The 102,894-nt window shown below is 41.9% G+C and overlaps 1 protein-coding gene across 1 annotated transcript; it reads right to left on the reverse strand.

Annotated features, from left to right (window-relative positions):
* Positions 1-4,462: 4,462 nt before the first annotated feature.
* CNOT10 (CCR4-NOT transcription complex subunit 10) lies at positions 4,463-60,713 on the reverse strand. Its single transcript, XM_065398278.1, has 19 exons — positions 60,634-60,713; positions 49,566-49,660; positions 46,781-46,942; positions 46,249-46,399; positions 44,588-44,733; positions 43,561-43,647; positions 42,473-42,556; positions 41,440-41,557; positions 39,716-39,865; positions 38,363-38,565; positions 33,286-33,407; positions 32,144-32,320; positions 28,294-28,374; positions 15,482-15,595; positions 13,742-13,872; positions 12,695-12,730; positions 12,462-12,589; positions 9,772-9,847; positions 4,463-4,711 (listed from the first exon to the last, which is right to left on the reverse strand). The coding sequence occupies exons 1-19, from the start codon at positions 60,653-60,655 to the stop codon at positions 4,557-4,559; spliced, it is 2,238 nt and encodes a 745-aa protein (XP_065254350.1). The 5' UTR covers positions 60,656-60,713; the 3' UTR covers positions 4,463-4,556.
* Positions 60,714-102,894: the final 42,181 nt, after the last annotated feature.

Raw genomic sequence — 102,894 nt, forward strand, 5'->3', positions numbered from 1 at the left:
CTCTGAAGTTTTACTTTTTTTTTTTTTTTTTTTTTGAGTGCAGTTATGTAACAAAAAAATCTACATTTGTAAGTTGCACTTTCAGGACAAAGATTGCACTACAGTACTTGTATGAGGTAAACTGAAAAATACTATTTCTTTGTTTACAAATATTTGCACTGTAAAAAGGAGAATCAAAATATTTCAATTACAACACAGAATATGATATATATGAAAATGAAGAAAAATCCAAAATATTTAATAAATTTCAATTAGTATTCTCTTGTTTAACAGTGCAGTTAAAACTGCAATTAATCTTGATTTTTTTTTTTTTTTGTTAACTGATTAATTGACAGCCTTAGTAAATATTTCACAGCTGAGATCAGATCACTAGGGGGGGGTTGTTTTTGTTTTTTTTTAATTATATAGCCACAGTTTCTGAAATAGCGTTTGTGCTGCAGGAAAATACTGAAGTGAAATTACAAGTCCACATTAGCATTCAGTCTCCCTTAGGCTAGAAGCGCACTCTTATTTGATGGAGAGTTAAGGATGAATAGTTCCACTCAAGTGTGATTAGATATGTGGTATCTGGGGACCAACAACTGCATGCTTTTTCAAATGGGTGAGTGTAATGTTGCATGCCTTCGAGCTGAGCTGAGAAATGCTGAAACAATACATTAGCATTTCTGCATGTGAATACTCTACATTCCTAGGAGGGGGAGGGAAAAACCTTTATTCAGGATGAGACCACACAGAAAGCATCTTTAAACCTTTTTGTATTTAATCAGTCAATGTACAGTGATGTGACTCAACCCTTTTATAAAAATCAGGTGTCACCTTTCAAACATTAACTTCAGAACTCAGCCTAAAGTATTCTGAAATAAAGTACATAGGATGGGGGAAATATACTTTCCCAACAACTGATCCTGAAACAACATGAATGCATCTTTCTATGTTGTCACATTGAAATATTACCTGGGCAGCTTGGACTTCAAAAGCCCAGGAGTGAGTGGGCAGAGAAGCTAATTAGCTCTCCACTAAGCAAAAACAGAGTTGTGACTTTGGCACCAGCTCCTGGGAGTTCACAGTCCTGGCCCATCACTTCATTTGAAGGCTTCTGTATTAAATCAAAATACTTCTCCAGGGCTTGGTATCATAGCCTAGAAGTTTCCCACTTTCACCCTTTCAGGGCATGCTAAGTTAGCTGGCTTGCCCTAAGTTACTTTTGTTTGCCAACATTTTCCCACTGCTGGAGTTAAATACAAGCAACAAGGACCTATTCCATGCTAATGACCATTCATGTACCCAAGAGTACTTGCACTGTTGTGTTCACAGCTGGTCACATCACTGTTTAAATTAGACTTGCAAGGCTAACCATTTCCATGAGTGTGGAAAGGGACTGGCATAATAGCCCCTCTAGAGCAAGCCAGCCTGCTACTGTTCCTCCTACAGGGGATGCTGGCCACTGCATAGGTGATTTATCTTACACACTTTCCTGTGCTCAGAGCTCATTTGCATCGCTATGTTGACAGCACTGGCCTGCAGCCCCTCAGAGGCTGCATTCCTATGAGCATACTTTCCAGTGGCTAGAAACAAATGCATAGGTATGGACAACTCTATGGGGTACTGAAGAAATGCAGCTGAACTCACCCACAGCTTATTACTGCACAGGAATGGCCAAACTGCCTGAGACCAAAGGTCTGGCTAGGTCAGTAAGAGAAAGGTAAGGAAGCCACAGTAAGCAAATGAGGGTGATCTATCCCCCTCATCCCAAGGAGACCTAATGGTGATTATCTTAACCCTTCCAAAATGTTAGTATTGCAAATATCCAGAGTTGGTTGGTATATACAAACACACATGTGCAATCCTTTTTGAATTATGGTACATTCTTGGCCTGAGTGACTACTATGTAAGTGAATGTCTTGATCAGCTACTACCCAGTCCCATTCTAGTGACTATAACGATGTAGGCTAGTAAATTCCAGGTGTACTGGGACACTAATGACCCAGCTAGTTTATGGCCTTGACTATGCTTGTCAAGCTGAGCACCTGTTAAGTTTTGATGGGGTCATGCTGGCTTCAGAGCAGCTTTTAAAGTGACTGCTGGGGGCTTTTGATAGAGCTGAGTGATTGCTGTAAAACCTGGACAAGTTTTTTATTTTTAGAGCAATGCTTTTGCACATTACTTGCACATATGTGCAGCAACTGTTTTATTAGCACTAATGTTTGTAGAGAGTAAAATGCAAAATGACAGGTTTGAGTATTTGTAAAAAGCAAGGTTTAGTAGTGTGAGTATTTGTACCAGCTGTACCTGCCAGATCCCAGAAACAGTAACACAGCCACCCACCTGGAACGTGAAACTTGCAGACTACTCATTCTAACTAATCCAATACACCCTTGACCCTCCAAAAAAGTTAGTTCAAGTGCTCAGGGTGCACTGCAGCCTAGTTGGCTCTTTGATTTAGCACCGAAGCTGCTCTGTCTGGTACACTGATGGTCTTATACCCACAAGGACAGCTGGGAAATGAGGTTTAAATTCCAATTCTACAGCCTGTTTTACTGGCTCTTGAATAAAAGAGGGGAGGAGGGCACCTATGCATAATTCAGAGGAACCAAAGCCACTTAAGGACACTTACTGGTTACTAGAATGCCTGCGTTGTAAGTGTGTGCATGCATTCTCCTACACAGTAAAAAGAGATTCTTGGAGAAGGAGGCACACAACCCACACATGGCAGTAGTAAGAATCCAGGGAGGCTATGTTATGAAGGAAATTCAGATGCATAGAGTTTGCACTGAGTACCTACCAACCACTCAGGGCTATAAATATGTGGAAGAGGAAATGTTCTCTCTCAAGGCACTGAAGCACACTGTTCAGACATTTTCATACTGATTATTCATATACATTTAGGGCTAGTCTACACTGGCAATGCTGCAGCGCTTTAACGTGGCTTGTGTAGTCGCGGCAGAGCACTGGGAGAGAGCTCTCCCAGCGCTCTAAAAAAAAAAAAAACCACAACCCACCTCCACGAGGGGTGTAGCTCCCAGTGCTAGGGCACTGTCTACACTGGTGCTTTACAGCACTGAAACTTGCTGCACTCAGGGGTGTTTTTTCACACCCCTGAGCAAGAAAGTTGCAGCACTGTAAAGTGCCAGTGTAGACAAGCCCTTAGTCTGACACTTGTCTATTCTCATGGTTAGCATTTGTCCATCCTTCCTGTAGAAGTTCTTCTGGGTGGAGGTAAGAGACTTAGCCAGTCTGGGTTTCTGCCTTGTATGTGTAAAGTAGCTTGTGTCTAAGATATTTATCTACAGAAATGTATTAATAGATCTTTAAAGTTAGCTCTGAATATTTTAAATAGTTTGTTTGCCTCTTGAATATTTAATCAATTGACTCAACCCTGAAATTGGCAAATTAGCTCAGACTAGACGGGGGTCAGGCTGCAAGACATGGGGGAGACACTACTGTGTACAAGCAGGCTTTAGAAGTATGAAGCATTGTGTGTAGCAAAGTAGTATGTGCAAGGGAGCTTAGGTAGCCCAGTGAACTAACACCCAGGGCTCCTCTCCTCATCACAAGTGAAGAGGTGTTTTAGTCTCTGCCTGTCTTCCATTCATCCCACCATATAGTTTAGTAGTGAGGGGCTGCATTTACTGGGAGGACACACAACAAACCCAAGGCTCCTGCAGTTAACAATTCTGATGGTCCGATAGGTACCATCATCAATCCACTCTATACCTTTCATGATAATAAATCAGACTTATCTATCTACTAAACTTAACACTTTTTTTTTTTTTTTAAATCATACATGGCAGAACCTATACAGGGAGTAGCTTTAAGGAAATAAAACCATACACCCAGCTGTACAAGGGTTTTAAGATTGGAGACAGCTGAGGAAAGTCACTTAACATTTAATCTCTTATTGTAAAACAAATTTTCAGATAGTAGCTGTCTGCAGGTAGAGAATCCAGTAAAGGTCTCAAGGTGACATAGCAAAAACAGCAGAGAAAAGTTGTCTCCGATATAGTAGCTACAATACTATTGTTTCTATGAAATCCTGGTTAGCACAGGCCAGACTAGATGATCACAATGGTCTCTTCTGGTCTCAGGATTATCCAAAAAGAGAGGTTGGCAGAGGACTCTTACTTTTTGTACAGATCTGATGATGAAGGTTTATCCCTGTTCCCTGAGAAGCATGACAAGTAGAGAGCTTGTGCAGAGGCTCTCCTTTTACAAAAAGAGGCAGCTGCGCTGTCTGATTGTCTGTACTGAAAATTAATGGAAGTGAGCGCTGGTGCAAACAAACTGCTCTGTATGAAAAACGCAGAATCAAAACTAATGACTACCGCAAACAGTGTGAGTTAAAATGATTAACAGCATAGCCTGAATCTATCATGCCTGTTAGTAATTAAAATAGAAATGTTCCCCAATAAATATCTTTTACAAATTTCTTCAGACATGATTTTTTCGTTTTTTTATTAAAAATGTACACAAGCCAGCACATTCCAATAGAGACAGTTTAAAAAATATACAAACTCACAAGCCCTCCTCCATAGGGCCTGTCAGGTTATAGCAAGACTTCACTTCCTTTGAACAGTGGTGAAAGCTGGCATCTGAATGGGCTGGATAGGGTGGACTGGCTGAAATATTGGCTTCTTTCGCATATCAGTGTGTGTTTTCACTGAAGGGAGAAGCTGGTTTCTTTTGATGATCTGCAGTGCCAGTTGAGTGTTACCTACAAAACAGACAGTTTCTAGTTAAAATTCACTTCTACCCATGACAAACTTGAGTCACAGGAGACAGAAAAAATCTTGAAAAGTCATCTAGACAATCCCCTGCCAGTGGTAGCTCCCGCCCATGCAACTCAGGTAAACCTTATGCTGCAGCTGGTGTATGCTATTTCATACTGATCAACATACTGATAAGTGAATGTCACCTACTACAAATGCACACCAAACGAAAGATAAAGTTGAAGCAACAATACTGCTCAATTCTAGCTGCTGTTCCTAGCTATTAACAGTTACACCCTTCAGGACAGACACTTGATTTTAGAGTTGGCAGAGTACTTGACACTATGAATCCCCAGAGCCACCTCACCCCTACATCCAACTTGGACTTTTGTACAACCCTATTAGATCCGAAAACATAAAGGTTCTTAGACAATTATACTCTTTTGCCATCACTGATCTCTCAATCATCCCCACAGAGTACGTAGTACATAATAAATGGAAACAATTGAGACATCAAGGATACATATACAAATCAGAAAACATTAAAGCTAAGTTTCCAACTTAAATCAGTCATGCTTAGAGCTAGTCCACATTTTTCAAACAAAAGGTTTCATTGAAAAATGGCCTTTAAAAAAACCAACATGACCCCGAATTGTTTTCTGTTTAATGAATTCTGAAAAGATCGGGTTTTGATTTTTCTCTCAAGTCATGTAACATGAAAAGAGGGGGGAAAGAGAGTAATGAGAATTTCTGAACTGAAGTGATGTTTCTATAAACAACTCTAGTCACACTAAACATCTACACCACTTTGAGAAGGAGATCTGAAAAGGAAAAGAAAATGGGATTGTGCTCTTCTGCTTTGTAAATTAAGTAAGTAAAGCCAGAAGGGTTTCCCAAAGTTTGCTTTAAAAACAAAAGAAAAGAAAAGAAAAAACTTCAGGTCTTGTCTAGAGCGGTCATTAACGTAGTAGCTGTGCAGTCAAAGAAACCAGGTAAGCAAAATCTGGTTAATTGAAGGGACCTGATTTTTATTCAGACTATTTAAAAAATTTTGGTGGCACCTGTTTTTCCTCAAAAGAGGTCTGTGTTAGGAATTCAATGTCAAAGATAAGAAATCTCTCACTCAACATATACATTATCCACAAAAACCAAAGAATATGAGACTTCATACTTATTTTGAAAATATAAATTGAAAAATCTTAAAGGAAAACTATCAGCTTAAGTCACACTCCTGTCTGAATAGGTTTTATGTACTATTTTTACTTGCAACACATGATTGTAACAGAGATTAGAGTGGTGACAAATTGAGCACCGACAGCACTTTCTGTTCAGTTACTAATGCCCCAATCCTGCAGGTGGTTCTGCTCTGGGGGTCCCTTGCATCCAGAGTCCTGATGGCTGCAGCAGGGCTCCATGTGGGTGCTTGGTTGTGCCCATGCAGAGCAGCTCAGAATAAGGGCCTTCATTCCTGTTCTGTGTGGGTCCTTCACAGAAAGTCCTTTGAAATGTGCTGTCCATATACACATTGCACTTTTGGTGGACATGAGCAGTACCCCGAGAGTCCCTGTGCTCCACATAAAGGGCATATAAGGGCAGAGTGCACCAGTGCTCCTCTGTTTCTTCTGAGCTGCAGAATCTGAAGGGTAAGGACGCCAAAGTTGAGTGGATGGAGGGTGTGTGGAATGTGCATGTGAATAACATTTCTTCAGTGAAGCTGATGATGATGCTTGAGCTCTAGTTGAATGAGCCCAAGGAACCAAGTGGCTCTACTATGGCTACTTCATAGCAGGTCTTGATGTAGTTGGAGATTCAGTTTGATGGTCTCTGTATTGATATGGCTGATCCCTTTATTCTTTTTGCAAAACAGACAAATAGCCTTGGAGAATATATGAATGGTTGTGTCCTATGCAGATAGAAGGCTAATACCCTCCTGCCATTTAAGGAATGTAGCGTTACTTCTGCTCTTGAGGCAAGAGGCTTGGAAAAGAATACTGGCAAGTGGAACTCAGTAACCACTTTTGGCAGGAACTTGGAATGTGTCCTTGAGATATTTTATCGGAATAGAAGATTGCGAAGGGAGGGTCAGCCATCACTACTTGGATCTCACTTGGCCATCACATCAGCAAGATGGGTATCTTTGCAGAAGTGTAAAAAGGAACAGGTAGCAAATGGTTCAAATGATCTGCTCATGAAGGATTGAACTACTAAGTTGAGGTCCCATGGTGGAAAGAGGTACTCGATCGGTGGGAATACGTCAATCAGCCTGTTTAAACATATCATCATAGTCATGTGAGAAAATACTGTGTGTTTTTCCAGTGGGGGTGGTGAGCTGAAAGTGAACCCTGACTGAACTCAATGACAAAATTATTGTTCTTCAGTTCTAGCAAATAATCTAAGCTCTGAGGTATCAAAGAATTGTGAGAAACAAACAATCAGCCTTCTACAGCACCAGTGGGAAAACCTTGTCCATTTTGGCAGGTAGGTTTTTCTTGAAGACCCCTTCCTGGTGTTCATAAGGATATTCCTCACTGGAGAACAACAGGCATATTCTACCGACAACATGCACCCAGGTACCACACGATGAGATGGAAGGATTTCAGTTCTGGATGTAGGATCTCTGCCTTGTTCTGTGATATGAGGTCTGGGAGCAGAGGTAGGTTGGGAGGTTGACAGGTATAGCAGGTCTGTGAACCAAAATTGGCATAGCCATGCCAAGGCTATCACAATCAACTTGTATGAATCTTCCTGTTGACCCTTGCAGAGCACTCTCAATATCAGAGGGTAGGCATATATTAAGGTCCCTGACCCTGGAATCAGGAATGCATTTGCCAGGGAGCCCAGGCTGATGCCTCCCCTAAAACAAAATATTCAACACTTCCTGTGACCCAATGTGGCAAACAAGTCTATCTGGAGGTGACCCAAGAACAGAGTTCTTGATCTCCCAGTAGTGATTCTGGAAGAAGTGCCCGCTCAGTTTGCCTGCCAATGTATTTTAAATGCCTGGTAAGTATACTGCTGATAGGACAATCTAATGTTAGATGCATCAGGTCCACAACCTGACAGCATCTTGGCTCTGCATTTTTTTTTGCTATAGAACATGGTAATTGTATTGTCAGTCATTATCCATACCAACTGTCCTCTGATAAGTTTGAGAAAAGTCTTTAATGTTTTGCATAAGCTCTGAGGTTGATATGCATCCTTGCTTCCCATACCATCCAGAGGCCTTGCACTTTGAGCAATTTCATATGACCCCCCCCCACACCCCTTAGTGAAGCATCTGTCACTATGGGATGTGACTGGGGCGGGCAGGGGGTGAAGAGAATGGAAATCAATCCCTTTGCAGATGCTTGCTGAGTTTTTCCAGTGTGTCAGGGAGGACAGAACTAGAGAGGACACACAAAGATGCATTACTAATGATGATTGTTGGGTCAGTATACCAGCTTCAACCATCTCTGCAAGCAGCAGAGGTGAGGTCTGGCATGTGGTGTCACAAAAAGGTGACATAGGATACATGTCCTAGTAGCCATGAGACAGATCCTTGCTAAGGTATTTGGGTTTTGTTCCAACTGATAGATGAGGGACGGTTGTTGAATCTGTCCTGAGGGATGTAAACCACAGACTTGGTGGAATTTAAGACTGCTCCTATGAATTCAATGTTCTGGACAGGAATTAGGCTGGATTGCTGCAGAGTGACTTTTGAGGCTAAGCTGCAGCAGAAGTATAGTGTAGAGGCGGATGGAGTCTGAGGCACGCTGAAGAGGAACTCATATTCAATGTCTGTTAGGGAGAGGGGGTAGTGCCCCTTGGCATAGGAAGGGCTGATAATTCCCCACTTAGGTCACCACTATCTGCAGTGTTATTGAAGGCCTTGGTTTAGATAGGGGACAATAAAGGCATTTTGCACGATCATTGGTTAGGGGCACGGACCCTTTGCATGTGGGGCAATACTTAAACCCGGGAGACTTAGATGAGACCATCCTGGGTCTTGACAAGAAGTCAAACTAAGCTAAAACTTATCTAACCATAATATACTGTAAAACTATTAAAAACGGTCAACATTATTAATTGTGCAGTAGCAAGTTACTGGCAGTTGAACAGGCAGTGAGCTCAGTCTGAAGCCAGATGTGATTAAGAGGAATGGAGGAGTGCAGTGCGCTCTGCCCTCAATGTGGAGCATGAGGACTCTCAGGGCACACGTGTGAGGTCCAGGTACTGCTGACTAAATACTCTGGACTCAAGTGCATGATGCAAATGTGCATATGGACAAGCAAGTGAAGGAGAATACTAAATTGAGGACGTCTCGGGGTAGGTGTAGTACATGGCATTATTTAACTCATTTTTGGAAGCTTAATAGGTTTCAAGTTGGTGTCCCTTAAAAAAAACCAAACAAACCTTTTAGGCCTTCTTTATACAAAGGTGCAAGGAAGTGCATAAACTCTCTCATCATTCAATCTCCCATAACTCACTAACTGATAGGATTTTGCTCAAACTTTCCAAGACAAATTGCTTTTGTAAAGAGACAATGCATGGAAAATTTCAGCCCAGAAGATGAATGCTTTGGAAAGATACGAGTGTGTAAGAACAGGTTTATGCTAGATATTGTTTTTAAGTCTGCAATACAGAAGGCACTGCCACAACCAGCGGTGTAATTTAGGCTAAGCGTCCTTGTGTAAAAATAAGTATTTATCAGTTACAAAGGAAAGAAAAACTTGGAGATGGTAACCAATGGCACCATGTAGAAGTGTGTGTACACACACACACACACACACACACGCGCAAAACATGGACAAAAAAAGCTTTGGACTTGAAATGTGGGGAACAATTAATTGCACAACTTGCTGAGCTGTAACACATCTGAACTCAAAATCTAAATAGACAGTATATTTCTGATGCTACTAAAGGCTTTATTCTACTGCTTTGTCTTCAAAGTTTGGGGGATTCCTTGGTGAAGTTTGCAGTAAGGCCTAAAATAATAATTAAACACAAGCAGCATGAGAGGCACAGGGAGCGCCAATCAACATAAAAGGGGTTAAAATTGTTTAGAAAAGATGCTAAAATTACTTACCATTCTGTAGTTCAAGATACACAGCCAGTAGAATGGCCTCTGGGGGAATTTCTTTGGGATGGATCAGTGAAGCAGCCTTATCCCAAAATAAGAGAGAAACAGGTTAACAACACAACAGATAAATTTAACAAGAAGGAAAATACCAGCTGACCGGATAGTTATAAGGCAGGGCAATAAACAAACTAAGGTACTATTCTTGAAATATAAATACCTGCCATCAGGTCCATGTATGCAGAGAGGATGACAGATGATCTGCCTTGTAAGACTATTTCACACCTCTACTCAGAGGCACCATCTGCTTTTTACATACATACATGACAAATATAAATGAGTCATTCCTGAGCCAATCTGAAGGTTTTGTTTGTTTTTTCTTGGAGGGGTGATTTCCCAGATGAGCAATTCATTTAAAATCTCCCTACGGTCGCATGACCAGATCCTCCGTTGTGAAGCTAATGAACCTATTCAGATGTGCATCAGCTAGGATCTCTCTCTCTAGTCCCAACCTGCAGCAGTTTGAGAGCACAGTGAAATGTCATTGTCTCAGCCAATCAGAGTGCAGAGTACAGTTACTTAGTTCCCTGTGCTCAGATTGGTTGCCATTGATTTGCACAGATGTTTATTTCTCAATAATCATATAGTATTTGATTCCCCATACTCTGATCAGCTGACAGAGGCAGTCTACAGGCAGCCTACAAGGATTTCATGATCACAATACAATTATTTCTCAAAACTGTGTGGTAAATATGCATCTCTCCGATCAGTCACTCTGATCTCTGTGCTCTGACTGGCTCCTATACTCAGAAAGCTCAAGCACAGTGTCATTCCTTTCAGTCCAAACAGAAAAATTCTCGAGATTAACATGCAAAGAAAAACAGCAAGGGCTGGCAAGCCTCTGAAAGGGAAAATGTTATTAAATATTTGACTAATTTCCCTCTTCTTCATCCTTCAACCTCAACTTCCTTCCCTCTACAGCTGAGCAAGCATCATTGTTGTATTTGTGTTAGTCTTGTTTACACTGGAAGAAAACAGCCCTTCTCCTAGTCAATTTTGAAACGTGTAAACAAATATATTGCAGCTATTCAAACAAAAGCCTTGCTAAGCTATGAGGAAAGGAAGTAAGAAGGAAGAAAAGATAGATAAAAGGGAACGATGATGGGGGAGGAAAGGCTATGATTTTTTTAAAAATAATTTCCCTTCCTGAAGTTACTTTGAATTTCATTTTAAAGTGTGAACAATTAAATATTTCCAATACAACAACAAAGATGCTTCCCACTAACTCACTAATCACCAATTGGTAGACTCAGGGGCCTCCAAGTTTATTTGCTATAAAGCCCTTAGCCTCAAAGTTTGTTCAGCCCAAAATACAGCTATTACTTCACTAAAAAGGGAGAACACTGCAATTATATTAACTGAACCTGTACAAGTGCATTTGGGTTAATACCCCACCACAACACATACACACATTCCTGAAAAGTATGGGACCATATTTGTGAAAACTAAAAACATGGGACAAGTTGATTCTGTATAAAAAGCTCTGGTCCAAGCGGTACAGTTAAAAGACTGAACAGCAACTTGGGTAACTTGATAGCAAAAGTGCTATTTCACCATTTGATTTGCCCCATTTCTCTCTACAAGTTATAAAATCCAATGGTGTCCCAGCCCACTGTTTTTCTAGTTGGTTTCACTCAGTGTTGAACACAGCCTGTTTAAATATGCACAGTGAAGTAAGTCTGTGTGTCCTCTCTTTCACACATGCTGGTAGTTACATGTAGCACTCAGTGACATGGATCTGCTCTATTGAAAGGAAGGAAATGAACAGCTTTGAATAGCTTCAACTTCAATTTCTTCAACTTCAGAGTAGTATCCTGTTTTGGACAGTGATTAAATTATGACAGCCTAAGTTATTCTGCAGAGAACCCTTTTTAGTTTTACAGAGAGGAGAGCTGCTACTCCGAGGGAAGAAAGGAAGAGGGAGTAAAAGCTAGAAAAACTTTAGGAAACTGAACTCCAAGGACAATTAACTCCCTCAGCCTCAGGAAACCCCTAACCTTTCAGCACAAGTATTTGCACATTTTTTGTAAGTACTCCACAAGTGAAATTCTTGCATTCAGGCAACAGAAATGGAATGTTTGTGTTTAGATTTTGATATGACGGATAACAGCTATAAAGCATCCTAACTTCCCACCAAGGCAGTTGAGCTGCTTTACAGTCTTAAAAGTAAACTCAAATCAAGTTTTAGCAGTCCAGTGTTTGGAATCCAAAACACCACAAAAGTTCTGCTTTTAAGGGCAATAACTATCACCAGTTTTGGGAACAATTAAGTGTCAGATTAATTTTAAACCCACCCACCAACAGTTTAAGGCAAATGTGAAGAAAAAGGCTAAAATTACAGGCTTAATTGACTGCTTTAGAGAGTTTGATGCTTTTGGCTTCCCTTTAGCCACTCCAATGTTTTTTAAAACAATGAAGCTAAAAGGGATGTTAGCATGATGGTTGACATAATTGAGAACAACTTCATTAAAACTAATCCACAACAGCTCTTATTTCCAGAACAGCTCATTTAAAATAGTTCTAGACCATCGTATCAATATGCAATAAAGTGTGAACATAAATATTTCCAGCATAACGACAAAGATGGCTCCTATATAAGGGAACAGTACATAAAGTTGTCTTGAGGTTTGTTTTTTCACCTGGTGGAGACACTTGCGAGCTTTATCATATTCACTTCGCAAGCAGTAAGCACTGCCAAGGTTAAACAACATCATTGTTCGTGCAGAAGTGACTGAACTGGGATAACACTGGGGTGTCTGCTTGCCAGCTGAAAGAAAAAAATAATCAAAATTATTTCACACTTTTGATTTCATTCCACACCGTGGCAAGACAAATGCCTGCATTACTTCTGGATTCTGGAGCTATTACTTACAAGATTCCATCACCTCATTTTCTCCTTTGTCTGACCCTGTAGAGACAAGAAAAGCCAGAATGTTCTGTGAGCCTTCTTAAGGCTTTTAAAAGAAAACCCTATCGTTTTATGACAGCAGATTCAAGCTGGACTTTCCCTTCATGGACTGACTATGGTAAACCAGAAAATCTATCAGCTTGTTAGGCTTGGTCTACACTAACCCCCCAAGTCGAACTAAGGTACGCAAATTCAGAATTCGACATACCTTAGTTCGAACTTACCACGGTTCAGACGCGGTCCACACGCGGCAGGCAGGCTCCCCGTCGACTCCGCGGTACTCCTCTCGCTGAGCTGGAGTACCGCAGTCGACGGCGAGCACTTCCTGGTTCGACTTATCGCGTCCAGACCAGACGCGATAAGTCGAACCCAGAACTTCGATCCCCAGCCGCCGAACTAGCGGCTGGGTGTAGACCAGCCCTTAGAAATCGTGGACCATTTAGAAAGCTTTCGATTTTCATTTAAGGGGTTTGCTTATCTAAAAACATCTTTTAAATCTACAGTATAATAATGGGCAATAAAGTTTAAACTGCAATTGTGCCATTCAAATCAGAACTGCTACTGAAGGCTGAACTGTATTGATGGGATCTAAAAGTAGCTGTTTTTATTACATTCCCCACCCACCAAAAGTGTTGGAAGATTTAAGATACAGATTTAACCATCTCCCCCTCTCATATCCCCACAGTGTATGTAAATGTCATTTAAATTCTGAAAATGCGCATAGAGGGTGAAAAAGGGTGAAGTGTTAGTAGGTCAGAGGCCCAAGCATTAATTGTAATTACATATTTAATAACAAACTTCCAACAAAATGATGTTTAGACAAACTGATGAGCAATACATTAGTTATTTTGAACTAAAATTACAAATACACATAAGGTAAACCAAAAACTAAGGACTAAAGAACAGCCCATCCACCTCAGAAAAAATGCTGCAAATTTATAGATGTTGCAAGTTACAGAAGGAAGGCAGCTGAAAGCACGACCGGTTCTAATCAAGTGTAGACTCATTAACCTTGATCCTGCTCGTTTGAAGAGATCCCCAGGGAAACATCAGTGACGTTCTCAGGGTTCAAGTGAGTAATGGCATCAGAGATTCTGTCTAGAGAGATGAGAGCCTCTGCTGCATACAAATGGCCAAGAAACCTACAACAACAAACATTCAGATACAAATTCCACTTGGACAAGTCTCATTACCACATTACTGTTTCAGAAGAGAAACTGGATGTATTTCTTTACCTGAGTGACAGTTTGCTGCATTGAAAATATTATGGAGATACTTTTATAAGTGACAGTCATTTGACTTTGCCATTTTAGTCTCCAATACTACAAACACTTGTGCATGTGAGTAGTCCCAGTGAAATCAGTCATGCACAAGAGTTTGCAGGATCAGGGCTATTCTCCAAAGTATCCAGTTGCCATTTAATAATAAATAATAAGAATAATCATTAATAATAAATAGCACTTATGTAACACTTTATACATTCAGATTGCTATTCAAAAAACATTAATTCTCACAACATCCTTGGGAGGTTGGTATTAGTTTCTCCATCTGCCAAATGGGAATAGAGACAAAGGCTAAGTGATTTCACACCCAGAAGAAAAACCACCAACCTGCTACTAGAGTCTGTTACTAAAAACAAACAAAATTGCAAGCATAAATTTATACCCCAAAGAGGGAATATAGGCTGTCAATTCTTGCTCTGTTCTACATGCCTGTACAGCACCTAGCATAATGGGATGCCCATTCCCAACTGGAGCTCCTGGGAGCTACTGCAATACAATTAACAACACAGAGATGTTTATGATGTTTTCCATTTTTAACTTAGCACAAGTAATCTGCATTTTTTAAAATTAAATTTAAATGTTCTAATTAAGATTGCATATTAGAAATTAACACAATATGCAAATTAACAAGCAAATATTAACTTTTGTTTTAAAGTTGAATAAAAATTTTATATACGTATGTATAAGACAATATAGAATCAATTTCAAATTACAGCAAAGTTGCTTTGTTTTGAGTTAATGATTAGCACGCACAAGGAATTTGACAGTTTGTATTAAAAGGCAGAGCAATTGTAATATAAACTATCAATGAACTGAAGCATTTTAATCTGAAGCACATAATCTAAAACGACTGCCAGCTCCGTCCATGTAATTTACCCCATTCAGTAACATGAAGAAAACAAGCATAACTACCACAAAGAACAGCTAATTTTGCAAGGCAAGGCAAGGAATGTAAACGGCTGTCTTTTGCTCCCAAACATTACTCTGATCTGTTATTTCTCCATTTGGGGCACAAATAGTAGCATACCCATTACAAAGCAGTTTGTAGGGGACTTCCAAATTTAATAATATTTGGGTCATAAAAGGATTGTACAAAAGCTACAATGAAGTAACATTAGGCATGTAACAAAAACAAAATTAAGATCAGTTAATTTCTTGACACGGGTGGATTTAGCGTGTATATTGCCAGCAAAGTACTATAAGCATGACTGGATTAACTCATTCCGTCATATGTACATATGGCAACAGATTTGTGAAACCCACCATGAAATACCACTGATAGCCAGGGAGTGAAGAATAGGGTTCAAGATCATTTGTTTGTTTTTTTTAAAACAAAAAGCCATCAGAATTGTATGACAATAACATGACCAAGTCCAACAGGAATATTACACAAGTGTAATCTATTCTGTAAATGTAGTTGGATTTCTTCCAGATACCAGGGGCAAAAGAATGGTCAATCCAGACTTACTTAAGAGATCCTGACAGCTTTGGCTGCTGAAGAAGTTTATCTGCATGATTCAAAGCCATAAGGTTATCACCCAAAGCCAGAGCAACATAAGCACTGCAGGCAAGTATTGAGCACCTGGAGGAGGAAAAGAAAAGGAAAATGATGTAGTTTCAAATCCAAATGTAATTGTCCAATTCTTGTATTAATAAATACATATAGAAAATTCTCATAAAGACATGCTGGGTCCTTTTAAGAGGATTTTGGCACAAAGAACAGCTAAGCTGTTGGGATAGCTGATTATTTGATATACATATAAGAAGGCCCTAATCCTTTTTTCAGATCACACCGTTTCAGACCTGACTTCTATATGGCATACATTTCAACAAACGTAATCTGTAACATCGTGCAAGGGGTTGGTTTTCATAGTTTTAAGCAGTCCAAGAGGGCCTGTTGGCTGTCAACAGTGATTTGGATGCCAAACTTCAAATCTGTGAAGAGGCTGAATGGCTGGAATAACCATGTATAAATTCAGGATTCCTATATAGCAACAGTACATGAACATTTAGTGGTCTATGAAAAGTCCTATTTTAATCTCCAGAAAATCTGAACTTTTAAAAGCTAAGTTATACTGTTTTCTCCAAAGCAACTGTACTATAGTCCAGCAATCTGCAACAGGAAACATGTTAAAATGCTCTGCACATTTAGGCTCAAATATTTTGTCTAGAAGTACTCACTGGATGGAATAAAATTTGTCCAGTGAAATAAAGTTCCAAATTCTCACTTTATCAACACTTTATACTATTCAGAAAATCCACACAAATTATACTTTGATTTTATTACTTGTGTTCTGGATTCTTTTAGCCTTGAACTTCAGTTGATATGTTCCCATTTTATGAAGCAATAAAGTGATACTGCAAGTTTGCAGATTTCTTTATCATGTAACTGGATATGTAATCTCCTTGCATCACAGATTTATTGTAATAAGCCTTTTATTAGAAAATTGTTAACAACCACTCGGGTCGATCATATTGATACTTTCTAGTATTTGTACTGTATGAATGTGACCATAAAACCTTAAAGTATTAAAGTAACAGTCTGAAGTTTTCTACACTGATTCCACTATTTTAAAGCCGAAAACACTGATTTCAACACATAATTGTAGTGCTGTATCAGAAGATTCTATGAGATAAAAGTGCCAGAGATATTTAACTACACAGTCTTTTAGATGTTACTTGTGCAGTTTCATGCATTTCTAAAGCACAAGATTTCCTGAAATTCTTGTAACAAAATCTGAACCACACATTCCACATCTTCAAACAATAGTCCCACATCAGGATGTCAGCATTAGGTCAAGCTTTTATAGCTTGTCATTTTTTTCCCTTCTCCACCCCTTAAACACAGCACTTTGGAATATTTTCCACTTCATAAGACATAGTTCAATGTAGGCTTGCTTTGTCTTCAGGGCATGAGCCTTCACCTTCCTTGCCATGGAACTCCTTGCTGCAAGAACAGATTCTATGCTTCTGCAGGGAGGAAGAATGGATCCTCAGACAGGTCTCATGTTGGGAGTTGACAGAAGAGTGCATTTGATTCTCCTGCCAGGAGGTGGGCTATTACAGCATCAACTTTCTGGCAACTGTCAAACCTACTTTTGGTCCAGCAGTAAGTTATGTCTTTATTCCTGTTTCCCAGGAGGCCTGCTCTTTAATTATACACAAGCACTATAAGAAATTTCTCCACTGTTTTCCCCACTCTCTATTCCTCTTTTCACGTGACATATGAGCATGATAATCTGAAGCCGCACAAAAGCTTTCAAGAAAGGGAGGAAGGCTTCCACCTCAGTTCCCTAAAATATTCTTGAAAGGTTGCCAATAAATAAAAGAAATAGGACTAGCATGTTTTCTTCTATCTCAAGGGAGCACTACTTTTAACAAGGAGAATGGTAAAGGTATTTAGCTGATAAGACTAATCTGTATAAAAAGGCCAAGCCTGTACCGACACAGAGCTGTTACATCTGTCCCAAGCCAAAATTTGCTCTCTCCCCTCCACATCTTTCTATATGTTCAATTTTTCTTTTTTTTTTCTGTTTTTTTTTATTTTATTTTATTTTTTTTATTAAAAGAGACACTTACTCGCCATCACAAGTTACCCTCCAGTGAAAATGCTATTGGTCTGGAAACCCTCATATTAATTAGTATTTTAGGAAAGAGACACCGCACAGCAACAGACAACTACAGAAGAGCAAGATGTTTACATCAAATTTTCTTGCTTGCAGTATTGTTCCTCTCACACTCTGATTCATTGTCAAACCTGTTAAACCAAACAGTCAAGAGATCTGACAGTTAATCAGAGTGGAAGAATTGCATCACAAGGGAAAAGACAAACTAGTTTCTCCTCCCCCCCATGAGGATTCTGAGAAAACTCCACAGGCTGCCTTTAAGCACTGGAGAGTCCCAACATTAGTCTGCTTCTCTGTTCGCTAAAGTTTCGTTTGGAAAAAGATTTTTTTTAAAGTGCCAGATTATGTCAAACAACCTGTTGTGCAGGACTTGACAATAAGATATGTCAGCCCGCATAGACTCAGTTTATTGAACCTAAACCAGATACTGAAATTAGCGTAATCCATGTAAAAAGGCTAACCAGGATAAATCCAGTCATTCAAAACTGATTGAAGGGGAGAGCTACAATGACATACAGTGCAACTCTTTAAAGATATATCAAACAATGGAATTTCTGGAATAATATGGAGAAAATCTGCAAGCTGAAATAAATATAGAATACCAAATTAAACACAACATTGCCTATCTTTACTCTAGTCACATTTCAATATGGCCAAATGCAAGGTCACATCTAGGAACACAGTATGCAGGCCCTGCTTGCAGGATGGGGGACTCTATTCTGGAAAGCAGTGATTCTAAGGTTTTCCACATTTAAATGCTACAGTGGTACAGCTGTGCTACTGTCTCTCTTCAGTGTAGACACTACCTACGCTGATAGGTGTGGAACTCTCGTTACTGTAGGTAATTTACCTCCTCAACAGACGGTAGCTAGGTTGATGGAACAAGTCTCTGTTAGGCTTTGTCTACACAGGGACTTTGGTCGATTTAACACCACCACTCGGGGATGTGGATTTTTCACACTCTTGACCAATGCAGTTAAATCAACTGAATTTTCTAGCGTAGACTAAGCCTAACAGAGACTTGAGGGTCACAGTGGATAAATCAGTTGAACTCGAGCTCCTAGTGCAATGAAGTGGCCAGAAGGGCTAATGCAACACTTGGTCGTATGAACAGGGGAGTACTGAGCAGAAGTAAAGAGATTATAATACCTCTGTATTTAGCCCTGGTGCAACTGCTACAACAATATTGTGTCCAGTTCTGGTGGTCACACTTCAAGAAGGACATAGATAAACTGGAGAGGGACAGAGAAGAGCCATGAGAAAGATTTAAGGATTGGAGAATAAGCCTTAGACTTAAAGAGCTCATAAAAACATAAAAATGGCCATAGTGAGTCAGCCCAATGGTCCATCTAGACCAAAATCCTGTCTTCCAACAGTGGCCAGTGCCAGATACTTCAGCTCAATCTATTTAGCTTAACAAAAGAGAAAGTTAAAGGGTGACTTGATCACAGTCTACATAAGGAACAGAAATTTGATAAGAGGGCTCTTCAATCTAGCAGACAAAATAGAACAAGATTCAATGGCTGGAAGCTGAAAATAGACAAATTCAAGCTAGAAATTAGATGCAAATTTTTAAACAGTGATGATAATTAACCACTGACACAATTTACCTAGGCTTGTGGTAGATTATCCACCACTGGAGATTTTTAAATTAAGGTCTGATGTTTTTCTATGAGTTGTGTTATGCAGGAGATCAGACTATACGATAAAAATGGTCCCTTCTGGCCTTAAACTCTATTAATCTATGAACTCTATGAAACAGGACCTGAAACTTTCTACAATACCACAGTAGATATAGACACTAGATATAGTATTGTAACACTACAAGTCAGAATTAGAGAGATGAAAGACAACACAGGATTATTCTCTACAGTATATTTTATAGTGCTTTGTCCAGTAGCCGATTTCCTACTTGTCATAGTTTCTTCCCTTTATTCATGCTCCTGTAGCTACACTGTTTTCCCTCCCAATCTGTAGCACTTTTAGCATCACACATGTCCACAGCCAGCCATCAGAGGAGCAATAAAACTTCTGAAGGGGTTTCCTAAAGCAGAAAATTCACTATTATTTGAGACCATGATTTAATGATCTATCAATATAAAAGATTAGTAAAATAAGAGATTTTTAGCTGCACTAGGCCTAAAAAGAGGAAGACTGGTAAATAAAGTATGTTTGTCCATCAAAAGAGGCACCAACAATTATCTTGATCCCTATAATGGTTTTTACAGCACTTTCACATGTAAGCTGCGGCCCAGAGAGGATACATCAGGTTCAGTGGAGCCTAACAGAATTGGGTTGTTGTAACATATTAAAACATTGTATGGAATTCTACTGGGCAGCAGAAAGGTAAAGGGATTGACTTCCTATTCAAAGTATGCTAAGTATGCAGAAGCTAGGAGGCTGAAGTAACTATTACAACAGAAGAACTCAGAAAATCCAGAATTTGAAACTGAAAGTTTCTTCTTCCCTACGTGTGTGTGTGTGTGTGCATAAGTAAAAAACACACCAACAAAAAAAATCTCTGCTTAGTTACTTTGTGCAATTGCCAAATAACTGGAATGTAAAAGATTAAGACACCTACCAAGTTCAGTATGTATGGTAAATTACATATTAATTCTAACTAACCCCAAAAACTCCTCTAAAATGACACAAGATTTTTTTGTTTGTTTTAAAACTATGATGATATAAGCAGTTATGTACAAAACACATTCAAAGCTATTTAAAAGCACATTTAAGTATTAGGAAAGATGAAGTTTTCTAGTCCAACTAGCTAACATCATGGTAAATCTAAAGAATATTCAACTTTTTTTCCCTTAGAGAATCTTTGCTGGGTCTTGGAATTTTCTATTAATTTTAACTGACCAACAAGATAAGAGTTTTAATCTTTTTAGTTTTTCTTTTAACAGCTCCTCTTCCAGCAAAACTGAAGGCAGTTAGTTAACATTTGATTCTGTACAGAATTGAGTTTTACACAGCCACGTGCAAAAGGCCAGAAATAGTTTATGTAGACTCAGGCCCTAAAGATACCAAGTCCCATGGTTTTAACTATCAGTCAAAGCAAATATGACAAGAACTAAATCAATGTTTTTCTTCTCTTTTACTTTTTTGATATGATGTTCCTTACCAGAAGCAGTAAAAATTCTTGTACTGACAAGTTTTTCCTGACATGCTGTCAGGTTACATCAATAGATAACAATGGCTGATTGTGAAAGAAAGGATTACATACATTTATTTTCTTACAACATGACACCATGTAATAATTTTGACATATAGTAGTCATAATTTACACAATAGAAAAAAGAGCCATACGATTTGTTTATATTTTAACCCAATATCTTCCATCTCAAGTATTATACCCCTCTACTGTTTAAAAACAATCAAAATATCAGCAATGACTCCTTACTCACTCCAACAAAAATGTTCTTTAATTGACTAAAGCTAGATTTTCAGCACATAACTGGAGCAAAGCAAATGTTAAGCTTGATATTATGACAACAGGTTAGCCGGGGGTTAGCCTAGAAGACAGTATATACCTCATAACGCAAGTAAGAAATTACTGTATGCTTTGACAGAAAATAAAAATACAGTTAAAGCAGATACCTTTTGTTTTTATATAAATTCCTGTTCATACACATGTCCTGGACAGAGAAAAGAAACCCAAGTACTGCATTCATTACCCCATTTAAAAAAAAAAAATCCCTAAAACTTGACTAACATGGCAAGGTTTGTAGTCATAAGAGCTGTAACAGGCTGGCAGCATCTGCTGGAAACTACTTACAATGTTAGCAGGTGTTGATCCTGCTGGGAAAAAATTACATGGGTTCCAAGTGACTTGTTACCCCATCTGGATATCTGGGAGACAGAATGGGTCTGTAGAAAGAGCACCTAGACTGTGGGCCAAGTAGTCTTAAGGAAGAGAAGGTTACTCACCCGGTGCAGTAACTGAGGTTCTTCGAGATGGTTCTCTCTTTGGGTGCTCCACTTTAGGTGAATCTGGGCCCCTGCGTTTGTAATCAGAGATTTTCAGTTGCAGTGCCTGGTTGGGTCGCACATGTGCAGTCCCCATCTTGTGCTGCCTCTGGGGGTTACGTAGCACTATGTGACCAACCTTCCCTCAGTCTTTAGCGCAGTCTTTAGCATGAAAAAAACTCCAAAGTAGTGGGGAGGAGAGAGGGTAGTGGATAACCATCTCAAAGAACCTCAGTTACTGCACAGGGGAGTAACCTTCTCCTCTTCTTTGAGGAGTGTCCCTGTGGGTGCTCCACTTTAGGTGACTGTAGAGAAATGGCCTTTGGTGGAAGGGAGGGTCTTCGGAGTTGCAGTATTGGCAGATGATAAAACCTTAAGTCCGAATAGAGTCTCTGATGAGGAGTGCTGCTCTATGGCATAGTGCTGTGTGAACATATGAGCTGATGCCAGGTTGCTACTTTGCAGATGTCCATAATGGGCACATTGTTGAGAAAGGCTATCAAGGCACAGAGTGATCTGGTAGAACGTGTGCAGGTCCCCAGTGGGGGTTGTAGCTGTTGGTGATGATAAAAGTCCATGCAGTTGGAGAGCCTTTTAAATAGCCTCTGTTTAGATAAATTGTTCAGTGATGCAAAGAAATAACTTTGGTGATTTTCTGAAAGTCATTGTCCTCTCAATATAAAATGTTAGCACTCTTTGGACATCTAGAGTGTGCAGCATTGCGTCTCGTTTATTCCCGTGAGGTTTTGAGAAGAATAATGGGAGATGAATAGCAGGTTTATGTCTAATGTGGATTCCAATGGGGACCAGAGGCCTTGGATTGTGTGGTTGTGGAGGTGTGCCCCCCAACCTAGCAGTGATGCATCAGTTGTGAGTATCATCGACGGAAGGTTCTGTGCAAAGGGAATTCCTGCACAAACATTGTTTGGTTGCGTCCACCAACGTAAAAAGAGTTTTTACTTTGGCTAGCATTGTAAGACATTTGTTAATGCTGTGTCTGTGTGGAATATATAATGTGATGCCTGCAAGGCTGGCTCAGGACATGTGCAGTCTGGCATATTTGACAACAAATGTCGTTGCTGACATGTGGCCTAACAATTGGAGGCAGGTCCTGGCTGATGTCTGGGGACTGGCTTGCGTTGTGGTGATTAGATTTACTCAAGTGCTAAACCTGTGTCAGGGCAGTGAGGCTGTAGCCTCCAGAGAGTTGAGGTAGGCCCCAATGAACTCGTTTCTGCACAGGTGTGAGTGTTGATTTTTGTTTATTTACTTGTAGGCCTAGATGTGTGAAGAGAGCTACTGTCTTGAGTAGATTCTAGTAGCTGCGTGGATAGGCGAGGAGTATATTTCCCCTTCACCCTCATCGTCTTCATCACTAGATAAAGAAGGAGTTGATCTGGGCGGTGTGGTAAGTTGGCTCAGTACCGAGTGTGCTGGAGTGAAGTCGGTACTGAGGAGTGGAGATTCCGGTGCCGAGGAGACAAGAAGATCTTTGTGGCAGAGAAATTGCTGTGATATTGAGAGCATCGGTACCGATGCCTTTGCCGCAGTTGATGGTGCCGGGGGTCATACGCTATGCGCTATAGAGGCAGAAGGTAGCGCCATAGCCTGTAGCGCTGGCCAGTGCTGCATGTTTGAGCTGCTCCAGCAGTACCGAGGGAGGGATTGTAGGTCTTCCTTTAATGCCTTTTTCCAAGCCAGCCCATTTAGGGTCTTTTGCTCGCACAGTACCCACGGTACGGGATACTCCCGCTAATTCAGAGGTGGAAGGTCTTGGTGCGGTTGGTACCAATGGGTAAGGCTATGATTTTGTCATGGATATTTTTAGTAAGAGTCAGGGACAGGTCACAGGCAACAAACAAAAAAATCACGGAAGCTGTGACCTGTCCCTGACTCTTACTAAAAACATCCCTCACAGAATGGGGAGGGAGGAGGGTCCAGAACCCTGCCTTCCCTCCTCCCCCCCAGTGACTGGGAGCTGCAGGGACCCCATTGCCCAGTGGTTGAGAGGGGAGCAGCGGGAGGCCCCTGCCAGCGGCAGAGTCTGGGGAGCTGCGGCGGACCCCCCACCCGCAGCTGCTGAGCAGCTCCAAGGTTCCTCTGCCACTGCGAGCCAGTCAGTTGCTGGGCAGCTGCGGGACGATTCCCCACCGCCCACAGAGGCTGGGCTGCTGCGGGGTCCCCAGAAGTCACGGATTCTTAATCTTAGCCTTACCAATAGCATCTGCCAAGTCAGGGAATTCCTCTTTTTGGCTGATTCCCAAGAAGGGGAGGTCAGAGCCTGCTTCTTTGTCATCTTCTTGGCAGGGTGCTCCTTCCCCTGAGAGGGTGAAGGGGAACCTATGTCAGATGCCACCGTGGGAGACCACTGCCCAGGAGGGGCCCGTGATCCCAGATCAGATCAGGGAACCAAGACTTCACCATCATGAGAAGTTTTAGCTGTACATCTCTCACCTTCCTGGCACAGGCTTTCAAGTTGTGGCAGTGGGAGCACTTTTGAGGTATGTGTCTCTCACCAAGGCAGCAGACACAGTGAGTGTCCGTCACACACCAGGATTGAGGAGCGGCAAGTGAGGTAATGTTTAAAACCCAGGGAGCCGGGCATGCCCCTCAGAGTAGGGTTTCTCCTGTGAAGAAGGTAACTATACTACACTAAGGGGTATCATAATAACTGAAACTTAAATTCCTAAAAAAAAAAAAAAAACTTTTTCCCTTAAGAAAAAAAAAAAAAAAGGAAGAGTAATTAAACTATTGATTAAGTAACTAGTACTCTAAAGTTAAAACTAGAGAAAGATAAAGTACAGCGGCACTGCTAAGTGCTCCGTCTCAAACCGAGGGCGATAGAGAAGGCACGGGGGAGGAGAGGGGAGAAGGGGGTGTGGTCGCACAGCACTATGTAACCGCCAGAGGTGGCGTGAGACAGGGACAGGGCATGTGCGACCCACCCAGGCACTGCTACTAGAAACCTCTGATTACAAGCACAGGGGCACAGATTCACCTAAAGTGGAGCACGCACAGGGACACTCCTTGAAGAACCACCTTGGGAACAGAAAAGGCTAGAGCGGAGATTTGTTTTTGTTAATTTCCTAGTTAAGAACACCAAACTCCAGTAAGGGGTTGAATTTGACTCTACATGATGTGCAGACTTTGTTTTAGAATAGACTAGAAATAACACCTGTTCCTTTTGCCATCACTGTCCCCAAAAGCACCAGTTATACAAGAAACTGCTTTAATAATCCTGGGGGAATTGTGCACCAAAAAATTAAAAATTCTGTGCACAATATTTTAAAATTCTGAATATTTTATTTGTCAAAAATATCACACTATAATCACTCTAGTTTCAATTATTTTGGTAATTTATCTCAAAATATCTGTCAACGAGTATGTCAACAATATAGACAGCAGCAAAAAAGATTCCCCAGGAATAGAGAGTTAAAGAAGCCCTTGCAACCCAGTTCCAGTTGGGGGGTACTGGAGGTTGCCCCCAGAGCCCAGACACTTGCCCCCTCCCCCACAGAGAGCAGACACCCACACCCCTCTTCCCCCAGAGCCCAACTGTGTGTACCGCCAGAGGCCAGACACCTGCACCTCCTCCCCACAGAGCCCAGCTGCAGGGCACTGCCCAGCCCAGCTGTGGGGCAACCACACCACCCAGCCCAGACGTGGGGCACCCCTCCCCCGAAAGCCCAGTCACAGGGAACCCCCCCAACCCAGACACCTGCCCCCTTTTCCCCAGAGCCAAGACACCCACATCCCCTCTCCCCCCAGAGCCCAGCCATGGGCACTCCCAAAGCCCACACACCTGCACCCCTTCTTCCCAGAGCCCAGACACCTGCACCCCTTCTCCCACCAGAGCCCATCTGTGGGGTACCCCCCCGGTCTAGACACCTGAACCCTCCAGAGCCTTTACTCCCCCTAGTTTCTTTATTGTCCCACCAGGGAACGTGATGTGGTACGGCCCTGTCCTTCCTCACCCTTTGCCAGAGCTGGGTCTCACAGGCCCTCTCCCGTCACCAGGAGAATGAGGATTAAGCTGGGCAGCCAGAGCGTGCAGTCTGAGGAGTCCAGCAGCCCCTAGTGGCAGCCAGCAGCCTCAATTCTGCAGGGGAAATATGGAATTCTGTGCAAATTCTGTATTGCACAGTGGCACAGAATTCCCCCAGGAGTAATTTAAAGTTTCTAAACTTATTTACTGGAAGCTTTACACAGCGATAAGAAAAATCAGAAAGAAAGAGATACACAAGATTTGATTTTAATCAATCAGACTTGAGTTAGGAAAGGCCATGAAGAAGTTGAGTCTCTTCTGTTTATTCCTCCACCACTTAATTTTGTTTCTTAAAAGGAGAAGGGGGAACAGAAGCCTGGCCATCACACCTTCACATTTCCCCTGCTCTACCCTGAAGGTCTAATGCTTGAAGCTTCTACTGCAAGTGCACTAATCTGACCCATTGTATCTGTGCAATGCTGCTGCTGATCTCCTGGTCTTTAATAGCCTCCATAGTTCGATGGACTATACCCCTAGCTGTAATTTTACAACATGCAAGGCTCAGTTTGAGTCAGTGACCAATCTTGGTCTATAAATCAATTGCCTGACCATGACAAAACTTCATATTTTGTTTAATTTGTCCAATTTACTTCCACGCCAGAGTGGTGATTTCTAGTTTTGGAAGGCTGAAATGTCAAACCGTTTCTTTGCACATCTTTACTGGACTGAAAGTATAAACCACTGTTTGCTTGTGCATGGACCAGAGGTCAGGGCTTCTGTATTAAAAGGGAGCACAAGAAATACAAGCAAAACTATTAAGTGTAAAATCTGATGTTGCTAAGCTCATATTCTGGGCTTCCAGTTTCTATTAAAAAAAAAAAAAAAGAAAGAAAGAAATCCCACACACAAACCCAAAACACACCACCACCACCACCACCACCACCAGATGATTTTCACATTCCACTTTACCAAATGGTATCACTTAGAGGACAAGCAGCAGTATATAGACAGAAAGCAAAATTACTACAGGACTACATACACTTGAGGAATTCAGTTCAACAAAGCATTATATTTTAAGATCACATGCATTTTAGTTTTTAATGCAGCCAGATTTCACTGGTAGGTACTTCTCCAATCCAGTTCTCAGGTAATGGGCAGGGATGACCAAGAAATGGAGATGTAATGGTCCCAGTGTGCTAGAGGTGGCTTTTTTGCTGGAACCTTCCAGCCTGATGTTTTAATACACTAGAACATGGAATTAGTTGACCTGGGGTTTCCAGCAATGGCTTGGTTTTGCCACACATAGCAAGTGTGTGCACTTCAGATTTTTTTTTTGCACTTAGAATAAGGTCATAGGTGTATGTTTCTTCCCCCAAATGGTACACCCTGAGATTTCAGTCACTTGTGCAGAACTAAAGTGAAGCGATTGAGGAATTTGAGGTGAAAAACTGTACTTTTTAAAGGTAAAAAATAACATGGGACAAAGATCATTTTTTCAAACTGAGTTTCATATTATGTACAGTCAAAGGCTAAATATGATTAGACTAATAAAGCTTTAACATGCATACTTACTTACTCTCTCATACACATCTCAAAATGTGAAGTCATGATTAAAAAAAAATAAAATTATAGAATCCATGACATGGGACAAACAATCATGCTTAGTTTGATCTGCCAGTTTGCCACATTCTGTACTCACCCATGTAAAAAGAAAATCACCAGCGGACACCAGCAGCTGCCATTACCTACTATTTGCTTAACATTCAACATATAAGCACCTATCATCTTGATGTCCAAGCGCCATATGTCTGAAGAATTGCTAATGGAAAACTAGTCAGTTACTTGTAGCCCTGGAACATGAAGACATGCTAGGGTGTAAGCTTTAAAATCAACCACTTTAGCAATGTTGAAAGGCATCCCTTGTATTAGCCCGTTTTAGCTAACACATGTTCAAATCACATCTTTAAATCCTAGTCTAGATAACTCTTTAGAAAACTTGTTTTGATTATAGTCCTGATATACGAAAAACTACTATATGCAATAAGATTACTTTAATAGCTTTTAGTTGTCTTAACATCCTTCAGTGGAATATGCTAGTTTCTTAAAACAGATATGGTGGCTATCACGTGTGGTTCAAAACCTCAGTTCACTACCTTGTCACCTTTGTTATGAGAGTCCTGATGTGGAAGTGGGATATGCAGTAACATTACTTTGATTTTCGATCTGTCTGAAAAAAATGGGAAATTACAGGCTGGCATTAAAGCTAGCCTTACCAGTGCTCTAGAAGGAAAAGGCAACATAATGAAATCTCAATCATTTCCATTAATGGCAGCAGGAATTACAGATTCTTAAGTTTGTAAGGTGAGCTTGTTTTTCTTTTTTTTTTTAAATGTAGTAAAAGGAACATTAGACTTGTGTACAAACCTCAAAGCTACAGGTTTTTTTTACCTGTACCCTGCTCTTTATTGAGTTTTACTCTCAATTAAAAATGTAGCCTTAAGGAAGGAAAGTAAAACCTTCCTCTTAGATTAATATTTATCTAATTTCCTTGTAATCTGCTGATAGTTCATTCCATGCCTAGTAGCTGTGATGTAGTTTTTGAGTGCAATGTGACTTTTTTTAAAAAACACTTTTCAACTACAGTTTGACATTCTGCTTGTTTTTGTTGGTTTCAAGCTCCCAAGCAATAGAAGTACTTACCTTAAATTTTCTAATTCCTGTTTTCTCAGAGGTGAAGAAGGTGGAGCTGGAATGAATTTATCTCCTTCATGACTTTTACTGCTGAAATGAAGACAGCCTGTTAATTGCGAGCAGTGACCTTCAAGCCTTTAACAAAAAAAGAATGTAAATGCAATAACAATCACAGACACAAATCTCCCCCCCCCCTTTTTTTTTTTTTTTTAAACGACAGCAAGAATCCTATATGTTGAAATGGAAGAGGTTGGGCAAACAAAAGTGAGGGCTGGCAATACTTCAAGCATTGCCAGCCCTCACTATCATTAACACTACCTCATACATGTACACTATCATTAACAATTCCAATTTTGGGGGGGGGGGGGGGGGGCGCAGGGGAGGCAGTGACAACCTTTTACCAGCAAAAGAAAAAACACCAACACTAACCTTACACAGTTTTAAGCTATTTTTAGAATTCTATAGTAGAAACAACTAAAACTGGTAGATGCAGATTGCATTGGGTTTGTATTAGAGATAGCTTCCTTCCTTTTAAACTTAGGGGAAGGACAGGAAGAGGCCGAGTACAATTTGAATTTTTTAGCAATGTATGGTCAAATTAGAGGAATTCTTTGTAATATTAATATATTTAAAAAAAAATACCACAAACCACACCAATAATCCACTTATTTTTCAGTTAGTAAAATTCTAATGTGAAACTTGAAATATACACAAATATTTGGACAATTCAAGACGTACTTCCCTCTAAAAACTTGTATTTTCACCATTTCTTTTTCTTGAACAAAAATTTTGAAAGTTGAAAGCTTTCCTTCCATCTTTGGCAGCAAACACTGCTTTCTGCACTGGCAAACATGGAAATGCAGTTTACAGTAAGTTGAAAAACAGTTTCCTTCTGAGGTGGGGAAAGACTACACTTGCATTTCGGCAGAAAAAGCAACAAAATTTAGATACGACAGACCAAGATTTTGGTTTGGATTTTTTTTTATTTTTGCCCACTTCACAAACAGTGAGAAAATTTTCACCCAAGTCTAGTACTGCTTCATCTCTGCTTACCACAAGCACTACCTCATACATGTACAGATGAATGAGGTTATTCCAGTGCAAACTACAAACCAAACATCAAGAGAAGTATAGAATTAAAGGAACCCTGTACCTAAAGTTGTAGAAAACACACACACACAAAAACCACCCCCTTTTCACCAGGGGAATGTCTGTTACAAGGTCCAGGCTGTACAATATTTTCAGGAGAATGTCACCATCTCGGTTCTTCTATTGTCCCTACCCCCTACCTCCAAACAGACAAGGTTCCCAGCTGAGAGGAATGGATGAAAATCCTTTCAGAACTTGGCAGCATGAATTTAGGAAGAGAATACTTAGCTACTGGACTTTTGGGAGTCAACAATGCTCCTTGGGAGGTATAGTGACAACGTTAGTTATAGAAGCATATGCTTTTGAAATCATAGGACAGTAAGAAATCCTCCTCTACAATGCAGATTTTCTCTTCCTCACTCCTGTTAAGGAAAAGGGACACACTAGGAAAGATTCACTAAGAAAAATCACAAGTTTTGGACTGTGGTCATGAAGGATTTCTAAGGAAAGATGGTGGAAAAAATACTCCCAACTGCAAGAAAAAAATAAAACAAAAAGAAATTTCCTTTAAATACCTCACATAGACTGAATTCCTTAACTGTTAAAGGGATAAATGGCTTTTCTGCACTTTCAGTACTATATATTGGAACTTGGGTATAACAAAAATACAACTTTCTATTATTTTCCTTAAATGAACTGAGACCTCCAGCATTACCTGTTTCCCCCCCCCCCCCCCCCCCCAACGCTGGTGTTCTAACCATTTTCTCCGAGGACTGTGTCCATGAAAGTGAGGGACTCACCGGCATTACACCAGGCATAGTGCAGGCATGAACCAAGAAAAGTTCTCTACATAATTTTGTTAATATTCTTCTCCAACACCCCCGGTTTTATATGGGAGTTTAGAGAAGCATGTAAAGAGAAATCAGGATGAAACCAAAGTCTCCATGTTGGATCCGACATTCACTGGCTTTGTTATGTTTTTAGAAACTTTATAAACCAATGGAGTTTTTTCTTAAGATTCCTTTTGTAGATGTGTCATTTTTTGTAGTTTATATTTTTAATTGCCAACTGTATGCTTCTTTCCTTCACACTTCCTAAATCCAACCTCCATCCCCCACCTCAGAAATAAGCATAATATCGCATACAACACCCAAGAATGCTATGTCTATGTACCAAATCTGAGGCCAGGGCAAATGTTTAGAACTGAAGCATAAGACACTAAGGGCTTGTATACACTTAAAATGCTCCAGCAGCATAGCTGCCCCTGCTGCAGCTGTGCCGCTGTAGTGTGTCAGTGGAGATTCTCTGCAGTGACGAGAGGGGTTTTGTAGTTAGTTGCTCTAGTGAGTGTCTACACTGAAGCACTACAGTGGCACAGCTGCACTGTTAGTCTGTAGTTAGTCCACCTCCCTGAGAGGTGGTAGCTAAGTTGACAAATTCCCCCATTGACCTAGTGCTCTCTACACTGGGGGTTAGGTCAGCATAGCTACATCTGTCACCAGTGTGGAATTTTCACACCCCCGAGAAACGTAGCTATTCCAATGTGAGTGTTCAGCATAGACCAGTCCTGAGAATTACAGGTGCATGCCCGAGGTGACTGGGAAAACAAAAACCACCGTCAACACATTTAGCATTTGTAGAACATAAGTAAAGGCAGTGAAAACATTCATAAAAATCAATTTACCGTATATACTCGTTCATAAGCCGAATGTTTTTAGTAAAAAAGGGAAGCACCACAGAAGGGGGTCGGCTTATGAACGGGTATAGAGAGGGAGAGGTGGGACACAGCCCCTCCCCCAACAGCAGGAGCAAGGAGAGGCAGCACAGCCAGCAGAGACAGAAGGGAAGAGGCGGGGCCAGAGTCTCTCCGCTTCTGGCCACGCTGCTCTCCCCCCAGCCTCCGAAGAAGCTGCAGCTCCAGGGCTGGCAGGCTGCAGCCGTGCCACTCGGCCCCACCCCCCAGAGCAGGCTGTGGCCGCGCCGCCAGGGCACTGGAGCACGCTGTGACTGTCGCCCGGCCCAGCCAGCTGGAACATGCTGCGGCTGCACTGCCCGGTCTGGCCCGCCGGAGCAGCTCCAACCAGGCCAGAGACATCCTCCCCTGGCCCTCCCCAGATAAGGTGGGAAGGGATGGGATGGGGAGAGTGTGGGGTCATGTGGGGGGTGATCATAGGGGTTACTCCCGTGACCCCCCAGCTTTCCCCCCCAAAAAAAATTTCCCCACCAGTTGCTGTCCCGGCTCGTCAGGGTAAGCAGCTGGCGTGCTGGGACACTTTGTTTACTTAGGTTTACCTCCGTGCCTGCGGACGCTCGAGGTAAACAAACCATCTCGGCCCACCAGCGGCTTATCCTGATGGCCCGGGAGCCAAAGTTTGCTGACCCATGAATTATAGGGTCGGCTTATGAATGGGTCATAAACATTTTCCATTTTTACTTCTCCATCTTGGGGGGGTTGGCTTATAAACGAGTATATACGGTAATTGTTGAAGGGTAGTTTTTGTTTTGTTTTGAAAGAAAACAAGTGTTTGATGGTGGAAGTCCAATCACTATTTTTTCCTCAGGTTTGCTTAGCAGTACTTAAATTCTGTTACACCAGTAGCAGTTTTCTTTGCATGGAGACTTTGCATGTGCGTTTGAGATCACCTTTTCCGTTTTCTATTTTTCTGCCTGTCAAACTACAGGACAGACAATAGGCACAGAAATCTCTCCCTGATGCTGTGGATGAAAAAAAAGTTTTTTAAATAACTGAAACATCTACTATTGTATTTACCTGCATGCTTCACTGCTTTCATTGTTCTCTGCATTTCCCCCCAACTGGTTATTAGTTTTAGATCCATTTTCCTGCTTTGGCTCCTGCTGATCTTCCGGCAGCAACAGCAAGGCATTTCTTAGACAAATCGCTGCAAACTCCATACTGGCAACAGGGATAGCTGAGGACTGCCCATCACTTGAAAGATGGAAGTTAATTAGTAAATATACTAATATTATTGCTACTTCATTAAAAAAAAATATAACGCTTTGGAAAAAGTGAATTCAGGAAGACACAGAACAACTTTATCCTATGGACGAGTGGAAGATTAATGTCATGCTTTAATAAGTTGAATATTTAAATATTCACTTTATGCACTCAACAAAATGCTTATATCCTAATTTAGAGCTCCATCCATGGAAGTCCCATATATTCCAACTGGAACTCCCTAAATAGAGTGCTGGTAAAATCAGATCCTTTGGATGCAAAATCCTGGGACACTTTTTCCTTTTTGTTTGTACACTTCAGCTTGTAAAGAACTAAAACACAGCATCAGTGCACATACAAGAAAACAAGATGTGCAGAAATAACAGAATACATGCACACATTATGTTGTGAAGCCTGAAGATGAAACCAATAAATTCTACCACTTGAGAAGTACAGGCAATTCACATATAATCTCACTTCAAGTGTTATGGCTTTTACAAGATGAGATAATTTAGCTAACAAGTCATAAAACTTTGTACATCTTATCTATTAGATCCCTACTCTAGGCTACTTTCTAGCATAGAGTTCTTGTGATGATAATTTCCCTTTCTATAAACAATTTAACATGCAACTAGGTGGAAAATATGAATTCTAGAGAGATTAAATTAGGAAGTGGCCAACTAAAACTTGAGTTTCATTAAACAGATAATGAGTGTTGGATGGGCAACAGAAGGCTTAGACACCCACTAAGACCCCAAGCCTGTAAACATTTCAACACATGAGTAACTTTAACCATATGTAGAGTCCCATATAAATCAATGGGAATAGTCACATGAATAAAGTTACTCACATTTAAAGACAGGAAAGTTTAGAATATTTTTTTTCTGGTAAACAGCCACACACCCTTTACAGAGATGAGTAGAAAGTAACAGAGTATAGAAAAATTATGTACTTACTTATAAACAACATTCTGTATTGATTGTGATGCAAGGACTATTTTACGGTGATAGCCTTGACCTACTATAGATTGCACAATTCCTTTTTTGCTTGGAAGACCTTTAGTTTCTTGTTCTGACGTCTAAAGGAAGAAGGATTGAAAATATCAGTGAGGCTGAACAGGTGATCTTCTTGACATAAAAGCTAGAGGGCTGAGAAAACAAACATTACATGTACATAACTGAACCCAGCTAACCTACATTAATTTGCTATTTGTCTGGAGATGGTAGAATACCCCAGAAAGTTTTACTGTCATCCAAATATCATGACTGATAAGGAACTTTTAATTTGTCCTCACAATGCAATTTTACTATACCCCAACTAACTTGAAGCTTCAGGGATTATTTCTGATAATTTGTTCAGTAGTCTATTGACCTAGTTTTTCCTCTGTTATAAAAAGAAGAGGACAATGAACCAAGTCATTTTCAAAAATAGTCAAATTTGGAATTGCTAGGACATTAAAAAGTTTCACGTAATATGGAGCTAAATAATCTAAGCTACCAATATTTATATTCTGACCTCATTCCCCCCCCCCCTTTTTTTTTTTCATTTGTTGTCCCCCATATTCAATAGATGCATGGGTCGAGTGGTTCCTCTCCCTGAACTCAGGGGGATGGCCTTTAGTTTTGGGTGGGACTACATCCACCCATCCCAAGTATTTCAAATAGTACAAACTTTCCAACTTCTGCAACAAATGAAGGTGGGGTCTTACAGACAAGTCTCTTTCACTACACGACCCTAATTTATCCCCAGAGCAGGTCTATCCTGTGCCCTGAATAAGGCAGGGGTCCTGGGCAAAATTTAGTATATAATCATGTAATTAAAGACTCTATTATAAGATATATGCACAAGGGAGCTGAATTAAGATTCCACAGGCAATCAAGTGCTTGACTTTGCAACCTTAATTTTTTAATGTAGTTTTGTATGCATAATTTCCTCGGTATTAAAAAAATAAATAAACAAACCTAAAACCCAGAAATTCCATCATGTGAAAGCATCTTGATCTTTCAGGGCTCATCAAGAAGATGTGACATATGCTTTTGCAGTGTGTTTCACAAGTATTTGCTGACAGCAGAGGAATGTCAAGACTCAGCAACCTTGGGTTCGATTCCAGGTTCAGGGGGAGGTGAGAGGGGGAGAAGCATGCTCTTCCAGGTACAGACCCTTCACTTCCTGATCCCCTCAAGCCAGACTCCTCCTACTCGTGTCCCTTCCGACCTGTCCCTGTGTCAGTCGCATCTCCTCATACAAGTTTCTTCCCCAAACCCAGTTTCTAATCCCAGTTCCAGTCCTAGTCTCCTTCTTTCCATGTCCAAATCCCAATCTTTCTCCCCATGACCCCTGTAAAATCTATGGCTCCCAGTGCCAGTCTTCCTTGCCAAGCTTCTCTCCCTAGTCTCCTTGCCCAGCCAGTCCCAGTATCTTCTTCCTTCCAGCTCTTGTCCCATCTACATTTCAGTCAAGCTCCTGCTCCTGCTTCACATTGCCTGATCACCAGCAGAGGGAATATTGAGAGCACAAGAGAGCAGGAAGACTCAATTCCAGTGCCTGGTGCCACAGCAGCCAGAGGCAGCAACTGCAGGGAAAGTCCAGCTCAGCCTCTGCAATCCCAGGCTGGAGTATGCTCAGTGCAGACAGGGTCTTTGGAGAATTTGGCTGCCACACACTAACACATTTTTTATGGAGCATGTGCTAGCAGATTTTTTTCGTTTTATAATTTGGCCAAATTTGGGCAGACTTCCATGGGAAAAGCAAAAGCCACATCCCTGACACGAACACAACTCCCCTGGCCAAATTTCAAGACCTGGCTCCAAACAGGCACTACAGCTTTTCAACAAAATGGTTTTAAGAATTTTTAACATAAGCAAAAGGACTTTTTCCCTTAAACAGCTGAACCATTTTTGCTGAAACTTTCAAAAAGATTCATTGTGAAGTAGACACCCCAGCATGGATAATTTCAGCCTACACAGTTAAAATTTGGCAAAGTTATAAGCAACTGAAAACAAGGTCTTCTACTGAAAAGAGCCAGGAAACCTCAATTATAGCAGCAGCTACCAGTTCCATCTATAATAAAATAACAGTATGTTTCTAGCCCTCAACAATTGTGAAGAAAAGCATGAAAACGTGATCCAACGCAATGACATCTGCCTGAGCTTGCAGAGAGCATAAAGCAGTAGCTTTAACAGATATGAACTGCCCCAGTATCTCAATGGGGGGTTAACTCCCAATCTCAGCAAACATCCCCCCACCAAACTGGACATCATCCCAACATGGGTCTGTGTAGCAGAAGGAGAATAATGCAGTGGGCTTAGCCACCCACTAAAATAAATACCATAGGTGCTGGGGAAAGAACTGGGGGCCCTCCTGCTGCCACCCTTGCTTCTCTTGGAGGAAGCTGGGGAAGACCATCCTGTCAGCTGCTGGTGCACTCCAGGGGAAGAGAAGAGGTCTGCTGCCCCTGCCTCTCTGAGAACAGAAGGCCCTGCTGCTACCATGGCCATGGTATAGGGGCAGAGCCATGTCCCATGCTGCGGTGTGCATAGGCCCATGGCCTGCCTTAATCTGGCCCTGATTCTGAGAATTTCTTGTGACATCTTTGTTATTAAATATTTCTTTCATGGTAACGGCCAAGTCCTGTATCAGGATTAGGGCCACACCGGACTAGGAGCTTTACAGACAGATGTAAATATGGTCCCAATCCCAAAAGTCTTACAATCCAACAGCAGAAACATGAAATGTGGGAGAGAGGCTTCATACATATGTAAACATTTTCTATATTTGTAAGCCTCACTATTAAGTACTGGTTGGTTTCTTATGGGCAACATGAGAGAAGCAAGTCTTGAGAGGGATTTGAAGGAGAAGAGAGAGTAGAGCAGGGGTTCTCAAACTGGGGGTCATGAGCCCTCACGGGGGTTGCAAGGTTATTGCATGGGGGTCCTGAGTGGTCAGACTCCACCCCCAAACCCCGCTTCGCCTCCAGCATTTATAATAACGTTAAATATAAAAACAGTGTTTTTAATTTATAAAGGGGGTCACACTCAGAGGCTTGCTGTGTAAAAGGGGTCACCAGTACAAACCTTTGAGAACCACTGGAGTAGAGGACCCTTACAGAGCAGTTCGAGGACAGCATGGATGAAAACTTGAAAGTGTTTGTAGGAGCAAATACATGAGCGGAAGTGCATGCAATAAAGAGATCAAGACTGGATAAACAGGGATGGGAAAAGTTGTGTAAGGCATTGAAAGTCAAAAACAACAAGAAATTTCAACTTGATACTGTGAGAGAAGAGTTTCCAGTGGAGGGATTCAAAGAGAAGATGATGGGATCAGAATGAAGAGCAGAGATGATGCATTTTTCTATAGACTGGATAGAGTGGCCCAGATTTCAGATTAGCCAGAGAGAAAAAGGGAGCAGCAATTGAGATAGGAAATTATGAAAGCCTGCAGTGAGTTCTGGATGTGTGAAAAGAAAGGAAAAGGTCATATACCAGGATTCCACACACATCACAATGTGGCTTGTTGCTTATATCCTGTTTAGATATATCCTGCATCCTATCACATGCAGTCCATGGCTACTTTGAGAAAATATTTATATTAGACAGCATTAAACAAAAAACAAGTCCTAAGGGATACATACCAACCCTCATGAACCAGAACCAGGACAAATGCCAACCACTAAGGGACACAGGTTAGAAAGATCCTTTATGGGACAAGTATTTCTCTACAGGATTCTGCCCTCATTTTAAAGCATCTAGTACTGGTTACTATCAGAGACAGGTCATTGGACTAAATGGACTGATACAGTGAGACACGTTGTAGGATTTAGATACCAGCATATTCAGCAGTAAATAAATACAGGTCACAAGAAGCCAGCTAACACATTTGTGTGTGCAAATGTAACAATATACTTTCACTCAAATCGTACATCTTGGCATATGGATGTGGGATGTGTGCAGGGGGAATTTCCACTGGGACTGGGAGAAGAGAGTGGGAGAGAAGAGAAAGAAATCCACCCCATTGCCACAGAGCAGCAGCAGTTACGCTGTAACTGCTAGCAATGGCCTGCATGGATATTTATGCTCCCACAAGAGAACTGGCCAGCAGTTCCACCTTAACCTTACTACTTCCCATCCCCAAAACTCCTTGCACTGGGAGCCCCAGCAGAGCAGAACTCCACAGCACAGAGAAAGATGTACAGCCCATGCAAGACTTTTAAATCCTGTGATTTTCCTTTTCACAGTACAACTACACCAGTTCTACTGGGTCAAGGAGCAATATGGCCTGAAGAGGGAGCAAAATTTTACTCCCAGTGTGAAAGTACAATGGGAAGGTTAGGTCCCATTAAGCACCCATGAATAATGGGGTGAATGAGATGGCATGATAAGGCAAGTTTGAGTTTTCGCCATGGAGAAGTAGCATGTTGTATCTTATTTGCAGGTGAAGCCTCACTGCAGACTACCGCTGATTCATTCCTTATCTTTATTTTTAGCCCAAAAATAAAGTCAGTACAAAATCAAATCTAAGCCACACAGAGACTTGGAGACAACTCAGCTTCAAAGCATGTTAAATATGTCTACCAAGTATTCCAATGAGTTAAATATGGTCTAAATGCATTAATGTCACGTAAATTTGCCAGGAGAAATAATGCTTCACTAGTCTCATACACAGCCTATAACTTTAGTGAGGAATTGTTGTAACATCCACTTACATCTTTTCCTGTTATCCCTTACTAATATTCTAAAATAGCTACCAGGACATTTTTTTACCTTACGGCAAGTCAGTTAACCTCCAGACCTCAATTTCCGCTTCTATAAAATGGAGATACTGCTTATCCATCTTTGTAAAGCAGGTTGATATCTTCATATTAAAAGAATCGGATATAAATTCACAATATTATTATATTATTTACATAACTAAATATTGAAGAAGCAGGCCTGTAACATGTACAGTAGAACTCATAGAATATTTCTTCTTTTCAAAAGGATATTGGTTTTTAGAAGTGTTGTGTGATCAGATGGATTCTGAAGCAGACTTACTTACCCCCTTGTTGGCAGCAATGCAGCATTCTGCTAGTCTCAACCAGAGGCGTGGGTTTGAGTGGTAGACTTGGACAGCTTCTATCAAGCATTCAAAAGCAGCTAGGGGCCTCCCAATATGTAAAAGTTGAATTCCACAGTTGTATAGCAACTCATACCGTTTATTAGTCAACAACGTACACATAGGTCTCCCTGAAAATTTCTTGCCTGTGAGAGAAGTTAAATAATATTGGGTATCCAGTTTAAGAGGGCAGAAATGAAAGAACACTCCTGGAAAAATAATTGCATCATGTAAATATTCACTAATTTCCCTCTGTAAATGAATTTCTCCCACCTTAGAGTTGACCTCAGAACAAACAAATGCACCTTACTCATTAGAGTATAGACTGCTTTAATCTTATTAACTATGCTGATTACTCAGTATATTAGATATGAAATATCATACAACTCCAAAGTCATCTAAATGCCCATGGCTTCTTCATTATTCTCAATTTTTGTAAAATTTGTAACAAATTAGTTCCAAAAAGTATTTGCTATTTTAATATAATTATAAAAAGCCGCTGCCTTTTTACTGACATTATGGACTATACCACCATAATACACACACATAAGAATTAACAAGCCACACTGAGAACTAGTTGTCAAATAGGTAAAGAGTGGATTTAACATAAGATGAAATATGACTTGATGTAAGATTTATTGTCGGGGGGGGGGGCGGGAGAAACACACACACAAACTAACAGACTGAGTTACAATTAGGAGATACAGTATCATCTCAGGATTTTTTCTTTAAAAAAAAAAAAAAAAAACTTTGATTATATCAAAGTCAATGTCAGATAAACAAACAGAGAATTGTAGGTGAAAGTTCACACAAACCTGGAGAGTTCACTAACAAAAAAGGTCGAGATAAGTTTGTATTTAAGACAAAACACAGTTTAAATGATTTTTAAGGCAGTAAATGAGAGAGACTTTCAAACCTTGGTGACTCAATCCAAGTCAGCAAGATCATGAGTAATGGTTTTAATGATGTACAATAGGGCAGGAAAACTGTGTTTATTTCAGACCCTCTTGACTGACAATCAAATAGTATAAACAAGTGTAGAAATAATTACCAAAGCTTCCAACATGCTGAAGCAAGCAAGAAAATGACACACATTTCATCGTCTATTTCTGACAGCAGGCAGCTATATTTTGAAATCACGTACACTCAAAACTCCCTTCCTTCTTACCCTGTCCCTTGTGGATCACTGAACAGTAATTACTAAAAAGAAATACTAATATGAGCTCTCCAGTAACAATTTATTTGAATCAAAACACTCACTCCTTCACCATGCTTTTCGTCTGTTACAAGTCTTACCTGGGTCTGTGCTACCCGTTCCTAGTTGTGCACATGCATTATCATTTTCCTGCAGGGCCTTTTTAAAATAGAAAATTCCTAAATTGTGCTTTCCCATAGCAAAATGAATGCAGCCGAGATTGTTCCAAAACATGCACCTTAAGCATTCACCTGAGAAAACAGCAAAATATAATCAAAATCAAAACATTTTCATAGTTCAGGACATTATGGTACATTCTTTGCAAGATACTTCTGTGAAGAGCTAAAAACTAAACATAGTATGATATGATCTATTGTGAAGACCAATGAGACAATAAATTAACCACCTACTACTTCTGTGTACCATTTTACTTCCTTTGAACACATAACATTATTTAATTTGTTAAGTGGTAAGGGGTTTGGTGAACTTCTCATGCATCATGTTCTCGAACAGCAGGGTATAAAACCACTTTGGCAGAGTTCAATTTACAGCACATTAATCTGAAAGTTCTCTTAGTACTTAATGTGTAAACACTTGCAGTTTTCTGACATATGGCTCCTGTAAGAAGGAAATTCTTACATGACATTATCTGCTCAATGTTTAATAAAATAAGCAAATACACTAATCCAACTATACAAGCAGAAGAGAAATGAGGGCTTCTCACATTGAGACTGCACACAAATATGGTGTTCAGATAATACTGACAATTTAACTTTTGACCTATTTACTTATAAAGGCAGTTTCACAAGGTTGCCACTAGTAAAGAACAACTTAGTTTCTAAATTAAGCAACTTCATATTTATTTAATTGCGTCTATTCAAGTAGTCAGAGAACTGTGATATTTCCAAGGCAGATTCCATGACTATATTCATGTAGCTGCCATTTCTCCATCAATTCCTACTAGATGAAGAAACATCCTTGTGATGCAAGAGGTTTCACAGAGCATCTTAAGAAGTGTCGCACAAAAACACTGAGTATGAAACTTTACGGAAGAAAGGGCATTTAATAGCTATATTATTTAAATTATAAAACACAGTAAGGTCTTTTCTTGAATTAAACCCAGTTTTATAATTCGTATGACCTGGATTTTCCAATGTTTTAAGATACCAATATTGGCTAAAAGACCATTTTTATGCCTTCCATCTCACTTGAAAGAAAATATAAATATTTACAAGTAGTTTAAGCTCCACAAGATTTGAGGCAACCCCAACACTCCATGCAAACTTTGAATTCACCCCACAGCTAGCACCGCTTCTCCTATAACTTCTCCCCTGGGCGCAACATAGAACCTCACACTCATCTTCCATGATACTTCTACTTTCTACTGGTCCAAACATAGGCATTACACACACACACACACACACACACACACACACACACCCCTCTTCATGTGGCAACACTCCTAAATATCTGCTAGGCTGGATGAGAGTTTTGTTTTAAACAGACACAAAAACATTTAGGGGCTGGGAGGAAAAGGATGTGGAAAATGAGTTAAGGAAGATAAAAAAAACAAAACAAAACATGGTATTTAAGGCCCCAGCATTGCAAGCACTTACACACACGCTTAACTTGAACGCTTGTGCATAGTCTTACTGAACTTAATGAGAATTAAAACACTGGAAAACCCAGTTCATACAAAAATATAAAAAACTGGATTTTATGCGCCAGAAAATGTCTTAAAACTGAACTCAATGAGACTACTTGTGTGTAAAGATAAGCACATGTGTAAGTGGTTGCGCAATCAGAGTTTTATGCTTTATTTTACCTGTTTTCATGAATCCTGGATGTTCAGCAATGTTTGAGCTGTTTAACAGTTTTACTGCTTTCCGATAATTGCCCCTCAAATATTCAAAATTGCTCTTAAGAAAGAGAGAAGGAGCAGACTGTGAAGAAAACAAAAATTATTACTTATCAATTGCTTTAGGAGATCTACTGTTAGTGTTAAACTGCAATAGTCACAGTTTATTGACTATTGTTGCTATTTGAAAACAGAAGTGTTTATTTTAATGCAGCAAAACTTGTTCCTCAGATGTATGGTTAACATTTTTCTCTTCCTAGAACTCACATAGCTATCCACGACAATTCATTTTAACTTCTAACTAAATGTTTTTGTAACTGCTTTAAAAAAAATATTGAAAAATACAACCACATACAAACTGTTCTGTAACATTCTTATTTTCTTCACACGGAAAGAATGCACTAGAATGTGTCTTCTTCCAGCTCTGCAAAAGTGAACTATATTGGACATACTGCCTCCAGCAAAATGAAAGGCTCTGAAAAGCTTCAACTGAAACAACAGATTTTAGTACCCCCAAATTATTTTTCTTATTGACCAACTATGGAGTAGTTTAATCCTATCAATGACCAGGAAAACTTATTCTAATCAGCGAATAAAGTTCACTGCATCAACTAGAGATTAGACTTCCATAACTTTTCTAGAGAAATTTACATTCTGTTGGGAGTTGCTTACTCTTTGATTAAGGTTATTATAATCCATGCTTTAGAGTTTGTTTATAAAGTGCCTCATTTTTTAAACTTTTATATCTTAAATTAATAAAAACCCTAAGCGTGATTTTCTGAGCACATAAATCAGCCAATCCAAATAATAATTCCATAATAATGAGTTGCAATTATACAAAAGTAAATTATAAACAAGACTAATGCTAAAGCTCTTTTTATTTCAGACACTTCCCCCGAGTCTCAAACTTTATAACAGAAATAAAGTTAACAAGTTTAGTTTTAGGACAGAGAATTGACCTAGATTGCAAACAGAATATGCTTAAAAAAAAAAAGCTTACATTTCCAGCTGTATTCATAACGGATTTAATCTCCCTTTTGCATGCTTTTAGAGACTTCATCTGGATATAGGCTCTCACTTTATACTGTTAAATTAAAAAAAAAATTCATTAGCATAATTTTAAAAATTAACATTTTAAAACACTTTAGTAAATTATGCAGTTTGATGTAATCTGTAAAATGCAACATGCCCAAGTTTACTACACAATATTGTACACCTCTACCCCGATATAACGCTGTCCTCGGGAGCCAAAAAAATCTTACCGTGTTATAGGTGAAACCGCGTTATATCGAACTTGCTTTGATCCGCTGGAGTGCGTAGTCCCGCCCCCCAGAGCGCTGCTTTACCGCGTTATATCCGAATTCGTGTTATATCGGGTCGCGTTATATCGGGGTAGAGGTGTACTTATATACATTAAGAAAAACTATTTAAAAACTGTCTAAAAAATAAAACTCCTCTTCAGAATATAAAGAGAAAATTCAATTACAGGCTTCTAACAAAATAACTCCTACAGAATCCTGTAAAATGGATTGTAAAAGAGATTCAGTATAATGGCTGAGTAACAAGTTCCAAAACTTAAACTTTAAAAAAAATCTCAGCGATACAATTTTTTGTTACTATTGTGATAAGTAACTTCTATAACTGAAAGATCGGAGGAAAATATTTATTTTTCAGTTTTCTTTTTATTCATTTAATAGTACTCTGGGGCAGATCCCTCAGTTGGTATAAACTGTCATAATTCCACTGTGGTATAAGTTGTCATAGCTCTATTGATTTCAATGGAGATACTACAATTAACACCATTTGAAGTTCTGCCCCTTTGTTCTTTAGTCAGCTTCCCTCACTTATGTAGATCTTACAGAAACAGGGGAGAAATTAAAATACAGACGTTGGGGGTGGGGGTGTTGTTTTACACATAGACAAGGGAATTCAGGAGCAGGTGTAGTATCCGAAACTTCTTTTAAACTGATTTTTAAAGATTAACTAGATTCATAGTATGCAATACCTCTTTTTAATAAAGATAAATGAGAACATCATCAATTTTAAATTGCATATAAATATCTAATTCTGGACACCAGAGTTTCCTACCTGATGTATCTTAGATTTTGCAGCTTCTATCAAAGCTCCACTTTCAGCTCTATGATTAGATGACTCCTTATTTGTGTTATTACCTATCTGAACACAAATTAAAAGGAGAAAATATGATTTCATCTTTAATCCAGTGTACAGGTTTATTTTTCTTAGGTCTAATATCAGAGGGGAAATCAATGTCCCAAAAAGGAAAACTCAGTCATAGCTAATATCATCACATCCTATTCTGGCACTTAGTGAATTCTTAAAAACCACCTAACACATTAGGAAGCCAAGGACATTTTATCTATACATCGTTAGCTTCTGAAAACTAGGTTTTCATGTCAAGTGACTTTCTATTCTCCTTCAGACTCTTCAGTAAAGTTACTGTACACTAAAGATAGACAAGATTAGTTTCCTTTAACATATCAAAGAAGTGTTCTATATTCAGTTAGATCCCTGTCTAACCTCAATCCACTTCTTACTCAAAAAGGGTACTTCTTAGTAGCAGAATTTCAGTTCCAACTAAAGCAGATTTCACCCCAACTAGTGACACATGAACATCTGTCTCATATACTCAAGGACTCCTCTGATTCCTCAACAAGCAGAGGCAATTCCTCTCTGACCTACTAGTTACTTCCCTGGCTCAGGGTCAAAGGAACTGCAGTCCAAAGCAATAGCTTCTTGGTTACAGCTCAGAGCTGTCAGCCAGGGAGACAAAGTGGGAATATTTGACCCTAAAGACTATAACTGTCCCACTAATGCAAAAATCTGACAATAGGAAACTCCTCTCAATCCTTTGCCAGTAGTAGACTCAGTTTGTAGTGGGATACAGGGGAATATATACATGCCACATGCAATTAAACAGAATTACCAAAGTGACCAGTGGCAGTCTAAGATTAAAACCATTCTAACATAGTTTAAATTTTAAACTATTTGAAAAAGCTATTGATTATTTTTGGATTAGCCCAAAGCATATTGCCATGAATACATCCAAGAGTAGTAGTAGTTTTTTTTTAAATAAGGTCCTCTGAAACATACTCACCTCGTTATTTTTTCCATTTTTGTTATTGTTTCCCTGTAAAATCATTTTTTCCAAAACAGAAAGCAGATGCAAGGCTTTCTCAGCCTGGTAAGTTAGCAGATACAAGTCTACAAGCAGGAAGCACACAGCCTGGGCAAACTTCTCTTCTACATCAGACAAAGAAAAGAGAAAGAAATATTATAGTTTTAATATGTAGTCCCCACCAACACATAACTGTGAAAACACCCCCACCTTAGCCATAAAGCACTGTCATGAAGTGCTCTAAAATTAATTTGAATGCACTACATACGGTGATCCTGATGAACAAACCTACAAACACTGAAAATGTTGACCTGTCAACATTAAAGTATATAAAATTGAGACAATTAAACATTTCCTCTTAAAAAAAAATTAATTTTGAAAGTTGGTCTAACTGATAAGCACTGGAGAACCAATCCCCTAAAGGGGTCAATGTAGGCAGACCTATATGGCTACATGGAATCCCATCAAAGTCAGTAGAACTCTGCACAAGCCCTAAGTGTCTCTGCATGGATGCCTTTGAGACTGAACCCTAAGTTCATGTATGATATCATACATCAGTATGATAGCTGGTATATCAAAAATTGTCAATGTGTTGTTCCTTCCATTCCTCTCACTTAATGGATTTACTGATGAACACACACACACACACACACACACACCTCCGACAAGAGCATGCATCAGCAAACAACCTTAACACTTCAGCGAGGTTTATAAACCCTATCAGACAAGCACAGCACCATTCCACTACACAGAAGGCCACTGTTTACAGTTATGTGGGACTTAATTTTCAAAGGTGGGTGCATACAATTACATACAAGTTATCGCCACAGTTGCCAACTTTCACGCAGTAAACAAGCACCCCAACTTTCACGATAATCATGATGATCCCATTTCAAAACAAGGCCAAACTCTAAGAACCCCAATACTCTATGTGACTAGATTCCCCCCAGTGTGCAATCTGGGACTGTGGTGGGCCTGCTGCGCACCCCTGACTCCCTACCCCCCTTGCCCCTGCTTTCAGGGAGCCGATCAAAAAAAAAAAAGAAGCAGCAACAAGCTACAAGCCATAAACTAGCCAAAAAGCAACTCACAAGCCAATTAAGCCAAAACCAAGCCCAATTTCTGCATTTTTTCCGTGGGTTTGGCATGTCTGGTTATCGCAGTTCCTTACAGCTTGTGTGCCCACATAGATTATTTGCGCGCGCCCGCACATACACACACGAGTATCTAGTTATATGACTAACTGCCCATTTGTTCATGCACATATAAGATTCTGCATGTACAATCATGGTATTTGCACGTGCATCTTCGGAAAGAAGTCAACCCCTTAACATCCATTTCATATTCAACATATTATTTTTATGTTCTACTGCTATCTTAAGACATAGCCCCCATGTTTGAATCATGCTTCTCTTGATATACACATACAGCACATTCTTTATTTCTAAATCTCAGCTACTGTGTGTGTATGTATCAATTGCTAAGGTAGATCGTTCATATTTATATAATACACACATGTAACTTAATCAGAAAAATCAATCACCAAGAAGCTTTAGGTCAAGAAACAGTTTAACAGTCTGCAGCCATTAAACCAGAGGGGAACAAAAATAAGAAATAACTTTGCCTTCCTATCTACATACCAAAAGGTTCTATAAACTGGTAAAGCTTCTCTCCAACTGATATTGCTTCAGTGTATTGACGCAGATGATACAGAATAACTGCCTGATTGTAGTAAAGCATGCTGTTTTCAACATCGTCTAAGCCATCCATTTCTTCAACAGCTGAATGAACCTACAAAAAAAGTAATTTGTTTTATTCAGCTTTCCTATATTCACTGTGGGGGGGGGAGAGAGGGGGAGGGTCCAATATTTGGAAACAATACTTAAAAGTTATAGACTGATCCATGTATGAGGATAAAGAAAATCTCACCTGCTACTCATAGGCTAATAAACTCTTATATGGTGTTAATGATAAGTATTGATATAAACAAAGCATTTACAAAAATAATTAAATTAAAAACAGAAAATAAAACTACTTTAATAACCAAGACACTATTCTATCTAATAACTTCACAAATGATTTCCTGTTCCCTCAACCGGTAGAGGACCCAACCATGATGCAAGAGGAAGATGCTACTTGAATTCAAAAAGCTACTCACTATTCTTGCATTACCTGATTCTTCAGTTGATTAAGTGTTTGTTTCAAGTTGTCTGTTGTAGTCTGGTTACTTTTACAGAACTCTGCAACAGCTGTATTCAAAGTTATTTTGTAGTCATCTTTGTTTATTTCTTGCAAGCAGATGAGATGTTGCAGACAAGCATCATAATTCCCAGCCTGTAAGTGGGCACATATACATCAACAATAGGAAAAAATAAGGTTTAATCAACATGTTAGTAACTCAATATAAAAGTACTCTCTTCCAGTTTATAGAATAAAGTTGTATTTCCACTCTTCACACCTATAAAGACAATTGTTTCCTGCCGAGCTGAAACACAAAACATAACTAAAGGTGTAACTAAAGATGTGCTGTAATGGGAGATTGATGAAAATTAATATGGGAAACAAGTCTAAAAATTGAGCACAAGATTCAAAGAAATTGAAAGAAATCTGTGAAAGAAGAGTTGAAATGGAAGAATCCTAAAATTATTTGAAAGGGAAGTTTCTAATTTATTCGTCCTTGTTTATATTAGCCCTATGGAATCCTGAAACTACAACCTGTTTTCTTTACTGAATTTTCACAAACCCCTCTCCAGTCATGAGCACACTTTTTTGTTATTGTAGAGTTGCTTATAAAATATTAGGCTGTAACTCTGAGGGGGAAAAAACACTGAGGCATCTGAGTGGGGAACATATTAAAGTTTTAGCCTATGCAAACAAACAAAAAATGCAGATGAAGTTTGAGGTCTACCAACTTTAATAATCCAGCTTTAAATAAAATACTTTACAACTTCTTTGAGGGCATGTGCAACAGGGTTGGTGTATTCTAGCAACTGGTCATCAAGGCCTCAGTTTCTCCTCTGACTTGCACATACCCATGTGTTTCGAGTAAGTCTCCACTTGGAGTCTGGTTTATTATGACACAGCAAAACTATCTTTGGCCTCCCAGGTGCAAGCAATTGCTTTCTTAGGCAGCAGGGTTTCACAATAGTCAATTGCTCTCTCCTCTGGGTAGCACAAATTTCAGCAGCAGCTGGAGGTGGTGCTGCTGAGGTGTAGGGGAACCCAATCCCTCCTCCTCCTGTTCCAGCCTCAAGTCCTATACAGGAGTGGTAATCTTCTCTGGCCTCAAATTCCTCTCCTCTCTTCATCCAGAGACTACTTCCATCTAACCTGTCAGGCTTGCAGGTTCCTTCCCTATTCTCAAAAATAACAGGAGTACTTGTGGCACCTTAGAGACTAACAAATTTATTAGTCTCTAAGGTGCCACAAGTACTCCTGTTATTTTTGCGGATACAGACTAACACGGCTGCTACTCTGAAACCTTCCCTATTCTGCCACCATTTGATGCACTCCAAGTCTAATACTGTTCTCTTGGGTCTCCCTGAGCTCTTCTTAGCAAGATATTACACAAGATATTACTCTTTTCCCTTCTGCTGATCCTACTACACTGAGCACCCCTGGGCTCCTCTCTCAGCATCCTCCTGTCAGGGAGCTCTGCCAGTAAGGGAAATGACAAAAACATTTGACAAGGTTACTTATGGGCAACTTAACACTAAGCAATACTGACAACTGGAAGTGCAGATGTGGTTCTGTCTTCTTTTGTCACCTCCTTAGAACCTGATATGTTAAAAGTCTTCTAGGTACAGAGACATTAGATCATGAGTAGATAAGCAAGGTGGGCTGGGTCCATATTAGAGCCAATAACAAAGGTAGCAGTAGGTCATTCAAAACTGGTTTGAATAATTTTAAATTAGCTCAAAAAATCCTTTCCCACTATCCAAAGAAGAAAAAAAGTTAAGGATACCTAAGACAAGACAATAGGATGTGGAATCATTGAGAAATGAGAGGGTGGTAATCAAAATGCCACTAGAGCCTATATTAGGACAATTTTGTTTATTTTATATAACAATATTGTATAAGCAATATTGGCATATGATCTATAAAATGGAAAAGGAGGATGGACATCTAAAATGAGCAACACAACAAATTCAAATGATTGGGATAAACTATATATATATCAGAAGAAAACTGGTTTATGAAATTCAAGGTAGAAAAAAGTAAGTACAAAGAAAAACAAAGAAAAGGAAACATACCTCCAACAGCCATAAGCTACAGAATACAAAACATGAATGAAATATGAAGTAAGAGGTAAATATAATTAAAAAGCTTGCAGCCTGAGTCTTTACATTACTAAATATACAAACAAAAGCTTCCAGGAAGTATAGGAAGAGGTATTGAACACAAGTTATCAAATTACCGTGTGTAAGTCCTTTATGTGGACATTAAAATGTTGTGTAGTGTTCAGGTCACTTTACTACAAAAGTATATTCAGCAGGACAGCCAAAATGATAAAGGAACTTCGCTTTTTAAAAATATTTTGAAGTCCACAGATTGCTAGCTAAAACTGTGGAAACTTTTCTTCAGTGAGTGCACGCACAGTTGACAGAACTGTCACAAAATAGCTGTATGCTTATTTTACCCAATTCTCACCAATCACATAGCATTGACAGTGACTGAGCGCTGGGAACCAAGAGAAAGATTTGGTTATGTTTCTGGTTGCCCTACATTCAAGAGCCCTAAACATAGAGTCTTCTCACATTATATCAGATATCTTAGATTAATCAAAGTGGACATGTCACTATATTATAATGAAGTCTGCTACTAATTTAGACTGAATTTATGTTGTTGATACATTTACTATTACTCTAAAAAAAAGGGAACAAATTGGTTACCAGGTGATAGTTTAAATAATCAAATAAGTTCAACAGAAAGTTTTAAAGTTTAAGTCTGTTCTTACATTAAAAGCTTGTAATGCACTACTTGACAGCTCCTTTTCCTGATCAGTAATCCCAGAGGAAGTAACTGTTCCTTCATGTTTCTCAGTTCCCTGATCTGCAAAATAAACAGAAGAGTAGAGAATATGTTAGTTATCATATTTGCAACTAAGGTTAATAAACATAACTCCATTTCTTCCATTACACATTCCATGCCTTTCCCTCAAGATCTTCTTACTCATACCCAAAGCACCTTAAGCAATGATAGCAACACTGTAAAAAGCTAAATTCAACTCTGAACTGATAGTACAATAACTTGGGAATGAAAATTTCACCCCTGAAAGCTAGTATTCCTCTGCTGAAAATGGGAACAATAACCTTCCCTTGCTAAGTTACTTATAATGTATAGACATCACATCACGACTGATTCATTTTTGCAGTGTATCTTAGGGCTGGTCCACACTAACCCCCCAGTTCAAACTAAGATACGCAACTTCAGCTATGTGAATAACGTAGCTGAAGTCGAAGTACCTTAGTTCCAACTACAAAGTACTTACCACGGGTCCAAACGCGGCAGGCAGGCTCCCCCATCGACTCCGCGTACTTCTCTCGCGGAGCAGGAGTACCGGTGTCGACGGCGAGCACTTCCGGGATCGATTTATCGCGTCTAGACAAGACGCGATAAATCGATCCCAGAAGATCGATTGCTTACCGCCGAACCCGGAGGTAAGTATAGACGTACCCTTAAACTGAGTAACTAAGAGCTGTAAACTCATACATAAAAGGATGCATTTCAGATTTCACTCTTAAAAGTACGGGATTTTTATATTCACAGAAAAGAGCTGGCAAAAACCATTACTAGGATATTACTGAAATAAGTTTATCTAGCAGCATTATATTAAAAAGATGCACGCTGCATAGAAACCACATACATAGTCCTGAAACCCACAAAATGATATGAACCACTATGTTTTTTCACCCTTGAAGATAAGTGTTTCCTATTTCTCATGTTTTGCTGTTTCAGTTTTACACTAATTTTTTTGTTGTCATTTTATTGTGTATGGGGAGCTGTATAAATCTACTGTTTTCTTCCTCTCACTAGACACTAAAATATTGGTCTATATTATCTTTAGTTATCTAACCTTATGCTTTTATCTGTAAATTACACAGTACCATCTATCACAGTGGTCACCAACCCATCCATCGCGATAGACTGGTCGATCCTGGAGCCTCTGCCAGTCAATCGTGATCGCTGGGCCACTAAAAGTCCAGCGGCGCAGCAGGGGTCTGGCAGGCTGCCTGCCTTTCCCGGCCCCACGCCACTCCCAGAAGCGGTTGGCTGCTGGCAAGTCTCTGTGACCCCTGGGGGGCTGGAGGGGGAGATGGAGAGGCAGGTCCGCATGCTGCCCCCACCCCCAGCAGTCCCCACAGCTCCCATTGGCCGGGAACTGGACAATGGGAGCTGCAGGGGCAGCAATTGTGAGCACAGGTAGCATACGTAGACCCGCTGCCCCCCTCCCACCCACTGGCCACAGAGATGTGCCAGCAGCCAGCCTCTTCCGGGAGTGGTGTGGGGCTAAGCCCCGCTACACTGCCGACCAGGAGCCGCCTGTGGTAAGTGCCTCCCAGCCAGAGCCTGCACCTCGCACCCCGTCCTGCACCCCAACCCCCTTCCCCAGCCTGGAGCCCCCTCCTGCACCCAAACTCCCTCCCAGAGCCCACACCCCTCAGTCCTGCACCCCAACCCCCTGCCCCAGGCTCAGCCAATGCACACCCCACAGCTGAGCATGTTACACTGATTTGTGACAATCCCTGAAGGACTTTGGATCTATAAACCACAAATGACACTAATAAAAAGTAAAACTCATGAAATGTCCAGTGGATTCTATGAGATTAGGTGCAGTATGACTATATGACCCCTGCACCCAAATTCCCTCCCAAAGCTTGCACCCCAAGCCCGCTCACTCCTGCACCCCAACCCCCAGTCCCAGGCTTAGCCCGAAGCCCCATCCCACACTGTGAACCCCCTCCCATACTCCTACCTCCTGCCCCAGCCTGGTGAAAGTGAGTGAGGGTGGGGGACAGCGAGCGATGGAGAGAGGGGTGAGTGGGGTGGGGCCTCAGGGAAGTGGCGGGGTAGATCCTGGGTTGATTCTAAATTCAAAAAGTGATCTTGTGCGTGAAAAGGTTGGAGACCACTGATCTATCATGTCATCATTGCCATATCTTACGCATCTGCCATTGCCCATTCCCATATAATGAGGGAAATAAATAGGCAACAGCAGCTATGGACATCTATACTTCAGAAGTCTAGTTAATGAAAATTTTACATTAGGAAATGAAGTGACACTTGGTAAGCCACTTATTGGTTAAGCTTGAAGACAGAAAGATAGCAACACATCTCCTTTCGTACCTGGAAATAAGTTAAAATGCACGCCGATTCAGGCAAAAAAAAAAGTGCCTTCAAATTTGTAATATTCCATATTTACATTAACAATTAACACAAAAAAAATTACACTAATCTAATGTCAAGATTTTCAAAGCACAAGAACCCCAGCTCCTGAAAGGTACTGAGTGACCTTAATTCACATTGACATCAACTGGAGTTGGGATCACTCAGCACTTTGCAGGTGGTACTCAGCAGTTACTAGAACACATAAGGATTGCTACAGAACTCTACTGTGTTCTACCTATGAGGTAGGAGGGTCCCACAGCCCAGCCTCCAACCCGAGCCCAAAAGTCTGCACTGCAATTAAACAGCCCCACAGCCCGAGCCCTGCCAGCCAGAGTCAGCTGGCATGGGCCAGCCGTGGATTTTTAATTGCAGCGTAGATATACCCTTAGTGGTTCTGATTCCTCCTTTAGATCTCGTGGTTGGGCACTGTGGGCAGGGAACTATCCAATGCTGTGGCCCTCCACAACACTAGGGAATAAAAGTTGCCCCAGAGTATTTATGTTACAAATTACTATCTGCTATACATGTGCAGTACAACCATTAACTAGTTTGGAACACATTAAGAGATACTTATTTGCAACTGTGCAAATATTCATCTTTCATTATTAACAGTTCAAAATAGTTAATTATTTCCCCCTCCCTCAAACTCAATGCAAAATTTGAAACCAATATATTTAGTTAAATGAGTAGAGTACATACAAAATAGTCAAATACAAAGTTCCTTTCACCCCCCTCCGCTGCTTAACTCCAAAATAGATTTAGCCAAATATTCAAAAATAAAAAGTTAACCATTGAGCTGAGACCAACTGTTAGAAGTTATAGCCCAGAAAATTCCTCGGTTAAGTGAAACTGGTGTGAGGGGGGAGGGAGGAGTGAATTATTAAACTCATATCTCCTAAAAGCTGAAGCAAGTAAATCCATTTCATTCATGCCTGACTATCAGTACACTACATCACAATTTTTGGAAATCTTCACAATCCATTACTAACTTCGAGCACTCGGCAGCTGGCCATCCAGTGATCTACCATACACCATCTATCCATTCCCTCGCTGGTCATCCCCTACTATGATGACTCTCCACCATTCCTTCTATAATAATTTTCTCAAAGTTATTTCTATCTCTAATGTGACCAAAGTACATAAATCCATGTCTGTTAATTTCCAACATGAGGGTCCACTTCTCTCCAATAATATTTCTAACACAGGCATTTGTCCTTTTTTCCATCCAGGAGATACATAAGAGCCTTCATCAGCACCCGATGATTCACAGCTATAAATTGCTATGGAAAAAATTAGGATTTTTACGAGTCGCACCTTCGTACGTTTCGACATGCCATGTTTTTTCCATACTTCCTTAAGGGAGTCCATAGCTGAGAGAACTATGCATAGTCTTCTTCTGATTTCTTTAGAACAGCCACCTTGGTTGAAAAACCATTACACAGGTGACAGAGTGGTTGAGTAGAATTCCAACATATAAACCACCCAAATCTGGGGCTTTTTATTGTTAGTTCTCATTTTAGACCCAGAAATAGGTATCTAACAAATCCTTTAGCTGGCCCTACAATTTATTTAATAAATTGGGGGAAGCGGGAGGCTTTAAATAACATCTGTACCCACTCTCACAAAATGGAAGCTGCAGACAAATCTTGTCATACCATGTCAATTAAAACACACTTACAGAAATTAAATCCTCTCCTAAAGAAGTTGTTAGTTAATAGAGTAATTCTCTATGAAGTAGTTGTCATTACAAATTGATACATTTAACTACTTCTGTTGGAAAGAGGACCAACTTTATAGGCACAAAGGCACCTCAGAGATGGGCTCTTTTGTGGAACATTCTGGTAAGTATGAATGTAGCATATCATCCCTCTTTTTCCAATTCTCCAATAAATTATTCCACTCATAACTGGGTAGCCTTGCAGTCCATGTGCTATACCACCAACATTGATAAGTGACAGGAACTTTCTGATACCTATGTTGACAAAAAAAAATGGCTATTGGTTTTTTACTTGCTAGCTAGACAGCTATTTAAGTTTTATCTCAAAAGGCTTTCAGTATCATCCAAAATTTACCTGCTAGTACAGAACTGAAGAAGCAGACAACTCTTTAAGCTTCACTTTTTGCAATTTATCTTCCACAGAAGCATTCTGGGAACCTGATCCATTTCTCCTAGTTTTATTGTTTCAGCTCTTTTCTGGAGGAAGTAATATTTTTCTTTTTCAAAGTAATAACAAAAGCACTACTAAAGACTTAGCTCTTAGACATTTGCCATGTACAGAATACAAGGGGTTCTTAAATGCAGCTGTTAGCATTTCTAAACACCACCAAGTTTCCTCTGGAATGATGTTAGAGGTTGGATTCCAAAACAAGCTGAGGACTTGGCAGCCCTGGTGTCAGCTTCTCCCTTCCTTTCCATTGCTGACAAGTCAAACTCCAGCCATATTCTTTGATGGGGCTGATGGTACAACTACCCATTCACCTTGGTTTTTATTAAATTTCTCCGTCTCGTTCAAGTCCAAACTATTTGTAATCTCCACTGCTGACGATAGTTTATCAGAATGAGTTTGCATCCACTGCCACATCTCTTCTTTGCTCTGCCACAAGAAGTCACCATTGCCCACAGAAATAGTAGAAGACCTCTTATCCCAAACTTGCCCACTCTGTTGACATAGTCCAGCAGCTGTGGCTCATCCTCTGAAGCCAATGGAGCCCAACTCTCCAAAACCTTCATATTCCGAGAGTTAACAGACTCCCTATCCAACAAAACCAAAGTTATTTCTGTGTATGAAGCAAGTAGAAGAGGTCCTAATCCAGAATCTTTACAAGATTACTAAAACTGGTCATAATTGGTCCCATGCTGCAGGAGACTCTAAATCCTGTAGCAAGGCACAGAAAGCCACCATTCCCCGCAAAGGTTCACCTGATTTGGTGAAAGAGTCAGTTAACAGTAAATTGAGAAGTGTTAAATTGAAAATACAGAACCTCAGAATGTTGATGACTCAAATCTGATTGGTGGATCCATCATGTAAGAGTTCTCTGCGATGCACATTGTCTGCAGTAATCGAGGCTTCCTTAATGTCCCAGAACAAGGGACTGATTGCACCATCATGAAAAAAACAGCTTATAGCATCAGGACACCATTTCACAGCATGAAAATATTGGATTATCTGCATTTCCATGGAACCAGGGTTCACATATCCGATGCATTCATTTTTCTAATACCTGAACTGAAAAGACTGCTGCAGATAATGACTCTTAATAACACTTGCTAAGCAGGATAAGCATTCCCACACACTGATTATAGCATCACCTCAAGCAACACAGTAGTTAAGGCTGTCCCCGTTTCTATTACAAAATCCTGTTTTATTAATTTATCTGCAGTAGAGTTGGGCACATGTGTGACTCAGTCCAAAAGTAGTGTTTATTCTTCAATTACAGGAAAAACTGGTCAAGCAATTGTTAAACTAGTTATCCCAGAAAAGCATCAGTTTCCCAGTTGCTTTAAATACTTCCTATGGAAGGCTGGATCACAGATAATCTACCAGTAAATTTCTGTACAGTTTGTCTTCACTACTAAAGCTAGTTAGGATACTCAAATAAAAGTTGAAATCGTAGCATATTTTAAGGGACAAGCCTCTGTAATCACAAAATAGTAACATTATAGAAAAAGAGCAACTTGATGACCTGCATGGTACAAAACACTAAGGGCTTGTCTATACAGCATGGCAAAATGTGTCAGAGGAGTGTTATTTGTAAAGCACACTAACATGTTGCAATCTAACTGCCCCATGTAGATCCAACTGGAGTGTTCTAGCAGGTATATAGTTCGTGTTAACGTAGTCCTGTTTGAAGCAGGATCCACAAAGAGCAGTTACAGCACAATATGTTAGAATGGTTTACAAATCACACCACTCTTGTGGGCTTTGACAGCGCATGTAGACAAGCCCTAAACAAGAAGTTTATTGAAGCCTGCGCAAGATTCCTACTGGGAAGAGCTTTATCTTTGACAAGTAATGTAAAACATGGAATTTTATTTACTTGTTTTGTTTTAAAACGTTGTACATACTCTCTGTTGCTTTTTATATATTCTCTAACGTTTTCTTAATGTTCTTGAATTCTGGCTCTTCCTTATCCCCTTTGCCCTTCTTACCTTTCTCTATCAAGCACGTTCTAAATCAGGTTACGAGTTCAGGATACTCCCTGACATACCCTGCCACCATCCACTCCTTTGTAAACATGGCTTTGTTGCCTCAGCTTTTCTCAACTGTCTAGGTATCACACAAAGAGAAAGACAATCTAATGTAGGATTGACCCAAGACATTTCAGGTACTTGCCACACACAATGGAGGAAACACTAATATACAATACTGCTACTTGGACATCCAGAGATCTAAAGACACTGAAGACATGAATTTGAGTAATAAACAGCATGCATACTCTCCCTCATACAAGGAAACTGATAGCATCATCACTGATTTTTCTGTTTCCCTTATTCTACAAACATCACTTCTATGTTATCTGAGTTAAGTCTCAGACAGTAAATTCTGCAAGCCCCAGCTGTGGCCAGATACTGGATTTGTGATAACTGCATAGTTCAAATCCAATGAGATGGAGACAGAGCTGAATGTCATCTGCCTACTTACTCTACCAAAGCACACCATGCCTCATATGCACATTGAACACAAGAGTAGATACAAAAGACCCTAGTGGAAGCCCATGAGTGTGTCATTTAGGTAGATGAACAATTGTGTATTACTACTCTCTAGCACCTCCCAAAGAAAAAATAAGGAAGACTCTTAGCAGAGATGGGTTTGGATAATGTGGAATAAACTATGACAGATGCTAACATATTTGCTTTAGAACAAAAAAACCCACACTGCCTAAGCATAACGTATAACCTTCAAGATCCTTCCAGTACCTAAGTAGAAAAGCAAGAATGTCGGACTTGCAGCCTTCAATGAAAGTTCAAACTAATCTATTCAGTGCAGTGTTCTAATAAATCGCGTAAGTACTACTCACAATGCATAACTTCTCCGTTGTATTTTTAAAAATGAATATCTTAGTTAAAATTGGTGTATGAATTCTGTGTGTGGGCATCTTGATAAAAAAAAGACTTAGGACTTTAGCAGAATGGAAGCTTAATGTCAAAGACTGTATGACAATTCCAACAGCATTTTAATTCTAAGGGCTAGTCTACACTTACCCGGTAGTTCGACAGCTGCGGATCGAAGTTCCGAGTTCGATTTATCGCGTCTGGTGTGGACGCGATAAATCGAACCAGGAAGTGATCCCCGTCGACTGCGGTACTCCAGCTCGGTGAGAGGAGTACCGCGAAGTCGACGGGGGAGCCTGCCTGCCGCGTGTGGACCGCGGTAAATTCGAAGTAAGGTATGTCGAATTCAGCTACGTTATTCACGTAGCTGAATTTGCGTACCTTACTTCGACTTAGGGGGTAAGTGTAGACCAAGCCTAAGTGAAGTTATTGTTCATATCAACAGCTGCTTGGAAAACAGGTTTATCCCCCTGTGGAAAATATCAACAAAAACATTTTTCATTTTTGTCTAAGTAGTCTGTGGAAATTTTTGACTTTTTAATGAAACATCAAATACCTAAAAGATTCAGTTCAAATTGACATTGCAATGTCTCATACTTTGGAGCTGCAGTTTGTGTACCTTATGTTCCCATTTTCATCTATGGGCTGGGCTCCATTTCCTATGATGCACCACTTTCTCCACTCCGGGTGAGGGGAGAGGGTATGTTACAAGAGTCTCCGGCCATGGTGCATCATAGGAGATGTAGTCCAGACAGTGAACACAGTCCCTAGAGGAGAATGGGAACATAAGGCACCTGAACTACAACTCCCATGAGGCACTACAGTGCTATTTTGAATAAATTTCACTTAGTCAAAACCCCAAATTTCTTTTGAAAAACTGTATCAAGAAAATGTTTTCAACAGCCCTATTCATAACTCACCCCGTTGTGGACAAATATTGCACAGTACATGACAGTATGTATGCTATGATAATATGATTGATAACTAATTTGTATTTGATCAATTTGATAGAGCAACATTTTCCTTTCTAGGAAACTCAATTAAGGCAAAAATAAGTCCCTCACTTTAAAAGTTTTTCTTGCAAGTCTTAAGTTCTCCTGTTATTTAAGAAGAGTGTACATCCTTATAAAGATGCACAACACAACTAGGTGCACATGCACAAGACAATTTGGTACACATCTATCACCTCCCACCCACAAGATTTTATTTTGTTTTATGTTAGAATGCACACATGCAGTGGAATTCCTCTCTGGACCAATGCAGTGAGAGAGGCAACTTGCCCTCCCATCCTCAGAGGCTCCTGATGGCCAATTCAGCACTGAATACAGGCCAAGGCAGTACTCAGGACTGTTTTAACTTGTGCTCTTGCTGCTCAGGGTCTAATGGACCATTGCAGCACAGAGTCACCAGGGCATAAGAACACCTTGGCCATTTCCCCCTCCACACTGCCTGAACCCCATCCTGCTGGGCCGAAGGGACCACAAAGCTAGTTGGACTTTGTGGACCATGGGTAGTATTTAGGGGGCCTGCCCAGTACAGCAGCAACAGTCAGGCCTTAATTTTTTGGTGGGGAGGGGCAGCGCCAGGGCCTGTGGAGGTTGATTTACTCACTGCAGGGTAGAAATTCATTTTACTAGTACTACTTCATGCAGCATTTTTTTTTTTTTTTTTTAAGTGTGGGATGAGGATGGTCCTTGGTCTCCCATCCAAACTGTGACCAGGACTGAGCCCGCTTAATTTCAGAGGACAAGTCCACTATCAGAGGCCATACTAAACTTTCACAAAGCAATAAATTTTTAGCGTCTTCCAACTCCGCACTCCCTAATTTAGGGAACTAAAATCAGACGTTCAACATTTTTCAGGATTTTTGTTTTTTTAGTAAACATTTATTGAAATGCGTCATAAAACTCTGAGTTAACGGTTCTCTGCATTCCATGGAACCAGCCTGGGGAATTCAGTTCTGTAGGAGATCACTGCATCAAAAACTGGAGACAGATTTTTAAACAGAGGGCAATGATTCTCAATCAGGGGTACACATATCCCTGGGGGTATGCAGAGGTCTTCCGGGGTCAACTCATCTAGATATTTGCCTAGATTTACTACAGGCTACATAAAAAGCACTAGCGATATTTGCCTAGGTTTACTAGAGGCTACATAAAAAGCACTAGCGAAGTCAGTGCAAACTAAAGTTTCATACAATGACTTGTTTATTCTGCTCAATATACTACACACTGAAATGTAAGTACAATATTTACATTCCAATCAATTTATTTCATAATGATATGGTAAAAATGAGAAAGTAAGCAATTTTTCAGTAATAGAGTGCTGTGACACAGTTGTATTTTGATATATGATTTTGAAAGCAAGTAGTTTTTAAGTGAGGAGACACCTGGGGTACACAAGACAAAGCAGACTCCTGAAAGGGGTACAGTATCCTGGAAAGGTCGAGAGACATTGCAATAGAACATAAGAAAGGCCGTACCGGGTCAGACCAAAGGTCCATCTAGCCCAGTATCCTGTCTACCGACAGTGGCCAATGCCAGGTGCCCCAGAGGGAGTGAACCTAACAGGCAATGATCAAGTGATCTCTCTCCTGCCATCCATCTCCATCCTCTGACAGACAGAGGCTAAGGACACCATTCCTTACCCGTCCTGGCTAATAGCCATTAATGGACTTAACCACCATGAATTTATCCAGTTCTCTTTTAAACGCTGTTATAGTCCTAGCCTTCACAACCTCCTCAGGTAAGGAGTTCCACAGGTTGACTGTGCGCTGTGTGAAGAAGAACTTCCTTTTATTTGTTTTAATAGCATATGAGCAGCAACACCAGTAGTCAGGCAAGTGGAGATGGCGGGGTCATCAAATCCCATTCTTCCAAGCATGGGGTATGGGTGCCTGGTGCAGGGCTCAGAGCGGGCACCTTGCGCGAGAACCTGTCCGCAGGGCGGTATGCAGCGTGCTTCTTGCAGCATCTCATCCCGGGCGCGGCCCGAGGCAGGACATCCCCTAGACGAGCACCGGGTCCCACCCAATCACCCCAACCCCAGTGCCAGGCCCCCACCACTCAGGCAGCGGGGCCTCCCCGAGACTGGGCATCAGGCGACCCCTGAGGGAGCCAGGCAACTGCGGAGCCCCCCAGCGGCCAGAGCCCAGGCGCCCCCCGCCCCAGCGTAGGAGCCAACACGTAGCGTGACCCCAACAGCCGTCCCACCCGCGACGGGCCTCCCTCGTGGAACCAGGAAGCCGAGGCGGGGACTGAGGGGGCATCACCCAGCCGCCCACAAGGGCGCAGCAGGAGGCGCCGAGGCCGGGAACGCGCGTCACGCACCCAAGCTCCGCCCGCGACTGAGGGGGCAGCAGCCCAGCAAGGAGAAGGGGCTGCCCGCCCTACTTCGCCCCCCACCGGGGGAAGGACACAACACTACGCGCCTACTCCCCGTGGCGAAGCAAGCGGCTGTTGCTTATATCCCTCCGCTAGGACGGGGCACAGGCCGACAGCGAGGCTTTGAAGGGATCCCTGCGCGGGGAGGAGTGAGTCCCCGAACACAGGGCCGGGGTCAGCGGGGCGCTTTTCGTACTCACCGCCCGCCTTGTCCGCCGCCATGGTCGCTCCCCTCACGCGAGAACCTGTGCCTAGGCGGCGGGTGAACACCGCCCCTTCGGGGAGGCTAGTCCGCTGGCCCCGCCCCTTCCGCTCGAGGCCCCGCCCCCCGGAGCCCCGAGGAGCCTCGGTCCGCCCGCCTCTGCGCCTGAGCCGCTCTGGCCGGCCGAGCCGCAGGTCCGACAAGCCCCGTCGTCTGGCCCGCCTCCCCGCAAAACCCAATTCACCCCAGTGAACCTTAATGTCTACCCCCCGAGCCAGCCATTCATCGACACTTTAAAATGTCTGGTGCCGGTGCCTGATCTCATCCCAACGGGCTGATGCTGAAATAGGAAACAAGGTCCCACCCTCTCCGTGTCCATGGAAACGCCATTGGTCCGCGGAATCAAGGAACGATTTTCCTTCCTGGCTTGATGTTTTGATTCTTTTTGGTTCCACTCATCTAGTTACAGTCACCCAGTACTGAACTTCAGTGTTATGGGAAGAACTGTATTTACTTGCAAGAATCCAATCTGAGAGCCTGTTGGTGCTTGGATGAGTTATCCTAAAACATTTCCTAGACTGCTTTATCTTGTATGGATTATATGACTATGTATTGATAAGGAGCTCATCACCATAGTACTTAAAGTACAAAAGGTGGCATTGTGTCTGAGTCTTAAATTCCTTTCAAAATTGGTGTTTGAGTCCCATATTAATCCTGCCAGGATTCTTCCTACTCCTGGCCTCATCCCTGTGAATTTAAAAGTGTCCCTGGGATTCTCTGTGCTGGAGAAAAGAGCCTTTAGAGATAGCATCCAGCTTCTTTGAACACTTATTTTTATATCTTTGTAGTGATGTTTTATTTTTAAGACATAAGATTTAGACACTGCAGCATCCAAAGTACTACAAGTATTACTAAGATGCATACATATTTAATAATGATCTGGATATAACAAATATGCTATTTTCAGTATTCACCTATGCCAATAACATCTTCAGGGCTAAATCCTAAACTGATATACATTGGCACAGCTCTGTGGAAGTCCGTGGAGGCCCTGAGGTCATACCTTTAGATAATTACCATTTTTAGTGTGGCAGTCTTCCTCCTTTGTTTAATTCTATAAGCTTTATATATGTAATAATGGCTTTTTCTTAACACCGGATTGCTTTTGGGACCAATGCTTTAAGACTGTTTCCATACTTTACTCACCTGCTAACTTAAGTACACTCTTCTGTATTAGTCTGTACTATTTCTTCAGATTTGGTTCTCCAAAAATTTTGATAAATTTCATTCCTGTTTAATATTGTTGGCTTTTTTTTATATATTTGCTGCAGTAAGTGTGGGTATAGCTTAATTCCATTTGTTATACCATCAGTATTACTGACTTTGTTACCAGCTGGTCACATTTGTTGTTAAGAGGGACCAGATTGTCTTGGAACATATATCTGTTGCCCCCTCTTGCAGTAAGGTTAAGACTTGAGGGTGAAATCCTATTCCCTAAGGATAGGATTTTTAAGGCAGCGCTGGGAAGTCCTGAGTGTAGCCAAGGCCATACTCTTAAAGAGTTCCAAATTTGTTTTTCTAAGGCTATGTCTGTGCATGTTCTTTAAAGGCTTTTGTCGGCATAACTTATGTTGCTCAGTGGTGTGAATAAATCACCCCTCTGAGTGACATAAATTACACTGACATAAGCACCCCTGGGGACTGCACTATGTCGGCAGGAGAACTACTCCAGCTTCTGCCACTCACAGAGGCTGCAGTAGTTAAGCCAATGGGAGACCACTCTCGCATTGGCTTAGAGCAGTGGTTCCCAAACTTTAACAACCTGTGAACCCCTTTCACTGAAATGTCAAGTCTCGCAAACCCCCTCCTAAAAATGAATGTTTCCAGGGATTTTCTCCTTTACCTGAATATCAATTATAAAAGCAGTGATCTTGGAAATATAAAATTTGTTTTTATGACATGCTTATTACACACTATTTATTAATTATTATTATTTATCATTACAGTATTTTTATTACATTATGAAAACAGCAACACTCTTCCAAAATCTCACTTTCGTACTTGTATCACTTTGAATAAGCCTGTTATAAGACAAGGCTCCTATGTTTCATCAAGGAGCATCAGATGTGAAACAGCAGGAAGGTATTTAAGAAGCCAGCTCAAATCATTCCTCCTACAGAAGCATTCAGGTCTTGAGCAGTCCAGGCAAACAACGCACGTTACAACAAAGCTTAAACTTGTTCTTTATAATAATTTTAAAAACAATACTAGCTGCCTATTTAATTTTAAAAACAGCAAAAAATATCCAGCTCCATTTCCATTTCTTATAAGGAGTCCTGACGTTTAAATCTCCTCAGTGTGATAGATATGCTTGCTTTGATCTGCTTAGCTCTTGGAAGTCCAGGGGCTCCGGGCTGCTGGCCCCGTGCTGCCCGGGGTCCCTAGGGACAGCTCTGTCCGCCATTAGGGATTTTTTTCCAGAGAACCCCCTGTAACATTTCGCGAACCCCCAGGGGTTCACGAACCCCAGTTTGGGAACCACTGGCTTAGAGCAGCTACATTAGAGAGCTTACAGCAGCGCAGCTGCATTGGTGCAGCTGTGCTGCTGTAAACTCTTTAGTATAGCCATGCCCTAAGGCTTCAGGTAGGAATTCCTTCAGTGTTTTCAACATTACCTTTTCCTTGATATGTAATTAGCAGAATGGGAAGTGATCATTTCCTATTCCATCTTCTTCATAGATTTCCCAGCCACAACTACTTGTTGCAATTCACAGATCTAAACATGAAAAGGTTCCACACCAAATTAAACCTAATAGGTGCTCCAGCATAGGCGCCAACTTTCCCTGGCGCCAGTTGGGGCTTGTGCCCCCCCGGCCCCGCCCTGACTCCACCCTTTCCCTGTCCCTGCTCCGCCCCCATTCCAACCCCTTCCCCAAATCCCCGCCCCGGCCCCGCCTCTTCCCCGAGGGTGCTGCATTCCCCCTCCTCCTCCCCCCTCCCTCCCAGTTGCACGAAACAGCTGTTTCGCAGTGCAAGCACTGGGAGCTAGGGGGGAAAAGCCAGCACTCAGCGCGCTCAGGGGAGGAGGTGGAGGTGAGCTGGGTGGGGAGCTGCCGGTGGGTGCTGAGCACCCACCAATTTTTCCCCGTGGGTGCTCCAGGCCCGGAGCACCCACGGAGTCGGCACCTATGTGCTCCAGTATTGAGCAATACCATGTTATGCATGTCAACGAACTGTTCCAGGCATTTGCCGTTATAATCCGTTTTCCTGCTTCCCCATAATTAATTTGGCTATTAAGGTCTCCACAAATAATGGACACCCTTAACTAACTCTTCTAATTGTAGATTATCCAGCTTTTTACATGGGTTGTAAACACTATAGTTTCCTATGAAGGTGCTATTATTCTGCAGAGGAACCTCTACAGCATTGTACTCAAAACTTAAGTTCTGTAGATCTATTTCAACATAACTAAGACCTTCCTTTGTAAATATACAGATCCCTCTTCCTCTTGTTATTCTGTCAGATCTGATTATATCTTATCCTGGAAGTCTACACATAAGTTTTCTCACTAATCATGTTTCTTGTACACATATATCAGGTTTTCCATTTCAAAAACATTTTTCTTTAATTCCTGACCAAGTGTGGTTAAACTACGTGTGTTCCAGCAAAAAACTGTTAGAACCATGTTGTTTAAGCTACATTACCTTCTTTTAAAATTACATGAATGCAAACTATTGAGAAATTGCTTATATGCAAATACTTTTCTGCTACTTTGGTTATAATTTGTATTCTTTGTCTTCTTCCCTGTCTATAAAGTGTAATTAACCACTTTCATCATAAATGCTATAAACTTCCCTTTATCTACAAGCAAAACATTATCTTTCCTGCCCTAAACAGTGCATTGTTGTACCAGTAGCTGTTTTCCTTCTCTGGTATTTTCCTCCTTCTCCACATTCCACTGTGAATATCTTTTGGTAGCTACTGCATAGGATATTTTATGGATAGTTTTAGTTTTCTGTTTCTCTCTAGCTCGTTCTGCTCCCACTGTGCTTATCCCCACAATTGCTGCATTTTAGTTCCGTTCCTTCCATACAGTTTTCGTATGCGTGTTCTCCTCCACATTTACCAAGCCTCGTTTTCCCCTTACAGACCACTACCACATGCCCAAACCTTGGACATTTATAACATCTCAAAGGGGCTGGGATATATGGTTTAAACCCAGAAGAGTTGATATCCTATATTAACCCTATTGGGTAGGATTGCATCTTTAAATGTTAAACCATGTCTCCCCCTTTCCTTCTAATTAGTTGCTTAACAAACAGCACTTGGTCTTCATACATACCCCTTTTAATTTCATCCTCAGTCATGACTAGAGGAACCCCATACATTACCTCTCTTGCTTCTGTCATAAATTTAGGTAGCTGGCAAATTTCTTTTATTTTTCCTAAAAATGTAGTTTTAAGTTTATCAGACTGTTCCTTGTGTGTACATTCTAATAAATCTCCACCCTGCATTCTTTTAGCTCTTAATATATCTGATACTTCACATTATCCATTCTGCTGTTTCAAGGGATTAGCATCTCCTATCTCCACATCTTCAGCAAATGATTTGATAATTGTAAAATGTTGATCCTTTTCCTTATTCTTTGTATCATACCCATCTGCTCCCTCCTTTTCAGATACAGATAGCGCCATTCTTTTTTCTTCTTCCTACTCTGAAGCCATTCCTCATCCCTTGCTTCTTCTCCCTCATTTTCCATCATAACTTCCAGCCTCTCCCTCTCAGCCTGTATTCTCAGCTCTAGCCAGCAAGCTCAAGCTGCCTCTGAATTCCCAGCCCAGGCCCCTTCTTTTCTCAGGTTTATGTTTATCCCTGAATACAGGCCCAACCTGCTCCTTCACAACTGAACTTCATCCTCCATTAGGTTTTATGGAGTCCTGGCTCTCCTTCAGGTGCTGTATGTTAATTGACCTAATTTAACCTGCTCTGCTTGGGTGGCATGGGCACCCATCACAGTTTCCTTATTCCACATTATCAAAAAGTTTTTGACCTCTAGGTGGCACTATATTACAAATTAATATATTTTCCCTTTAATATATATTTTAATATATATAAATGCAGCATTTTAAGGTGGAGTTATGATTTAAAATGTAAGCTAATTAGTCAAAATATGTCGTGCGGCCATTAGGAATTAATTTGGCAATCACATTATATATACACATCACAAAGCTGTTACAATTGTGGAATTAGTTCTTTTGAAGTGATAGGCAGCACATTGACCTACAGAATAAGGAATGGTGCTTCAGCACCTTTGTTTGTTTACACAGTGTAAATAAAATAACAGTGGAACAGGAAGTCTGTGGAATACTAATGCTGCAACATCCTGAATAAACTTTTCATGGTGGTAGTTCTTGAAAAGTGGTAACTATCTTTCTCCCCAATCTTTGTACTCACCTTCAAAGCACTGCATGACTCTTCCCTTCCCCACACCTACATCTTTATTCTAATTTTTTAATACTATGTTCCTCCCATTTTCTCTCCTGAAAGATCCAGTGTTGTCCTCCCAGTAATTGGTCCAGTTCTTGGGAGCAGCTGAATTGTGCTTGGTGCAAAACTTGCTTGGGGTGGGGAACAAAAATGGCTTTATGCCACCTTTGCAGCTCCCCAGTTTTGGTGTTGTCCAGAAGCAGTTTGGCCCCCAGTGTCAGTACTTCCAAACATCACGGGATTTAATTGGGGATTGGTCCTGCTTTGAGCAGGGGGTTGGACTAGATGACCTCCTGAGGTCCCTTCCAACCCTGATATTCTATTATTCTATGATTTGGGGAAGAAAAACTAGAATATTCATATTCAATGGACTCTGTGTTAAATGCTCCTCTGTGCAAAGGGCTGCCACAAAGTCTATATCCCACTCAAGTGTTCAAAATAGGATTTAAGTAAGACTTGAGCGGTACTTCGTACATGGGAGCATTTCTGCATAGGTATATTATAGTCCAATCCTCAATGAGGCAAAATTTCCATTAAGTTCAACTTCCATGTGAGTAAGAGCTAAAAGATCTGGCCTTTACTTGCTTTGACATATTTATGTAACCAAACAAAATGTCCCCTAGTAACTGGTTGATGCAAAGCACTGACATGCTTGCATGACAAGTTTATTTGTATCATATGCATCTGAACAGTACTTTACATCCTGCCACATTGCTACCTTGTTCCTTGACGAAGTGATCTAAGATGCAGAAAATTGAAAACATGTACATATATTGTATTAAATCTGTAGCTTTGAATAGACATTGGTACTTGATAATTTTCATTCTCGATGCTTTTCAATAAACTTACCTGTTTCATTCTGGAGACTGGCAGTAGCCACTGAGGCAAGGTGGGGATATGGGGTTGGGGGTTACTCTGGGTGAGGAGACCCAGATTGTGGGTTGCTGCTAGGGGGCAGAACCCTGATGTAAAGGGCACTGGGGTCCAGGAGGGACACTTGGGCCAGCAGTAGGCGGGACACCGGCCTGCAGAGGGTGCTCCAGAGGCTGGAAGAACTAATTACAGGACGACCAGCAAGAGGCGCCGTGCCGGTGAGTTGTCGCCCTGCCACATGGAGCGAGGCTACCAGGGATGCACAGCAGTGCTGCGTGAAAATTAAGGAGCTCAGGCAAGCCTACGAAAAGACAAAGGAGGCAAATGGTCGCTCCAGGTCAGAGTCCCAGACATGCTGCTTCTATGATCAGCTGCATGGCATTCTAAGGTGGGATCCTACCAGTACCTCAACACTCTGCGTGGACACCTGCAAGGTGGCAGCCTCACGCAACACAGATGAGGATTTTGTGGATGAGGAGGAGGAGAATATGCAGCCGGCAAGCAGAGAATCCGTTCTCCCTGGCAGCCAGGACCTTTTCCTCACCCTGGAGTCAATACCCACCCAGGGCCTATTGTTCCCGGACCCTGATGGCAGAGAAGGCACCTCTCGTGAGTGCACATTTGTAACAACACTACAGGGGTTCAAAGCAATTGTGTTTAATGTTTGATTTGCCCTGAACAAATGGGATGCATTCGTAGCCAGTACAGCTAATGGAAAAGTCTGTTAACGTGTCTGGGGATGGAGCAGGAATCCTCTAGGGATAGCTCCATGAAGCTCTCCTGGGGTTACTCTGAAAGCCTTTGCAGAAGGTTTCTGGGGAGGGCTGCCTTATTTCGTCCTCCACGGTAGGACACTTTACCACGCCAAGCCAGTAGCAAGTGGTCTGGAATCATTGCAGCACAAAGCATGACAACGAATGGTCCTGGGTTTTGGTCACATTCATACAACATTCGGTCTTTATTTTTCTCTGTCAGCCTCAGGAGAGTGATCTCATTCATGGTCACCTGGTTGAAATAGGGGAAGTTTTGTAAGGGAACAGTAATCCACCTCTGTTTGGTGATCCCCGACACATTAGACCCTGGGCATGTTGGGCTGTTTGCGCTTGGCTAAAAGGGATCATCCTGGAGAATAGCCACATCCACCCCAAAACCGCAGCCCCTCCTTTTAAACGACAAACACCACCGGCATTGGTTGCTATAGGAAAGGAGGCCGCTGGAGTTTGAAACCATTCCCACATGTTATGAATGTGGAAGAAGCCAACCCCACGTACCCTTTGGCTTACCATGGCTGCCTGCAAACCGAATTCCGTTGCCCAGCCTTGAGTGATGTGTCACCGTAACGGCAGGTACTCAATATAAAAGGCAAAATGCGACCTTGTACCTAAAACACATGTTCTGTCTGTTGTGAATTGCTTGATTCACTGTGAGTCTCCCTTTTGTTCTCAGAAATGTATCTTTAAATTCTACTCTCCCTTTTTTTCCCCTCTGCAGCTGCACATGCTTCTGTGCTCCCTTCATCAACTCCGTCCCTGAGGTTATCACAGATTAGAAGGCGAATAAAATGCACTCGCGATGACATGTTTTCAGAGCTCATGCAGTCCTCCTGCACTGATAGGGCACAGCTGAATGCATGGAGGTATTCGGTGGCAGAGGCCAGGAAAGCATACAGTGAGCGTGATCGGAACATGCAGGAGGAGATGCTGAGGCTAATAGGGGAGCAAATGGACATGATGAGGTGTCTGGTGGAGCTGCAGGAAAGGCAACTAGACTACAGACCATTGCTGCAGCCATTGTGTAACCGCCTGCCCTCCTCGCCAAGTTCCATATCCTCTGCACCCAGACGCCAAAGAATGTGTGGGGGGAGGCTCCGGGCACCCTGCCACTCAACTACAGGGGATGGCCAAAGCAACAGAAGGCTGTCATTCAAAGAGCTTTGATTTGTAGTGTGGCTACAATAAGCACTGTGGCCTTGTCCTTCCCTCCTTCCCCACCCCACCCCGTTATCAAACCCTTTGTACACCCTGGCTTCCTTTTACTAGTCAGTGATCTAAAGTTGTTTTTAATAAATAAAGAATGAGTGGATTCAGAACAATCAGGGCCGGCTCCAGGCACCAGCTTAACAAGCAGGTGCTTGGGGCGGCCAAGGGAAAGGGGCGGCACCTGCGGCAATTCGGGGGTGGCAGGTCCCTCACTCCCTCTAGGAGCGAAGGACTTGCCGCTGAACTGCCGCTGCCGATCGCGGCTTTTTTTTTTTAGCTTGGGGCGGCAGAAATGCTGGAGCCGGCCCTGAGAACAATAGAGACTTTATATCCTGTACCAGCTGTGGTCGAGGGGGGGAGGGGGATTGGCTTATAGGGAAGTACATTCACCAAAGGGGGCGGCTTTGCATCAAGGACGAAACACACAACTGTAACACCGTAGTCTGGTCAGTCATGAAACTGTTTTTCAAAGCCTCTCTGATGCGCAGTGTGCCTAGGTGTGCTCTTCTAATTGCCCTGGTGTCTGGCTCTTCAAAATTGGCCACCAGGTGATCTGCCTCAACCTCCCACCCCACCATAAACGTCTCCCCCTTACTCTCATAGATATTATGGAGCACACAGCAAGCAGCAATAACAATGGGAATATTGCTTTTGCTGAGGTCTAACCTACTCAGCAAACTGCGCCAGCGCCCTTTTAAATGTCCAAAGGCACAGTCTACCACCATTTTACACTTGTTCAGCCTATAGTTGAACTGCTTCTTACTGCTGTCCAGGCTGCCTGTGTACGGCTTCATGAGCCATGGGAGCAAGGAGTAGGCTGGGTCCCCAAGGATAACTATTGGCATTTCTACATCCCCAACGGTAATTTTCTAGTCTGGGAAGAAAGACTCTTCTTGCAGCTTTCCGAACAGCCCGAAGTTCTGAAAGATGCAAGTGTCATGCACCTTTCCTGACCATCCCACGTTGATGTCAGTGAAACAGCTCTTGTGATCCACCAGTGCTTGCAACACCATTGAGAAGTACCCCTTGCAGTTTATGTACTCTTTGGCAAGGTGGTTCGGTGCCAAGATAGGGATATGCGTTCCATCTGTCACCCCACCACAGTTAGGGAACCCCATTGCAGCAAAACCATCCACTATGACCTGCACATTTCCCAGAGTCACTACCCTTCTTAGCAGCAGGGTATTGATTGCCCTGGTTCTTTGGATCACAGCAGCCCCCACGGTAGATTTGCCACTCCTAAATGATTCCCAACTGACCGGTAGCAGTCAGGCATTGCAAGCTTCTACAGGGCTATTGCCACTTGCTTCTCAACTGTCAGGGCAGGTGTCATCTTGGTATTCCTGTGCTTCAGGGCAGGGGAAACAACTCACAAAGTTCCATGAAAGTGGCCTTACGCATGCGAAAGTTTCGCAGCCACTGGGAATCATCCCATACCCGCAATACTATGCGGTCCCACCAGTCTGTGCTTGTTTGCCAGGCCCAGAATCGGAGTTCCACTGTATCAACATGCCCCAATGCCGCCATGGTATCCCAATTGCTACATCCCGTGCTTTCAGGAACATCTGTGTCCATGTTGTGACAGACCCAGACCAGTGGGGTACAGGAGTCTGGTAGAGGGCAAATATACTGGTCACTGGATGAGTAGTTTTCTGTTCCCTGAGTGACCAGAGAAGGGGCTGCACTAGAGTAATCAGGAACCTGCTAGAACCAGTTAAGGCAGGCAGGCTAATTAGGACACCTGGAGCCAATTAAGAAGAAGCTGCTAGAATCAATTAAGGCAGGCTAATCAGGGCACCTGGGTTTTAAAAGGAGCTCACTGCAGTTTGTGGTGTGAGTAGCTGGACGCAAGAGGCGCAAGGAGCCGAGAGTGTGCTGCTGGAGGACTGAGGAGCACAAGCGTTATCAGACACCAGGAGGAAGGTCCTGTGGTGAGAATAAGGAAGATGTTTGGAGGAGGCCATGGGGAAGTAGCCCAGGGAGTTGTAGCTGTCATGCAGCTGTTACAGGAGGCACTATAGACAGCTGCAGTCCACAGGGCCCTAGGCTGGAACCTGGAATAGAGGGCAGGCCTGGGTTCCCCCCAAACCTCCCAATTGACCTGGACTGTGGGTTCTTCCAGAGGGGAAGGTCTCTGGGCTGTTCCTCAACCCACATGGTGAATCTCTGAGGCAAGAAAATCCACCAATAAGCGCAGGACCCACCAAGATAGAGGAGGAACTTTGTCACAATGTCCTCCTCACAATCTTCCTTGTGCTGGTGACTCCTAGCTAGGCTGTGCACATACTGCAGGATAATGCACAAGGTGTTTGCAATGCTCACAAAAGCAGTGTGCAGCTGAGCGGGCTCAGTGCTTGCCGTGCTATGGCGTCTGCACATATAACCCAGGAAAAAAGGCGCTAAATGATTGTTTGCTGTTGCTTTCAAGGAGGGAGGGAGGAAGGGGAGACTGACGACATGTACCCAAAACCACCCGCGACAATGTTTTTGCCCCATCAGGTATTGGGAGCTTAACCCAGAATTCTAATGGGCAGGGGGACTGTGGGATAGTTACCCACAGTGCACCACTCCATGAGTCGATGCTAGCCACGGTATGGAGGACGCACTCCGCTGACCTAATGCGCTTAGTGGGGACATCCACGATCGACTGTATAAAATCGGTTGCTAAAGATCAATTTCTATAAAATTGACCTAATTTTGTAGTGTAGACATGCCCTTAGTGTTCACCCTTTACTCTGTTATACTATAACATTTGCAAGCATTTTACTGATAGGGCAGTAAACTAAAAGGGGATACTGTATTTCATGGGTCGGCAACCTTTCAGAAGTGGTGTGCCAAGTCTTCATTTATTCACTCTAATTTAAGGTTTCGTGTGCCCATAATACATTTTAACATTTTTAGAAGGTCTCTTTCTATAAGTCTATAATATATAACTAAACTATTGTTGTATGTAATGTAAATAAGGTTTTTAAAATGTTTAAGAAGCTTCATTTAAAATTAAATTAAAATGCAGAGCCCCCTGGACCGGTGGCCAGGACCTGGGCAGTGTGAGTGCCACTGAAAATCAGCTTGCGTGCCGCCTTTGGCACATGTGCCATAGGTTGCCTACCCCTGCTGTATTTGCATTGCTACCTAGCTTTTACCAGATGTTACCTCAGCCAAAAAATGAGTCTCAATAAGAGTTCTCAAAGCAGACTTTGTGCCTCCATATGGGAAAGAAAAATCTTAACATACTTTTTCATTCCAAGCATTTTTTTTTTAATTTTTCTAAAGATGTTTCAATAATTTTGAAGCCTCTTTTCCCCATGCCAAACCTAACATAAGGCTGGCTATATTTTGTAGCAGTCATGCACTTTGCTAGAAGGCACTCGAATATTCCAATTAAGTTTTTTGTTGTTGCTGTTGATATAGAAGAGGCTTTGTTTATTTACTATTTTACTAACAGACTAATCCTCTGTAAAATTCAGCACCCGGTGTTTTATAATATATATTTGAGGATCACATGAGTGACATCCAAATTTTTTGTTACTTATGTGAAAACCAGCAGGGAATCCATAGTTATTGACTCCCCTTATTCTGTGTGCCAAATCATAAGGTCTTTACTCCAGATGGCTTCAGGATCTTAGCATGTGGCACTTTATGATTACATATGTTGTTGTTCTTTTTGGCCTAGGTTTTAACATGCCCTGTTTCATAATATAATTAAATCCATTGTTTGTAGCTCTGATCAATTCAGGGTGGAAGGCTTTAGTAATAAAGTGTTTTTTCCTCAGGCAAGAGCACTGCAGAGTAAAAAAACAACAACATAGTATCTTCAGTTTATTTTCCAAGTTGCTAATACATTGAATTCTATTTGGATTTCCATGGAAATCCTATCAGCTTCTTGACAGAGGAACATACCAGATCATATTTGTATTCTAAACAGCCCAGCATCCTAACCTTTGCCCATGGTTAATATATGTGGCTTCAGAGGAATGAGAGTTGTCCCCAGATTTTGATGCAGTCATCAAAATGCAATAGCAAGTTATTTTGCCTTGTAGTTCTTTGTGGCTGCATTTGGCCAGCATATCTTCCCTTTTCACACTCTCTCTTTGTAGTTTTTAGGAGGATCCTGGCAGTTCAAGTACATTTGCTCAGCTCTCCTCATGCCAACTCATATTTATCAGCCAAAATGGGAATTAGCATCCGTGTTCAGCACATTGTTCACATTCCCTAAGTAAGACAACACTCACTAAAATGTGGACTAAACCAAATCCCCATGCAGTTTCCTGAAGACTATATATAGCTCTAGAGCCAAAGGTTTAGGATCACTGACTGTTACAGTGTTTTAGGACCCTATGTACAGGGGCAGGGTGATTCTGCTGACTTATCTTGGCATCCAGACCAGGTGCATTGTCATCAGATCCAATAATCGTAGAAATGAGAGATGTAGAGCTGGAAGTGACTCACAGTCCAGACTCCGACTTTAAGGTCAGAAGGGAGCATCATGATAATCTAGTCTGACCTCCTGCACCCTGTAGGCCACAGAACCTCACCCACTCATTCCTGTAGTTGGCACCATAACCTCTGTCTGAGTTACTGAAGTCTTCAGATCTTGATTTAAAGACTTCAAGTTACAGAGACTCCACCATTTACTCTAGTTCAGACCAGCAAGAGATGTGTACCCTATGCTGCAGAGGAAGGTGAAAAATCCACAGGGTCTCTGCCAAATTGACCTTGGGAAAAATTCCTTCCCAACCCCAAATATGATGATCAGTTAGACCCTGAGTATGTGGGCAAGAGTCATCAGCTAAACACCTGGGAAAGAATTCTCTGTAGTAACTCAGAATCTATTGTCCATCTCTGCCATTGGAGATATTTACTAATAGCAGTCACAGATGGGCCATATGCCACTGTAAGCAATTTCATCATACCATCCCCGTCCATAAACTTATCAACCTCAGTTTTGAAACAAGTTAGGTTTTTTTTTGTCCACACTACTCCCCTTGCCCGCTTGGAAGGCTGTTCCAGAACCTCAGCCCTCGCATGGGTAGAAAATTTCATGTAATTTCAAACCTAAACTTGTTGATGGTCAGTTTATATCCATTAATTCTTGTGCCAACACTGACCCTTAACTTAAAAAACTCCTCTCATTCCCTGGTGTTTATCTCTCTGATCTATTTATAGAGAACAATCATATCTCCCCTCAGGCTTCGTTTTGTTAGGCTAAACAGGCCAGGCTCCTTAAGTTTCCTCTCCTAAGGTAGGTTTTCCATTCCTCTGATCATAGTAGTAGCCCTTCTCTGCACGGTTCCAGTTTGAATTCATCTTTCTCAAACATGGGAGACCAGAATTGCACACAGTATTCCAGATGAGGTCTCACCAGTGCCTTATATAATGATAAAAACACTTCCCTATCTCTACTGGAAATACACTGTGTGATGCATCCTAGGATTGCATTAGCCTTTTTCACAGCTACCACATATTGATGGTTTATATTCATCCTGGGATGGACCAATTCACCCACGTCTTTCTCCTCCTCTGTTGATTCCAACTGATACATCCTCAGCTTGTATAAAAAATTCTTGTTATTAGACTGAGTGCATAACCTCAAGAAATTATCAAGTCCCTGTGCTGTAACAGGACCAAGTAAACCTAGACCATCCCTGGCCCCAGGTGTTTGTCCAGCTTATTTTTAAAAACTTCCAACGATGGGAATTCCACAACCTGCTTTGGAAGCCTATTCCAGAGCTGAACTACCCTTATAGTTAGAAAGTTTTTCCTAAGATCTAACCTAAATCTCCCTTGCTGAAGATTAAGCCCATTACTTCTTGTCCTACCTTCAGTGAACATGGAGAACAATTGATCACTGTCCTCTTTATAACAGCCCTTAACATATTTGAAGACTATTATCAGATCCCCTTCAGTCTTCTTTTCTCAAGACTAAACAAGCCTGATTTTTTAACCTTTCCTCATGGATCAGATTTTCTAAACCTTTTATCAGTTTTGTTCCTCTCATCTGGACTCTCTCTCCATTTTGTCCACATCTTTCCTAAAGTGTGGCATGCAGAACTGGACATTGTACTCCAGCTGAGGCCTAACCAGTCCCAAATAGAGTGGGACACTTACCTTCTGTGTCTTGACTATGACACTCCTGTTAATACACACCACAAAGATATTAGCTTTTTTCACAACTGCATCCATTGTTGACTCATATTCAACTTGTAATCCTCTATAACCCAGATCCTTTTCAGCAGTACTACTACTTAGCCAGTTATTCCCCATTTTGTAGTTGTGCGTTTCATTTTTCCTTCCTAAGTGAAGTACTTTTCAGTAGGCTTTTATTGAATTTCATCTTGCTGAATTCAGACCAGTTCTCGAATTTGTCAAGCTCATTTTGAATTCTAATTCTGTCCTTCAAACTGCATGCAACCCCTTCCAGTTTGGTGTCATCTGCAAATTCTATAAGCATACTCTCCATTTCATTATCCAAGTCATTAATGAAGATATTGTATAGTACCGGACCCAGAACCAACCCTTGCAGGACCCTACTAGATATGCTCTCCCAGTTGGACAGCGAACCATTGATAACTACTTTTTGAGTACGGTCTTTAAATCATCGGTGCATCCACCTTATAGTAATTTTGTCTACACCACATTTCCCTAGTTAGCTTATGAGAATGTCATGTGGGACTCTCTCAAAACCCTCACTAAAATCAAGATATATCACATCTACTGCTTCCTCACTACCCACTAGGCCGGTAACTATGTCAAAGAAGGACAGAGTTTGGGTGTGGCATGATTTGACAAATCCATGCTGGTTAGTCCTTATAACCTCACCTCTCGTTCAGAAGTTCTCAAAGATAATTGCTAACAGTTCTGAGATTGTTTCAGCTAGTTCTGTAAGTACTCTAAGATGAAATTCATCAGGCCCTACTGACTTGAATACATCTAATTTATCTAAATATTATTTAATTCGTTCTTCCCCCTTGTTAATATCAATTGTGTGGAGTATCTGGGCACCATTAAACTTTTTAGTGAAAAGTGAAGCTAAGTAGGCATTAAACATCTCCTCTTTCTTGATGCCTCAATTATTAGCTCTCCTTCCTGTTAAGTAGAGGACCTATGCTTTCCTTCATTTTCTCTTTCTCCTAATGCATTTAAGGAACCGCTTCTTATTGCCTTTTATGCCCCTTGTAGGGGCATAAAACTCATTTTGTGCCTTAGCCTGTCGGATTTTGTTCCTACTTGCTTGTGCTATTCTTTTGTACTCCTCCTTAGTAATTTTTCCATGTTTCTACTTTTTGTAGGATTTCTTTTTGATTTTCAGGTCAATAAAGAACTCCTGATGGAGCCATATTGGCCTCATACTATTCTTCCTATCTTTCCTTAGCATTGGGATAATTTAATACAATAATAATGTATATCAATAATAATTATATAACACTTAATGGGTTTGATTTTTCTCTTCCATATGTAAATGAAAAATAATTCCATTTAAGTCAATGGCATTGCAGAGTTATGAAACTGGTTTAACTGCACAGCGAATCAGGCCCTAAAGCTTCAACGTGCAAGACAAGTATTAAGTAATTGATCTAAGTAATCCAAGTAAGTGCAGTATGTGCAACCATGTTGCAGTTAATACAGTAACTCCTCACTTAAAGTCGTCCCAGTTAACGTTGTTTCGTTATGTTGCTGATCAATTAGGGAACATGCGCGTTTAAAGTTGCGCAATGCCTTCTAACGTCGTTTGGCAGCTGCCTGCTTTGTCCACTGCTTGCAGAAAGAGCAGCCCATTGGAGCTAGCTGGTGGGGGCTTGGAACCAGGGTGGCCTGGCAGCCCCCCTATCAGCTCCCTGCTCCCCTACGTTCCCTGTGCTGCAGCCACCCAGCAGGCTACCAATTGGCAGTTCAGCTGCCCCTCCCCCCTCTGCCATGTGCTGCTCCTGCCCTCTGCCTTGGAGCTGCTCCCAGAGACTCCTGCTTGCTGTGCACGGGAGGAAGGGGGGGCTAATGTCAGGGTGTCCCTCTCCCCCCTGCTCCTGCACCCTGCTTACCCCTTCTCCATATAGAGCAAGGAGGGGACACAGACAGAGAGAGACAGAAAGAGTTTGGGGCAGCAGCTGCTGTCTCAACTTCCTGATCCACTTAAAAAGACAATGCACTTAAGAGTGGGTCAGCTTACTTAAAGGGGCAGTGTGCATCTCTCTCTCTCTCTCACACACACACAAGGTGTGTGTCTGTCTCTGTCTGCTATGCTGTCTCCCCTCCCTCCTGTTCGTGCTGCCTTGATGAGAGGCTACATTAAGAACAACGTGTTAACCCTTGAGGGCTCAACGGAGTGCTAGTTCATCATTTAGCAGTAAGGCATTCCCTGGGAAATATCCCTCCCTCTTCCACCCTCTAACTTCACCACCTCAACCAAGCTTCACAATCATCATAGCTGTGAACAGTATTAAATTGTTTGTTTAAAACGTATACTGTGTGTATATCTATATAATATATAGTTTTTTGTCTGGTGAAAAAAATTTCCCTGGAACCTAAACCCCCCCCATTTACATTAATTCTTACAGGGAAATTGGATTTGCTTAACATCGTTTTGCTTAAAGTCGCATTTTTCAGGAACATAACTACAACATTAAGCGAGGAGTTACTGTAGATTAAATTTCCTACCAAAATATCATGGGCTGGATTCTGGGTAAATCCACTGTGTATATCCAGAGCAAATCCACTCCCGATTGACATTGATATAACTGAAATTAGAATCTGGCCCCAAATGTTTGAATCTCAAACAAACATGTAAGTAGCAGATCATCGAAGGAAGACATTTTATGGTTCATTTGCCTCTCACCTGTCCCAGCAATAAAATGTGTGTCTGTCAAGAGCTGGGGGAAGGAAAAGGAAAGCCTCTGGCCTGCATAGATTCCAGGTCCAGACAACAGCCAGGAGAACTTGTGTCTGAGAGGTATGACAGGGTCAGGCCAGATGGCTACAGGAGAGTGTTAGAAGGCAAATATATTAGTCCCAGATTAAGTAGATACCTTACCCAGGGAAAGGGAACAGGGGCCGTTCCAGAACAAGCAGGAACTTGCTGGAACCAACTAAGGCAGGCAGGCTAATTAGGACACCTGGAGCCAATTAAGAAGAAACTGCTAGAATCAATTAGGACAGGCCATCTAATCAGGGCACCTGAGTTAAAAAGGACCTCACTTCAGTTTGTAGCGTGTATGCGAGGAGCTGGGAGCAAGAGGCACTAGGAGCTGAGAGTGAGAAGGCATATTGCTGGAGGACTGAGGAGTACGAGCATTATCAGACACCAGGAGAAAGGTCCTGTGGTGAGGATAAAGAAGGTGTTGGGAGGAGGCCATGGGGAAGTAGCCCAGGGAGTTGTAGCTGTCATGCAGCTGTTACAGGAGGCACTCTAGACAGCTGCAGTCCACAGGGCCCTGGGCTGGAACCCAGAGTAGAGGGCAGGCCCAGGTTCCCCCCAAACCTCACAACTCCTGATCAGAAACAGGAGGAATTGACCTGGACTGTGGCTTCTACCAGAGGGGAAGGTCTCTGGGCTGTTTCCTGACCCACATGGTGAATCTCTGTGGTGAGCAAATCCACCAATAAGCGCAGGACCCACCAAGGTAGAGGAGGAACTTTGTCACAGAGGGGTTAAGTTAGGCTCTGTTCAAGTCTGTCATCTTACTGGGCAGTCTTTTGGTGCTGGCTGTTGAGGATTGGAGAGTTGGATGTTAATCATAGTTTCTGGTTCACTGAATTATCCTGTAATGACATTAGCACATATTTTGCATTCTGTGTGCAGGATACTGTCCTTCCCTTATTTGTCGCTCAGAACCAGTGAAGAGATAAGAACTGACGCTTGAAAATAATACAGTGCTATGACCCAGCTAGGATATAAGTAAGACAGTCTTATTGGGTGCAGAGAATTCAGCAGCGTGAAGTGTTTTTGCCTTGTCCAGCTGGTGTCCTGCACTCTCCAATGCAATTGAAGCAGCTTTGTGTTTTGTAGACAGCATTGCTTTGTTATTCACTTGACTTTATGAGCCTTGTCACAGTTAATAGGATTTGTGACGTGTTCAGATGTTTATTTCTTGACTCCTCTGTCCTTTCCCCTTCACGACACACATGCATGTAGAAACTACAGTAGACAAAATGTCACATGTGATTTAACACAGGACCTAAAAATATGCAGCCATGCATGGATGTGCAGTGAAAACTTTAAAATGTACACGGCACTGCATACTTAAAATATTTAATTCTGATACATATAAATATATTTTTCACTTTGCTTCTATTTGTTAATATTTGTACATGTGACATTGTCCTTTTATTTAATTATATCCAGGGTTATCCAGGCCCTCAAATACGGACTTTCTTGATTGTTTTGGACATCGTCATCATCCTGCCTGTCATTCTGGCCTGTAACCTAGGCATCATCTTCAACTCAGAACTCTCTCTAGGCCTTCAAATCCAGGCTATGTCTAGGGGCTTGCCTTCACTAAGGGGTAAGTCGACCTAAATTACGCTACTCCAGCTACGTTATTCGACATAGCTTAGGTTGACTTGACCCGGTGTCTTCACTGTGCTACGTCAATGGGAGATGCTCTCCAGTCAACTTATCTTACTCTTTTTGGAGAGGTGGAGTACCAGGGTTGACCGGAGAGTGCTCTGCCATCGATTTAGCAACACCCGCTGCGTTGATTGCAGCAACATGGATCTCCCCGGTAATGAAGACAAGCCTTAAGTCTTGCTGATTCTTTCTGCATTCCTTCTCTGAGATATTGCCTTGCTTATCCATCCACAAAGTTAAAATCCTCATCCAAGCTTTCATCATCTTGCATCTCATTGACTGCAACTTTCTCCTCTCTGGCCTTGAAAAATGCAGTCTTGCCCCGCTCACATCCATTCAGAATACTGCTGCAATAATCATTTTCCTAGCCTGTTGCTTTGACCGTTACCCACTCTTTCCATTCCTCCACTGGCTCTCCCTTCTTTATTGCATCAAACATGTTTGTATTCACTTTCAAGGCCTTTCATGGTCAATCCCCACCCTTCCTATCATCTCTCATTGGTGGTTGAGCTGTGGATACCTGCCTCTGATCACCCACTTTTTAAATTTTAAAACAAACACCTTCATGCTTTCTCCCACACCGCTGCACACTCTTGAGGAGCTCCCCATAAACATCTGCAAAGCTACCTCATTATCCACCTTCAAATCCCTCATCAAAACTCTCCTTTGCTGTGATGCCTATAAAAAACAACTAGGCTGATAGGCAGTAGTTTCAGCATACTATCACAGTGACCAGTGCTGTCTCCTTGTTTACTTGTGCTCCCTCTATCTATAGCCACTTGTTGTCTCGTGTCTGACACTTATATTGTAGGATCATTGGGGGGCAGAGACTGTCTTTTTGTTCAGTGTTTGTGCAGCACCAGCTCAATGGGGTCCTGGTCCATGACAGTAATATGGTAATACAAATAATAATCTATATAATCATCACTTTGTGTCGTTCCAAAGCCTAGAATTTCTGCAGAGTCAGTGTGAAGTGATGGAAACAGTACAAGCATGGTTGAGGGATCTCTTTATTTTAGACTATCACCAGGTTCAATCATTACTGGGATTGGTGGTCTGTTACCATCCAAGTTTTAATTTGTCAACCATTTTTTGGTTTTGTTTTTTAACCCACAAGACTTTACAAATTACACCCATGTTTTCAGCTACTAGTAATGTATAATAAATATCTAGAGATGATATTGCAAGCGTACGCAATTTTGGAAAAGAAAACAAAGCACAGAAAATCTGAACTGGCTTTTTGGTAAAAATCTATAATTTATGGAATATTTGAGAAACCTGTGATGTTAAGTATGGCCATTGCCTACAACCATCACTTCATTATGTGTTCCATGTAATGATTTTCATTTACATTTTTATAAGCCCTGATTTAGACTTTGAACTCCACACTGAAAAATAGCTTTCAAAATGTTTACAAAGTGAATTTGTGTATTACTTTTCACTACTAAGATACTTTGATGTCAATATTTGTAAATAAGCAGAAAAACAAGGAGATTGGTAACTGTGTACAAGTGACCACATGAAGCCCTTTAAAGGAAAAAGTCACGAAGGAGGGGGGGGGAAATGCACTGACATCTACATACCGTAGGAAATCACTAGCAGATGTTCTAGACAGCAGTACTTCAGAAGTGTACAATGTTATAAATACCCATGTATCTGGTTACTAAATGTTTCAGACAGACTGAAAATCCATGGCTATCCCATAAGAACTGGTCCATACATGAGAGCTTAGTGACACAACCAACGTGACAATCATAATGGATGTAGCAAGACCCTGTGTAGATTCTATATTGCCTGGGGTTAGAACAATACTGAGTCATGCTTGTTACTAACACACCATCCATTCATGTATTTAATCAATGTACACAAAGGGCTAGACAGACCCATGTGTGTGTTTCTAACAATGTGTGTTACCATTCCTTCATAAGTTTGGGTTTACATAATAAAATATAATGTTAACAGAATGCAGTGTAGTACCAGTGTTACTAAAATATCAAAGAAGAGTGGGACCCCAATTCAGAAAAGCATTTAAGCAAATACATAACTTTACATTTGTACTTATCTCAGACTGAAGTCAGTGTGACGGGATTATCCCCCACTCCAGGGTGCCACCTGATGTACTGGGGTACCACTGAGCCTGCCTGTTCCACCAGCCTGGGCTCCCTTACACTGCCCTGCTGAGCCAGGTCCTCAAGCCTCATCCAGCACGCGTGCACACACACACACAGGTAGGGACACGCCCAGCTGCAGACAGACACAGACACAGAAATCAGCTCTGCATGGGAAGACTCAGCTAGGGAATTGCCCAGCACTCAAGTGCAGTTCCCCTCTGAAGAGTAAACCCAAAATTGTATTGTCTTGTGCTGCACAAAAGTGTACAGTGTAAGTTAATTGAATTTTGCCTCCTCCCTGAATGTGGAGGAAGATATGCACAGCTTTTTGTCTCTCCCCCTCTCCTCATTATGAATTCCACAAACTGGCTTTAGAATAAACAAAAACAAGTTTATTCACTTAAACTCTACCTTTTGTAGTTATTATAAGGGATAGCAAACAGATCAAAGCAGATTACCCAGCAAATAAAACAAAAACCCGCAATGTAAGCTTAAGACACAAAATAAACTGGTTACAAGTAGTAATTTCTCACCCTAAATGTTGTGTTAGGTATTTCTTTCACAGGCCAGACACCTTTTCCAGCCTGGGCTCAGCTCTTCTCTCCCCGTTTTTGTTTTTGTTTCTTAGATGTTTCCAGCAGTCATCCTGGGCAGGGATTCAGTGAAGAATGCACCCTGATTAACTCACTTCCCTGCCTTAAATAGGATTTACATAGGGCAGGAATCCTTTATTTCCCAGTTTGATCCCCACCCCATATTAGTGGAAAAATACTAGTAGTCCAAGATGGAGGCCAGCACTAGGTGACATGATCCCATGACCTGCAGTGTCAAAGCAGCCATGAGTCAAAGGTTGTTTGCAGCATCCCAGGGAGGTGGGAGATTAGCATCTTTAAAGTCCTATCGTTCTCCCTAATGGCCCATTTAGGCAGGTGTAAACCCACTTGTAATTGTTACATAGTCAATATTCCTAACTTCAGATACAGAAATGATACATGCATACAAATAGGATAATCATATTCAGTAAATCATAACCTTTCCAATGATACCTCACATGACTGATATTGCATAAAACACATCTTAGTTATATTCATATCATAACAATATCTCTCTGAAGAATATGGGGCATAGTGTCGCAGTCAGTAGCTATGCAATCGGTGTTATGATTTACAGCAGCTGAGGATCTGGTCATTTGTAATATACTGCAGTAAGATCTGATATTAAATCTTTGTTCGGAAGTGCAGTGAGACAACCATTTTTAATGTATAAATTTTAAGGTGTGCAGTTTACGGAGGTGTAAATTAGCAAGGTTCTGCTGTGTTATTGAACTGTACAAGAGAATAGGGAAATCAAAGAACAGTTGATTGATGGTTAACTCTAATCACTCAGGTAAAAGACTATGGGCCTTTTCACCACTATATTACTCCAGTTTTACATCAGCATAACACCACTCATTTCAAAGGCTATAACATCAAAGTAAGCCCAACAGTGAGTTCAGACCAAGCTTTGCTTCACTGTGTATCAGTCAATGAAGACATGCTAAGTATGTAGCATGGTCAGAATAGGAAATGATATACTATGGTGTATTAGAAGGAGATAGAGAATAATAATGAAAATGGTATAATGCCTTTTTCTTAAATACAGGATGAGTCCCGGTCCACACTGCAGCTGTTTTGCACCAGTCTGCCATCAACAAAATGACTGTAGTGTTAGTAGATCTGACTGTCTGGGGATTCCCCAGCCTGGGGGAATGGAGGTCTGCCGTAGTGACTTCTATGCTACCCTCACTTCCAGCCCCGTTGTAGGGTGTATAAATAGGAAAAGGGGGCATGGCCAGGACATTTCTTTGCCCTGATGATCCCCAGTTGTACCTCAAGACTGGCTTGGCATCTGGCCCCCCTAGGACCAGATTATAGTGGGAGGAGACATACAGGTAGCTTAATGCCACCTTTATTGCCCCACCTTCCCCAAGTTGCACTGCACACAGAAGGGCCAGATGCAAGGATCTGACCCACTGTTTAATTCCTTTCCGCCCATCTCAAAAAGATTATGGCAGGGAAGGAAAAGGTCCAGAGAAAGTCAATGAATATGATGAGGGACCTGGAAAGACTCCCATAGGACAAAGGTATGAAAAGATTTAAAGAGTTTAGTTTAGAGAGAATACAAATAAAGAGTTTTTGTGGAAAAGGCGTACAAAATCATGAATACTCAGAGAAGGTAAATCTAGTCACACCTATTTACCCCTTCAGATATTACAGGAACAAGGGGATACCCAATGAAATTAATAAGCAACACATTTAAAAGTGGTAAATTGAAATATTTTGTTACTTAGCAAATACTAAACTGTGCATGTCACTGCCACACGATATTACTGAAGCAAAGAGTTTAGTAGGATACAGCACAAGATTAGATGTTTATACAAATAAGAATGTCTGTAGTTATGTTAGGATAAAAATGTATACTGGATATAAAGCCATCATATTTTAGGAATAAACCAACCATTAGCTGCCTGGAGTTTGAGACTTCCTACTTACGGACCCTGGACTTCAGAAAAGCAGACTTTGACTCCCTCAGGGAACTGATGAGCGGGATCCCCTGGGAAAATAACATGAGGGGCAAAGGAGTCCAGGAGACCTGGCTGTATTTTAAAGAATCCTTATTGAGGTTGCAGGAACAAACCATCCCGATGTGTAGAAAGAATAATAAATATGGCATGCGACCAGCTTGGCTTAACAGTGAAATCCTTGCTGATCTTAAACACAAAAAAGAAGCTTACAAGAAGTGGAAGATTGGACAAATGACCAGGGAGGAGTATAAAAATATTGTTCAGGCATGCAGGAGTGAAATCAGGAAGGCCAAATAACACTTGGAGTTGCAGCTAGCAAGAGATGTTAAGAGTAACAAGAAGGGTTTCTTCACGTATGTTAGCAACAAGAAGAAAGTCAAGGAAAGTGTGGGCCTCTTACTGAATGAGGGAGGCAACCTAGTGACAGAGGATGTGGAAAAAGCTAATGTACTCAATGCTTTTTTTGCCTGTTGTCTTCACGAACAAGGTCAGCTCCCAGACTGCTGCACTGGGCACCACAGCATGGGGAGGAGGTGACCAGCCCTCTGTGGAGAAAGAAGTGGTTCGGGACTATTTAGAAAAGCTGGATGAGCACAAATCCATGGGACCGGATGTGCTGCATCAGAGGGTGCTAAAGGTGTTGGCGGATGTGATTGCAGAGCCATTGGCCATTATCTCTGAAAACTCATGGCAATCGGGGGAGGTCCCGGATGACTGGAAAAAGGCTAATGTAGTGCTCATCTTTAAAAAAGGGAAGAAGGAGGATCTGGGGAACTACAAGCTAGTCAGCCTCACCTCAGTCCCTGGAAAAATCATGGAGCAGGTCCTCAAGGAATCAATTCTGAAGCACTTAGAGGAGAGGAAAGTGATCAGGAACAGTCAGCATGGATTCACCAAGGGCAAGTCATGTCTGACTAACCTAATTGCCTTCTATGAGGAGATAACTGACTCTGTGGATGAGGGGAAAGCAGTGGATGTGTTATTCCTTGACGTTAGCAAAGCTTTTGATATGGTCTTCCACAGTATTCTTGCCGGCAAGTTAAAGAAGTATGGACTGGATGAATGGACTATAAGGTGGATAGAAAGCTGGCTAGATCATCGGGCTCAACGGGTAGTGATCAATGGCTCCATGTCTAGTTGGCAGCTGGTATCAAGTGGAGTGCCCCAAGGGTCAGTCCTGGGGCCGGTTTTGTTCAATATCTCCATTAATGATCTGGGGGATGGCGTGGACTGCACTCTCAGCAAGTTTGCAGATGACACTAAACTGGGAGGAGTGGTAGATACACTGGAGGATAGGATACAGAGGGATCTAGACAAATTAGAGGAGTGGGCCAAAAGAAACCTGATGGGGTTCAACAAGGACAAGTGCAGAGTCCTGCACTTAGGACGAAAGAATCCCATGCACTGTTACAGACTAGGGACCGAATGGCTAGGAAGCAGTTCTGCAGAAAAGGACCTAGAGGTCACAGTGGACGAGAAGCTGGATATGAGTCAACAGTGTGCCCTTCTTGCCAAGAAGGCTAACAGCATTTTGGGCTGTATAAGTAGGGGCATTGCCAGTAGATCGAGGGACGTGATCATTCCCCTCTAGTCAACATTGGTGAGGCCTCATCTGGAGTAGTGTGTCCAGTTTTGGGCCCCACACTACAAGAAGGATGTGGAAAAATTGGAAAGAGTCCAGCGGAGGGCAACAAAAATGATTAGGGGGCTGGACAACATGACTTATGAGGAGAGGGTGAGGGAACTGGGATTGTTTAGTCTGCAGAAGAGAAGAATGAGGGGGGATTTGATAGCTGCTTTCAATTCTTGAAAGGGGGTTCCAAAGAGGATGGATCTAGACTGTTCTCAGTGGTACCAGATGAGAGAACAAGGAGTAATGGTCTCAAGTTGCAGTGGGGGAGGTTTAGGTTGGATATTAGGAAAAAGTTTTTCACTAGGAGGGTGGTGAAGCACTGGAATGGGTTACCTAGGGAGGTGGTGGAATCTCCTTCCTTAGAGGTTTTTAAGGTCAGGCTCGACAAAGCCCTGGCTGGGATGATTTAGTTGGGGGTTGGTCCTGCTTTGAGCAGGAGTTTGGACTAGATGACCTCCTGAGGTCCCTTCCAACCCTGATATTCTATGATTCAAAGGCAAGTTATTGTATTTTATGGGGGGTTTTAACATAATCCTCTGAAGAATTTGGTACTTGACGTTATTAGAGACAGGATACTGGACTAGATGAACCATTGGTCTGAAACATTCAGACAGTTCTTTATTCCTAGTTTCTTTTGCTGTTCAATAACCCTTTATAAACAGAGAAACTGTTTCCTTAGGGCCAGATTCTGAGCCTCTTACTCCATTGAATAAGACCTTACCTCATGTGGTCCTACTGAAAACAATGGGACTACTCATGAAGTAAATTGCTACTAAATTAGAGTAAATGTATCCGCATCTGGTCCTTAATTATGTTTTCTTTTTAGCAAATAAATGGTAGAAAACATTACATTAATTAGGACATCTCTCATTTTCTCAGAGGATAATGACAAATGTACCATCTTTCGACAACAGACCATAAGATCCTGGCTTGGTATATTGTGTTGCTTTGAGGTAACTCTTGCTCCATTATATTATTGCTAACTAGCATCTTCTCCAGACCCAGCGTAAATGGTGGGATATTTCCCAGGGAATGCCTTGCTGCTAAATGATGAACTAGCAATCGGCTGAGACCTCAAGGGTTAACACATTGTTGTTAACTTAGCCTCACACTCTACAAAGCAGCATGAATGGAGGGAGGGGAGACAGCATGGCAGACAGACACACACACCGTGTGTGTGTGAGAGAGAGATGCGCATTGCCCCTTTAAGTACGCTGACCCCACTCTAAGTACACTGACTTTTTAAATAGATCAGCAAGTTAAGACAGCAGCTCCTGCCAGCAAGCTCCCTCTGTCCTGAGCCCTGTCGTGTGTCCCCCCTGCTCTTTGGAAATGGGGTAAGCCAGGTGTGGGAGTGGGGGGAGGGGGAAACCCTGACATTAGCCCCCTGCTTCCCCCGCAAGCAGGAGGCTCCAGAGAGCAGCTCCAAGGCAGAGGGCAGGAGCAGCACATGGCAGTGGGGGGAGGGACAGCTGAACTGCTGGCAATTGATAGCCTGCTGGGCGGCTGCCGCACAGGGAACTTGGGGGAACGGGGAGCTGATAGGGGGGCTGCCAGTCCACCCTGGTTCCAAGCCCCCACCAGCTAGCTCCAACAGGCTGCTCTTCCTGCAAGCAGTGGACAAAGCAGGCGGCTGCCAAACCACTTTATAAGGGAGCATTGTGCAATTTTAAACTAGCATGTTCTCTAATTGATCATCAACGTAACAACGAAACAACGTTAACCAGGACGACTTTAAGTGAGGAGTTACTGTATACTACTGATGGCTCCAAAGAGGAATGAACAGGTAGAGTTGGAAAAGCTTTGTGTGTGCTTGCATTTGGACTCGAGAAAACCATAAGGCTAACTAACTTTATTTCTGTCTTTATGGCTGAGCTAACAGGGATATTGCTGGCACTAACTTAGGCCTTAGATGTGTGGCCAGCTGCTGCAACCATCTTGTCTGATTCCTAAACAGGGTTGCAGACACTATACAATGGCAAGTCTTGCAGCAGAAATGATACACTTAATGAAATATTACTGCTAAGAACTGAATGAGACTATAATAATGGCATGGATCCTATGTAGGGATAGCTGGCAATGAATTGACAGATAAAGAGGCAAAAAATGTTATTAAATATGAACAAGTTGACCTAGAGATCCCCTTAAGCAAATAGGAATTTAAACATAATCAAAAATGAGCTAAGGAAGGAAAAGCAAGACTGTGGGCACATGAAGTGAAGGGGGGAAATTCTATGAAATATACCCAATAGTTGAAAATGTTGATATAATAATTCAAGGCCCTAAGAGGAAGAGCAAAGTGGCTGTGTTCAGAATTTTAACAGATCATGGTAATCTGTTTCTAATAAACATAAAGGGTAGACTATGCAAAACATGTAAATTTCCAAAAAACAAGACATCATCTCTGATGGAACTGTAAAGACTACCAGTGAAAGGAGATATTTAGATGAAAACTCAAAATTTTCTTTGCAAAACGTAGCCAGAATACAAGGAAAATGGGGCCCAATTAAAAAACTATTCTATAATTCTTTAAGAATACTGGGAAAGGTGACAGACTGTTATAACTTATCTATGAGATTCAGTGAATGGCCTTCATAGACTCAGGAAGTGAGTCTGCTGCATCATAAAACCCAAGAAGCAGCAGCACGGGGCTGGAGGGCTATCAGCTGGAGGCTGTGGTTGGATGAGGGGCTTGACTGGAGAACCAGTTGGAGTGAGGGTGGGCAGAATGTCTGAGAAGTTGGAGAGATACAGGCTGAAGGAGGCTGCTGATGCACAGGACTAGGAGGGAGGACAAAGAGATTGAAGATGTAATTAATGATACTGAAGCTAGTTTAGAAAACGTTGGAGGTGGATGGCAGGGAGGAAGACTGGTTTCAGGTTAGGAAAAAGAAAAGGGTGTATCTCCCTGATCCAGAAGAAGGAGCAACAAGTAGGAGGACAGCAGTGGAGAAAACTACAGATGTGAAATTACTGGTAAAGGGTATGAAGATAAGAGATATTAACCCCCTGAGAGTAACAGTACATCCCAAAATGGCACAGGTGATATAGTAAGATCTAGGAAACTACAAGGTGGTGATTTATTAATAGAATGTAAAAACCAAAGAACAAGTGTGGCAACTACTTAAGATTAAGGTTCTAGGAACATTGAAAGTAAGATGTCAGCTGCTCAAATTTCTGATGGGGAAAAAAGAGGGGTAGTGCCACATTCTAGGATGCAATCCAAACTAGTGAGGGCTTGCCATTACCTGCCCTGTAACCCTTGGTGTGTTAAATGCTCTGCTGCTGTGGTTCTCAGCCTGGACACCAACAGCCAGCAGACAAGCATGCACTGAGTGTCTCTGTGTTAAGCAGCTCTGCTTCAGCAACTCAGATTCCAGCAACCTGCTTGTTACCCCCCCAGTCACACTCTGGTACACACCAGCCTTGGTTACTACTAGCCAAGTGACCCCAACACACTCCCAGGCCCGGATTTCCCAAAACCATGTGCTCTGCTATGTCCAGCTGTTTCCTGGACCATTCAGGTTGGTTTGCTCCTTTAAAGAGTCAATACCCGGCAGCTTACCACGTTAGCTGGAATTAACAACCACGTCAATTCAAACACAGCACTGGGATAGTTTAGATTAAAAGTAAAACAAGTTTATTAACAAAAGGAGATAGGATTTTAAATGAGTTCAAGTATATGGGATAAAGATAGAAATGGTTACAAGCAAATAAATGAGAAAAAACATTTTCTAGTAACTAACACTTAACAAAACTGGTCTTGGTTCAAGGTAAGATTCCAGCAAGATGGCTGACCACCTACTTTGTCAGGATCATCTACAAACCCGACAGTACTCAGTTCCTTTGTCTTTTTAGGTGGAAATAACTTGGGGTTCTTTGCCCCCTCTCTTTTGTACTCCAGTGAACCTTTGTAATGGATTCTTCTGAAGGTTAACCTCCAAAACAAAGTTCATTCAAGCTCTGAAGAAGGAGACCTTGAAATCTGGTGCTGAAAGAAGATCTATGCTGGTTTCTTCCCCAATTTGTATTTGGTGTAATAAAGATTGATCGGTTCCTGCCCTCTCCAATGCAAATGAATGGCCACCTGACATGTGATTGCCAATCAACTCTGAGGACACCTGGCCGGAGGTGTCAGCTTGTCCTTTGTCTGGGAGAAACCTGTTTACCCACTCCCCAGACTTGTCTGGTAAGCGCATTTTAATTCCACATTCCTTTCATATTTGTATGGTCCCTTGGGTGTTTACCGTACATACACCATGCAAGAATATTAACGATCAGGGTGTTATTAGTCTTCCAATGATGACACATATTAGATACAGTTTATGACATCAATGAACTGGGGTACGCTAAACTGGTCAGACCAACTGAAACTCACTACCAGACACCAGTGAACCCCTTGCCCTCTTGCATTTGGATGTATTAGGGTAATAGGTAGTTTATGGTGTTTGGATTGAAATGACTGAAGATGAAATAAAACTAGGTATAGTTGGTGATAAGGTGATTTATGCTAAACAGTAGAGAAGTGAAAGCAAGCCCTCATCAGCTGTACTACTCACATTTAAAGAGGGGTCTCTGCCAGAAGAAGTGACAATAGGATACCAGATTTTCTGGATTAAGTTATATATCTCCTTCCCTCCCCACCTTTGAGATGCTACAAATGCCAAAGGTTTGGACATGTGGCAAAAAATTGTAGAGGGAAAATGAGGTGCACTGAGTGTGGAGGAGAGCATTCTTATGACAACTGTGTGGAATGGGCATAATTAAAGTGTAGCAACTGTGGAGGAAAACATAGTTCAGCATATGGGGGATGTACTGTAGCAAAGCAAGCTAAGGAAATACAAAAAAATAAGATCACTAACATATATGCAGAAACTTATGAGACATCAAGGGAAAAAAGCAGAGGAAGAAAGGAATCCCAGTGAGGGAAAAGAAATAACAAAGTAACAAAATAATGGAAAAGATGTTATGAGTGATACTGGGAATAACAGAGATGACATACTGTTGATAGAGAAGGAGTGGTTCATAGAGTTTATGATTGAAGTAATAAATTGCACATCTCAGGAAAGAAAACAGAGAAAGTAAGAATTATAGTTAAAGCAGCTGAAAAATATTTACGTGTTAGCAACTTATCAGTAGAACAATTCCCTGCTCTCCTAAGTGAAGGAAGTGCAGATGGTTAAAATTGAATGGTGGTAACAATTTTTAGCTGGAATGTGCACAGCCTGATAGCGCATGGGCAGGAATTAAAAAAATATATTGTTGATATGAAAACTCAACCTGACATTAGATGCAGTAAGTAAGGCAGTTTCAGAAAGGACTATACAAAGGGCAAAACCAGAAAGCTGGAGAAAATACTGTGGAAAAATTAATAAAGATACCAGTAATGCAGAGATGTATAGGAAAATGAATGGTGCGCAAAGTAAGAGCAACACAGTACCAGGCCTCATTGTGGAAGGTCATGGAGTAAGATGCTCCAATGGGAAAAAAGCGGAAACTCTGGGAGAAGTGTTCCAAAGAGTTACTAAGGATGAGAATCAGAGTGAAGAGATCCAGGAGAGGAAAAGAAAATTCATTGAAGAAATCTATGAGATACTGAAGAGGTGGCAGGAAGATGAGGAAACTATTTTAAATGAAAACTTCCGTATGAGGGAACTTCACAAAGCTATAAATAAAGAGCAAAAATGCTGCAAGGATGATATAAACTCTGAAATGCTTAAACACTGACCTGAAGGGAGTCTGAGAGTGATACCAACATTGTACCATAGCATATGGGGACAAGGTAAGCTGCCAATGAACTAGAAGCCCATGGTTATTGTTCCAGTAAGGAAACTAGGCAAGCTATGATCCAGACCTGATGCATACAGGCCATTTGCCTTTACAACACATTTGGGTAAAACCATGGAAAAAATGGTAACTGAGATATTGATTTCATACTTAGAGAGAAATATACTCATATATAGCTTACAGAGTAGATTTATGAGGGGAAGGAATGCAATCAACCATATTGTAAGGATAGAAACAAACACAAAAAAGTATGGGAACTAAAGAATTTATGAAAATAACTTTTCTGGATATTGAAAATGCTTATGGTGTGATATAGAGAGAGGGTTACTTCATAAAGTAGCTACCATGGGTATAAAAGGAAAAATGTATAGGTGGATAAGGGATTTCTTAAGTAAAAGAACTATACCAGTTAGAGTAGGGAAAAGCCTGCTCCAGTATATATACACATCTACAAATGGCACTCTATAGGGGAGTTTCATAAGTCCTACCTTATTCAACATCATGATAAATGATCCTCCAAAAAAGATGACTTTGTTTGCTGATGACTGTGCCATAGGAGGCAAAAACAGAAACCCTGAAATATCTGCTAAAAGAGTAAATGAAGGTCTGAGGAAGGGTATGCAACGGGGAAACATCTGGGGCTTTAAATTCTCAATTGACAATACAAAGGGAATGAGACAAAAAGAAAAAAATTAAAAAATTATAAATTGTATTATATGGATAACAAGTAGATATAGTTAAAAGCTTGGTTTTTAGGTGTGATATTTGGTAGCAAGCTCACTTGGAAGGATCACGTTGAAAATATTAGAGATAAATGTAAAGGAGAATCAACTTACTTAAAAATATTTCTGGAACTGCCTGGAATATGGATAAAAAAACAGTGGTAATGCTATGCAGAATAAGACTAGTTATGAGTATGGGTGTCAGGCTTTCAGTTTGGCATCGAAAATGAATTTGAGAAAGCTTGACTCAATCCAAGCTCAGGTGTTGCGAATTACATGTGGTGCCTTCATCACAATGCCACTGTGTGAACTGCAGATAGCTATGGATGAAATGCCTGTTACTTTAAAAATGAAGCTTTTAGACTTAATCTTTTGGGCTAAAGTCACTGGAAAGAGTGAGGATAGAAACGCTAAGCTAATATATGATGAATGCTGGGAATTATGTGGTCAACATGTAGGACAAACTCAAAATGCCTCAGGTAAGTAGGGTTAAAGTGTGGACAAATGATCTTAGAAAAAAGAAAAACCTAAAAGAGTTGAAAATCTATAGCTTTGGGAAAATGCATTATAAGTGGTAAATTATGTCTCCTGAGGTAAATATGGAATTGTATGATGAAATTAAAAGAGGAAAAGGAGTGTTAAATGTGCAATATGTTTGTGATAAGAAGGGACGCTATGGCCCAATGTATACTAACAGCTCCAAAGTTGTAAGAACAGGAAGAGTGGAAACAGCATTCTCCATTCCTTCACTCGGACCCAAGAAAACTGTAAGGCTATTAAATTTTGTAGCAATTTTGATGGCTGAACTGGCAGGGATAATACTGGCATTAAATTAGGTCATAGATGTGCACCCAGCCACCATGGTCATTCTGTCTGATTCCTTATCAGGACTACTGGAGGAGAGGGATAGCTCAGTGGTTTGAGCATTGGCCTGCTAAACCCAGGGTTGTGAGTTCAATCCTTGAGGGGGCCACTTAGGGATCTGGGGCAAAATCAGTACTTGGTCCTGCTAGTGAAGGCAGGGGGCTGGACTTGATGACCTTTCAAGGTCCCTTCCAGTTCTAGGCGATGGGATATCTCCATTAATTTTTTTTTTATTGTTATTTATTATTATACTAGCAATCAGAAATGGCATTTCACGCAGCAGAAATGATATACTTAATGAAATATTGCTGCTAACAACAGAATTGATATATTTGGATGTAATCATAGTAATAGCATGGATCGCAGCACACGGAGGGGTTGTGGGCAATGAGCTGGCAAAGTGGCAAAAAATGCTGTCAAACCATGAGCAAGTTGATTTAGAGATCCCTTTAAGTAAAGTGGCGTTTAAAAATGAGTTAAGAGAAGAATGGCAGGAAATATGGGCAAAAGAAATAAAAGGAAAAAGATTCTGTGAAATATGCCCAAGAGTTGAAAATGCTGATATAATTCAAGGCCATCAGAGAAACAGTGAAGTGGCTTTATTTAGAATATTAACTGGCCATTGTTGCTGAACTAGTAACACTGGTCTACAATTTTTGAGAAGTCGTCTGCTTCAGAGATAAAATGTGCTATTTATTATGTATTTTGATGTGCTGAATTCAAATATGACAATTAAAACAACTGATTGGCTACTGTTTCTAAGATATTTAAGTTTTTACATTTTATGTCTATGTATATTGTGTAGATAGTAGAGTTTTAATCATAAATTGTAAACCTAGGTCTTTTCATGTGTTTATGGTTGCTTTACATGATATTTCACCTGTCCGGTTTATGTAACACTTTAAAAATCAGCAAAAGGGTTATATAAATAAAATTTATTATGAAACAAAAGGCAAAAAACTATTCTGTACATAGTTTAGTCCTATTCAGTGTCTACTCGGCGCTTCTTGGCTTGTCTCTTGTATTCATTAAATGGAGCATCTCTTGTCACTGTCCAGCAATAGTCTGCAAGCATTGATGGGCTCCATTTGCCCTGATAGCGTTTCTCCATTGTTGCAATGTCCTGGTGAAATCGCTCGCCGTGCTCGTCGCTCACTGCTCCGCAGTTCGGTGGAAAAAAATCTAGATGAGAGTGCCAAAAATGTATCTTTAGTGACATGTTGCAACCAAGGCTTTTGTATGCCTTGAGGAGGTTTTCCACCAACAACCTGTAGTTGTCTGCCTTGTTGTTTCCGAGAAAATTTATTGCCACTAACTGGAAGGCTTTCCATGCCGTCTTTTCCTTGCCACGCAGTGCATGGTCAAATACATCATCACACCATCGATGTTGTTGCAGACTACAAGATCACCTTCCATGAAGAAGAATGGGACAAGATCCTTTTGACGGTCACGGAACATGGAAACCCTAACATCACCTGCCAGGAGATTCCACTGCTGTAGTCTGGAGCCCAACAGCTCTGCCTTACTCTTGGGTAGTTCCAAATCCCTGACAAGGTCATTCAGTTCAACTTGTGTTATGAGGTGTGGTTCAGAGGAGGAGGATGGGAGAAAATGTGGGTCCTGTGACACTGATGGTTCAGGACCAGAAGTTTCATCCTCTTCCTCTTCCTCGTCTGACTCAAGTGAGAATGATTCTGGTGCATCAGGAACCGGCAGTCCTTCTCCGTGGGGTACTGGGCGTATAGCTGATGGAATGTTTGGATAATGCACAGTACACTTTTTCTTCTTTGACACACCTTTCCCAACTGGAGGCACCATGCAGAAGTAACAATTGCTGGTATGATCTGTTGGCTCTCTCCAAATCATTGGCACTGCAAAAGGCATAGATTTCCTTTTCCTGTTCAACCACTGGCGAAGATTTGTTGCACAAGTGTTGCAGCATATGTGTGGGGCCCACCTCTTGTCCTGATCTCCAATTTTGCAGCCAAAATAAAGGTGATAGGCTTTCTTAAGCATAGTGGTTATACTGCGCTTTTGTGATGCAAAAGTCACTTCACCACAAACATAGCAGAAGTTATCTGCACTGTTCACACAAGTACGAGGCATCTCTGCTCACTTTGGCTAAACAGAAATGTGTCCCTTTGCAAAATCAAACACTGACAAATAAGAGAGCACGACACTGTATGATTTCTAGAGCCTGATATAGGGCAATTTGTTCAGCAGAGTGATGTAAGCTTCGTTATGATTGCATCATCCATGACTTCTAGGAATAACTTGATGCAATTCATATCATGTATGACGCAATACCAGCTTCAGATTGCATCATTCATTGTTTTGCCTAAAAAGCAAGTACTGTCCAAACCCAGTCATAGATTTATTCATAGATCCAGTCAAAGATGTATTTTAGTCATTTCTGGTTTAAATTGAGATCCCTTCCCTTTATAACTCACTTATCCTCCGCCATTCCCAAGTCCAGGGTCGTATATATTGACCCAATAGCATATCTTGAAAACTAGAGCCAATCAACAATTTTAAGCATCATTTTCGTTCTCAGTGACCCAGAATTAGTAAAGTTTGACTAGATTTATTTCAGAAGCATTTTGGCTGTAGAGTAGTGTAATTTGTTTCTAATATACAAACATAAAGATGGATTACGTGGGGTAGGTAAGATCCAAGAAGCAGTTGGTACTCTCTTTGTGCTCCCACAGGAGATCATCAAAAGGGGGTATTTATATGAAAAATGTAGAGTCCTTAAAGTATCAACATTTTCACTGCAACGCCTAATAAGAGCATCAGAAAAATGGGATCCTATAAAAAAGCAATACTGCAATTCTTTAAGAGTACTGGGAAAAGTGAAAGATTTTAATTCAAGAATTAATCTATGTTGTCCAGTGTTTGGCAGTCCTAGACTCAGCAAGTGAGGCTGCTTCACCATAAAACACAAGAAAAAGAAGAAGGAGGCTGCAGTCACTCCCTGGGATGAGGGAGGCCATTAGTGAGAATGAGGAAGTCCAGGGGAAGAGTAACTTCTGAGATACTGTCCTGAAGTAAGGAGTCTAGCAAGAGGCTAGGAGGGGGTGCAGCGGCCATGGGGAGGTGGGGAGGTTTCTATGGCAAACCAAGAAACAGACAAGGGAAAAGAAAGAGGCTGTGTAGGAAAGATCCCAGGAAAACAGCAATAGGGATGGGGACTGAGTAGACTTAGATTGCTGGTTATAGGGTCCCTAAGTTGGAACCCAGTGTAGTGGGCAGGCCCGGGGTTCCCCTGCCAGCCATTGGTAAAGTGGCACAAAGTCCTGAGCAGGGGCTGAACACCATCTGGAGAAGGCATTTGGACAGCGATCCTGCTGGACTTTGTAAATCCAGAAGGGGTGAACTAAATGGGGACCTGGCCACAGAGCGAGACTATTGCAGAGCAAGCAAAGAACAGAAGGGGCACCCAGTGCCATGAGAACTACTTTCCCAGATCAAGACACGAGGAGGCACACTAGTGGTCAGTGTGTGAACCCTCTTACAAAACCACATTGTCCTCAGTGCCTAAAAGGATGTGGGATTTTAGTTAGTTTGTTTGTTTGTTTGTTTATTTAAACCTTCAGATTAACCATCAACAATTTTTGAGTACTTTCGGTTTTCCTTTGGTCATCAAACAATATGGAATTGAAATGTCAAAGGGTAAAAAATAAAGCTGAAATTCTGGATATTTTCAAGCCTAAATTTCATCACAGCTGAGACCCCAATGCATCTTCTTGTCTTCCTCCAGGCACAGCACTGCCATGCCATCTTCTGCCAGCTTCTTTAGGAGATTGAGACAATGTGAAAAAAACATGAGTACAGTAGAGCAGAGTGATCTACTACAAACTAACCACAGTTTAGTGGATGCGAATTTTCATGAAGCTGATAGCACACAAAAGCTAGATTGGGCAAAAGCTAGATTGATGTCTCTGAGTATCAAATTGAGAACATGTGAAAGTTAAGGAAAAGTATCAGAACTAACCAGTTCCTCAGCTGGGGTAAATCAGCTAAGCTAATTTCAGGGGCGGCAAGTTGTATGGACCTGTGGTCATAGGCGCCAACTTTCTCTGGCGCCAGTGGGTGCCCGCGCCCCCCCTACTCCTTTCCCCGCCCCAACTCCACCCCATCCCTGCCCCTAGCCCTGCCCCCATTCCAACCCCATCCCCAAAGTCCCCACCCTAACTCCGCCCCCTCCCCGCCCCTATTAGACCCCTTCCCCAAATCCCCGCCCCGGCCCCGCCTCTTCCTCCAGCGTGCTGCGTTCCCCCTCCTCCCCCCTCCCTCCCTGCCCCGCGAATCAGCTGTTTTGTGGTGCAAGCACTGGGAGGGAGGGGGGAGAAGCAGGCGTGGCGGCGCGCTCACAGACGAGGCGGAGGTGAGCTGGAGCAGGGGGGCGGGGTGGGGCCACGGGGAGCTGCCGATGGGTGCTGAGCACCCCCCAATTTTTTTCCGTGGGTGCTCCAGCCCTGGAGCACCCACGGAGTCGGCACCTATGCCTGTGGTGCCCTGGCTCCAGCAAATTCAGGGCCCGGGGGGCCTGGCTCCACCAATGTTTGGGGACTGATCTCTCCCCCAGTCCCGCCTGCTGCCCCCGCACTCCTCCCCCGGAGCGTCCCTTGGCCCTGCCTGCCGGCCCCGCAGGCAACTCCAAGTCAACTCCGGGGGTGGAGGGGCTTATCCTGGCTGGACCTCCTGAGCAGACAGTCTATCTTCGAGACACCACTGACTTCCTGAGGAAACTACAATCCATCGGTGATCTTCCAGAAAACACCATCCTGGCCACTATGGACGTAGAAGCCCTCTACACCAATATTCCACACAAAGATGGACTACAAGCTATCAGGAACAGTATCCCTGATAATGTCACAGCTAACCTGGTGGCTGAACTCTGTGACTTTGTCCTCACCCACAACTATTTCACATTTGGGGACAATATATACCTTCAAGTCAGCGGCACTGCTATGGGTACCCGCATGGCCCCACAGTATGCCAACATTTTTATGGCTGACTTAGAACAACGCTTCCTTAGCTCTCGTCCCCTAACACCCCTACTCTACTTGCGCTACATTGATGACATCTTCATCATCTGGACCCATGGAAAAGAAGCCCTTGAGGAATTCCACCATGATTTCAATAATTTCCAACCCACCATCAACCTCAGCCTAGATCAATCCACACAAGCGGTCCATTTCCTGGACACTACTGTGCTAATAAGCGATGGTCACATAAATACCACCCTATACCGGAAACCTACTGACCGCTACACTTACCTACATGCCTCTAGCTTCCATCCAGGACACACCACACGATCCATTGTCTACAGCCAAGCTCTAAGATATAACCGCATTTGCTCCAATCCCTCAGATAGAGACAAGCACCTACAAGATCTCTATCAAGCATTCTTAAAACTACAATACCCACCTGCTGAAGTGAAAAAACAGATTGACAGAGCCAGACGAGTACCCAGAAGTCACCTCCTACAAGACAGGGCCAACAAAGAAAATAACAGAACACCACTAGCTGTCACCTTCAGCCCCCAACTAAAACCTCTCCAGCGCATCATCAGAGATCTACAACCTATCCTGAAAGATGATCCTTTACTCTCACAGATCTTGGGAGACAGACCTGTCCTCGCTTACAGACAACCCCCCAACCTAAAGCAAATACTCACCAGCAACCACACATCACTGAACAAAAACACTGACCCAGGAACCTATCCTTGTAACAAAGCCCGATGCCAACTCTGTCCACATATCTATTCAAGTGACATCATCATAGGGCCTAATCACATCAGCCATACCATCAGGGGCTCGTTCACCTGCACATCTACCAATGTGATATATGCCATCATGTGCCAGCAATGCCCCTCTGCCATGTACATTGGCCAAACCGGACAGTCTCTACGCAAAAGAATTAATGGACACAAATCTGACATCAGGAATCATAATACTCAAAAACCAGTGGGAGAACACTTTAACCTGTCTGGCCATTCTATGACAGACCTGCGGGTGGCTATCTTAAAACAGAAAAACTTCAAAAACAGACTCCAACGAGAGACTGCTGAGCTGGAATTGATATGCAAACTAGACACAATCAACACAGGATTAAATAAAGACTGGGAATGGCTGAGCCATTACAAACATTGAATCTATCTCCCCTTGTAAGTATTTTCACACTTGCTTCTTATCAAACTGTCTGTACTGAGCCATCTTGATTATCACTTCAAAAGTTTTTTTTCTCTTACTTAATTGGCCTCTCAGAGTTGGTAAGACAACTCCCACCTGTTCATGCTCTCTGTATGTGTGTGTGTGTGTGTGTGTGTATATATATATATCTCCTCAATATATGTTTCACTCTATATGCATCCGAAGAAGTGGGTTGTAGCCCACGAAAGCTTATGCTCTAATAAATTTGTTAGTCTCTAAGGTGCCACAAGTACTCCTGTTCTTTTTGCGGATACAGACTAACACGGCTGCTACTCTGAAAGAAGTGAGAGACTTGGAAAGACCAGGAGATAATCAGAAAACATCCATTGTATCCGATGTTAAACATGTTAGCAGCATTGACGACTCAGAGGTGAGGCAGGCACCCCCGAAGGCGAGACAACAAATAAGAGAACGATGGGAAGCCCGACAATAACCATCAAATGATAACACCACTTAAGGACTAATGATGACAGGATGACATTGCAAAATGCATGGACTCAAATGGAAATTTACAACTATAAATCTGGGGTGTTTTGCCATGGAACTCTGGGTTCAGTCCTGCAAAGCCTCGGAGCATCGGATCGCGACCGACAGAACCCAGCTCCACACTCGTGCTCAATCTAACTGGCCATTAGATTGACGCCAGCTACAACAGACTGGTAACTATGAACATCGCTGGCAGGAGAGAGAGAGAGAAAGAGAGAGTGTGTGTGTGTGTGTGTGTGTGTCTAAAAAGCATATGCTAATGGTGGTATTCTCAATAAATGCTGTGTATTTACCTTCCTCTATAAAGATCCCGTGTGCTTTGTATGAGCATAACAACCAGACGTCCCAATTTTATTGGGACTGTCCCGATATTTCACCTATGTGATCTGGTCACCCTAGATGGATGTGCCCTCTCTCCTCCACTGCAGCAGCCACAGAGTTGAGGCTGGGAAGGAGGGGGGATGTCTCTCCCTTTCTCCCACACTGCAGCAGCCCCCGAGCTGGGGCTGGGAAGGAGGGCAGTCTCTCCCCAGCAGTCGCAGCCCTGGAGCTGGGGAAAGTCGCCTCCTTCTCTGGCCGCCGCAGCCCTGTACATCCCAAATTCCCCCCACCTCCATTTCTCACCCCACTGCCCCCTCCCATCTACCCCCTACTCCCTTCAAGGCCACCACCTCACCTTACATGTGGATCTTCTCCAGGGTCCAGGCACCTAATTAGTGGAGTCATGCCTGTGCAGCTCCACTAATTAGGTGGGTGAACCTTCATTCTCTCATGTGCGGCTGCCCAGGCACACATCTTAAAGGGAGCTATCCGCGGACCTCCTGAATGGAGCTCGCGGACCACTGGTGGTCTGTGGACCACAGTTTGAGAACTTCTGATATAGAGCTCTTCATTCAAGGATCTCAAAGTGCTTTTACAAACATGAAGTTTGTAAAACTTAATGTTTTTACAAACATTAAGCCATACAACAACATTTTTGGAAAGTAAATATTATTGGGCCAGATTCTGATCTGTGCTATTGCTACAGCCAGTTGGTGCCACTGGAGTGGTGCAAAATGGCCATAAAGCTGCCCTAAATTGGCAGCTGATGATTCCCTCAGCATGGGGACTCTATGCCACCCGGCGTGCGCTGCTGGTGGTAGGTGGCGTGGCCAGAGTGTGATCTCTACCTGTAACATCTCCTAAGGAGTCCACCACAAGCCAGGACAAAATAGATCATCCCTGAGACTGCTTTAACTTGTGCCAGGGATCAGGAGAGCACAAAGGTGTCTTCAGAACACCTTTGCCTCTCTCATCAGGTATGCTGAGTGGAGCTCTAGGACACCTGGGAATTTGGACCTTTATAACAATTCTAAGATACATTGGGATGGAGTGGTACAAAGACTTCAAGGTTGATAATCAGGCCTTTCATATTGGATTCATAATGTTAAGCTGTTCTTGGACTGGGGGTTTCATTCTCCATTGTCTTTCAGCTTACACATTCATTTACACCTGTGGAAAGTGGGTATAAACTGCTACCACATCAGAATGGTAGTATTTTACATCCACTTTGCATTAACTTTACACAGGTGCAAATAACTGTGGAAGGTACCAGAAGTGGAAAAAAAAATCAAGCCTTAGATGTCAAAGCACCTTACTAAGTTGGAAAGTATTATTATTCCCATTTTACAAATGGAGAAATGGAGGCACCAAGGAGTTACAGTGCATTGTTTACCCAGGAAAACACAGGGCGTCTATGGCAAAGTTATTCACAGAATCAAGGGTGAAATCCTGGCTGCACTGAAATCAATGGGAGCTTTGGTCTTAACTTCAGTAGGGCCAGGATTTTACCCCAGATCTCTTGACTTTCTTCCTCTGCTCTATTCGCTTTATACAACATTGTCTCCGCTCCTACTAGCAGAATCCAGTCCTGCTCCCATTTACTTGTCTCATGGTGCTCCAGCTGCAGGGCTGTTTCACTGCTGTGTAGACTTCTAGGTGTGACGGGTTGGATCACAGAAACCCCCTTGGGAGCTGCCACCCGATGTGCAAAGACTACCTCTGCTCCTGTTTTCCCTCCCAGCTCAGGACTCCAGCACCCTGTCTTGCTGAGCCAGACACTCCCGTCTGCTCCAACACAGATCCAGGGTCTGAATTACTTGCCCCAAAGCTGCAGGTTTACCTGAAAACAGCTCACAGAAGTGTGCTTGTCTTTAGCACTCAGATGCCCAACTCCCAATGGGGTCTAAACCCAAATAAATCCCGTTTTACCCTGTATAAAGTTTATTATCGTGTTTTTATTAAACCATATAGACTGCACAATGTCACACTAGGCTCTGGCTGGAGCCCAAGCTCTGGGACCCTCCCATCTCTCAGGGTCCTGAGCCCAGGTCCAGACCAAGCCCGGAAGTCTACACAGCAATGAAACGGTCTCAAAGCCAAGCGCCATGAGCCCAAGTCTAGATGCAGTGTAGATTCACACTATCATCACTCTGAGAGCTAGAACCATACTGGAGAGGACCCTGAAGGATGCCATCCGCTGCCAATACGTGGAAAACCTGAAATGGAAGCTGGACCAGGGCAAGGCATTCGAGGTGATATGGAAGTGGGATGCCAGCAACCACTTCCTCCCTGGGGGAAGCTTCACCCGATTTGCCAACTGGAGGTTCATCCACAGGGCTCGGCTCAACTGCATCTCACTGAACAGAGGCGTCCGCCATGGGAATAGGGACAAGCGATGCAGGAAGTGCGGCTATGCCAACGAAATGCTACCCCACAACCTGTGTAGCTGCAAGCCCCATTCGAGAGCTTGGCAGCTGCAATACAACACCATCCAAGATCGCCTGGTCAGAGCCATCCCGACACCGTGGGGAAGGTTGCTGTAAACTCCGCCATCCCCAGAACCGACAGACAACTGCGACTGGACATCGTCATCACCAACGAGGACCAGAAGAAGATCATCATGGTGGACGTCACAGTGCCGTTCGAGAACAGGA

Source organism: Emys orbicularis, chromosome 2, assembly GCF_028017835.1.
Source record: "Emys orbicularis isolate rEmyOrb1 chromosome 2, rEmyOrb1.hap1, whole genome shotgun sequence".
Lineage (NCBI taxonomy): Eukaryota > Metazoa > Chordata > Testudines > Emydidae > Emys > Emys orbicularis.

What these genes read in the sequence shown, in the direction of transcription:
- CNOT10 (XM_065398278.1), bottom strand. Translation starts at nt 60,655, where the DNA reads ATGGCGGCGGACAAGGCGGGCG. An exon ending in TCCAGGATTCATGAAAACAG is followed by an intron (nt 39,866 to 41,439) that starts GTAAAATAAAGC and finishes CTGTTTTCTCAG; the next exon opens with GTGAATGCTTAAGGTGCATG. An exon ending in ATACAGAATGTTGTTTATAA is followed by an intron (nt 32,321 to 33,285) that starts GTAAGTACATAA and finishes CCATCTTTCAAG; the next exon opens with TGATGGGCAGTCCTCAGCTA.